Genomic DNA, 116,548 nt, shown 5'->3' with positions numbered 1-116,548 from the left:
GAGACAAATAGTTGATTTGTTCCCATTAACAGAGCAGTTGTCTCACTCCTATGTTAATTTCAGGTGTCAATATAAACTGATTAAAGGACTGAATAATTAAAGGTTTAACAAACTGTGTGTTTGAATAGAGACTGGGAGTGGCTGGGTCATTACACATATTGACTATTTCTCCATGTTAAGTATCCTCACACCTTCTTAAAAAGAACAGGAGTACTTGTGGCACCTTAGAGACTAACAAATTTATTAGAGGATAAGCTTTCGTGGGCTACAGCCCACTTCATCGGATGCATGCAGTGGAAAATACAACAGGACGATTTTATATACACAGAAAATGAAACAATGTGTGTTACTATACACACTGTAACGAGAGTGATCCGATGAAGTGAGCTGTAGCTCACGAAAGCTTATGCTCAAATAAATTGGTTAGTCTCTAAGGTGCCACAAGTACTCCTTTTCAGTTAAGGTGAGTTATTACCAGCAGGAGAGAAAAAAAAACCTTTTGTAGTGATAATCAAGATAGGCCTTTTCCAGCTGTTGACAAGAACGTGTGAGGTACAGTAGGGGGGAAAATAAACATGGGGAAATAGTTTTACTTTGTGTAATGACACATCCACTCCCAGTCTTTATTCAAGCCTAATTTAATGGTGTCCAGTTTGCAAATTAATTCCAATTCAGCAGTCTCTCGTTGGAGTCTGGTTTTGAAGTTTTTTTGTTGTAATATTGTGACTTTTAGGTCTGTAATCGAATGACCAGAGAGACTGAAGTGTTCTCCGACTCGTTTTTGAATGTTATAATTCTTGATATCTGATTTGTGTCCATTTATTCTTTTACATAGAGACTGTCCAGTTTGGCCAATGTACATGGCAGAGGGGCACCTTCTTGTCAACTGTCTAAATGGGCCATCTTGATTTTCACTACAAAAGTTTTTTTCTCCTGCTGAGAATAGCTCATCTTAATTAATTAGCCTCTTACAGTTTGTATGGCAACTTCCACCTTCTCTGTATGTATACATATATCTTACTATATGTTCCATTCTATGCATCCAATGAAGTGGGCTGTAGCCCACGAAAGCTTATGCTCTAATAAATTTGTTAGTCTCTAAGGTGTCTCAAGTACTCCTGTTCTTTTTTTGAAGTTTAAGTGGGATTCACAAAGGTACTCAGGTGCTTAACTCTCACTGATTTCAGTTTTCAGACAAAGGTGCAGCAATCCATAACACAGTGTAACTTTTCTATTGATTTTTAGAGCTCCTGGAATGTCTCTTGTAAATTTTCTAAGGTACTTCAATATGAAAGGATCTTCCAACTACTAGTTAAAATTTAAGGGGAAATTAGAAGACATTTGTCAAATGGAAACTAAAACAAGGATGATTTCTACTGCTCTGAAAAGTCGTGTAAGTACTCAATTATTGTACCAATCCTCTCCAATCTTCACATGCAAGATAATTACATTTTAGTCTTTTCACATAACCTATGCAACCTCTTAATTTCTATGCTCTCCATATAGATAGCAGGCTAACACCCAATACAAAAAGTGTGTGTTAATTAGCACATTATAAAATCAAAATACTATAAAATTAATTCCTAACGAATTTAGAAGCTCCCTTTAATTTTAACTAGTGTTTCAAGATAAGGGCTAGAATAGAATGATAAAACAGTTTAAGTGCAATCTTTAGCAAACTTGATCAATTTTCAGTAATAAATTAAAAGACCTTCACTATGACAATTTTAAATGGTTGTTCAGTAACCATCCTTCCAATAATCCTTATTGTAATCAGAATTGAACAACTGAGAACTTGACATAACATTTTGTGAATGGCCTTCTCTGGAGAAAGAACAGTACTACTTGTGGCACCTTAGAGACTAACAAATTTATTTGAGCATAAGCTTTCACAGGCTACAGCCCGCTTCATAGGATGCATAGAATGGAACATATAGTAAGAAGATATACACACACACACACACACTAAAAGGTGGAGTAAGAGGCTAATTAATTAAGATGAGCTATCATCAGCAGGAGGAAAAAAAACTTTTGTAGTGATAATCAAGATGGCCCATTTACAATTGTCTAAATGGACCATCTTGATTGTCACTACAAAAGTTTTTTTTTCCTCCTGCTGATAATAGCTCATCTTAATTAGCCTCTTACTCCACCTTTTAATGTTCTCTGTATGTATCTCTATCTCCTTACTATATGTTCCATTCTATGCATCCAATGAAGTGGACTGTAGCTCACGAAAGCTTATGCTCAAATAAATTTGTTAGTCTCTAAGGTGCCACAAGTACTCCTGTTCTTTTTGCGGATACAGACTAACACGACTGCTACTCTGATTCTCTGGAGACTATAGCTAAACAAGCCTACACCAAAATTAAAGCCTACACCATCAATATATAAAATGTTATGACAAACAGATCAAGCCAAATTTGATTATAGGAACCATTTATTAGAGATCTGCTAAAGTGAAGTCCCAATTACTAAACACTGGATTTTTTCCTATATCTTGGGATTTTAAGATACATTCACCTCTACTGTAAAGAATTAGAAGTTCAATAAAAATAAAATCATTAAATGCTTTTTGAAGTACAAAAAAAATCATAATTCTGCTCAACAAATGCTATCTCAGACCCCCAGCAGAATTTGATCCTATTTTTCCATGATCAATTTTATTCTTTAGGCACTAAATGTACATTTATATCCTAGTTAGATTCTTTTAAAAAAAGATCTAACTAGCAAATTTTTAGCATTTTATTTATTTCTCATGATACTTCCTGGGTAAGAGCAAATCTTTCTAATAGATCTAAGAATATAATTTTTAAGAGAGAAATGAGTTATAAATGGGGGTAAGTGGCTATGATGACCTTGAGTCAGAGGGAATTAGTTTACACTTACTATAGATTAAAAAACCTTAGAGACAGCTGAAGATTAAGCAGTGCAAGAAAATCATTAGTAGTATGTTAATAGCATACACCACAACTTTAAGGATTTTATGGTAATACAAGGTAATGGCAAGACCTACTTGGGTACAATGTTGTTTTGTGCTCTAGCCTTTAACAGACTAAAATTTAACTGACAACTACTAGCCAGGATGAAAGTTAATCTTTGCCACCGCAGCTCCTGCAACAGCTACATACTATTTATGTATTTAAATGTGAATCAGTCAACTTCTTTTTTAACAACACAATTTAGTCTCTCTCTCTGACTTTACCTTTCTCTCCTACTAGCTTCACAGATGCATAGAGTCCAAGATCCGAAGGGACTTTTGTGATCATGTAGTCTGATTCCCTGTTAGTTGCAGGCTATAGAATTTCCCCCGCAAAAATTCCTAGAGTATTTTTTTTTTAAACCCAATCTTGATTTAAAAATTGCCAGTGATGGAGAATCCATCACAACCCTTGGTAAATATTTTCTACTTTTACATTACCCTCACTGTCATTTCCAGTCAGAATTTATCTAGCTTCAACTTCCAGCCATTGGTGTTATATATAACTTTTTCTGTAGCCCGAAAAGTCCATCATCATGTAGATATTTACAGATTAATCAAGTCAATTTCCACACTATCCCACCCTCAATTAAAAAACAGAAACAAAAATTCGATACTCCATTTGCCTCTCTGAATTTATCCTCATCAGCATTTCCACCAACCTACTCATACACAGGGCTTCCAAAATTTACTAGACACCTATTTACCAAAAGACAACTAAAATGAAGAGTCCAATTTTCAAGTACAGTATCCAGGTGAAGAACCAAGCTCCCACTAGCTGGTCCCTGAATTCCCACCAGTGTAGTTCCTCAGTACTCTGCTCCTGGGCTCAATATTTTGTAGCCTCTGGGCAATAGGTGTCTGATAAACTTGAAACTCTGCCTTCCCCCAGCTGCAGGAAAGGAAAAAGGAACATTAGTGCATTTATCAGTCTTATAATTGCAGTATCACACATGTCATTGTCATCAGTTAACACTTGCTCCTGAATAAATCAGAATTACATTGGCAGCTCTTCTCTCTACAGCTGAACATAATCCAAACGTTTGTTTTATGAAAATTACAGCAGCCAGTATTGTATGATAAGCACTGATAACTATATTACAGCAATACATAACACAACTGATACATTCTAGATTGGGAATAGTTATCATCCTCTTGTTTGTGTTCATAGAATATCAGGGTTGGAAGGGACCTCAGGAGGTCATCTAGTCCAACCCCCTGCTCAAAGCAGGACCAATCCCCAGTTTTTGCCCCAGATCCCTAAATGGCCCCCTCAAGGATTGAACTCACAACCCTGGGTTTAGCAGGCCAATGCTCAAACCCTTGAGCTATCCCTCCCCCCTATCTGTGTTAGATATAAGCAGCTATCCATAATAGCTGCAACCTAGACATACTTCAAAATGCTAGTGCTTAAATATGCAACACAAGCGCCTTGCACTTTGCGCTTTATTAAGCATTGAATTCATTCTGCAAACAGAAACACCTTTTTTTCTTCAAGGAGCCTTTACTTACTCCACCAGGTCTGTTTTAAAGCCGAGTCACAGTTGTCAATACTCTGCAGGTCGTAGCAGCAGTTTCAAAGCTTCAAACGTTTTTGGTCAAATCTGTTGAAGCCGAACCAAGAGATAAAGCGCATTAACAGTCCGTTACCTGTTCAAAGGGCACTGCAGTGTGAAAACCTTCGGTGAGGTGAGTTACATTCGCTTCCCCAGTCACTTCATCCCATCGGGGCGTATTAGCTGCGAACTGCCCATCCCAGCCACAGCATCCTCCTGCCGCACCACAGCCGCCTGACGCTTGCGACTTCGGCCAAGGGCACCGGGGATGCCGGGTTTCCCACCGGCCCCGCAGAGCAGCGGGAGCTGGGGCTCATCTGCCTCCCCGCGCCATTAAGGAGGCAGAGCTGAGAGTCTCCCCGAGAAGGGCCGGCAGCCGAGCGGGGGTAGGCGGCTCACGCCACCGATCGCTCCGGTCCGGCCGCTGAGGAATCAGTGGCTGCTCTTGTTCGGAGGGTTTCGGGGGGAAGAGAACACCCCTCCCCGCCAAGGTCTCCCCTGCCCACAAACATGATAGCGGAAGTGACGTTACCAGCCCCAGTAGCCCTCGCAGCCTATCACTCATGGGAACGGAAACCATATAGCCAATCAGCAGCGCCCAAGGGCGGCACTTCCGGGGCTTCATGTTAGTCTGAGAAGGGGGGGTGAAAAAACCCTAAATGCAAAAACACGTGAGCGGAGGGAGATGGTTGAAAGTCCCCACCCGCGGCGGCCGCGGCAGCAGCAGCAGCGCCATGGAAGAGCGCGGCCCCGCCGCCCCCGGGAAGGAGCCATGGTGCAGCCCGCCCCACGCACGCGGTCGCGCACCACAGGCAGCCGCCAGAAGAGGACGCAGTCCAGCCGCCGCTTCCTACCGAGCAGGCAGCCGCTAGGGCGAGCTCGGCGGGCAGCCAGCACCGCCCCGCAGCCAGTAGGGAGCCGCACCGCTTCCCCAGCAGGCCCCAGGCCCCTCTGGCCGCCGGGAAGCCCCCATTCGCCCTAGGGCCGCCAGCCCCGGAAGCCTCTAGCCGGGCGCTGCCCCGCGAGCAATGGCGGCGCTGCAGCCCCATTACCTGCTGCAGGCTGACCCGGAGCGGCGCCCAGGACCCGGATAGAGTCGCTCGTCGCAGCTGCCCTGTGGCCGCTCGTCGCGATGCATCACGGGAAGGGGGGCAATATCGCGTCGCCCCGCTCATTGGAGAAGAAGCCGGCAGGCACCGCCCCCGTCACGTTGCCGGGGGAGGTAGAGCGAGCCGTCCCTCACCGGAGATTCTCCATTCTCATTGGACCGAAGACCGGGTGACACCGCCTTTGTCGAGGAGGCTGGTCTCCCATTGGAGGAGAGCCCCGCCGCACACTTGCTTACCACCTAACTGGAGGAGGGACGAGGGTGGCTCCAACCCCCGCGCCCGCCGCCGAAACTCGGAGGAGGAGCCGAGTTCTCGAATCCCGGCACGCGGCTTCAGCTTCTGTTCCCTCCCCGCTCCGGGAGCCAAAGGGGCCGGAGCTCAGACCTCCCTCGCGGGGGAGCGGGTGGGGCTCGCTCGCGCTCGCTCTCTCTTTCTCAGTCACACACAATGCTGGGAAGGGGGGATTTGCATTCCCCACCCTGCTGGAGGCAGAGCAAATCCAGTCTGGGGAGCTGCCCTTCTCCAGGAATGCTGGGACCATTTGTATAGTGGGGGTGCTGAGAGCCATGGGACCAAATAAACCCTATATATAATGGAAACTACGTCAAGCCCAGGGGTGCGGGAGCATGTCCCAAACCCCTAGGTCCCAGCCCTCTGTCCCAGTTTTCCCAAGACAGTCTGTGTGCCGTCTCTCATCATGTTGAGTTGCCCTGTTAAGAGCCGGGTAATTGGGAGCATGAGGCATGCTGTCTTTGGCCGAGAGCACCTTGCACTCACTTGGGGAAGCAGGACGTTAGCGTCACAGTTTTGAGACTAATAAAAAGGTATTTTCATTGTCTAGCATGAGTGTCGTGGGATCTACTGTTCTGTAAAATCTGTGGCCCTGAATTCCTCCACCTTTGTACGTTCAGAACATGTGTTCATAACCAGAACGGCAGGATCTGTCCTTTGGAGGAAAAAGGAACATTAGTCCATTTCATCAGTTTTATGATCAGCCTTGGTCCAACCTACAGAGCTGCCTCCCAATAATCCAAGCCTTTAATCCGAAAACCAGTTTGAGAAACAGGAATGATTGTATTTTAAATTGGCTTGTGCAAAGAGTAAGTTGTATGCTGATGTGCAGCCCTGCCATTAAAGTAGTTCAAAACAGGAAGAGGAGCTGCCATCACAGGTCTCACTGCTATGTGGTGATGCTGTGTTGCATCATTCTGTATGATGGCAAGAAGGGGAAAATGGGGTCAGAGAAAAAATATATTCTGAGAGAAGTTAGTGACTCCAGCAGCCTTGCAAACGTACATGTGCATGGGCACGTACACCCATGGAGTGTACAGCGCTAGGTAGGGCACACCCCTCATCCACCACAACTCTATTCTATATATGTAGGGCCCTGCCAAATTCACAGCCATGAAAAACACATCATGAACCATTAAATCTGGTCTTTTGTGTGCTTTTACGCTATACTATACATCAGTGGTCCCCAACCTTTCTGATGCAATAGCATATTCTTGTTCCCAGAAAAGTGTGGTGGGCACTGGACAACGTGCTGCCGAAATGCTGCAGAGAAGCAGCGTCATCACGAAGTGTCGCTGCCGAGAAGCGGCAACGCCAAGAAGGTTCTCGGCGGCATTTTGGCTGCTGGTTGTCCGGCGGCCGTGCATCTCGGCAGCGGGTTGTCCAGTGGAAGCGCTCCCTTGTCAGGAGGCGGGCGCACATAAATGCCCTGGTGGGCACCATGGCGCCCGCGGGCACCGCGTTGGGGACCCCTGCTATACATATTTCACAGGGAAACCAGTGTTTCTCAAATTAGGGGCCCTGACCTAAAAGTAAGTTGCAGGGGGGTCACAAGGTTATTTTAATTAAGATCGTGGTATTGCCACCCTTACTTCTGTGCTGTCTTCAGAGCTGGGCGGCCTGAGCACAGCAGCTGCTGGTCAAGGGCCCAACTCTGAAGGCAGCACCCTGTCATCAGCAGCACAGAAGTAAGGGTGGAAATACCATACCATGCCACCCTTACTTCTGCGTTGCTGCTGGCGGCAGCTCTGCCTTCATACTTTCCCTCTCAGAAGCACAGAGTCCAAGTGTAGCAAAAACTTTTAATTAAAGGAGGAAAGTAACTCAGCATTAATTTGGGAAAACACCACAACTAGGGTTCATAAACATAAACCATGAGCAACAAACCCACCCCGAAGTAAGTTGGGCAATGTCCATTTCCCCTCAGGTTCTTAAGTCCAGCAACCCAAAAGTCCCTTTAACGTTCCCGTCCCTTCTCTGTACCCCACCCACAGTTGCTGTCCTTGGCCAGTGCAGTCCCAGAGTTCAGAGGTTCATCTGCAAAGTTCACCTACCCCGTTCAGAGGAGGTGGTAAGGAGGCACCTTACACATAGGCAGTCGCTCATCACCCCAACAGCTGATTGTCACGCCTCTCAGCAGGGCTCTACTCTGGTCATCTTCGCTAGCCACTCACCAAGATGTCCCCACTTAACACAGCTCTCAGTGATTTCAGCTGTTAGTGGGAGAGCCTCACTGCTAGTGCACACTAGGCAATCTCTTGCAATAAACACACTGTCCCAAAGTAGGTCTAATCCTTAAACCTAGGTATCAGTGATTTCAGCTCCAAAGAGTACAATACTCTCAACTGAATCAAAATTAGCTCATTTATTATACCATGACAAATCAACTAACATCCATAACTCTTCCCGCTCATTAAGCTTTGGAATGTATGTTCCCTGTCTACCAAGTGCCATTCAGCTGAGGAAGAGTCCCTCCATCAGGGTATGCCAGGTACGGCTCTGCTGCCCTCGGTTCACACAACAAGGATAACAACGCTTTATTACTCCTGCCCCAATAACAAGCAGACTGGGGATCTAGCACCAGCCACAAGTGATCATTTGGGCAAGCAATCCCACCATGCTGAGCACCTAGGCAGGGTGGGTGTGTCCATGCAAACGAGATCAGCTCAAGTCTTTTTCCACAACTCACCACTAGATGTCAGGGGAGAGCTCATTCAGACTCTGCTTACATTTGTATAAGCATGAATTTTGCCAAAGTTTGGATTTTAGGACACAAACGCTCATATAATAAAATGACTTGGTGAGCATATTTTCCTTTCTCTGTCAAGGTTCATGTCTGACAGCCCTCATATTGGAATGTAGATAGTGATGACAGACAAGGGAGGAAGCTTAAAAAGAAGGGGCTGCTGTGCGGGAGGGGTTGTTTGTTTGTTTGTTTGTTTGTCATCCCAGCTTGGAGTTTCAAGGTAAAACTTTCAAAAGTGCCTACGTGGCTTCGACTCCTAAGTCCCACTGAAAGTCAATTACATTGAAAATGTTACTAATTGCCAAATAATTTCATGATATGTCATGGCTAATTTCTCAGTTGGAGCAGAAGCTCTGGATCTGGAACAGTTTGCCTCATTTCTTCATGTGACTGCAATATTCTGAATCACAAGCTTTTATGGTGTGTGAGTTGTATTAAACACAATTCACACACCTAACTATAAACTTCTGATATTTTGTTTCTCTCACTAATACAACCGGGCAGAATATTTTTCTCACAGATTTGCCCAGCTGTTTAGACCTGCATTAACCCCCTGAATTCCAGCATATGCCATGTCTTTTTTTGCATGTTTCTGGAATTGGAAGAGAATGAAGAATTATGTCCTGAGACCTGTGGAAAGTGGTATAACTCCCTCTGGTGAGATTAAGATGATAGTATCTTGATGAAAGATAGGATTTGATCTTCAATAGAAAAGGCTGGTAATTCAGATACTTTTCTCACTGACGTCATGGCTGTGAAGAGGGTAACTTTTAGTTTTGATAAATATAAAGTTATTAATTGAAATAGTTCAGATGTTGACTTTAACAGAGTTTGCAAAACTGTATTTAAGTTCCATGTTGAAAATCTGTGGCTGATGTGTGGATTCAGGAGAGTCATGCTTTGAGAAATTTGGAAACCCAGTGTTATGATGGCAAGGTATGATCTTGCTTTATGGGCTGTGAAAATATTGTACAATGCAGCTGCATGAACTAACCATGAACTAACTAACAAGGAACTCCTTGCCTGAGGAGGTTGTGAAGGCTAGGACTATAACAGGGTTTAAAAGAGAACTGGATAAATTCATGGAGGCTAAGTCCATTAATGGCTATTAGCCAGGATGGGTAAGGAATGATGTCCCTAGCCTCTGTTTGTCAGAGGGAGGAGATGGATGGCAGGCACTGATCATTACCTGTTAGGTTCACTCCCTCTGGGGCAGCTGGCATTGACCACTGTTGGTAGACAGGATACTGGGCTGGATGGACCTTTGGTCTGACCCAGTATGGCCATTCTTATGTTCTTAAGCTTTACTTTGCTCTTGGAAATTTAGGGTATTGTGAATTTTGGCAGCATTTGTTTGCACACTGTTCTCTCTACACACACACACACACACACTGCTGACTTGATCAGAGTAGCTTTTTCACTGACTAGATGCCCAAAAAGCTACAATTGAAGACTAAAGCTATATTGATTAAAAAACTGACCTTGTTTAGAGGAGAAATGAAGGCAGCTATACAAAATTAAAAAATAATAAATAGCAAATGGAAGAAATTGGAAGTTGATAGTAATGAATATAAATCAGAAGATAGGAATAGTAGAAAACTAATAAGGGAAGCAAAGGAACAGAAGGAGAAATTGATGTCTAGCAGTGTTAAGGACAACAAGAAGGTATTTTTAAAGTATATTTGGAACAAAATGAATCCTGACAACGGTGTTAGTCCATTACTATAGGGAAATGGTACATTTATCAATAATAATGCAGAAAAGACAGAAGCGTTCAATAAATATTTCTGTTCTGTATTTGGGAAAAAAAAGATGGATGTAATCTCATCATATGATGATGGTAACATGCTTTCCATTTCACTAGTATCTCAGGAGTAAGTTAAACAGCAGCTACTAAAGTTAGACATTTTTAAATCCCCAGATCCAGATAAACTTGCATCCAAGAGTTTAAAAGAGCTGGCTGAGGAGCTCACTGGACCATTAATGTTTATTTTAAATAAGTCTTCTGGAACTTCCCTGGTGGTCTAAGACTGGAAGAAAGCTACAGTTGTGATAATACTTTAAAAAGAGTAAAATAGGATGACCCAGGTAATTATAAGTCTGTCAGCCAGACATCAAGCCCAGGCAAGTTAATGGAGCAGCTGATATGGGACTTGATTAATAAAGAAGTAAAGAAGAGTAATATAATTAATGCCAATCAACATGAGTTTATGGAAATGAATGCATTCAAACTAGATTTTTTTATGAGATTACAAGTTTGGTTGATAAAGGTAATATTGTTGATGTAATATACTTGGACTTCTGCAAGGCATTTGACTTCATGCCACCTAACATTTTTATTGAAAAACTAGAGCGATATAAAATGCATACAGCATACATTAAAGGGATTAAAAGCTTGCTAACTGATAGGTCTCAAAATGTAATTGTTATGTGGAGAATCATCATCAAGCAGTGTGTTTCTAGTGGGGTCCTCCAGAGATTGTTCTTGGCCCTATGCAATTTAAAATTTTTATCAGTGACCTGGAAGAATGTAAAATCATCACTGTTCAAGTTTGCAAATGACATAAAAATTGGGGGAGTGGTAAATAAGGAAGACGAGAGGCCATTAATACAAAGCTATCTAGATTGCTTGGTAAACTAAGTGCAAACAAATAATATGTGTTTTAATACAGCTAAATGTATGCATCTAAGGATAAAAAATGTAGGCCATACTTACAGGATGGTGGACTCTATCCTCGTAAGCAGTGACTGTGAAAAGGATTTGGGGGTTAGGGTGGAAAATCAGCGGAACATGAGCCCCCAGTGCAACACTGTGGCTTAAAGGGCTCATATGATCCATGGATGCATAAGAAGGGGAATTTCAACTAGGAGCTGAGAAGTTATTTGACTTCTGTATTTGGCACTGGTGCAACCACTGCTGGAGTACTGTGTCCAGTTCTGCTATCCACATTTTAGGAAGGATGTTGAAAAATTGGGGATGGTTCAGAAAAGAATTATTAAAGGATTAGAAAGTATGCCTTATAGTGATAGACTCAAAGAGCTTAATCTATTTAGTTTAACACAGAGAAGGTTAAGGAATGACTTGATTACAGTCTATAAGTACTTACATGAGGAACAAATATTTAATAATGGGCCGTTTAATCTAACAGAGAAAGGTATAACACGATCCAATGGCTGGAAGTTGAAGCTAGACACATTCAGATTAGAAATAAGGTGTACATTTTTAACTGTGAGAGTAATTCAGCCTTGGAACAATTACCAAGGGCTGTGGTGGATTCTCCATCACTGACAATTTTTAAATCAAGAGGGGATGTTTTTCTAAAAGATCTGCTCTAGGAATTATTTTAGGGGAATTCTATGACCTGTATTATATAGGAAGTCAGTCTAGATTATCACATGGGTCCCTTCTGGCCTTGAAATCTATGACGTCCCATGTAGTCATCAGGAAGTTTTGGGAGTATGTTGAGAATAGAGCCTTGTGAAAGCAGATCTTCTCAGACTGGGAGCTTTTCTGGTTTTCTCACTCATAACTGTATCTGAAAACAAGGGTCTCTCTTGGACCAGTCATGAAGGTAAATGCTCTAATTATGTGTAATACATATTTTAAGCAGTGACATGGTGTCTATGTTCTGTGCCCCTCAATTTTCTGTAAGATCATTAGGCTCAACAAAGGCAGTCCCTGGGAAAACGTGTAGATGCAGCTGGAGTCTCATGAATCTTTGTAAGTGCTTTTCCAGCTTTTAGAACTTTAGGAAAGAAATCAATGATCAATTTTAGGGAGATCAACTTAATCAGACTTGTTCCTAGGAATATTGTAATATTCCATATTCTGTATGTTGCATCTCTTCTATTTAGCGAAGAAATCTCACTCTTTTTTGACTATATACTGATTGAAAGAGGAGTGGAATGCTTACATTCAGTTTAACTGGTAGAGGGCAAATGTTTCCCTTTCTTTCTGGTTTTAGAGTACTTTTCATCATTTGATCTTGTCCTTTGAGTTTTGTCTGGTCTTTATGACCTTTCTAACTCATTTAATACAATTTCCCTTGGAAACCATGGCTTGGGTCTCATTATCTAACCTTTCTGATTCATCTTCTTTTCAGAGGAGAATGAGTCAGGAAGCAGGGAGGTGGAAGAGCAGTGATAGTGTATCTTGGTTTGTCAGTTTTATCATTCTCTTTTATTAGGCTCTGTGCATGAGAGGAGAGAGGAGCTAGAACTGAGGTACCAGTAGGATTTTTTTGTGTCTGTCTCTTTGTTTGGGTACAAGTAGAGAAGCTGACAATATATTTGTCAGCCACAGAAAGGGAAAAGAGGGTCTGTGCCTGGGTTTTAATGAGCAAAGCAATAATTCACCTAGGAAATTATTTGTATGATAAGTGGGAGAGGGCAGAGGCCTGTGGGGTTGCTGTCTTCGCCATGCGGATGGGAGGCATTGCTCTGCATGCAGCTGGAAGGCCGCTCCCAGTTCTGCCTTTCACTGAGCTTCAGCCCCAATGTCAGTGGGAACGGTATCCCCAACTCCACTCCTATCCCCAGGCTCCCAGCCTGATGGATTGCCTTGGGCCAAGTACGATAATGCCAGAGGCAGTGACAGTGGGATCTGGCCCCAGCCGGGGTGAGTGAGTGTGTTGCTCCCTGCAGTGTTGATGGTGGGCACCAAACCTGAGCGGTGCTGCCACCCTGTGTGCCAGGTTGCAATGCCACCCATTTAAATTTGGCCCAGCCACCCCACCATCATTTTGGGTGCCCTCGCAAACAGGAGGCCTGGGGGAAACTGCCCCTGTCCCAGGCAGCTATATGTTCAGTATGAGAAACAATAAGAACGTAAGAATGGCCATACGGGGTCAGACCAATGGTCCATCTAGCTCAGTATTTTGTCCTCCAACAGTGATCAGTGCCAGATGCTTCAGCAGGAATGAACAGAACAGGACAGTTTGAGTGATCCATCCCCAGTCATCCAGTCCCAGGTTTTGGCAGTCAGAGGTTTAGCTACACCAGGAGCATGGGGTTCCATTTTGGCTAATAGCCAATACCAAGGGGAATCTTTTAAGGTTGCCCCTCCCCCCCCCCCCCCCCCGATGAAGGAAGCAGTTGAAAAATGATTAATCCATGAAGCTGAGTGTCTGTCAGGGCTGTCTTGGTGAGCAGTTTCAGGTGATTGTCCATCATCCCTTTGATATCGTTTTCACCAATCCCTGCTGCTTAGGGATGAGATAGCTTTCATTCTGGTGTCTGTCCTGCTGCCTGAGCGAGCCTTTTGGTTTAGCCTTAAATTAGAGATGCGTTCATGGTGTTTCTTAGGCTGACTTGACACCTCCCTGGGTGAGGCTGCCATCTTGGAAGTAGAACAAGTTAAGCTCTGATGCCTCTGTTGAGTGCCCAAAACCAAGCTAAAATTCAATCTCTCTCACACGGCAGGCAAAGCTGTGTCCCAAACAGACTGCCTGTTGCCAAGATACCTTTTGTCTTTACACTTGGTTGTAAATTGATACATTTTGCCCTGCATACAGAGGGAGTGGTTTTGCTGCAGTGCCAGAAACTTCGGTTTGGGTTGGATTAAGGCTCGGCTGTATGACTGACAGATCCTGCAGTTCTGCCTGTGGTCACAAGATGGAGTGTGAATACCCAGTAGAGAGACTTGCCAATAGTGGCGTTCAATGGTGAAATACAGTCTCTCAGAACCAGTATCCCCACTTCTTGAGCCAGGTGCCTTCCCCCTGGCCTACAATAACTCCTTACTGGCTTGGAAACAAGAACTGACTCACTGAAGAAAAATAGTTGTTACATTTTATATTATTTTGCATGAGTCACAGTGAGCAAGAGTTCAGTTAAAAGTGATGTATCTCCCTCGAGGGGTTCCTAACCAAATTTCTGACAGCTAATGTGTCACACAGTCCAATGCCATATATTGGATATTTCTGGAGGGCCCTGTGGGATGTTTAATGTGCCATGCTGATGTCAATGGAACAAAATGCTCCTAAGGAAAAAGGTCTCCTTCTGCTAGATGAATGATGGAGTGGACCTACGGTATTCCTCAAAAATGAAGAGTTCCATAGCTGAAGCGTTTCTTTCCAAAGCAGGAAATATTTATTCAGTGACTGTACTCTACTGAGGCTGTCACTTTGACTGATGGCCATGGCTTCATCACTGACAATTGCTCACTATGTCATAATTAGAAAGTTTCATTTCTATTGTCTTAGGGAACAGAACTGGTCTGCACTTCATTCAGTCATAAACTACCCTGCTACTGAAGTGTTTTTGTTTTTTCCTCAGAGAGTGAATAATTTTTTATCAATTTCTGGTTGGCTGAAGTTCTTGTTTGTTTGTTTTTAAATAAGGGACAGCTGTTCATCAATCCTGTTGGTCAGCCTGAATTTAATTTTGAGTTGAGAAGTTTACTGTATAGCACCAATATTTTTAAAATGGTATGGATGGAGGGACTAAGAAATTATAGTTTAAGTATAAAATATTAGGGAAGACTCCCTAGCATGGATTCTCAGCTTGGGAGTCACAATCCACAGGGAGGTTGCCAACAATTCTAAGGGTTTTTTTGACCACCCTCCCTTTCTTTATGGCGTGGGTGCCTAAAACTTTTTTCCTTTTCGTACATACGGAGGTATGGAAAAGGTCGACTATACTAAAATTGGGCTGGGTACTGAGAAAATCAGCGAATTCATAGGGATGATGAAGAAAACACAGAGTCTGATCCTCATCTGGTATAAATTGGCACACTGCCATTAACTGCTGTGGATCTACATCAATTTATACCATCTGAGGATCTGGCTGACGATCTACTTACACGGTAGTATTAAAGAGTATGCAAGATTAGAAATTATTATTAAATCATTATTAAAAATTGACCCAATAACCATTGTCAGGGAGCAGTAGTAAGTGGACACAGATAGTGCTCTCAGTATTCTGAAATTCTCATCACCTATTGAATACAATTTCCAATAGGAATAAAGAGTGCTCAGCACCTTAGCAGCTCACATGTAAGAAAAAAAGTGACTGATGAAAGGAGCACAGGAATGGGTGTTAGTCCTAATCTTGTTCACTCTATACAACAATGATCTGTAGGAGGAAGGTGTATAACTTGTCGGTGATACAAAACTCAGAGCTTTGGTCAAACTGCCAAAGAGGAGGAAGAATGGTATCTAGGAGACCTCGACAGGGTAGACATGGGAGGCAAAGCATCTCAAACTAATGAATATGGAGAAGATGTAAATTGGTGACTTGGGAAATGGCTCTGCTGTCATTGGTGACACTCAAGATAGTGATTGAGGAAAAAAGGTGGTAGTGTGTGTGAACTTGAAAGAATCTATGGCAGCCGTTAGGAAACCAAGAGCAATAACTTTGAGACAATTGTATGCAAAATAGGTCCATGTTCTTAAATCCCTCTCCTTAGAATTAATTCCACCCTTTTTTGGCACTCCCTCCCTTATGCCCATCCACTCATTTCACAAAGAGCTGTAAAAGGGTAACAACTTTTGGACCCAGATCTTTCAAGCTGCTCTACATAGGTGACACATGTAGGCCCATATGAAGATCCATGGGTTGCTTGTGGACACAGGGGTCTGACCATACAGAGCAGCATGCAGGATTGGAGCTTTGGGCATTACCAGTTCTGGGCCTGATTTGAAATGGCATGCTACAGGGGAAGCCTTTATATACTACTATCAATCCCCTGACTCCTCCAGTCCTCTGCCCACACCAAATAGTGTTGTTTGAGCTTATTCTTTACTTGTTACAATTCTGTACTGTCTTTCGTGAATATCAACTGGTATTCATGGGATGGCTCTCTACAACTCTTGAAACCTGTGGTAAAGATAATGAAGTCCCAAAGTGTGGGGAGGAGAGGGATTCTTACAAATTACTCATATGAAGTTCTGAGACTTGTAGCCATATTTCAAAAGCCTTCCTCTGTAGCATGGGGCACAGGTCACTTGCTGGAGGATTCTCTGCTCCTTGAAGTCTTTAAACCACAATTTGAGGACTTCAATAACTCAGACATAGGTGAGAGGTTTTTCGCAGGAGTGGGTGGGTGAGATTCTGTGGCCTGCGTTGTGCAGGAGGTCGGACTAGACGATCATAATGGTCCCTTCTGACCTTAGTATTTATGAATCTATAAGTGTCTGGGTATAAAATTCATGAGCCAATGGAAACCCAAGCTCATAAGCTCAATAATGTTTTGCTCACAGAAAACCCACATAGACAGCAAGCAGGCATTACCTTGTCTATCAGGAATGCATATATTCTGATTTATTAATTAATATAAGGAAAAAAGGGGGGAATAGACACTGTACTCAGCAAATAAAATGTAAAAGCACACATGTTCAGAATAATATACCTGTGGCTCTTGTGTGCTCCAGCAGTGGAAAAGGACGATCAGAGAGAAATACACACTGCGGACTGCCATATATACAGTAGGCTAGTCTCTTTCTTTCTTTCCTGAGACATACATTTTAAATAATGTTGACACTTCCTTCATGGACCACATTCATTTGCATTAATAGGTAAATTTATGAGCAATTCATTGTGCTTGGCCAAATATGGCGAGTCAGAATAAGTTTCCTAGGGCTCAAACATAAGCATTAAACTTCTGATTTTTTTCCAGAGGTGCTGAGCACCTGCAGTTCCCATTGTCTGCAGCTCCCATTGTTTGTGGTTGCTCAGCACTTACAAAAATGAGGCCACAGGGAGAAATGTTATACATACTACAGTTTGCTGCACAGAATCTGTTTCTTCTGCTTAATTTTTCTAAATTACTCTTCTTGTAACTTACTCCACCTTCTTTTAGGTTGCTTTCCTACCACTGCCTTCCAAACAATGTTATTCTGTGAAATAATAATGAAGCAATAAAGCACACAAGAGGGTATGTGTCAATTCAACCTGTTTACATTTACAACTATTTTATTTTTTGGTTTGTAGGAAACATAGGCAGCATATATGATTGGCAAATTCCAACAAGTAAACTGCAGGAGATTTTTTTTTTAATATTTTACATTTTTGACTCATCTTTCAAGAGTGAAGAATCAACGCTAGTACCTGGTGTACTGCTACAGTCAGGGCAGGATGCTTTTGTGAAAAGATCTTGCTCCTTGCTACCTGATTTCTCAAATAAGCCTAATACTCTTTTGCAGAAGGACTGATCAGGACTTTCACCTGAAAAAGCAAAAGCAGGGCATTCTGGCCTGCATGCTTCATACAGGTCACTAGTACTTGCAAACATTTCATCTGATGTAGTCGAGATATACTCCTTGATGTTGATTCCTCTGATCAATTCTTCAAAATATCGTCTCACTGAAATTTTATACTTTGATGGATCCTGGTACAATGACCTTCCTTCGATAAGTTTTTCCATCTTGCTCCTGAGTTTTTTATCCTCTTGAAGAAACTGTACTGAATTTGAATGTTGTTCCAAAAGAGTTTTCATTTGCTGATAAAGCTGCCTGGGGGCTTCAGTTTCACTCTCCAGTAGGTGCAGTTTTTCTAATTTTGTTGAATAGTCCTTGTGTAATTTTGTCTTCAGTTCTGCAATTCTGCACCTTATCCCTTTCAGTAAACTGATCCCAACTGTGTCAATCATTACCTTGGTGTCTGTAGTGCTGGATAGGAGTTCACTGATCAGCTTTTCTGTTTCCTGTTTAAAAAAAGTTTATGCAAGGTTTCTTAGTAATGTCCACAAATAGTATTCAAAATAGTTAAAAGTGTGAGAAGTTATTTTAACTTTCAAACATAATTTCGGATCTAGATATACATTTTAGGCCTTAAATTTTAAAGTGGTTTCAACTTTGCCTCCCATTTATGCTCAAAAGCAATTATAGTTGTAAATAATTGCAATTACATTTTATAGCACTTTGCTTTCAGAGTTTTGCTAAGGTCAGGCAGGCCCTTAGGCCTTTTCAAGGGCAAATAGTTTCGTGATTGTATTGTGTACAACTCACAGTCTTTAAGGCCACAAGGGACAATCATGATCACCTTCTCTAACCTCCTGCACATTGCAGGCCACAATACCTCACCCATCCACTCCTACAGTAGGCCCATAACCTGGCTGAATTACTGAAGTCTCAAATCTTGATTTAAAGACTGCAAGTTTCAGAGCATCTAGTTCAAACCCGCAAGTGATATTTGCCCCATGCTGCAGAGGAAGGCAAAAGAAAAAATCCCAGAGTCTCTGCCAATCAGACCTGGGGGAAAAATTCTTCCTGACCCTATATGGCAATCCATACACCCTGAACATGTGGGCAAGACCTGACAGTCAGACACCAGGGATAGAATTCTTTATAGTAATTCAGAAGCCTCCTCATCTAGAGTCCCACCTCTGGCCATCGGAGATATTTGCTAAAACCAATCACCAATGGTTCATATGCCATCGTAGGTGACCTCATAAACTGCCCCTGCCCCCAAACTTATCAAGCTCAGTCTTGAAACAAGCTAGGTTTTTTGCCCCTAGTACTCCTTTTGGAAGCGAGTTCCAGAACTTTACTCCTCTGAGGGTTAGAAATCTTGGTTGAATTTCAAGCCTAAACTTGTTGATACCCAGTTTATATCCATTTGTTCTTATGCCAGCATTGGCCATTAACTTAAATAACTCATCTTCATCCCTGGTGCTTATCTCTGTGATGTATTTATAGAGAGTAATCATATCATATCTCCCCTCAGCCTTCAGTTTATTAGGCTAAACAAGTCAAGCTCCATATATTTCCTCTCTTAAGGCAGGTTCTCCATTCCTCTGATCATCCTAGTAGCCCTTCTCTGCACATATTACAGTTTGAATCCATCTTTCTTAAACATGGGAGACCAGAATTGCACACAGTATTCCAAATGAGGGCTCACCAGTGCCTTGTATAATGGTAATAATGCTTCCCTAGCTCTACTGGAAATATCTTGCCTAATGCATCCTAGGATTGCACAAGACTTTTTCACTGCTGCAGTGCACTGGTGGCTCATAGTCATCCTGTGATCAATCGATACACCCAGGTTTCTTTTCCTCTATCACTTCCAATTGGTAAGTTCCCAGCTTCTAGCAAAAACTCTTGTTGTTAGTCCTTAAGTGGATGACCGTGCACTTTGTACTATTTAATTTCATCCCATTTCTATTACTCCAGCTTTCAAGGTCATCCAAATCTTCTTGTGTGACTCTCTATATCCCAGCCAAGTGGAGGTCAGGCATCCACAGAAGATTGAGAACCTGGGAAGGAATAGGGTTAGCAAGCTCACATGACCCCAAATAGCAAGGGACAAAGTAAAGTCACCAGGGAAGCCTCCCATACCATTAACTCTTGCAAAATTGTCATCAAACTTTGCCAAGCCACATACAATCTACATGCCTACCCTTCTGATGTTGACAATGAAAAATCTAAAGATATTTTAGGCACTCTTTCAGAGGGTCAGTTGGCCCTTCAAGAAGGTTGGGGATCAGCTGCACCGGTGTCAGATTTAGTGTCAGATGAGTGAAGTCACATGACAAATGGTCAGGTGACTGAGGGCAGTCTTTCTAGGAAAATAAGAGCAGCCTGCAGTTGTAAGAGGGAGCCAACTGTGAGGGACTCCAGGGAAAATAGCCTTTGGAGTTTGTGATTTATAAAAGACCAGGAGGGCTCGAGAGTATAGGAAGTGGCCCTGGGAAGAAGCCAGGTGGGTTGAGGCTACTTGGGGGCAGACAGACTAATTGTTTAGAGCTCCCAGGGCCAGGAACCCAAAAGCTTGCCTCCAGTCAAGCAAGCAAGTATAAATATAAAAGGCTGGATTGCTGTCAGTTGAATGTAGTGTTACCTTTTTTAAGCCAAAGGAAGGGCTGGCCAGGCAAACAAGAGTTCCAGACTACTGGATCCTGGAGCCAGTGATTATATGCATCCTGCAAATAACTAGGCTCAGAAAACGAAAGCACACTCTACTGCGTGCACCAGCGAGGACTATATATTCTCTTGGACCTGCAAATAAATCCTTTGCTTCAAGGTGTAACAAGATTGCCACAGGTATCAGGTAGGATTCCCATTCCCTCCCTCACCCCCCCCCCCCCCCAATGTACAGCATTATACATTTGCCTTACGGCTTTTTTGCCTTTCTCTGAAACATCAGACACTGGTCATTGCTGAAGTCAGGATATTGGGCTCAATACTAGTGGTGTACAAACTGCAGGGTTAACGATGGGCCGCACAAACTGAACCCTGCAGGGTCCATTCAGAGAATTTCCAACCCTTCCCTCAGAGTGTGCCCTCCCAACTCTCCAGAGCCACTCACTCCTTCCAGACCTGGGATCTATCCAACCTTGGATGATTTTGGGTGGGGGCCTGGCTCCAATTTGCTCCTCCAAGCTCCAAGGGCCTTCAGGTGTACTGGGTGGCCTCTCCCAAACCTGCCGCACCAGGTAAAGACCATGGCCTCTGCTACCCCACTGAGGTTATTCTGGAGGACAGGGTTGCATGTACCTGCTTTGCAAATAGCATCAGCCAAGGTGTGTGACTGTTCATGACTCTGAGTTCTATGATAATACTTAAAACTTCATCATCAAAGTGTTTGTTAGGCATTGATTAATTAATCTTCCTCACACTCCTGTGAGGTAAGCTTTATTAACTCCATTTTTCCTATGGGGGAACTAAAGGCAAAGCAGTTATGTGATTTGGCAACATCACAAAAGGAGTCAAGAGTCAGGAATACAACTTAGTCTCACTCTCACACCACTAAACCACATCATTTTATATAACTTAATCCTTTCCTAAGGGCTATCTGCCTACACTTGTATCAAACATCAGGTCATGTCATTCTGTTAATAAAACCGAAAGAAAGTGAGTCACTTTTACTATACCTTCCTAGATTGTACTGTGTCTTCAGATTTCTGAAGCAACAAGTCTATATCTTTAATAAAAGTAACTTTTCTTGCTGTGTAAGCTTCAGACATTTTTGCAACACTGTGATGCTCATGGTTTCCAAAGAGCTTGCAGATTGCACAAATTGGTTCATCATCAGTCAGACACATCTGAGAAAAGAACACAGTCATTTTCTAGTACAGCCATGTATGCTTACACGTTGTTAGCTACGTAGCACACTGACCCAGAACATTAGGCTCGGTCTGCTAAGTAAACACTGGTGCAACTGTCGAAAACAAATGTTCAGAATGAAGTTGAGATGGTTGTCTTCAAAAGGGAGAAATTCATGCTACAGCAACCTTCAGTTCCATTGGCATTCTCCTGTGGAACCTTATTAATCCAAACTCCTCCAAGCGACACACATTAGATTTTCTACCCCAAAAGAAATACTCTCTCCCTACTTCTTAAAAAGTTCTTAAGAACAGATCCTGTAAGGAGGTTAATTGTTACTCAAGCTATGTTGCACTTTACGTTCAACAGGCATTTTGCAAGTACTACATACATCACAGTAGTGCCCACCCATAATTAGGGATTGTAGTAAGTGTTGCACAAGCACATATGAAATCACAATCACTGCCCTCAAGACCTTATTGTCTTAGAAGACAAGTAATGTATAAAGTTTGGAGGGGGGAGACACAGATTTTATACACTTTAGATTTATAATTGTCAGGAAACAAAATTACGGAAGGAGGTGAAGTTGAATTGTTCTCATTGGTCCATCAAGTCTTTATTAATTGGTTGATTTCTTATACGCATCATGGCAAAAATAGGTCTTTCGGTTGGAAGAGAACAGTGATTTACAGATTTGTTCACGAAGGGTATTCTGTGCCTGGAGGAAGGCACAGAATTGTCTGTGTGAGAAGCGGCTGAACGGGTGGATATGAGTGGCTTCACTGGTGCAGTGACTTGGTAAGGGATAAAAGCAGACAAGCAGGGAGAGGCAAATTTATAAAGGGCTTGGAATGTGGGGATAAGAAACTTGAACTAGATGCTGTGAAACAGGAAGCCAGTGGAAAGTTTCAAAGTGGTGGTGTGGCTCTCAAATTAAATGGGCAATGTACATCTTCTGAAGAGTTTTTTTCCTTGTTTTTTGGGTTCATTCAGTTACTAATTCTCAAACTACAGTAATTTTTAGTGGGTCTCCCAGTTGTTGGAGTGAGTGAGGTTTTAGTGTCTCTTGAACTAAATAATTTAGTACTGTTTTGAAGCCCTTTTCTCTAATGTTGTTGCAGGAGTGACAGTTGTTGCTTGTTGTTGGGCCATTGAGAAGGTGTGAGAGGTCTAGTGGCCTGACCACAGGAATGAGAGCTAGGAAATCCTGAGATATTGACTTCAGTGCGACTACTCATGTGCTTCTAGCTAGGCACATGTTTATGTAACATTCTGAGTTGTGGCCTCTGTGGGTAGCCCCACAGAAATCAGTATGACTGCTTGTGGAATAAAGCACTACTCAATGTGACTACAGGTAGCAAAACTCTGGCCCTAATTAGTGAATCACTTAATCTTTGTGCAGTGCTTTGAAAATGTAAAGCACTAATTAATAATGACCTCTTTTATATAATTATGTTTTGTTTTTGCAGGGTGAATCTCATTTCATGAATTTCATTAGGAGGCTGGTAGTTCTTCTAACTGCAAACCACCAACTAGACTCCTCATCTAGATGGAAGTTATCCATTTGGGAAAGAAACAATTTAAATGGTAGGATTTGCCCTTTACTTGTGTTTTTATAGTCTAAAATTCAAATGATGTGGTTTATTCACAACTGAACAAGGTATAAAGGACTAGCTTGTTTAGAATATGACCATTCTGCTACAAGATCCAACCAACAGAATTCATTTTGATTAAGTGAATATTGAACATTTACAGGACAGATTTGGTGCGCAAATAACTAAATAAAGGAAAAATAAGAAATATGTAAATGTATACCAAATTCATATTTTCCCCATGTTCTTCACATATTTGGGACAGCTGGTTTTGCTCCTGGGCACGAATGTTTTCAAGTTCATCCTTAAATTTTTCCAATATACTTTCAACCAGAATATTTCTCGGTAATCCAATTATTCCTCTGCCCCTCAAATATATGACCTAAAAGTGAGGAAAAACTGTTACATACTATTTGAGAGATGCAGGAGACACTTTGCTTCTTTGATAGTTTCATAGCTGTGTAATGTAGAAACAGTGCATCAGCATTCTTCATTTGTGATTTATATTAATTTGATCTTGTACTGAAATACAGTACTGCAGCTAAATGATCTAGACAGCAATTTCCTCCTAATGTATACCTTATAAATCTAAGGCTCATGAACATCAGTGGTCCAAATTCTGCCTTTGAATAAGTGTGTGCAAAACCCACATTTGGAACCAAAAGGAACTGAATGTGCGCTCCCACATACAGAATTAGCCCCTTGTACTTAAGCAGAGACCCTTGCATGGCTTCTGTTAATAGTTAAACAAAAACCCCTCATTCAGAGCTAAATCCTGAAGGCTTGACTGAGGTTCCAGTCCAGGAGCTCTTACTATTTAAATCAGTGGGATCATTCATATGAATAAGAGCTGCAGGACAGACTCCTCCACTCTTACTTGGGCAAAACATCATTGAAGTCAATGGGAGTTTTGCTCCAGTAAGAACTATGTAAAAACCTAGGACCAGATTTTGTCACCATTTTTCACACAGAGTAGCACCACTTGAGAAGTAAAGTGTTGCTCCACGTGAATAATGGTAGCAGATTCTGACTCTAAAAGAGGGGCTTCAATTAACTTGCTAAAGTCTATAAAACCACAGGAGTATTATGCTAGCTACAGTCTAAATTAATGCAACAGAAGGAATTAATTTACATGTGATATAAGCACAAGTCCTGTAGATTTTGAAAAAACAAAGTCAAGGAAACATGCAGTTTAATTAAAATCCATGGAAATGTTTAGTTTATGACTGACATTTTATAGCAAGTGTTCCAGCCTATCCTTGTTCCATATCTTTCCTTTTAAAACATGTTTGCCAACAATTTAAGTAACATTTTCTGAAAGACTTTAAGAATTGTCCTGCCAGGTTCTTGTGATTGGATCAGGATAGAACATTACATGCTTGGACCTATAGTCTCCATGGGCTTCACCATTTTTAATAGATGTCAGGGAAGTCACAACCATCTGCTCCATCTTATTAAATTAAATTAGGTATGGCCTAGGCCTTCTTGCAAGTTAGCAATGTGCCCCTTCAGTTGGGAACAGTTTGGGCAGACCCTTGTCTTGCAAATAAAGAGAAGAGCTCTGACTACAGAGAAGATTAAACGAGCGTCTCTACTTACTTTCCTGCACATAGGGCAGCAGAACTGTCCATTGACGTGACTGCAGTTCTGGCGGATGAGGATCTTTTCCAGGCATTGCTTGCAGAAGTTGTGAGCACAAGTTAGGACCAGCACTGGTGGAGTGAACAGCTCCAAGCACACTGGGCAGGAAAGCGCCTCTCCCAAAGCCTCCATGGTACTGCTGCACCTCATGAGTAAAGCCTTCTAAGAGACCAGGTGCAGCTACCCCTTTCTTCCAGTAGCTGGTCGCCATCCAGGTTCTAGAACAACTCGGAAAACTCTGTGACAGCAGCTCCATAGCGACAAGCACCAACAATCTGTGCAACCTTTGAAGGATCATGCTCCTCCAGGTTTCTGGAACAGATAAGGGGGCAGACAACCAGTCCCAGATGTCTCCTTTGGGACAGTGATGTTTAGCCGAGACTCTCAGATTTTTGATTACCCCAAGCACACATATTGTCACGAAAGCACCCCTCATGTTCTCATTTCTCTTGGAATGCTCGAGTCGGTCTTGATTTAAGTCTATAGGTGGTGAAACAGGGTAGGGGTGGACAGCACACAATACTCCAAATTTAACAGATTTGCATCCAGATGCTTCTAGTAAAACAAGATCCTTTTGATTTTTAATTCAGGTTTCTCTCCCCTTTCCTTTCTTTGATCCATCTCTGTTAAATTTTCCTTTAGCTCACATTAGAAGCTGCTTGGTCAGTCTCTTTCTTTTCACCTAGCTTCCTTTGTAATTGTGAACTTATTTAAAATGGATTTTTTTAGAAAATTGAGTAACTTATAATACTGAAAGCTAGCAACCTCTTTTTAAGGAACATGCAGATTACAATAGTCTCTGTTTTGTGGTCATATACTGGCAGATCTTGGACTTTAATTGAAGCCTTTATGGGCATAATCGTGTAGGATATAAACTGGTCCTTGGGAAGTTTAGACTTGAAATTAGACGAAGGTTTCTAACCATCAGAGGAGTGAAGTTTTGGAATAGCCTTCCAAGGGAAGCAGTGGGGGCAAAAGACCTCTCTGGCTTTAAGATTAAACTCGATTAGTTTATGGAGGAGATGGTATGATGGGATAACTTGATTTTGGTAATTAATTGATCTTTAAATATTCATGGTAAATAGGCCCAATGGCCTGTGATGGGATGTTAGATGGGGTGGGATCTGAGTTACTACAGAAAATTCTTTTCTGGGTATCTGGCTGGTGAATCTTGCCCATATGCTCAGGGTTTAGCTGATCGCCATATTTGGGATCAGGAAGGAATTTTCCTCCAGGGCAGATTGGAAGAGGCCCTGGAGGTTTTTCACCTTCCTCTGTAGCATGGGGCACGGGTCACTTGCTGGAGGATTCTCTGCTCCTTGAAGTCTTTAAACCACTATTTGAGGACTTCAATAGCTCAGACATAGGCGAGAGGTTTTTCGCAGGAGTGGGTGGGTGAGATTCTGTGGCCTGCGTTGTGTAGGAGGTCGGACTAGATAATCATAATGGTCCCTTCTGACCTTAGTATCTATGAATCAAAAACTCTTGCTACAGAAATCTTTCATATACAGTACCGTAGTTAGGAAATTAGAGTGAGGTGAAAAATGACCAAAGGAAATTAAGGTAGTTGTACCATCCTCTTATTACAGTTTTATGTATCTGTGTATGTGCTGAGACCGCATGCATGCAGCACTTTTGTTTCTAAACATAAAGTCAGTTAACCTGCCATAATATAAAATGTCTTAATATCTTATCAATGTTTTCTAGAAAATAGAACAGGGGTGTGAAAGTCAGGACTTGGGTTCAATTCCCAACTGGAACTGACTTCCTGTAGGTCCCTGAGTAAATCACTTTCAATCACTCCACCACAGTTAAATTGGGAATAATAGTAGTTCCTACTTCAGAAAGGTGTAGTGTGGCTTGTTTAATGTTTGGCACTCTGAGATCCCTGGATGAAGGGATCAGAAAGAGTTAACTACAAGTGTTGATTTAATGTCTGACGTTTAGCGCTTTTCACAGTTTTTGCTATATCAAAGACTTCAGATGTCTATATAGTATATAGTTGGATAAGAAAGCTGTATAGGGCCAGATTTTTAATGGCATATAGGTTCCTAAAGATGCAGATAGGCAGCTAGGCACTTCTGAAAATCCCACTAGGTGCCTAACTGCCTCTTTAGGTACCTAAACGCTAAAAATCTGACCTATAATGCCTTTCTTCAGAGGGTGTCAAAGTGCTTCACCTACAAAGAACAGAGTATGTGGCTTAAAATATTATCCCCAGTCTATCACTGAGGCAGGGATTTTAAGTAACTTATACACATTGTAATCAATCAGTGGCAGAACCACAAAAAGAAGCATCCGATGAAGTGAGCTGTAGCTCACGAAAGCTTATGCTCAAATAAATTGGTTAGTCTCTAAGGTGCCACAAGTCCTCCTTTTCTTTTTGCAAATACAGACTAACACCGCTGCTACTCTGAAAAAAGAACCTAATTCTCCTGACTCTCAATCTCCTCCTGTAACTGTCTCCTTAGTAGTACATATTATTCCTTACATGATAAGCTACCTCCATGGCTGAAAGCAGACAGACACAACAGAAACCAGGAGTCAGTATGGTCTGAGAAGCAGAACTGAGAATCCTCAGTTTAAAAAAGGCTTCTGCCACTTGAGCTAAAGGAGAATTCCCTTCAGCTCTCTCTAATGTTTGGGCTTTTATTCTCTTTCTGAGCTAGTCCCTAGAGAGGGCAAAATAATCACAAACACTCGGGCAGACCAGGCCAGGCAGGGATGTACACATACATAACAGCCAGTGCATTGCCCCTTATGGAAGTGATCATGGCAAATGTGCACATCTTTTATTATGACATTTCCTAGACCAAGCCCAGCTGGTGGGACACTGAGCTCAAGTCAGTGCTCAAACTGGCCTCAGAGAAAGCTGCCTGGTGCTACGCTGTATTGCAGGTATTCTGGAAATTCCTGCTTTCTTGGTCTTGAGATTTGGCTTTCAGGCCTTAGGGAGAAGTGCATTTTCTCTTGTAGCCAACAACATAGAATTGTGTAAGTTCAATATGAATTGACATAAGGGGATCTCAGTCTAGTTGTTAATGTGTGTTTCAAGTGTTTTTTCCCTGCCTATCTGAAACAAGATTATTCCCATGGGAAATAAGAGGAATAAATAGAAGGTGGCAGGTTAGGAAATTGAGAATGTCCACTGGGATGTTAAGTCCGATTGTAATATAGTTGGAATTTTCCAGGTCACTTATTCCCAAACTTTATTAAATACAAAATCCCCTGTCTTGAATTAAAGCCCTTCTCTTTGGATTTAAGGCATGGCCCATGTGATGCGGCTGTGATGCAGCTGGGATCCCAGGGGGAATTCTGGCTAACTCAGGTTTTGGAGGTTAAATTAGGGACACAGGACTCCTGGGTTCCATTCTCACTTCAACTATTAATTTGCTGTGGTTCTTGGGCAAGCCTCTTATATTAACCGTGCCTCAGTTTATTCACCTTTAAAACACAGGTAATGTTAACCTACCTGACCTGGGTTTGGATGACTGAATTATTGTTTGGCACCTTGAGATACTTGGACACAAGTTGTTATGTCATGGCTTGATACAAATCCTACTGCAGTCTATGGAGAGACCCTATGGCAGGGGTGGACAAACTACGGCCCGCGGGCCCATCTGGCCCACTAACCGTTTTAATCCGGTCCTTGAGCTCCCGCTGGGGAGCGGGCTCTGGGGCTTGCCCTGCTCTGGTGTTCCAACCAGGAAGCAGGATCTGGAGCTGCTCCGTGCGGCTCCTGGAAACAACGGCATGTCCCCATCTCTGGCTCCTACGCATAGGGGCAGCCAGGGGCCTCTGCTCCACACTCTGCCTGCGTCCCAAGCACCAACCCCGCAGCTCCGATTGGCTGGGAACTGCAGCCAATTGGAGCTGCAGGGGCGGCACCTGCGGACAGGGCAGCACGCAGTAGAGCCGCCTGGCCACGCCTCTGTGTAGGAGCTGGAGAGGGAACATGCTTCCTGGAGCTGCTTCAGGTAAGCGCCACCCACTGCCTGATCCCTTGAACCACTCCCCATGCCCCAACCCCCTGCCCCAGCCCTAATCCCCCTCCCACCCGCCGAACACCTCGATCCCAGCCCAGAACACCCTCCCGCACCCTGAACTCCTCATTTCTGGCCCCACTGCAGAGCTCAAACCCCCAGCCAGAGCCCTCACCCCCTCCCCGCACCCCAATCCCAATTTTGTGAGTATTCATGGCCCACCATACAATTTCTATACCCAGATGTGGCCCTCAGGCCACAAAGTTTGCCCACCCCTGCCCTGTGGACTATGTTGGACTTTCAATGAGACAGATAACAAATGCAAACCATGTTACTCATCTAAATAAGTGAGGCAGTCAATGTTTGATAGTTAACAGGATATATATGAATATTAATTCTCACTGACCCTGAGTTTATCCAGCTTTAAAATGGAGATAATACCTACTCCGGGTGGTGTGTTTTGTGGCTTACTTATTGTTTTGCACATATTGATCTTTGGAAGCCAGGTGCTATCTTAGTGCAGACACTAATACTATTATAAATAAATATGATGCTTTAAATTAAAAGTTCAATATGTATAAGGATATTTATCAATATTTTTAAAATGTATCAACATATTGATATTTATATTGGGCTTCGATAGACCTTGTGGGCTACTCTCTAGAGAGGGTAATATGGTCACAAACACTTGAGCAAGAGAGGCAGAAATGTGCACATAATTAACAGTCAGTGCATTGCACTTTTATGGAGCTATTACTTGTTTGTCATGGCATTTATACCCCCCTCATTATGACATCGCCTGACCCAAGCACAGCAATCTATGCATTGAACTCAAGTCAGTACTCAGCTTGACATTGGGAAGAGCTGGTTGATGCTGTCCTGTATGGCAGCTATTCTGGAAATTCCTACTATACTGGATTCAAGATCTGGCATTCAAGCCTTGGCTAGAAGTGAGTGATTCTTTTCTCGCTTTTCCAGTGTAATAGAACTAGGGTTCTATTATTTTTGAATTGAGTTGTGGGACGACATGGGTTTCACCCCAGTTCTTTGTGGATACAAGCCTTGTTTTGGACTTGTCCTAAAAGAATTACCACATTGCCACCTTACTTTACTGGGTGCTTCTACTGGGAATTCCCTTAATTATAACTATTATATGAGATAGGGAAGCAGTTTTACTGCCATAGCCAGCTGCAGAGATCACAGCATTATCTGATAAATTCCCCTCCTTTGTCATTAATGAGCTCGTGACCAACCAGGAAAATAGTCTTCTATTTCAATGTCAATTATAATCCTCTGTCTAGCTAGTGATAGTAGGTATTTATATAGAACCAATCACCACAGTATCTATATATCTTGCTTCTTCAAAGGATGGTGATAATGAGACAAGATGATGGTCATGATGAGAAACCTAAACTTTCAGCACTGGGCTCCTGGATGGTTAGGATTTAATGGGATTTAGTAGCTCATCCACTCCAACCCCTTGCATCATTTAGGATTCTTCACTGTATTAATCCCACTATAAATCTGTCTACCCTAGTGCTTCTTTAGGCAGTTTACTTCCATTGTTAGATCATCTCTCTTTAACTGCATAGAAGATAGCCCGAATGTGAATGTCTCTGTTTTTGTCCATTTAAGATATGAGGATCATGGGCTATATGGAATAAATGGCGGCTTGTTGTTAAGAAAAGAGTTTTGCACTGCAGACGTTGTACTGTGTATGCGATGTTGGGGGAGAACGGTGAGTTTTCGGGACACCACAATTAACCTAAAGAACCTCAGTTGGTCACGTAGGCCACTTAAAACTTTCAGAAAGAGCCCTGTAAGCAGTTCTGGTTAAATTGATAGTATATCATATCTCCTCCTTAACCCCTTGACTGTTTTGTAATTGAATGCCTAGGCTCCTCTAAGAAATCCCTGCTTTGTCAACTATTTTTTCTAGGTGCCTCAGAGACTCATTATGACCCTTTTTTATATGGAGTTTGCAGCTAACTGCTAGAGTCATCACATGCCCCCGCATTGCTTTACTGATTGGTACAATATTATTTTCAGGCCCTCTCAGACCTCTTGTCTGTGATTTTACACAGTGATACGGAATAATAAACATACTGCATGTTTCCAGCATACACGGATGCACTCTGACTCCTTTCAGCGTCCCACTCTGGGCAGACTGGCTTTCAGGTTTCTGTTAATAAGATGCAGTGTTTACACGAAGAGGGAAGAGGGAAGGAGGGTTAATGCTGTTGTTTCTGATAGGTGGAGTTAATGGGGAAGGCGGTGTTCGTACATGTAACAGCAAAGGGAAATTGTGCAGCTGCAACTAAAATTTTGTTTCCATTTCACTTAGGATGGAGACTCCATGTAGGGCTAGTCCATGTATCTGCAGCAAATTTGCTGCTTCTTTTTGGCAAAAGTTGGGAATCCCAGTTTAAAGCTGCTAATTAGTGAAAATCAGCTAGTGACTAAGTACTGGAAAATACTGCAGTTGAAGTCAAACTTCTGTGGAGTTCTAGGTTCATTAGGGCACAGGATTGAAAAAGAGAGGGATTAATCCCGTGCTTTATCCTGCATATGGACACTCTGCAGGTGCTGTATTTCACTGGTAAAGTAGTGCAGGCTGGGAGCAAAGAACACCTCTAATATGATAACAATGTATTCATTAAGACATTTCACTGTCCACTATAAGGAAGAGGGGACCTGACAGCTCCTCTAAAGATCCAGTAATCATTTGTAAGGGGAATATTGCCTAAAATTCTTTGCCTACGTGTAAGGGAACACCCCATCTCTGATCAGATGCAATTTATTTTCTCCTCTAATAGTGACCAAGATCAACAACAACAACAGATGGAATAAAGCACCTGGTGGGGCGGTTGAAGGCGAAGTAGGAACTGGGCAGCCTTGGGGCTCATTCATGTTCCTCTCTCGCAGCCAATTATATGAAAATGTATGAATATGCATTTCACTTATCAAAATTAATTATTTATATGGGGCCCAGATTAAGACTTTCCAGACACTTGCTCACCCCTGTTGTGACCGAGGCTCATCTTGCTTGTGTGAACACTGAGGCGTAGGTGTGTGTGCGCATATGTATGTATGAACGTATATATACAGACATGGAATAGGTTACCACTTTGCTGAACATGTAAACGCAGATTGCACATGGTGTAAGGAGGCACCAAATTGTGTCTCACCAACAGGCACTGTCAATTACGCATCATTCTCATTGAATAGGGGTTCTTTCCTAATTAGTATTATTTATATGGTACCAACATTGCACTAGACATTTAGCGGACAAGTATATGGTCAAATACATTTGCCCCAGACAGCTTACACAATCTACGTACCCAAAGTACAGAATGATGGGGTGCTCCCTCTCTCCTGTCCACAGTTTTTGGGGGGGGGTTGGAGGGGTGGGGGGCTTTCCTGCCTCTGCTGCTGCACTCTGGCCAAAGATACTTCAACATTTCTCCTTCAAAATGGTATCACTGGATTATAATAAAAGTTGGAGGGAAAGTGCAAGGATTCCTACAGATCCAATATCTATGGGGTTTGGGTTGGTAGTGATGATCTTGATAGAAAAGAAGAATTTTCAGCAGCCGCAATATGTCAATTCCACTTCTCTTCTTTTACGACAAGGACTGTGTCAATGGACAGTTTATTGTTCACAGATTATTGGTTATGCACCAGACCAATGTCATAATCCATCAGGGGACTTTCTTGAATCAGAGTGGGGTGACTTTTGCAGGGTGAGAATGGGGATCACATCGGTTATTGCCTCTGTGTAGATAAAGGGTATGTGTAGGGGAGAGGAGCTGTGTGTGTCAGCATGGACCCGGGCTGCCATGTTCATGGGAATGCAAGATGATTCCAAGACTTCAGGCATTACGAAAGGCACCAAGTTCTGCCTCAGCCAAAATTGTCTGGCCACCACACCACCCCAGCCATGACTTCTCATCACGTCACCCTCCTCTAATGTGACTAGTCTGTCCCTACCCATATCTTTTGAGATTTTTATCACATTCTCCTTTTCCCCTGACATGTGCAGGACTGCCTCGCTTCCCTGCTTTTTCATGTATGGGCTCCAATACCGAGTTGGCTCTTATTTTAGATGGAGATTACTGCCAGAGTCTGTTGCCATCTATGTGCAGTATTTGTTAGATGTCAATCTCCATGCTTTCTGAACATTGTGGAAATTACATAAAGGTTATTTGAAAAGGCCTGGAAATTGATTCTGTTCTTCCCATTCTGGGACTGGCTATTTACGTAAATCTCTCCCTGCCTTTCTCCTACTCAACATACTTTTCTTGTTTCTTTTGCTCCCTCCTGGACCAAGAAGCTTTGCATTTGCTCCTTTAAAACAATGTGGAAGTTTGCAGGAAGGAAGGCAGATTAATACAGGTTTAGCTGGTGGATGCAATATTAGGGTCATACAAATAGAGATTATAATATTTTCCATTTCTCTTCTTTTCGGATGAGGACAATCGACTTTACCATTTCTGTCCTAGGATCTGCCACTTTCAGGATTCAGGCCCACAACATTGGCAGAAATAGCTTCTGTCCTCTATCTTCAAATGGTAGGTAAAGGCGCCTCCCCACTTCTGGCATGTGGAAATTTAAGAGGCAGGGTTTTGGGGGCATACACAGAAGGATTCTGCCTCCAAGTAGAGTTTGTTTCCTTTGTTATAAGAAAAGAGGTTAGGAGTCAATTTACAGGAGTGGATGGGTGAGGTTCTGTGGCCTACAATGTGCAGGAGGTCAGACTAGATGATCATGATGGTCCCTTCTGACCTTAAAGTCTATGAGTTTAAGACCTTAAAGACAGAAGTTTAAGTCTCTACCACAAAATTCAGGGATTCTCAATCTTTGTCCTTGTGAGTCGTCCCCTCCTCCCCCATTCCCCCTCAACATGCAATAACAACTCCACGGCCCACTCGTGCCACAACGGTCTTTCAGTAGATTAAAAGCCAGGGCAGGCATTGGGGGGTAGCAAGCACAGCAGTTGCCCAGGGCCCCGGTGAGTCTAATGCAGGCCCAACAAAGCAAAGTTGCTCAGGCTTCAGTTTCATCCTGGGGAGGAGGGACTCTGACTTCAGCCTCAAGGAGCAGGGCTCAGGATTTGGCTTTCTGCCCTGGGCCCCAGTGAGTCTAATGCAGGCCCTACTCTCTGGTTTATTTTTGGCAGAGCCCTGAAACCTACTTGTAGCCTCCCCAGGGGGCCTGTAGCCAGACAGCCAGCCCCCCCCTCAGACCAGCATTGCTGGAAACACACGGGAGCCAAAACAACAGGGCACTCAACATAAATTTCAGCACAGCCTTTGAAGCTGTGAGAAGCACAGGTGTGCTGTGACAATGTGCCTCTGGGAACATATACAACGATTAGGCTCACAGCAGGCAGAGGCCCTGTGACAGACATGGCTCTTAGCCCTTACTAAAACAGCATGATGCACACACACCAACATCCTAGGTGGGAAAATATTTACCCTGATAAAAGAAGTGTCCAGTAGTCGAAACTTATTGTTTCTCCCTTGCAAGTGTGAACTACTCTTGCGAGAGCTGGCGTCACCCCGACAGACCAGCCCCAATTTAGCATAGAAAGGAGAAAGAGAATAAAGGAGTACAGAGGTATAAGTAGGGGACCTACAGCACCATGATTTTTGAGTGCTTTTCACTATCTATCTGCTGGTCAGATAAGTGACAGCCTCCCAAGGCTTCTGCAGCTAAGAGGGTCCCTAAGCCTTGTCCCTTTATTCGTCTTTCCGCGGAATTGAGTGACCGATCCTGGCTTGGCACCGCTGGAATCAAGAGATGCAAGGAGGGTAAGAAGCACCCACACCTGATCTCCTATCTTTAGTGTACACATATTTTGAAATAGAGCTCTATACTTTGTTTTCTTTCTTTGGGATTGTGGCTTCAGTTTTGTAACTTGTTTGTGTGTGTAACATCTCTACATTTAAATAAGTAGGCACTAGCAATTTTGTAACCACATGATTAGAATCTAGTTTAATAAATTTTGGTAACCATTGTGCATAAGCCTGACTTGTTTCTCTGGTTTACTGTAAAGCAGCCAACACAATTAAAGAACCTCAGCCGTTTTGGCTATAAAGCCTGGCCATTAGGTGAGAGTACTAAGAGCCTAGCGTTGAGTTGTGCCGCCTCCACGGGGCAAACTCTTGGGGCACCTCTCAGTCAATCCTGACTGCCCGCTGCGAAGGAGCTCTGAGCTCTAGCAGTTAAAGTCACGGGTGTGGAGAGGCTCTTAGTGCTGCCATTGGGGCACCTGTCAGTCAGTGTTGACTGCCCGCTGCGAAGGAGCTCTGAGCTCTAGCAGTTAAAGTCACGGGTGGTTAGGACCTTGGGGCATCCGTCAGCCTAGCCCGGGCTGCCCGCCGCGAAGGGACAGTGCGTCCTAGCGGTTAAAGTCACGGATGGTATAAAACGGGCATAGCTGGCACCTCACCAAACATCCCTGGCCATCGGCTAACAGGGCCCCAGTCCCCTGCTTGAGAACCACTGACTTAATTCATGCAGTTTTCAATGGGTAAAGCCCAGTCCAAGAATTATTATTTGTATTCAGTTTTGTTGTTTGGAGAGTCCAGCTCATGGGATTCCTCCATCTAATCTGTTGCGTTTCAGCAGGAGGGTGTTGGGGACATTCCTTCCAGTTTCAAAAGACAGAACATTGATGGTACAGCTTAATGGAATAAAACAGCTATCTCCTGATTGCATTACAGGACAGGTTCATGTGTTCATCAGATTATCCTTGAGCCTGGGGATAACATGCAGGCCAGTGCCCATCACATCAGTAAGAAAACAGGCTGGTGACTGAAGAAGATTCAGGTGTTTAAATACAATAGGCAGCAGTAGCTCTATATAGATTCTTCTTTGTATTATTTTCTCAAATAACTTAAAAATGAGTGAGATGCTGATAGCGCAGGGACTATATGGCAACTATATCTATTCCTCCTGCTGGAGAAGTCCTGCCTGGGCCTAGGGGGGAAAGACCACTGCTGGGTGGTCTGTGCTTTCAAAGGCTTCCTTTGGGTCACCGGGGTATGTATGCTGAGGGACTTAATGGTGTTACAGTCTAGAGTTTGTCTGCTCAGCGAACAGGCTCTGGCCATCGAATGAGAGGTCCTGAATTGTTTGCTGAACTTCTGGGGGGAGACCTGAAGATTGGAGCCAGGCATTGCGTCTCATTGCGATACCCAGTGCCAGGGTACACGCTGCAGAGTCCGCGGCATCCAAAGAACCCTGGAGGGAAGTCCGAGCTACAATTCTGCCCTCCTCAGCGATGGCCCCCAGTTCTGACCTGGACTCGGACGGGAGGAGCTCTTTAAACTTTTGAACCGCAGACCATGAGTTATAACTGTACCGGCTCAGGATTGCGAGCTGGTTAGCGATCCGGAGAGAAAGGCCCCCCGATGAATAAACCTTTCTCCCAAACAAATCAAGGCGTTTAGCATCTCTTGATTTGGGTGTGGGCCCCTGCTGACCCTGCCTCTCTTTATCGTTCACTGCATCCACAACAAGGGAACACGGAGGGGGGGTGAGTGAAAAGATATCCGTACCCGTTAGTAGGGACAAAGTACTTCCGTTCGGCCCCTTTGGCCATAGGGGGAATGGAGGCAGGCACTTGCCAAATAGTTTTGGCATTAGACAGGATAGTCTTTAGCATGGGTAAGGCCACCCTTGAGGGACCCTCTGGTGCCAGGATGTCCACCACAGGGTCCTTGTCCTCTACCACCTCCTCCACCTGGAGGTTCATGTTTAGGGCCACCCTTTGAAGGAGCTCCTGCAGAGCCCTGTAGTTCATGGGTGGTGGACTGGATGTGGAGGTACCCGCCACCACCTCATCAGGGGAGGACAAGGAAGACGCCACCGCCACATGGCAGCCTCCGGATCCTCCGGGATTGGATCCTCCCAAGCCCCGGGTGTAGCCTCCACGAGGGGTGGGGTTGGATCCGGGTTTTGTGAGGGATCCTGAGGTGGGTGGCTGATGGCTGCCTCGGGGAGGTGAGACCCCGAACGGGATGGTGGGGGAGCTTCGGGGGGGGAGGGAGGGCACCTTGGGCCTGATGGTACGTCCAAGGGATCCAGAATTGCCACTGATGTTGCCAATGGGGCACTGAAGCATCCTGTCTAAGACTTCCTGGCCCAGACCTAGGCACTTCCAATGCCCCTGTTGCTCTGCCTGACCTGAAGGAAGCTGACCTTCACGGGACAGCCAAGGGGTGGTGGCATGGGACTGCCCCACAGAGGCCTCCTCCTCCTCGAACGGACGGGATGAGTGCTGTGGGGAATAATGAGGGCCAGACAGCGACCGGTGGTGTCACTGTGGGGAATGGCGGCGAGATGCAGAGCGGTGCCGGGAGGTCGATCAGCGCCGCAAGGTGGAGCTCCGCCTTGGTGGAGAGCGGTGCTGCCATGTAGAGCGGTACTGCAATCGAGGACCTTGCCAAAGCGGGGACCATTGTCCGGAATGGGATCTGGAATGTTGCCGCAAACGGGAGTGCTGCTGTGCCGGGGAGTGGTGCCGCGTTGGAGAGCAGTGCCTAGATGGGGTGCGGTGCTGCGACGCAGAGCGGTACTGCTGCGTACAGCAGTGCTGGTCTGTCGAGCGATGATTGGGAAGTACAGCCCAAGGTCGATGCGAGCGGTGCCGCCAGGTCACAGATTGGGATCTGGACCTCGAGCGGGACCAGGACCTATCAGCCGATGACCACCTCGAGCGGGAACGGCTCTGAGGGTCGGGGCTGAGAGACCAGTGCTGCGGTTCGGACCGGTGCCACGAGTCAGACCGACGCGGGGGCATATGTACGGTGACAGGACTCAGAGTGGCGTCCAGACCCCAAGTGACACGGAGATCCTGGTCGGGGGGCAGATGGCCCGAACATAGCCAGTTTGCCTCTTGAAGTTGCCAGGCCTTGGGGTAGTGGAGGCCTTGAGACTGGAGACTTGGGTGCCATCATTTCAATAAGCCCTGTGGCGGCCTCAAAAGTGTCTGGTGTGGAGGGTAGCATGACCTCTTCCACCTGCAGCTGCGGGGAGCCCAGGAGTGTGGCCTTCCTGGGAAGACGGGGGCCCGTGGAGGTTAAGCCCAACCAGAGGATCTGTCAGCTGTAGGCCCATACTCCTCAGCATGCCCTGCCGAGGCTGTGGTTTCCGTAACAGGCCATTGTGGAGGCTTGTCCTTGGCCTACTTCTTGCGGGCAACCAGCAAATTGAAGCGGTGCCGAAGGGAACGCTTCTGGGCCCTGGGAGACCACCAACCCCTGGGAGGGTGTGCGCAGTCCGTTTTCGGTGCCGTGGACAGCACCACTGGAGGAGCACTCCACACCGAGGCGCTCGGGGCCGGGTCCTGCTGCGGATGGAGGAAAGACTCCATGAGGAATTGTTTTAGACGAATGTCCCTCTCCTTTCTAGTGTGAGGCTTGAAGGCCTTGCAGATCTTGCATTTATCTGCCTGATGGGCTTCTCCCAGACACCAGAGACAGGAGTCATGGGGATCGCCCGTGGGCATAGGCTTGGCACAGGAGCTACAGGGTTTGAAGCCCTGGGACGGCATGCCCTGGAGCCCCACAGGGCACTCCTTGAAGGGGAAAAAACCCCAATCACTAAAGACTACAATTAACAGCTAGAAGAGAATGATTAACTAACAATGGGTAACTATATACAAAGATAAGCAGAAGAGCTAGGGATTAGTGGAGCACTTGTGAGCAAGAGACCACTGTTCCAACAACCATCACTGGTGGTAAGAAGGAACTGAAGGGGGGTTGGACCAGCAGGGTCATATATAGAGCGCCATACTGGCGCCACTCCAGGGACTCCACAGCCAGCCCAACGGGTAGCTGCTCGGGAAAAGCTTCCGACAGCCATGCACGCGGCGTGTGCACACACCTCACTGGAATTGATATGAGCAAGCACTTGAAGAAGAACAATGTTTCATCTTCAAAGTGCTTCAGAAACATCAGCTAACTAAATCTCACAACATACCTCAAAATCATACATGAGACCTAAGCAAAATCATTCTTCCCCCTGCCCACAAGGCACATAGACATATACGTAGCATTTTGACAGGTCCAGGGTGCGAACAAGCAGGCTTCATATCTGAGGCATAGTGCAGGCTCAGCTCTGCTTTCACATGCTATTTTGTAGGTAGGGGGGTGGACAGCCAGAAAAAGACTAGTGTAAAAATTCAACAATATTCCCTAGAGCAGCACTCTGTTCACGAGAGACACGTGGAGCTGAATAAAGGAAGTAGCAAGGGAAATGTGTTGTCCAAATGAGGATCGCTTTTGCTGCCTTCTTCACAAGTAAAGGCTCATCACTTGTGCTCCTGAATGATCCATTTTGTACTTTTTCTCAAGTGCAGGGGTGTTAACTCAGGTGTCTTAGCCAAGTTCCAATGTAGGTTTTTACAAGCTGCCTTCCTAAAGGAAATCAGCTCCAACAGCACCATTCCCCCATACTGAAAATCCATATATAAAATAAATTGGGAAACTGAAATCTAAATATTTTTCTGCCTCTTTCTCCTCCGCATCCTAAATTGCCATAGTATGTGATAGTTATTAAGAATCAGTGGTTCTACACCAAACAAGAAAAGCATCTCGCAGGAGGGCAACAGTAACTGTTTTTCTCCCCTTCTCCAACCAGGAGTATAACCATCAATACAGGCCTCAAACACACACAAAGTTTAAAGATGGATTGTCTGCTTTATGGCCATGACATCTGCATGTGTCAGTTCTAGCTTTCTCAGGCATGTCAACTCCTGTACAGAATCCCAGCTGTCTTGTCAGAGACTACTTGGTTTGGCTGGATCTCTCTAATCCTCATTCACACCAAGCACACACATGTTGGCTAGAGAACACTATCACATTCCCATATCCCTCCCTAAGTGCTGCGGGGCATGAAGAACTTCCCAGCAGGCACACTGAGATGGAGGGAAAAGCGTGTGTTAAGTATCTCCCAGCACACTAGCATGAGAAAAGGGAGACTGTGAAAAGTCTCCTGGAAGCTCCCCCACCAGACACCCAAACCAATTCAACCTCCCTCCCCAATGACCAAAATCACCTCAGCTCTCCCACACGGTTGCACCCCAGTGACCAAAATCACCTCAGCTCTGCCCCCCGCCCCGCCCACAATCTTCCCCTCAACCAAAATCATCTCAGCTCCTCCCACAGTGCACCTCAGTGACCAAATCATGTCAGTGCATCCCAGGAACCAAAACCAATTCAACCGCTCTCCCCTCTGCACCACTTGCGACCAAGAGCAATTCAGCGCCCCCGCATGCACCTCAGTGACTAAATCAATTCATCATCTCTTGTCAATGCATCCCAGCAACCCAAACCCATTCACCTCCCGCCACACCCCTTGCCCCCAATACACACCAGCACTCAAAAATCCAATCAGCTCCCAGGAACCCTGGTGACTGAAAGCAATTCTACTTCTTCCTCCCACAATGCACCCCAGACACCATAAACCAGTCAACACTCCCCTCCCGCCCTCCAGCTCATTCCAGGCAACCAAAACAAATTCAACTGCACCATGAATGCCAGACACTCCCAGAGACCCAAATCTCATACACACCGCCCCCCGATGCTCTGCACCTCAGTGCCCAAAGCCAACAGATGAGTACAAAAGCTCCCAGCAACCAAAACCGATGCACTTTGGTCTCCCTTGTACCTATTTGTAGTCTTGTATTCATGGCTACATACTGGTTGCTTGATACTTTGGGCCCCTCCTCTTCAACCCCTCACCAGGGATGAGGGAGCCATTAGGGGCTTGCACACACACACACCCCTGGCAGCCAGGAAAGGGGAGGGAGATGCCCAGCTCAACCACCTCTCAGGGTCTTCAAATTTCCCCACCCTCAACCCAGGACTCAAGGGAGGGTGGGTGGTCCTTCACCACCAGGCTTCCCAGGTTGCTGGGAAGATCCACGCTGGGTAGGGCTTAGGCAACTTCCCTCACTGGCTCCGGCCCTGCCGTGCATTCTGGGGCACTCTGAGCTGTGGGCACTTCAAAGCGAAGCAGGGTAGCATGTGCCTGCTTTCCTGCACGTGTCCCCTGGGGAGTGAGACCCCAAAGGGGCCCACACTGCTATAGGGTTTAAAGAGCCAGCATCTATCTCCTTTATCACACAGGCAAAAACTAAAAAGATGTCATTGGCTGGCTGGGGCCAGGAGATTTCCTAGTAGCTAGTTTTAAAATCACAACTTTGCAAGCCCTAACCCTCTCCCACACAGCAGTCACTTCCACTGCATTATGGAGTGTTGCAGCCAGCTAGGGTCTGATCACACCTCATATTTCAAGTTACCTTGTAAATAAGCACCCCCACTCCTCCAAACACACACACATGCTTTTGTAAGCCTTGTGGCCTGATGTTGGAATAAGCTAGTCTCTGCACCATCTGCTAGTGAACAGAAGGAAGGATAGCAACAAAGCAAGACCTTCATTTGCATATGGTTTCTACCCAGAATTCCTTTAGTAACATTTTGAGAATGACCATCACTGCAAACAAAGTCAGAATTGTTAGGGTAATGGAACTGAGTTCAGAGGGGAAATAGGAGAAATCTTTTTAAAAAGAATTATTATTGTTGTTATTATTTAAGTTGGGGGAACAAAGAGCTTAGCCATGTGCAAGTCTTCTGTTCAGAGGTCCTATGTGCTCCTGCTTTTTCTTTCTAAAGAATTCTGGTTTTGGAGAGGGATTTTTCAGGTAAGACATGCTATAGACTGAGGATTTCACTACAAGAGCTGTTACAGAAAGCTTTGCAACTAGAGATAACGCAAAGGTGGCTCCTTGACCAAGTACAAGTTAGAGAAGGCTTTTTGAACTCCAGTGAGGTCCCTTCAACCCACCACTAACTAAAACTGAAATCAGTCTATGTGGGTTAGGTGGGGGAACCTCAGAACCAGGCAGCACTTCCCAAGAGACTGGAGACAAGTCCGTTCAGATGCACCTCAAGACTCTGCAACTATGATATCCACTGACACCAAACCATGAGTGGCATTTAACAGTTGGGGTAAAGGTTAGTTGGTCATCTTTGCTCACCCAGTGTGAGTGTCCAATAGGCAGAGTTAATGGACTATTGCCACAGTTACCATTGGGAAGTGCTTGATTTGTCATTTAGTTACATGTAGTGTTGCTGTGTTTTCCCAAGTTGATGCTGTGTCCCCTTTCCCACTAATAACATTTTCCTTGCTTCATCTTAGACTCAGTGCTTCTAAATTGGGAAGTACTATCTGTGAAGAGCACAGAGGGAAGGCAGTTAGTGATTCTAAAAATTGTGGGTAAGGACTCAAGATGGTGGTGTTTGTTCATTTTACGAAGGACTCCTAGCTATTTGAACCTGGCCCTCATTGCTGCCTCATTGCTAGTAGAAGGGTTATACTTCCTATGTTTTCACTGTTGTCTTATTGGCAACTATGATCAGTTCTGAAAATTAAGGACCTAAAAATTAGCTCATTTTAATATATTTTGCTAATTATCTCATGTTTGTTTCCATCCATCTGACCAACAAAATCTCCTATCACCACAAAGCTTCACCTCAAGGTAGGTACTGAAATTGGGTTCTGCAAAATGGGTTGTAAAATGGTCAATAAATCAACCTTTTAGAAAATGCTGCATGATTCTGCTGCCTCCTTGAAGCCAACAGGGAAAGGGATAGGAATGAGGATGGCCCAGTACTAGAACAGGAGATGCAGCGCAGGCCTTGAGCTGCTCCCTGGGCTAATTAGCTGACAACCCCTGCAGCTCAGCTCCAGAAGCCTCTTAGAAGCTCTGTTCTAGGGCTGGCTGGCTGCCTAGCTCAGAAGCAGAGCTTTGGTTAGTGAACTAGCTGTGCTCCTATTAACTCATGACCCCTTGCTCTCCTCAAATCCCACCACTGTCCCAAGCCTTTCCCCCCCACATTCTGCTACTTCATAATCTCCAATGCACCACCAGATAACCTCAACTCTTCTACAGCCTACACCCCCCCACCTCAATCTCTGCCACTATACATCTGCAGATGCCCTTTTCCCCATTATTCCTACTGTATCACGTTCCCATCCCTACATTCTGCCTGCCTCCCTTCTCCCCAACAGCAGAGTCCACATAAAATTCAGGGCAAGTACACATTTTCTTACAGGTAAACATTTAGAAATGTAACCTGCTTGTCTTTGCTCAGCCTGAGATTTGCATGGGCTTGTGCTGGTGCACAATATGCCCTCTCTCTCTCCAGAACTATGCTCCTCTCAATCCAAATGCTCACCTACCAGAGCCCTGCTCGCTGCGGATCCTACCCTGACACAGTGTCACTCTTACTGTGCTCATGGTATGGGGCCCTAATGCTCCCTCATCAGCTACCCCGTGATGCCACATTGCTAACGCACCTTTCCCTTCTTCCCCTGTGCCAACTGACTGAGCCCTACTTCCCAACACCTGTCCTCCCTCTTGTTCCACCAGATTTCTGCTTCTGTATGATTCCCTCTCCCCCATGTCCCCAAATAGAGCCCTACTACCCCCCAAATTTGTCCTCTCTTCCATTTCTGCCATGGGCTTTCAGCCAATAACCATACTTACACTTCCTCCACCCAGTGCTCCCACAATTCACTCCTGGGGCCTTCGGTAGGGGGCACAGTGGTAATTAGCCACATTCCTCCAACCATCCTCTGGGTGTGGCCAGCAAGCCTGCATCCACCGTACAACCAATCACAGTGCAGACATCTGGTTCCTCAAACATGTGCCTAACCTTAAGATCAATCTCAGAAAGATTAATATAGCTAATGAATGTAAAAACAACAAGGAGTCCGGTGGTATCTTAAAGGTGCCACCGCACTCCTCGTTATTTTTGTGGATACAGACTAACACAGCTACCCCTCTGATACTAATGAACGTAAGTTTAATACCAATGAACATAAGTTTAATAGACTTATTTAAACTTAAAATGAATAGACATTTAAGTTTAAATAACTAATATGTTACTACGACCTAAACCATTGTTTGGAATGAAGGCTAGGCATGTGATACTGAGGAATTGGATCTGTACTTTATAAGTTTTTGAATTCTGGAAGTTGAAAAGAATTTCTTGTGGAACTGTGAAACCTGTGAATGCACTTGGGTATTATATATGGATGATAAAGGCATGTGAATTGAGGTTAATCTGGATGTTAAGTATTGCCTTGACTGGTGATTTTCTAGAGTTTTAGTTTACAAAGTTTTCGGGTGCGATTCATATACAGTATTTTACTTCCACGTCATGTATACATTTTAAGATCATTCTGTAAAGGCAGGAACTGATTTGCTTGGCTCTGAATTTGGTTTATGGAGTTATGCAGTTAGCATTTATAAATTATTAACATAGCAAACAGTCCTATTTTTAACTGAATATATGCAGTCACTGATGGTGTTGTACAGCTCAATATTTTAGAACAGGAAAGAGTTTTTTTAAGGTTATCTTACTTTATGAGCTGTAACCCTGAAAATTGGGGAACCAACCTGAATCCTAATCCATAAACAGAAATTGTTCTTTGAGTATACACAGATGTCTTTAATTAAATAAATAGAAAATGACATCTAATTCAAAGATACAAAAAAGCAACACAGTACTTTAGCATCTGCAACACACTTTTTACATTTAAGGTTTTCATTGGTTTAATTTTTATAGGTTACTCATGTAAGTTATGACTCAGTGTGAGTAAAAAATGAGGCCTTTGGATAAGATTTCAAATTTAAATAACTTTTCAAATGAGGTAAACATCTGTAGGTTTCTTTAGCCAGTTGGAAAAGATTACTCTGTCCTTTCAAGCATGTTAACATACAATCAACTTTCCTTTAAAAATAAAATTTCAGAAACCTTTTCTATTAAAATACCTAAAAATATATAAAAGTTGGTAAATAAGCAACATACACTGAAAAGTTAAATGCTTGTTAGTATTTTCTTTTTTTTTAGACACATAAGAAAGCAACATTAAGACATGTGGTGATTTACTATAGCCTATGTATAAAAGATTTTTTTTTCTACAAGTTTGTTTACTACTACAATTAATCTTATTTTAAGATTTCCAAAGAATCCAATAAATACATCAGAATGTTGTCAGTATTTATTCACTGTAAAGTAAAATGAAATATCATTAATGTAAACATTAATACATAAATATTAATACATTAAATCATTGTATAACATGGCACTGACATTGTGGCAATTGTTTAACATAAAAAAATATAGCTTATTGATGAGACTTCTAAATCAATAAATATAGTTTTAAAACAGAGTTCACAATATAAAAGCATATTGCTTCAAACCAAATGCTACAGTACAATCACACGGTAGCAGCTCATTAAAATATCAACTTTTACATCTGTAAATGGAATAAGGCTCACTACAGCTCCCTTTTTAAAAAAAAAAAAAAAAAAGTTCTTTAACTAAAACTAAAATTTGGTCAATACATGCCAATTAGCACAAAATACTGTAGCTGGTAAATGAAAGTTAATTTGACAGGATCACTGAAGTCCCCAGCAGAACTGTGTAAACATCAAGAGGGGTTATCTGTTTCTTTTTTGGCCTCCTTTCTTTTTGCTTCCAGTGTTTGTTTAAATACTTTTCTCAGAGTATTGTAAACCTGTGGTCCATTTTCAGAATCCACACTCGTCTGGGAAAAGGGAGAAATTAATTTGAATGTTTTACAGTACAGTACGACATGGCACAATACAGACAGAAAATACTAAATAATACATATTTTAAAATTCCAAGTACCAGATGCATTTTCATATACTTATTTTAAGCCAGGAAATAGGTATTTTTCATAAATCACTACAGGTCTGAACAACTACAGCAGAGTTCTATCTACTGACAGGTTAAAACAAAATAGCAATTAGAAATAAGAGTTAGGAGGAGAGAGGTCATGCTCATGTCTACAGTCTGAATGGCTACTAGCTGAAGAGTGGCTGTGCGTTAGATATGATCCTTCTTTTCAAATTATTTCAGATACTTTATCAGAGGAAGGATGCTGAGTTCACCCTCACGAGAACCCACCATATGACTAAATTTAACCCTTCCAAACCTTTACGTCTGCTTTTATAATCACTTGTTTATATGTATATATCCCATGCTCCCCACCACCTGTGTATGTGGATGGAGACCATGCATTCATGGAACACAGGAGGGGACTTCACTTCTGCTACATGTTCCCCTTTGTGTCCCTACCCAACAGAAGTCTAGTTCCATGGACATGGAAGATTGGGAGAAACTGTTAGGCTCTGGATTCTTTCACTCCACCCAAACCTGCAAGAGAACATTGCACAAACAAATACAATTTGAGGTTCTGTTAATTGTCACTACTTTCTCCTTCATGAGAGGGGAATTCAGAAGGCAGTTGCAGCCCATGGAGTGCTTGAGAGCATGGGTTATGAAACCACACTATCCAGGGACTAGTTGAAAATGGTGAATCTGGGAGGCAGATTGGAGACAAGATAAATCCACGTGCACAGTACTTGTATGATCTACAGGTAATGGTGTGGAAGCCTTAGTTCCTGGCCAGGGGGAGAAAACAGTAATAGTTATAGATTTCATATGTAGCACGTTTCCTCTGCCCTCCATGATAACTTGCATAGGAAGGATGGGCCCTACAAAAAATAACCAGTATTTGACAATGGAGCTACATCAAGTTACCCCAGCTGAGGATCTGACCCAGTAAATGCAGAGTTCTCTGCACACTACTAGCTTTACTGTTCATGGTGTGTGGGCATAACAAATGTACATTGTTACTCCTTTTCTAATCTTATTTCACCTAAACCATATTTTGATCTGACCAGAACAGGTTTCTGTTCTATACATTATACACACTGAGGCTCTGTGTTTCTATAGTTAGTGCAAATGAGCTGGGGCTATAGTTTCTATAGTTAGTGCAAATGACCTTCATTTGTAAAACTACAATATTACCAAATATTCCTTCAGAGATAATTAGATAATTTGCAGGCATGGCCCTATCTGATGACAGGAACAACATAGACAACTCTTCCATAATCACTAGGTCATGGGCCGGATAAAAGCATCTTAGTTAGTTTAGATAAAGTTGAGGACAATGTTAATCCGAATTACTGAGGAGGGAAGACTTATCTCAGGGGGGAGGGGAGAATCCAAACCAAACCAAACAGTGATGCCAGCCTAATGAGTGAAGTTTAACTTCCCCTAAGGGAGGCTGAAATATGCCCAAGGAAAAAGTATGAGCAGAAAATGAATATTCTGCCTGGTTTTTGCTTGAGACCTGCCAAAACACGAGAGGTGACTTACATTACAGTAAATGAAATTTACAATGCTTTTGTCTGTACAGATCCCAATGTAGGTTTGCATGCCCCATGCATGCAAGTCAAGAATCTTTTAGCCAGCATTTCAGAGTAACAGCCGTGTTAGTCTGTATTCGCAAAAAGAAAAGGAGTACTTGTGGCACCTTAGAGACTAACACATTTATTTGAGCATAAGCTTTTGTGAGCTACAGCTCACTTCATCGGATGCCAGCAGTTTCACTTGTGCCCCTCTGAGAGTATAAAGAGCAAAGCAGTCCCAACCACCACTCAGTTCCTTCACTAATATAGACTATCCAGTAAAGAACTCTGTATCTGGGGGAAAGTGGGTGGGTTGTGGGATCCATGGGGGGGATAAGCACTTTAAACTCCAGTTACTGTCAGTTAAGTAACCTCTTTCTTCAAGCATTTGTCCACATAGTTCCCGCTGTAGATGATTGGCTAACAGCTACCTTTCAAGGAGGTGAGTGATAGGAGTCCTAATTAAAATAACTGTAGCATAGCCTTGCCAAATTGAGTATCTGATCTAGAGGCTACCACAATGAAGTATTGATTGGTAAATGTATGAAAAGAACTCTAAGTAGCTACCCTACAAATCTCAGAAATAGGGATTCCCCCTGAAACAAGTTACAGCTCTAATAAAGTATGCCCTAACTCTAGGAGGAAGGGGTAGTTTATTCAATGCATAGGATATCTTCATATAGTCTGAAACCCACTTCAAGAGCCTCAGAGGAAACAGCATGACCTTTAGATTTGCTACCAAAAGCCATAAAAAGTCAATGAGATAGGGATACATGTGAATGCCTTGCCTCCTCTGCACAGCTGCTCCAACTGAAAGGCATTTGGCAAACATACTCAGAGCTGTTGAGAGACTGAAAGGGAGGACTCTGAACTGGCAATAATGTCCACTGACCATGAAATGAAGAAGCTTCCTGAGAGCTGGATGGATTGCCACATGGATGTAAGCATCTTGCAAGTCAGGAGTTGCAAACCAGTTCATGGGATCTAGAAAAAGGAATTACTGAAGAAAAAGGTGGTCATCTGAGATCTGAAGCTCTAGATGAGTTTGTTGGGTCCTCTGAGATCTAATATAAAATACCACGCTCCTTTCTTTGTTGTAATGAGGAAGTAGTGGGAATAGAAGCCCTTGCCACACAACCCTAAAGGCATCATCTCAATCACACCCTGAAGAGTATCTCCTCCTGCACCAGACCATTTTGTTAAGTGTCCCTGAAATGAGACATGGAAGAGGGTGCAGAGCTGGCATAGATTGGGGCTGAATTGAATAATCTTGCTCTATAACTTCTAAGACCCATTGGGTGGTAGTAATTGCAGCCCATGCATCTGCAAACAAGGCAATTGCCAAAGAGCGGGGAGAAAGGGCATAGATCCTCAAAAACTAGCCCACAACTCTTGACCCTGGCATCAAATCTGCAGCCTTTGGTCCTATGATCAATCAATGCACATTAACAGTAGATGGATAGCTCATCTCTTCTTAAAAGAGTTTTTTTTCCTTGTACAATTCAGAAGTTCTTTGTCAGTATGAATATGAAGATGGAAGACTCTGTTTTGAGAAGGTCAGAGGTTTTGTTTGCTTTTTCCTCTGGTATGCAATACAGAGGCCAAAAGACCAAAAGGTTGCTCTCAAGTTCTTCAGTGCATGAAGCACCTAATCAGTCTTCAAGATGAAAAGATCGTGGCCCTCAAAAGGAAGGTCCTCAATCACCCAATTCTCTGAGTGTCCCTAAACTTCCAACTCCCAGAAGCTGGGATTGAATGACATGGGACCAATCACTCAAAACTGCCCTGTTGTATTCCTTCCCTCTGAAGCATCTGGTACTGAGCCAGATGGACCATTGGTCTGACCCAGTATGGCTGTTCTTATGTTCTTATGGTGCGAACCTCTTTTGGAATTCCTTACTATTGCAGCCAGGATGTTCTGAATATAGTTATTGCAGTAGCCATTGTCCTAGCTGCAGTGTCAGAAGCATCCAAAGACACCTGTAATGCAGTTTTTGTCAGCTGCCATCCTTCCAAAGCTACTGCTTTCAGTTTGTCCCTGATGTCCTGAAGAAGTTTTTCATTCAACTGTGAGAGCTTATGCTCTCCTTAACCCTAGATGTAGATTTAGGAGGACCAGGCTGCTTGGAGTTTTCATGAGCACTACTACTACTAAAGACCCAGGGATCAAGAAATATTCAAACCCCTGGGGGAACTGATATTTGAGATCTGCTCTTTTAGATATGGCTGAAATAGATGCAGGAGCCTGCCACATATCTTTAACTGACTCAAGGACAGCCTCATCATTTTCCCATACCAACCAACCCTGGGAAACCAGACGCACAGTGCTGGATAACTTGTGAGACCTTTCCTGGACAACTTAGAGGAATATCTAAGATCTCTGATATCCTTTAAGAAGGTTGTGAAAGACCTTGAAATTGAGTGTGGAAAGACAGATTGTGTTACAGCTTCATCTGATGAGGAAGATGAATAGCCAAAGGAATCGGTTGATACCCATGTTCCTCCATAAGATCTTACTCCTCAGTATGAGGTTTTTGTTCAAATTGCTAGACAAGCTCCTGGTTACATGGTTAGGCTATCTTAGATGGTTCCTCAGGAGATGGTGATCTAATTCTAGACCTAGATCTGGATGAACAAAAAGCAGGAAAATGGTGATGCTTCCACCCTGACTACTATGGCCAAGACTGCATCCCATATAAGAAAAGCATACGATGCCACAATATGGGATGAAATACCAGAATTATGGGATCTATAATGAGAAGGATTCCTTCTTGAGTCTCATTCAGGAGCCAGCATAGGAAAAAGAGAAAAGAATCTAGAAGAAGGGCTTCTACTGTCATGATACAAAGACGCAGAAAAGTAGAACTCCTCCAAGAGTGGTATGGATCTCTGAGTAGTTTTAACATGCTGCAGAGATCCAGATCCCAATCTCTGAGAAACAGATATTGGTACCACAGATGATGGTCACAGGGAGGTTTTCATAATCAGTACCTTTGGTTCCAGTAGCAGAAGGGATGTAGATTCTGTAGACACTCGAGAAATATCCAAGTGAGGAGACTGTGGTTCTGCAGCGATCACTATGGTTGGAGAATTTGTGAAAGCCGCCAGCATTAAGAGAGGAATTGGTACCAATGTGGGCAGAACCAATCTAAACAGTATCAGTATGGAAGTCTCAATATATGGGACCTTCTTATTAATATGAAATACTAAAAAATCTGTGGCATATGGTAACAATGACGCTGATACTAAGAAAGAGGTATTGGTTGCCAGAGACAGACAACATGGTACTGAAGCAGCAGAGTAATATTCCGCAGCCCTTGAAGACTCGTGGCACCAATTAGTTTTGGAAGGAGGCAGTTTGAAGACATCAGTGTGATGAATCTTAGGTCTCCTCTTGGCCAATACCGAGGAGTTGAATACCATCTGAAGATCTCTGCTCTTTCCTACCTTGGGCAACAGCAGTTGCTGAATGACACAGAAAGAACTGAAGATATGGCTCAGCATGTTTCTGAGAAGCATGAGATCTCTTAGAGCCAGAAGTCCTGTTAGGTCCCAAAATAGTGTTTCTGATAATAGAAATACTAAAAACTGGTTTTAAAGCAGCAGCTTGCTTTCAAGAAGAGCCTTCAGAGTCCAAAAAGCTTTTCATTGATTTGACTTTTGCATCAAACATTTTTAAACAAACATGACATAAGCTCTCTGCATGTGCTCAGAAAAGGATTTGCAAATTGACCATTTGTCTGTAATATGTGACTCTCCTAAACAAAAAAGATATTTAGCATGTCTCTCGTTCACAGATATAGCTGCCTCAAAAGCAGGGCAGATCTTAAAGCCCGGAGATAGTCTTAGCCATGTAAACCTCCACCTTGGTACTGGAGGAGACTCAAACAAAAGAAGGCTAATTATCCTCACAGTTAAAAGTGTGTGTTTTATTTCTAGTTTGAAATAGTCTAACTTCAACTTCTACCCAGTGGAAGCGGCCTAGCAAGACATAAAAATGAAGCCAGAGAATAGTTCGAAGGCACTATTTTTACTCCATACAATACTCAACACCCACAGTTGACCTTTGTGGAGTATTTTTCTGTGCTTTGGTGAGGATTGCTATGACAAAAATTTAGTACTTTGAAGCAGAGAAGTGTCAGTATAATAACTATTAATGAATTACTAAAATTTTTGGCTAAGACTATTATTTCATCTACAACACAATCACAATTTCATGGGCGAGTTGCTACTTGCCTTAGTGAAAGCTTTAATGGCCCGGGTAAGTAAGGCTTCCTCCACATCAGCTGGTATCGTCTGCAGATTCACTACACAATGGAAAATACAAAGAATAGTCTGATATTGTTCCTAGTGGGTAAAAGAAATATAAAGTTATTAAAAAGGAAACATTTTCAAGGAAAACATTTAAATAATTGTTAAAAGTACTCCAAGAACTGTAGCCCACATTACCCCCTCTTGCAATAAAATCCAGGGGGATAAATTCCCCAAGGATTCTCCTGCAGAGTTCTTACATAATTGTTCAATCATAATGGGAAGAGAGGTTCTGTTGTGTTAATTTTGATGAAAAATATGGGCCAAAGGTGTCAACGTACCCTGAAACAGTACAATATTAAACAGTTTCAAGCAAGGTTTGGTATACAGAGACCTAAACCTGCTTAGTACCATGGCAAATACACCATTAAAGATACAAAAAGGAAAAACTGTTACAGCATTTGAAATGTAAAGTATTAAGGCTTTCATTTTAATGACCTCTCTTGTTCCCTTTAACTGTAGATAATCTTTAGAAAGAAAAACCCATTTTAAAGTCTTTAAGATGATGATAAAAATGGTAACTGTCCTTTTGGAGAAAACTGAAGAAGTCAGTTGAGAGGGGCTAGGACTGTTGTTATTGCTGTTAAAGTCTGATCTCATTTTCTAAAAAACAAAACAAGAAAAACACACACAAGAGGGAAGAGAGAAGAACAGCAAAGATAGAAAATGCAGCTTCTGTCTCTGGTGTCAACTTTTGCTTGTAATCTCACTGCTGGAAAAAATGGCTTTTCCAGCCCTCTGAGACCTGGTAAACTTGTACTAGCATTGGGATGTTCAGGAAATTGCTTTTAGCTGCCTCTTTCTGGCCAGAGGCTTACAGGAGTGTTGTGAAATATAGTCTTGACAAGCTAACCCAGCTCTTATTAAACAGAAAGAAAAAGGAGAGAGATGAAATAAGGAGGGGAAGGAAAAGGACACACAATGGGAGTGAGGGAGGTTGACAGTCTCACATCCCAGGTAACATTCGGGGTTTAGCCAAAGTTAGTGGAGGTGGCAACGTCATCTGTCTCCCTTTCTCTGGGCCAGTATGATCAGAATATCTCTCAGGATTAGGATGAAGGAGGCACAATGGTGTCACACTGGATCCTGGAGTTTCAGGAGATGGTGGGAATGGCAGCCATCATCATGATGAAACTCACTCTTCCCTTTCCTTTCTCTTTCAGTCATCCAACATTTGTGTCCATCCCAACTTTCCCTCAAAATTTTTTAAGGACTCCAAAAGGGAGTGATGAGTAGAATAATCCATCCTCCTATTTTTTTGTCCACCAAATTAGGCCTAATTTCCAGCAATTTTGGTTCACTGATATCTGGTTCCATACCTCTCTTGTTTATGAGATATGATCTTAACACAATTCTGAGTTGTTTCGGTAGGCCCTTTTGTTTGGACTAATTCAGTCTGTCTCCCTTTTGTACCTTTTCCCCGTCAATATTTATTGTTATAGGTTATTGTGACATTTTATGAACTTTCACTCACTTCTTGCAACTGAGCTCACAATTGGGGTAAAACTTGCAGGCGCAACTATTACAACAATTCTCCTGCAGAATGTGGGTAGCCTCATGACACAAACCCCATGGATCTTCTGAAACTTCTAGGAGGTCAGGGCTATCCATGCACGGGCTTCCCCCCCACCCCCGCAGTAGATCCAACAGTACTATGGACTCTCCTGCTCATGGCTGTCCAGTTAGACTCCACTCCCTGACTGGGGGAAGCCCTATTGTGAAAGGGCACAAAAAAATTATATACAGCTCCAGATTGTATTATCTTTTCCTAGGAAAGACTATAGGGCCCAGGGAAGTATATACTCCTAAGCCTTTCTCCTCAATTAACATCCCACTCCCACCCCTGGCCTGCCCAGCTCCCTTTCCACTGTGGATCACAACCCCACAGAAAGGTCTCTGACGGCTACCAAAAAGAGTGTCTGGGTGGATGTGGGAAATAGTGTTCTGAAAGCAGCTTATCTCCTCTTCCACATTAGGCTCACCACCAAATCTTGGGGGAGACAATCTCCACTTGGGCAGGCAGCTTTTAAAGGCAAACATACATTACAACAACAAATGTAGGAAGATAAACAACAAATGGGCAAGATAAAATAATTAATTTTGATGATTAGTTTACCTTCAAGTGTCAAGCAGTTACTTTATCTTTTATTCAGCCAAAATAATAAAACCCTGATGAACTGAGTTCAGGAAAAAGCATGACATTTCAAAACCCTGAACTGAGAGAAGCTGAATGTCATGGAAGTGGACTGCAGAGAAGGCAATCGCTACCTGCTGCTCAAGGAAATGTGGAACTGTGAGCAAAGGGAGGTATTAGAATGTGCCCTACTTTCTACACAAATAATCCAGAAACAAAAAGAACATCCAAAGAACTGGAAAATTTGTCATGTGACTGAGAATTCTAGAACACAAAAACTCTCTTTATAAGGAAATGTTCTGAAAAGACAGAATAGCTAAAAAGATTTATTTATCCCTTTATAGAAAACATAATGCAAATGTTTCAGAGCAGAATGACTTATTCCCCAACATGATCTGAGAATATGGAAGTCCAGAGCTTTGATTTAGGTAATGGAACTTGGCCAGGCTACTGAAGAATTTACTACTTGGATTTGTCAGTTCCTCATACCCTCTGCACCAACCCTCTCAGTGCTACAGGATTAGATGTTTGCAGAGTACTTTGAAGATGCACAGGACTATAATGTGGTCAATATTAACCACTGTTGCCAGATTTGGTGTTAGGGAAAGCTAAAGGGAAAGTGTTTCTTGCCTTTTGTCTCTTTGAATTTCAAGGTCCAGCAGGCTGTGGTACCTCCAGCCAGCGCACATGGAAATCAAGTTTCTATTGACTAGAGTTCTAAGATTTTATCTATCTTGGATTTTTCTAAAGGACCCATCACCAGAGCATCTAAGCATTGATTAAAACTTACTGTGAACTATCAAGATACATTTTCATTTGATTTTTAAGGAGCCTGAAATTTGTTTCATTGCAATTTACCTTTAAAAATGTAAATTTCCTTGTTTAAGGGCCACTGATGCAAAGCTTGAGTTAATAAACTGTACTTTTCAGTAAAATAATGAATTGACATATACAGTGTTTACCTTTTCTAGTAAGTTAAGAGTTTCTGGTAATTCTGTGCATTTTTTTGACAACATGTCAATATCCTCTTTGGTTATAACAGGTTCTTTTAGTTGCTCTATCCAGGACCACATCAAGCTGCAAAGGACAAAAGGATCTCTCTCGGCACAAATTCTATCCCAAGCTCCATCTCGAGAATTCAGCTCTTTCTAACAAAAATAAAAATGCACCATCTGTTTACTTCTGCTCAGATTGTCTTTGCTTTTAGCAGCACTTGTTAGACTTATGCACAAAGGAGACATTTATCAGCCCCATGAATATATTTCCTCCTGTAATGGGGTTCCCACTCTTTGCTAGTGTACCTTCTCCTGTCTAGAACTAGGAGATCTACTTTCCCAGCATTGGGTCACCCCTTCTGTTCGCTCTGCAATAGTCTTTATTCTGGTAAGTTGGCCCTCCAGCGAGGTCACCATTTAGTCCACCCCTTTCCAGAGTTAAAAAGTCCAACAGGACCACTTCTTAGGATGGTGTCCAACCCCAGCTTGGGGCTCAAGAGCCACTATACCAGCAGCTGGCAGGGTCCGTGCATTACACCAGATTCCAGCCCAGAGAAACCCTAAAACCAGCAATCTAGGTCTAATCAGTCCCTGACCCAGTTGCTGTCTCCCTCTTACCCAGCCTTTTGCCTTCCCTTGCCTGTTTCTGGTTTTACCACGGGAGCCAACTCTGCTCCTGGTGCTACTCCACCCCCTTCTAGCCTCTTGCTAGACTTCTTATGCCAGGGCAGAATCGCAGGGCTTACACTCCTCCTTGTCCCTGACAACTTCCCTCATCCTAGGGAGTGACTGCAGCTCCCTTCTGCTATCCCTCCTGGGTTTACAAAGTGCTATCCCAGCCCTTCCCCAGCTTGGCTTCACTCAGTTAATCCTCGTCCTCCCTCTTGCAGGTGATGCTGGGTAACCCAACTGGCCTCTCAGACCCTTATTAACCCTATCAGGGCTGTCATGGGGTGCACACCCCATCACATCTCCCTTTTACAAAACTGTCAACATTAATCGGCTGCAATGCAAGTGGCTTTTTAGACCAGAAGGGCAACATGAATTGTACAGTCCAGTGCCCTCCAATTATATGTGGAATACATGAAACAGCTTTTGATTCCTATTTCAAGTCAAACGTGTTCAGGAGGATATGGTTTTAACGATTTTAAGCAGTTAAATTTCTACTAAATTATCTTATTCATTTACACACAAAATCCTGTGACTAGCTGTGAGAAAGCTCTGATAGACAACTTGCAGACCTGTCTCTAATCTAAAATCTTGAGGCACTTTTATGTTACCAACAATGTCATGACTATAGCTATCAACTGATTTTAAACTGACTGAATAAACACAAACAGAAAAAAATTGTCTACCTTTCTGTTAGATGCTAACAGTAAAGTGAAATTTTGCTTAGGTTTTTGTTTTTGTTTTTTTTAATTGTTTTGTCAAACCTCAGGCCTCTGATTATATAATATTTCCGTTGCAACAGGACCTTTTTATTTAGGTGACTGGCAATTTCAATATCAGAGCATGTCTAATATGTATAATTTATAATGGGTGCCAGAGACTTCTCTCACAAGCTAGCACTAGGATTTTTGCTGCTGTTTATACTTTAAATATACATGTAATACATACACAATATTGAATAATGTTTTAGAAAAAGTAATACCTGCCACATTTCTACCTTCTGTTTCACTTCCTCCTCTTCCATAAATTCATTAAGATTTGCAAGAGCTTTAGCTGCCAAAATTCTTCGTGCGTCCAGACTTAATTCTGATTGCAAAACAATGTACGGAACTGCTTCCAATAGATCTTTACTATCTTGACTTTCATATCCAATAGATGATTCTTCTTCTAAAGCAGAATTATCAGAGTCCTCCGATGCACAAATTCTTCTGCCATACACATTAGTCTCTCGCTCCTTTCTGTGGCCAATTTCCTTTGCAAAACTACGTTTTGGTGTTCTTGCTTCCCTGTCATTGTGTACACGTTCAAAACCTGAGGAAAATGTTTTACTACGCTGCACTTCTTTTGGAGATTTTCTTGTATAGAAACTGTTTTGTCCATTTAAACTGAATTTACCTTGACTCCAGAAAATAAATGTACTACGAACTAAGGCCTCTTTGTTTAAATCCAGCTGAGGAGTCTGAATGCCTGCAGAGAGAAAATGTTCCCTAGTGTTCTGCTGCTTAAGTTTGTCAAAGAGTGGTACTTGTGCAGGCACTGTCCATGGAGTTTCTCCTTGTTCCAAGAGAAATGCAGTTCTCCTTAAATCTGAGTCACTATAGCTTAGACGTCTTTTTGAATGAGTCAAAGGCTGAAGGCATTCAACATTCCGCCTCTTCCAAAGAGGATCATATTTGTGTTCATGGGAGAAAACAGAATCCTGGGTCTCAAAAGTGACATTTTCCACTACTGAGTGGGCGAATGGCTCTGATGAGTCACTGTTCTGTCTTGTTAACTCTTTATCTAGCTGTGTAGAGTCCAACTGAGAAACAGCCTCTTCAATTTCAGAAGAGAGATCTGGCATATCTAACAATTCCTCCTCTATCACTTGCCTGTTTTCAGCCAAGTCCAATAGCAGCTTGCAAACTAGATGAATAAGTTTTGGCACATACTTGAGATGTCTACTCTCATAACCGTGGAGCAGATGCCTCTGACGGATCAGATACTGGGACAGAGTAACCGCATGTGCTTTCGGCTCGCAGCAAGCAAACACATTTCTTAGAGGGATCAAAAATTGAGTGAATTCTCTTACACACACTAACTGTCCTCTGGTTTGAATAGAATTAGGCCTTTTTGCCCTAACAAAAAGAATTGCTTGATCTGCAGTCATTCTTGTTGCAAAAACTAAGTAACAAGCTATTAAAACACCTAGAAAATTTAAAGACAAATGGTTAACATGTTAATAAATACATTATAAAATAAAAATTAACACACACACATAAGGATGTAATTTTATGTCCAATTCATAGTGTGCTATTGTGTAACTAAGTGTACATGCAATTTTTGCATGATAATAGAAACATTGGAGTGCAACAACAACTAGATAAGCACTTGTCTCAATAAGACAGATGAACTGCTTTAGTACTAAGTTACTGGTAATATCCCAGATGGCCAACACTGACCATTCTTGTGCCATCTCCTTTTCCTTTTGCTGCTTTTTCCTCCCTGAATCTCAACCATTTTCCAGTCTCTTATGTTTCCCCTGTTGCTGCTGGCTGCCCAAGTTGATCCTGTACCTCTGTCATAACCATACAACTAAGGGCAGCCTAGAATTCCTTCTTACCTGTAAGGGGTTAAGAAGCTCAAATAACCTGGTTGGCACCTGACCAAAAGGACCAATGGGGAAAGAAGATACTTTCAAATCTTCGGGGGGGAAGGCTTTTTTGTGTGTGTTCTCTTGGGAAGCAGAGAAGCATCAGGTCAGAAAACTCCTTCTCCTATAAACCATCCTAAAAGTCTCTCATATTACAAAAATTGTGAGTAAAAGAGAGGCAAGGTGTGTTAGATTATCTTTTGTTCTGCTTGTGAATTTTTCCTTTGCTGGAGGGAGGTTTATCCTGCTTTTTGTAACTTTGAAACTAAGCCTAGAGGACGTTCTGCTGTGTTTTTGAATCTTTTGTTACCCTGTAAAGTTATTTTCCATCCTGGTTTTACAGAAGTGATTTTTACCTTTTTTTTTAAATAAAATCCTTCTTTTAAGAACCTGACTGATTTCTCTATTGCCCTAAGACCCAGGGGCTTGGGTCTGAGATCACTTTGTAACCAATTGGTTAGGATATTATTCTCAAGCCTCTCCAGGAAAGGGGGTGTAAGGGCTTGGAGAGATATTTTGGGGAAATAGGAACTCCAAGTGGTCCTTTCCTTGATTCTTTGTTAAATCACTTGGTGGTGGCAGCGTACCCTCCAAGGGCAAAGAATTTGTGCCTTGGAGAAGTTTTAACCTAAGCTGGTAGAAATAAGCTTAGGGGGGTCTTTCATGCAGGTCCCCACATCTGTACCCTAGAGTTCAGAGTGGGGAGGGAACCCTGACAACCTGGTAGGTACAGTAGGAAATAATTAAACTTGAATTCCACTGTTAGTTTATCCACTAGTAAAAGGATGCTGATGTAAATTGTTTGGGAACTCAGTACATAAGACTGCCTGTCTTTCCATGTGATATCATGGACACAGAGATAAGAAAAGGCATGTTACATGGTCTAATTGCAAAGGGGCTAGAGGCATTTTCAGCGAAGGCTTCTCTGGAACTCACTTCCACTCTTGGCCCACCAGAACCAGAATGTTAGCCTTCAAATCATACTCTAAAACTAGTCTTCTGTTCCAAGCTTTTGTGGGACAGAAGGATCAGTAGCTAGCACTAGGTGGTAGGAGGGAGCCACTAATGTGTGGATTTGGGATGATGTCATGTTTCTGGCCTTTTATGTTCTATTTTATAAGTTACTTCAATTTTATACATCCACCCAAAAGTATGTGTGGAAATCTTCCCAAATGAATTAAGAAATCAACATAAGCAATAGCCTTGACAGAGTATGTGCTTGTCAGATAACATGGGGCCTCATTCACCTCCCAATGAAGTAAAGAGTCCCATTGATTTCAAGAGTAGTCCTTATAGGGGAGGTTCTATATGCATAAATCAGGGGTATACCTTGTACTTAAGCATACCTGAGAAAAGCCCTTTTTCTCTAATAGCTGCACACTGGTGCTAATTAATTACATCTAAAATATATTCAAAATGTAGAAGCATCATTATTACAAAAGGAGATTGGTGAGCCATAGCACCTGGCTTTTTGCTCTCCCTGTTCCCTGAGAGTCTCCTGCAACTTCAGGTGGATTTTTTTTCTTTCTAAGCCCACCTATTTTATTATTTCTTGCATATACAGCTGTTTGTATCTCAGATCTCCAAAATAAGATCTTTTCTTCCGGCTGCAAAGATTTGAGGCCTGCAGCTGTTTCACTGATCTCCTTCCTAGCCATTTTCCTATTACTTTGATATAGGTCAGCCATTGCGGTCATTCTGTGGATGTAAGAGGATTTGAAATTGAAGTGGCTACTCAGTGGAAGACAGAGGGAATCTAAGGTTTAGGGCTTTTTACCCCCCTTTAAATAAGAAATTAAATCTCCCCTTAGCTTGTATTAACTTTGTTAAATGCCATCTATGAGTGGTTAAAGGTCTTTTCCCAGCCTCCCTCCACATTTTAAAAAATGCCAGTTTCTCTCTCAACTGTGTTTGCAGCACAGTTGCATCATTTTCGAACTCCTCACACCCACAGGGAGCAATGGTGGCAGTTGCAGAGATGGGGCCAGGCAAAGAGACATATTTGGGAAGGGGTCAGAAGTTAAGTGCAACCTTTAACTTCCTCACACCCAAAAGACAAAAGCTTCAAAGACCAAAGGTCTGAGTTGGGACGGTAACCACAGATAACTGTCGTCAAGACCAGAAAAGCACAAGGTGAATTATTTTCTTAATTGGAGACTATGTGGAGTAGCAGCTGCCTAGGTGAGGAGGCTGTACAGTTTCAATACTGCTGGGAGATTGTTACATGGATTCAAAGTTTCTCTAACCCTTTGGTTCACAGCTCATATCTGTTAACTTTGTCCCCTTGCTGCCTGTGACAGAAGACTCTTATTTTTTTACAAATAAATGTTGTTTGCAAGTTTAATCACTTTACAGGTATACCTCCTCTGGGAGTGATAAATATACAATTTAAACAAACCTACAATGATTTATATCTGCCATTATTTTGTACCTACAGAAAATAAGTTCACATTAATTTTTGAAGTTGCACACATACCTGTTCGGCCAAGTCCTGCATGACAATGAACAGCTACCCTCCCTTCCTGCAAGGCAAAAGCCATCACTTTTACCATATCCAGTATCGTCGTGAGAGATGCCACGCCATAATCCTTCCATCCAAAATTATAAAAATAAACTAAAAAGAGAGAGAATTGTTTTCTTTAGTATACAATGTTAAATCTTTTGTTCTGTATGCAGAAGAGAAATGAGTAGCCATAAACGAAAATGCTGAAAGAATAAAAGTAAGAGGACTAACTATACATATTTGTTTGAAACAGATTATTTTCACATTTCAGAGAGAGCTTGCTGTGAGAATTTCATGGACGTGCTGAGGTAGTTAAGATGTTTCAGACTAAAGCTCAGCTGGAATGGAAAAGTTATAACAAAGCTGAGTGATTCATACTAAAATTACTGAGCTATATATAGGAAAAGCGTAACATTCTGTTTGGGCATAAAAGCACATCTTAATTCAATGGCTCTTAACTTTCGGAAGCAGATACACTCAGTGCAGTATGAAAAAATAAAGATACTGCTGATACAAACCTCTTCAAATCAAAGAAAGAAACAGACATTTTGAAAAGTGCAACATTACCCGCAAACATGTCTGAAGCCCAGTTAATATGCTCTACATTATTTTGCTCAGTTCCCATTTATCTTTTTACCAGGCATAGTCTTCTATCTACTCTAGCTGCTCACTCTACTGAAATTTAAAACACCAACCACATACCTCACCCAACAGTAGCATGAGAGAGGGATCAATGTATTCTTGAAGGTTGGACATTGCTAAATTTGCTTTTTTATATTTTGTGTATAGTATTCCTTATATAACTGCTCTTAATCCAAAAGCTGTGTGTCACAAAATCTGCATTACTGTACTCAATAATTAATGAGGAAAAGCAGCAGGAGTGAACTTACTTTCATCCTCCATGAAAGCTTCAGGAAGGTAGGTAAAGCCACTTTCTTGTTCCAGTGGATTCCCACAGCTAGCATGCTCCCCAGGACGCTGAAGGTTAATTATTGTTTTTATGTCACACCTTAAGCAAGGAACAGAATAGTCACATTATACACAGCCATAATTTCATTAACCCTTATTTTCTAAAACATACGTTTCTCCTAAGTGCAAAATGGAGGCTTACCTGCATATTGCTAAAATGAAAGGACCTTTACCAACAATCCAAATCTAAGTAGGAGGGAAAAAATGGATCAGGGATTATATCAGTAAGATCTAGAGCAATTCATTACCAATAAAATTCATTACCTTTGAAACTGTTCAATAATGTTATACTTCTCAATAATTTCTGTTGAGGGTCGAGCCATGGCCACTATGTTATCTGTTATCCTGAGAAAATAAATTAATAATTTGGATGGATATTTCATTGTGAGTATTTCATGGGTAATCTATGAAAATATATACCTTTTTTTTTTCATGTTCAGGGAGCTATCTATAATTAGCAATGTGCATTTATACCTTTTTTCTAAATTCTTTCATCAGATAACATGCTTTATACATCCTACTGAAACAATTATCGGGTAAGTTATATAATAAAATACCATTATTAGAGGTGCTCAGATACCGTGGTGATGAGCATGATACAAAAACTTAGGTAGATAATGGCTACCCAGATCACAATTTCTGTATTCCTATTCAGAGACATTTTACATGTTTCTTCTTAACTCATTTTTACAAAATGTCAATATTAATTTAAAAATACATTCCAGTGACCATATAGGATGGAAAAAATGCTTTCATTGGCTCAATACCTAATATTATTTTATCTTCAATAACATGTTTTCACTCATTTTAATCTAAACCAATGAACATATTTTAATTTAGCTGTATTTAAATTTCAAGGAAAAACTTCTGTAGTTTAGAACGTTCATGTAATCTGTAAACAGGCATTTATTATTTTGGATCTGAACCAAAGCCCACTGAAGACAATGCGTGTCTTTCATTGACTTCAATGGGCTTTGTATGAAGGCCTTTATGGCTTACTGCTAAGTATTAATTTTTAACTGACCTTTTATTCCAGTACATACTGTACTTAACTTGGCAGTCTATATTTGGTAGAAAAATGCAATATAAATCTATTACCCTAATTCTCTAACGTAGCTAATACAATTAAGCTTAGTGAAATTGAGTGCTGCATATTACCAGGAAGAGTAAAGTCCTTTAATGGCTTGCTCTTGGTCACTCCATCGAGCTGGGTTTTCATACTTGCAAGCACGTCCACCACATGCCATCGAACATTGCATATGTCCAGGAATGACATGGCGAAGGCGTTCCCCTACCTTAGTATATTTTGCAGTTGGACGCCTTGAATTTCCTACAACACATGGAAAAACAGAATAAATAAGGTTAGCAAACTATCATCACTACCCTAAAATATAATATAGCAAAGTTTTAAATGATTCAATTACAAAAATATAGTATATTAAAGATTTTTCAAGAGATTTAAGCAGCAAGGACTCTCAATAAAAATACCATTATTTGCTTATATTAGCGCTGTTATTCATGACATCAACTTGGTTTCCTTCTTCATGAAATTATAGGTATGTGATATCCTCCATTATGAAGGAAATGTCACGGTAACCTTTTATCTAGAAATGTACAGCATGCCTGCACAAATACATATTAAGCTATCTTTTGCTTTAATTATTTTCTGAAACCAAGGTGTTAAACTGAAATGCTCTACAAGTTAAAAATAAAGTACAAATTAAGCCCTGAGTAAGATATCAGTAAATACAATTATATATAATAAAACAATAACCACTATCAAATGATTTTGAAATATTTCATATGTATTTATGTACATCTAAACATCTGAACAAGATTATACATCTTTAGTACACGTTATATAATACATTGCTATAAAACCCAAGTATGATTTTTGGCAATAATCTAAAAATACTTCACTTTTTTTCTCGGGAAAAGTTGCATTCAGCTCTGCAGGGCTTACAGATGATATGGCCACCATAACGCGGTGTGTGGATGATGAGAGGACCTCTACAACTGAGCTCCGGCGCCTTTGGAGTATGCGGAGAAGGGGATCAGAGGAAGAATGCCTCCGACCCTGAAAAAAGTTGCTAAAAATATTCACAGCTGAGCGCCTCCTGGGTGAACCCTCCATGATCGATCACCCCCTTGCAACACTTTACAAATGCCGTAGAAAACAAACTGGATCTGAAATCCAACTTGCTCAATGCTGAAGTTACACAGAGATGTGTATCTTTCTGTATGATCTAACAGCTATTCAGGATAGGCTGAGCGGTCTCCATAGTAACAAACAATGAACCCACTGATGCCAGCTACCCTTGTGGCAGCTACATTCTATATGAATTGATTCTGCTTGGGACAAACTGTTCCACTGCTGATGAGAATAGTTGCATTTCAAGTAGATAACTCTGCAACTGGACTGGGACTATTTTCCATGAACAAAATGAGTATTTTAGTAAATTATAATTATTGTACATTCAAAACATACTACACAGTATATTATATACTGAAATACAATCAAAATGTAGTTTGGGGCACTGCTTTCCTATAAATCTGTAAGTAAATACACTGTACTCCCCCACTAATTAGTTTGAAGTCCATTACTACCTTTTCCCCTCCACTTAGCTGCTCCAGAATGCATGGTTAGTTCTGTAATGATTGGGATTAGTGTAAAAAGAAAAGGAGTACTTGTGGCACCTTAAAGACTAACAAATTTATTTGAGCATAAGCTTTCGTGAGCTACAGCTCACGTCATCGGACTATGTATATAAATCTCCACACTGTATTTTCCACTGAATGCATCCGATGACGTGAGCTGTAGCTCACGAAAGCTTATGCTCAAATAAATTTGTTAGTCTCTAAGGTGCCACAAGTACTCCTTTTCTTTTTGCGAATACACACTAACATGGCTGCTACTCTGAAACCTGGGATTAGTGTGTTGCTATTGAAATTGTTAGGTACATGATGAATTGCAGACTGCTCACTCGTGGACCATTCATATCCACTAACAAAACACAATTTGTTATTGAAAACAAAAGGTTTATTTTTTCAGAGCAGAGCTTTTTATTAACCAAAGCTCTTGGTTCTACTGGGTTGAGGTAAAACAGACTATTGGGAGAAGTAGCCATATAATTTGATTGCTCTAAGTTTCAAGAGGTAGGTATCAGGCTATGAGCTGCCTCCCTCTTTGCTTCCATGCTAAAGAGGGAGATTGAGCTGGCCAGAAAGATTACAGCACTCTCAAAATCACAGGGCCAAACCATCACTTGCATGGGGTAAGGACTGTAAAAACCATTAAAAATAATAGTCATCTTGTCAGTTCTCTGTTAGAGTGCAATTTATAGATCTTGACGAGCAGGGTAGAGAAAAGAAAAGATAGAAGAAAAATCAGTATAACCTGACCCAATAAGCATGTTACGCCTGTTGCCCTCTCTTAAGGCCATGTTCTACCCTCAATCTGGGCATGCGATTTCCATCTGATGTCATTGGGACTTGTGTACGTATACCACGGGAAATCGATACTTCTTGAAGTGGAACTAGCATGACAAAACCGGTTAAGTTAAAAGTGGCTTTTTCCAGTTTAAAAACCTCAGGCAATGATCTCTTTCTTCTAGGTGCAGACAGGAAGGACGTTACTAGATTTTGAACAGACGTGCCACTTGGCTAGTAAGGGCACACGGAGAGGTTTGGTGCTGCTCCCAGCCCTACCACTTGCCAGTGACGGCAGGAGGGAAGAAAAGGAACATCTAAAATCTCCATTGGGTGCTGCTGTTGTCCAACAGCTTTTGCTACCCTGTTCCAACCCTAATGTTGATGTCAGGAGGGAGAGGAAGTATTAAAGCCTGCTTCATGGCTGTTGCCCATGAGTGTCTGCTACCAAGCCATGCTCTCCTCAACCAATCACATGCTAATTGAGGATTATAAAATAGCACTTCCCTCACCCCACTGGGCTGCTGCTACCTACGAACCCTTTTTTTAAACCTGACATGTCACTATTAGTTTCAAAAAGAAAAACTTGCACTTTGAATTAAGTGGATTTCTAGACCTGAAGGGCTGCTAAGGCAAGTTTTTGGGGTGTCTGTTATGGGGTGATTATAGGCTTTTTTTAGTTTAACTTCTGACTCTGTTGCCAAGGCTTTACAATTGTCTTGATGTTTGGAATTTTAGGAGTTATTTTTGTTTGGATAATTCTTGGGTGCTGAGGTTTAAGTATCATTTGTGATTAAGGTTTTGTTTTTTTTGGGGTTTTTTTGAGAGATGGTTCAAATGCTGGCTACAGCCAGTGAATATATATCGAACTTTTGCTCATTAGTTATTTTGCCTCCTTAGATGTAATTCCGTATGGATCTTCATAAGTCAGTAACATTTTTCTTCTAGATATGTCAAATTTAAGGAAGTTATAGTGGAGCCAGCCGTTGGTGAGACTGAGGGAGGCAAAATGCTGAATGCCATTATTCTCTCATTGACTTCAGTGCCATTTGAAGGTAGTCAGCCGAAGTGGTGAATCATAATTATTGCCTGTAAAAATTGTTATTTTTTTATTATTTGTTTTCTGTGGCACCCCACAATGTCTAAGCACTTCCCAAACACAAAAGATGGCACAGTTCTTGTCCATAAGAATTTATAACCTAACAGAAACAGAAAGCTAAAGGCAAGGGAAACATGTCAAGGTGGTTACTAGTCATAGCGATGTTTGAGTAACACAATGAATTATTTGTACTGCATATACACACACATTATCCCCACAACCTAGCTATAACAGATGTATATGGCTTTTATTTTTTAGAGATGATTCCTCTTCAAAACTCATCTAAACTTTCTTTTAAAGGGCATATTAAAGAAAATGATTACCTGAACTCATAGTTGCAAGATATGCACTGCTCTTTACCAATGAACAATAAGGCAATTCATTTTGCAGCAAGACCCCTGCAGCCATGGCAGTACCTGTTGAAACAGAAACATGTTTATTGTACATATATCAGGAGAGACTTAAAAAAATCACTGGAGGGTAGCTACGCTTTATAAAGATATAGCTGAGCAAGTTACATGCAGTATAGAGTAAGACAGAAGCCTTGGGCAGTTAGATATTGGCTATAGTACTCACTGTTACACAGTGGATTTAAACTGCAGGAAGTGACACACTGTCCCAGAAAATTCAAGCTCATACATCCTGCAGTTTTAGTTTTGAGTTCTGCTGAATATGGACTTCAGGGCTGGATCCTTTATACGAATATGAGTCATTCAACAAAGGTCCTAGAATATTCAATGCACTGCCATCTTGATTTCAAACTCTCTAGAGTAAACACGGGATTGTAGAACAGAAATTTTGCAAGAATGCTTTTTTTTCCAGGAGAAGCTAATGAAATCATTGTGGCAGCACTGTTTCTGGACTGGAAACTTCATATTTACAATTTTAGATTACTTTGTATTTTTTCAAGAGACACCCATGAATGTGTGCAGTTATCTACAATAGCATGTGTAATCACCATAATGAAGCATACAAATCAGGTGATGGGCCTCAAAATCTCAGGTTATTTTTGACATGTTGGCAATTATGGAAACCATATTTTGTGGGACACTGCTCCACTTAGAAGTCTGGTATCTGAGATCTTGCCAACGTGGAGCAGGGCCTTTTGGTATAACCTAAACTGTGAATTTAAACCGATACAGTTATATGGGTATAAACTCCCATAGGAACACTCTTATCTCAGTTTCGGAGTATCTTTTTCCCATTTAGCTTATGTGTCCTAGGAAGTGGTTTAAACAAATAAAAAAGCACTTTTAATCAAGAATAAGAGCATCCACAGAGGAGGTTATATCAGTAAAACAGGTAAAACTTTCCCATGCAGACAAGGCTGAGTACCAAATTCTGCAACAATATTTTTAGGATTCAACAGCACTAAGCAACCTGCCTCAAGGTACAGGAAATTTACTAAGAGGGTGTTATGGGGGTGAGGTGCTGCAGCAGTCCAAGGCTGTGTGTTTGTAAGGCGTTAATTGCTTGATTTTCCTTGCCCACTGTTTAATTTATGCATATTTTTGTATGTTTTTTAAAAATTCAAATGACTTTTAAAACATCCTCACTGCGCATTTATCAGTTCAAATGTAGCACTGTCTGATTTCATGATGAAGTAAATCAGAAGTATCCCCAATGAAGATAATAGGCCCGGTTCTCATTTACACTAAAGCCATTTTACACTGCTCGGGCATTGTTAAGGGTCTTTAGAGTGGGCATAAGTTACATTTACACCCATTTTAAGGTCCCTTTAATGACAGAGCAGTGTAAAATGGCTTTAGTGCAAATGCAACCCCTGCAATCTCAAGGTGGCTGTGCTTTGTCTGGACGTATGGGAAAAAATGGGTAGTAGATCCTTTAAGGGGGGAATGGGGAGGATTGGCAATTACCCACGAAAATATATTGGTTACGTCTGTTATTCAGTGACAATGGGGTAGACCTATCCAGATGAGGAGAGGATGTATTTCTGGCCAACATGAGAGAGGAAATTACCATTCATCTGGGAACCAGGTTGGCGGGGGGGAGGCAGTCACGCTAATTGCTGGTGCCTGTGTAAGCAGGAGTCCAGTGCAGGTAGTCATTCCATAGCGGGTCTGGTTCCCTGATAAACCAAAACTGGAAGTGGACCTAATGGGGAAGCATCCCGTAAGAAAGCTAGGGAACACAGATGGGGCTCCTAATGTCTACTCCAGCAAGGAGACAACCTCTTTCCCCTGCCCCTTAACTCTCGTACAAGGGGAGGGCAGTGGGATGCCAGCAACAACCAGCTGTGGAGGGCTGATGGCAGCCCTCTACCAGGTGGAAGTGATTAAGGAAGGAAGTATTGCATGGATTACCGCCAGTTACTTCCCAGATGAGTTAATACAGTCGCAGCCTACTTAAGCCACATCTTCTCTTTTTTTCTGTGTGTCCAGGACAATGAGAATCAGGCACAGTATAACTCCATGTAAGTGAAAGCACCTTAACAAAGAAAGAGCCTTTAGAATCTTCAAGGATGCCAAGAAGTGCATTGCATTATAAGGAAGAAAAAAGTTAGGATTACCTGTATCTGAAATGTTTTCAATGCTGACACTTGACTTTGTTATTTTAGCAGCAAATTCCTTCATTACATGGGTAGCTGACAGCAGCACCTATATTTAGGTAGCCCATCACTTTCCATTTTAAGAGATGCTTGTGCCCTTTTTTCAGACGCTCTAACATTTTCACTGTTTGCAATGGGTCTCTGGAATTCAGCAAGGGGAAAGCCCGCAGGCTAAAGAAATGCCTTTTATTTGTCTCATGAAATTCCATTCAGGTTCAGTTGAGTTATAAACTATTTTAAAAAAAATCACCCTCTCCCTTCTCACTTGCATTCCTCAGGAAAATTCTGGCAGTCTGCCAAAATCATAATTGAACACACAAACATTCTAAAGATTTAGGTTTATGCTATCCATCGTTTAAAGCAACAGCATCGCCACCACCACATGCTGCACTCGGAATGCCTGGGAGCTGCCAGAGCAGCTGTAGTGGCAGGACGGAGGGAAGGGGGAGACAGCCGAGTCAAGCCAGGCTGGGCTCCACTGATCCAGCACAGGGCCAAGACATCCCATTCCCCATCCCGAGGGCATGATTTGGGGGCAAGAGTTCCCCAACCTCCCCATAGGGGAAGAGGGACAGCCAGATTGGACTCCCCATGTTATCCCCTCTGGCCATCCCATTCTCCACGCTGGAGGTACCGCTGTGGTGGGAGGAAGGAATGATTGCTGGGCTGGGTCAGACTCTCCTGCATCACCCCTGGACCCAGCATATGGAGCCAGCCGACCACCTCCCCCCTCCTGCTGCTGCCACCTACTACAATCTGTCCTGTAACTCAAGTGGCCAAAGTCTGCACTGCAATGCTGATGGGCAGGGTTCACATCAGATGATGGTGCATGATGGTTGAGTTGTACATAATATAATTTTTTTTTACCTTTTTCCTCTAACAAAAACAATACCATAGGAAATTACATCCAAAAAACTGTTAAAAGAACATAATTTAGGTTGCTAAGTCAAGCACTTGAAAATTAGGAAACACCAGACTTATGGCTGCTCATATAGTCTTAACTATGCCCCTTCTGAGTATGCATTGTCCGGCTATGCCAGAAGAAAGACAGGAGGCAATGGACATGGTTTAATTAGGCTGTAACTTTATTCACTTAAAATATCCGGAGGATCCAACAAGAAGTTGTACGCTGCAGCTGGTCATCATTTCCTTAATAATTTCCACCTAATTTTGAGGGCTGCTGTCAGCCCTGTCCCTTCCCAACCTGATTCCAGGCATCCCATTGCTGGGCCCCCACTGCCCTCCCCTCACATGAGGGTTAAGGGGGCTAGAAAAGGAGGGGAGTTGGCTCTTCATTGGACCAGATGTAGGAACCCCAAACCCTCTTCCTCAGCTCCCTTAAGGGCTGCATTCCTCTAAATCCCCTTCCAATCCATTTGATCCGATAACCATGGCCTTTCCATAACGAGCACCTGCACTGGATATTTGCCCCAAATTTTACATAGCAAGTTGTGATATTGTAACCTAAACCCATGCCCCACCCTACCGGGTCCCAAACCTGCTGTAGGAAGGTGGAAAAAAACACCCTATCTTGGTCAATCTGGCAGCGAGGGAAAAATTCCTTCCCCGCCCCCAAGGAAAAGGGCAACTAGCATAATGGCCACAATGGATCAAGAAGAAACCCGGTCCTTTTTCAGATTCCATGGGTGGCAGGATGGATGCTGCCAGACCAATCAAGGTGAAAGAAGGCTTCTCCAGACTGTCCAGGGTATAAATACCCACCCTACTCTTCCAGTCAGCTGAAAGGGTAGTTACTCTACACACCTGGTCCAGCCACTTCCTGCTCCATCAGATAAACTTTCCCTTTTCCTCCTTCTCTGGTACCAGTTGCAGAGGGAGCCCAAAAAGGCTTCCACTCCTGCCAGCCAGACAAGGACCCACTGCATACAGCTATAGTGAGCCCATTATGATCCAGTTTTAACGATTTGATCACATATTTTTTCCACAGGACCTTTGCCTTACTCAGTGCACAGAACGGAAAAACAAGGGGTTAGAATTAAGGCTGCAAGGGCAACCATAAATCTGGCATTTCTACCTTTCAGGTGCTTGACTTCACAACCTACAACATTCTCTTTTAACATAGTGTTTTGATACTTAATTGCCAGGGACAAAATAAATGTGTGTGTCAAATGCTAATGACAATCTGATCACTTTATTCTTGTACCTTTACTAAATACATTAAATTTATTTTTTTTAATATTATTTCTGTTAGGATTGGATTCATTTAACACTTACTAGGTCTTAGTTCTTCAACACATTTTGATTCATTAGAACTCTTGTTCATAGTCCATAATGGGAATATCTAGCTGTGATGCAGGCACTGAAACTGCTCATCACAATAGGAGATCTTACTATTAGAGCTATTTAACCACAAGCTAGAAGGCTACTTAACTACTCAAGCTACTGATTCTCGCAATTATTTCTGCTGCAGCTGTTTGAACAATACATTTAACAATTAAAATAATTCTCTTGAGATGCTGGATAAACAGCACAAATTTGCATACAAAATAGTTTCTAAACTCGCCCATACACAAAAGGACAACAGAAAACAAACAGTGTATTTTCCAGATGCATGCCACAGGGACACTGTCAAGTTAATCGTACTTGTGAAAGTTTTCTGTCTGAAAATTTGTACTTGCTTTTGTTACAATTAACATATGAGAGTACAGTAACTGAATGAGGTTAAAGGAAAATATGTATTTTTTTTGTTTGAGGGGAGTGCATATAACAGTACTTTGTGCATTCACATTTTCCATACATTCAATTTTGTGTGGATCATTTATACAATACGGTAAAATAAATTAATAAAAAACAAAGATGTGGTGGTAAAACCGCAAAAATTGGCAGAAGTACTCAGGAGGTGTGTTTTCCAAAACTATTTCATATTTTTTTAAGAATTAACTTCAGTTAAGTTTTATGGGATCTCTTTTACTTTTAGAAAAGATCAGTATTGCAAAAAATTGTGTAGCTACAGAACTGCAGAAGGCTAATGAGCTCTTTCTAAATAATACAGCAATGAGAGTTGGTTGATTTGCCCAGGAAATTTTTTTGCCTAGGAATTGGGCATCCCTGAAATTCTTTTCCAGAACCCAGACCAATCCTACTGCTTTTTCCCATATGAGCAGTGCCATGGACTTCAATATTTTCTTTGCTTTAGGAGTGCTGTAGTATTTCATTTCAAACGTGAGTATGCTGAATTTACTACATGACAGCTATTCTGAATTCAGCAATGTGAGCAATATTCAGTCTCTGCATTTATTTTTTAAAACAAGTTAAGTGGGATTGTGATTTACTTTAAATACGAAAATAGCTCTTTTTGGAACAAGGGCAAAATGTGGCTCACAGTGAGGAAATGTGTTGTGATTTGGAACAGGAAGTACTATTTAACATTACAGTATTGTAAGTATATACAGTAAAGTGATTCAAGTTATGGATTTTGTTTTGCATTGCTACACAAACAAGGTCAGTGCTAAAGTAAAACTAGTGCTTGAGTAACAACTGCTCACTTGGTTCTTATATATGGCACTGGAGTAGAAAGAGAATAAGGGATTTGTGATTCTCTGTTTAGCTGCTGCAGTTTTCTTTAAGCAGCTAGGATCAAAGTTGAAGGTGTTTTCTGGGAAGAGATTAGCACTTTCTGTTTCTTTCATTTAAAATATAGTTTTATTCCTTAAAGGCCTTATTCACCAGTTTGTTCATTATATTTTACACTCAAACCTGGCACATGCTAGAGAAAAACAAATAAACAGCCAGTATGTTATTTTAGGCCATGTTCCTAATTCTCTTGAAGAGCTAATAAAGTCAGGTCTTGAGGCAATCATGCTATGACAGTAATCAGATTATCTACATTATCCATGTGACATACACCTCTATTGCCATGACAGCAAAGCAGGAGGTCTTTAATCTCAGATTTATGGTTTTATATCTCTCTTTCTCTCTCTCTCTCTCTATATATATACACACACACACACGGAACAGCATCTTAGGTGATCTACCATCTGTTTATATTTAACCACATATCAACCACAAAAAGAAAAGGAGTACTTGTGGCACCTTAGAGACTAACCAATTTATTTGAGCATAAGCTTTCGTGAGCTACAGCTCACTTCATCGGATGCATACTGTGGAAAGTATAGAAGATCTTTTTATACACACAAAGCATGAAAAAATGGGTGTTTACCACTACAAAAGGTTTTCTCTCCCCCCACCCCACTCTCCTGCTGGTAATAGCTTATCTAAAGTGATCACTCTCCTTACAATGTGTATGATAATCAAGTTGGGCCATTTCCAGCACAAATCCAGGTTTTCTGCCCCCCTTCCACTCCCCCCCACACACACAAACCCACTGTCCTGTTGGTAATAGCTTACCTAAAGTGATCACTCTCCTTACAATGTGTATGATAATCAAGGTGGGCCATTTCCAGCACAAATCCAGGGTTTAACAAGAACGTCTGGGGGGGGGGGGGGGGTAGGAAAAAACAAGGGGAAATAGGTTACCTTGCATAATGACTTAGCCACTCCCAGTCTCTATTCAAGCCTAAGTTAATTGTATCCAATTTGCAAATGAATTCCAATTCAACAGTCTCTCGCTGGAGTCTGGTTTTGAAGTTTTTTTGTTGTAATATCGCAACTTTCATGTCTGTAATCGCGTGACCAGAGAGACTGATTCTCCGACTGGTTTATGAATGTTATAATTCTTGACATCTGATTTGTGTCCATTTATTCTTTTACGTAGAGACTGTCCAGTTTGACCAATGTACATGGCAGAGGGGCATTGCTGGCACATGATGGCATATATCACATTGGTGGATGTGCAGGTGAACGAGCCTCTGATAGTGTGGCTGATGGTATTAGGCCCTGTGATGGTTTCCCCTGAATAGATATGTGGGCACAGTTGGCAACGGGCTTTGTTGCAAGGATAGGTTCCTGGGTTAGTGGTTCTGTTGTGTGGTATGTGGTTGCTGGTGAGTATTTGCTTCAGGCTGGGGGACTGTCTGTAGGCAAGGACTGGCCTGTCTCCCAAGATTTGTGAGAGTGTTGGGTCATCCTTCAGGATAGGTTGTAGATCCTTAATAATGCGTTGGAGGGGTTTTAGTTGGGGGCTGAAGGTGATGGCTAGTGGTGTTCTGTTATTTTCTTTGTTAGGCCTGTCCTGTAGTAGGTGACTTCTGGGAACTCTTCTGGCTCTATCAATCTGTTTCTTCACTTCCGCAGGTGGGTATTGTAGTTGTAAGAATGCTTGATAGAGATCTTGTCGGTGTTTGTCTCTGTCTGAGGGGTGGAGCAAATGCGGTTGTATCGCAGAGCTTGGCTGTAGACAATGGATCGTGTGGTGTGGTCAGGGTGAAAGCTGGAGGCATGTAGGTAGGAATAGCGGTCAGTAGGTTTCCGGTATAGGGTGGTGTTTATGTGACCATCGTTTATTAGCACTGTAGTGTCCAGGAAGTGGATCTCTTGTGTGGACTGGACCAGGCTGAGGTTGATGGTGGGATGGAAATTGTTGAAATCATGGTGGAATTCCTCAAGGGCTTCTTTTCCATGGGTCCAGATGATGAAGATGTCATCAATATAGCACAAGTAGAGTAGGGGCGTTAGGGGACGAGAGCTGAGGAAGCGTTGTTCTAAGTCAGCCATAAAAATGTTGGCATACTGTGGGGCCATGCGGGCACCTGAAAGTTGCGATATTACAACAAAAAAACTTCAAAACCAGACTCCAGCGAGAGACTGTTGAATTGGAATTCATTTGCAAATTGGATATAATTAACTTAAGCTTGAATAGAGACTGGGAGTGGCTAAGTCATTATGCAAGGTAACCTATTTCCCCTTGTTTTTTCCTACCCCACCCCCCCAGACGTTCTTGTTTAAACCCTGGATTTGTGCTGGAAATGGCCCACCTTGATTATCATACACATTGTAAGGAGAGTGATCACTTTAGATAAGCTATTACCAGCAGGAGAGTGGGGTGGGGAGAGAGAAAACCTTTTGTAGTGGTAAATACCCATTTTTTCATGTTTTGTGTGTATAAAAAGATCTTCTATACTTTCCACAGTATGCAGCCAATGAAGTGAGCTGTAGCTCACGAAAGCTTATGCTCAAATAAACTGGTTAGTCTCTAAGGTGCCACAAGTACTCCTTTTCTTTTTGCGAATACAGACTAACACGGCTGTTACTCTGAAACATATCAACCACAGAATACAGTGCCATTAAGTCTGCATAAATAACGTAGTGAATGGAACTATAGTACAGTAATAGCATACACCTATTGACTAACTGAACGAAACAGCAATATAGTATTGCCCAAGGATGCAAATGGCTCCTGAATTGTGGTATACTGTCTGATACCAAAGACTGAGAGAAATATTGCACCAAAGACAATTATTTTATTGCTCGTACCATGTTGCCAGTCAGCATAGATTTTGAAGATATTTTCTCACCTTCCTGAAGAAAACGGATCCCCAAATAAAAAGGAAACGCAAGTTTTTGCTGGCTGCCCACTGGTCACTATGTTGATCTACACCAGGGGTCGGCAACCTTTCAGAAGTGGTGTGCCGAGTCTTTATTTATTCACTCTAATTTAAGGTTTCGCATGCAGTAATACATTTTAATGTTTTTTAGAAGGTCTCTCTCTGTAAGTCTATAAACTATTGTTGCAGGTAAAGTAAACATGATCTTTAAAATGTTTAAGAAGCTTCATTTAAAATTAAATTAAAATGCAGATCTTATCAGTTTAGAGCAGTGGTTCTTTACCTGGGGTGCAAGATGTCCTTTCTGGGCGTGCGAGACATACGAGATTTTTTGAGAAGGTAAATCATTGAAAACACAAATTAAGCACAGGCACATAAGTACAACTACTTTGTTTCATCAAACCTATGCATTTATTAACATTATACATTTTTAACGATTACTGTAAAATACAAAGTTTTTAAGTTTTCAAGTTTTTAAGTTAATTGTAGTGTATTTTTTGATAAGGGGACAGGTGGAGCGTATTAAATTGTTCCCCATAGGAACGTGCTACTTACGGTGTACTACTTACAGCTGCCAGTCCTGATGCTCTGAGCGGCATGGTAAGGGGACGGGGAACAGGGGTGGTTGGATAGGCGTGGGAGTCCCGGGGGGCCTGTCAGGGGTCGGGGGTATGGACAGGTTCGGGTCAGTCAAGGGACAGGGAGCAGGGGGGTTGGATGGGGGGGTTGGGTCCCGGGGAGTGGTTGGTCAGGAGACAAGGAGCGGGGGGGTTGGATGGAGGGTTCTGAGGGGGGCAGTCAGGGAACAGGGGGTCCCGGGAGGGGGTGGTAAGGGGACAAGGAATGGGGGAGGGTTTGGATGGGTCAGGTGTTATGAGGGGGCCAGTAAGGGGGTGGGAAGTGGGCTGGCTGCTTGGGAGGCACAGCCTTCCCTACCCAGGTATAGTGCATTAAACTTCTCCCCTTAGGAATGTGCTACTTACGGGGTACTACTTACGGCTGCCAATCCTGGTGCTCCGCATGTAGCACATTCCTGCGGGGAGAAATTTAATCCACTGCACCGGCAGACAGAACCCCGGACCGGCAGCGGGTTCCGTCTGAGGTTCCATCCACTGGCTGCTGCCAGCCGGGGTCCCGGCCGCTGGCCCCGCTCAGCCCGCTGCCGGCCTGGGGTTCCGCTCACCCAGGCCGGCAGCGGGCTGAGTGGGGGCGGCAGCCAGGACCCCGGCTGGCAGCAGCATGCCAGTAAAAATCGGTTCGCGTGCCGCAGGTTGCCAATCCCTGATCTACACTTTTGTTGACTGAACTGAACCAAAACCCCTTTATGCTCTATAGGGCTAGACCAAAGGTGAAGTGGAAAAGTACTCCTTGAGAAATTGGCGGTATGTCTGCACTGCATCAAGGAATGAACTTCCCAGCCCAGGTCCAGACCAGACTTGTATTTGCGGGGCTCACACTAGCATACTAAAAATAGCTGCGTAGACATTGCAACTCAAGCTGGAGCCTGGGCTCTCATGCCCGCCCACCCACCCACACAAGCTTGGGCGCCCAAGCTGTATCATCTACCCAGCTATTTTTAGTGCACTAGCATGAGCTCCCACAAACACAAGTCTGTGGATCCAGACTGGGAGGCTTGCTCCTATATGCAGTGTAGACGTATCCTATAGAGCTGAGACTGCAGGTGGTACTTTCACTACATAAGGAATAGAATTTTACTTTAGACTGTGAAATCAACTCTCACAAACAAATGTATTAATTAAAATATGTAAACTGCTTTATTTCAGCAACTGCAAGGGTAACTGGATAAGGTGTGTAATGCAATTAAACTAAGTAGCTAATACTAAACAAGTAAAATGTATCATTATTGGAATGGTTTGTGTTTATACAAAGTTGTAGAACTATGAACTGTACTCATTAAGCTTCCTGTGGAAAACTACTAGTAGTTAAACTGTTAAAATCTCTGTTCTTTGTACATGTAGAATCTGTCAGAAAAGAAAATATACGCTCTGAGGCTCGCAAAATATACACCATCTGCCAGGTATGGATGATTATCTGTACACGGTTTGGTTGGTATAGATGTCTCTATGTCTTGCAAAACATGGATGGGGCTAAATAAAAGAAGATGTGTAAGGTCTGGTAATAGAGTGAAATTTGTGGAATCTTTTATTTTTTATAAACAAGGGTATGTGTTTATATGTATAAAGTAGAATTGCGTTCAGACTTTGAAACAGACACAGACTGGAGATGAAAGCTGTGATTGTACAAAGCTGTTCCCCAGACTGGGTAATGTATATTCCTTTCTGTATTGTGCTGATTTATCTTTGATTAATAAACTGACAGAGCATGGGTTATATGATTTTTGGCAATATGTATTTGATAACAGATGAGTAGCAGTCATCTGGAATTGAACTAGAATGGTCAAGAGTGAAATAACCATCGAGTTCATTTAAATTTACATTGAGCATTTTGCAGGGCTAATTCCACCACTTACTAATGTCTTATTGAACCAGTTCTCAAATATCTGCCCTGATGACGTTCAGCCACCTTCTTGGCAAGTCTGTTTCACTGCCCAGTTTCTCTTGCTGATAAGACTTTTCTTACTACTTTGCCAAAATGAATAATTTTTTAGCTTCATGTCACTGCAGAGACTAACTCCCTCTTTTCATTTATACCGTTACTCTGAAATTATTTATTCAATGTGTTTATGCCTACAGAGTCTTTTTTAAAAACTACAAAATATAGCTCTTTATTCTCCAGTTATTTTTGTTATAGAATTGGATTATTAACAAATTAATTGTTGAAGAAACTAAAAACTTGAGCAGAACTTCAAGTATTCTTTTAGACACTATTTTTTGTAAGCAGCATTTTTTTTTCATTTTATAGCACCACAGCTTTCATTAGGCGTTGAGAAAGCATCTCTTGAAGCTTCTCAATGCTATTTCTCAGTAACAGCCACAAAATGTTGCATGTTCCAAATATATGAATCTAAATACTCTAATGCATGGATCCATTTAGGATAATGATCCAGTGAGACGCTGCCTGTCACTCTCCCACTCCATACTCTTCAATACATCCAAGTTACTGAAGTTAGCAACAGCAAAACCATGTAGCACGAAAAGTCTGGCTTACACTTCATAGGACAAATCCTGTCTAGTACTCCACTAGTGCAGAGAGACCATTCTCTTGCAGAGGAAGTGGTGTGATTACTTTGTGCCATCGGGGCGGGGGGGGGGGAGGGAGAGGGGAAGAGTAGGGGGAACCAAGATTGAGAGAGACTGTACAGGGGCATAGGGGCCGACTTCCCCTCTGCCCGGTGGGTGCTCGACCCCCACCCCGCCCCGCCCGACCTTTTCCCACCCTAGCCCCCTCTTTGCACCCCCTTCCCCCAGGTCCCCGCCCCTGCCCTGCCTCTTCTCCACCTCCTCCCCGAGCACACCATGTCCCTGCTCCTCCTCCTCCCTCTCCCTCCCAGAAAGTCCTAAGCGCCACCAAACATCTGTTGGGCAGGGGAAGCACTGGGAGGGGGAGGAGCAGGGATGTGGCGTGCTCGGGAAGGGGGAAGAAGGCGGCAAGGGGGGGGAGCTTGGCTGCCAGTGGGTGCAGAACACCCGCTAATTTTCCCCACAGAGTTGTCACCTATGCACAGGGGGGCAAGAGGACTCCCTACTTACAACTATCAGTCTGCAGCAGGAACAGTGCATGTGACTAAGGAAAGAGGTTGGTGGTTCCACCCCTATGTCTGTTGTGGGGAAAGAAGGACCATACAGGCAATGGAAGCTACTCCTCTAAGTCCCATGACTGGCTTTGCTGTCACTCTGCCTTCAGTGGAAGAAGATTCCTTCCCCTCTCATCTCTGCTACCTGGGAAGTCTCCCTGGCACTCGGATGTTGTTCAAACTGGGTGTTGTGCAGAGTATTTGCCCGAGAACGAGGGAGAGAAAAACGGATGAGTTTTAACATTCTGGCTGCTAGAAAAGAATTGCACTGAGTAAAAGAAATGAGAGAATAAGATGTCTAAAGAGTATCCCCCAAGTAATTACCAGTAATACGGCTATTTAACATAAAAATACAAGTAATTATTGCCTTTTCTTACAGAACCTATTTCCAAAACTTGCAGACAAGTTTTTGTTTTCTAGAATAGAAGGGTTCCAGTTCTGCCACCTCAGCTACCGCCATGAATAGTAACCCAATGGTAAGGTTCATTAGCATATTTTTGTTGAACTAAATTAATACATAAAGGCCTCTGCCCTGCAAACTCTTATGCCTGTGAGTAACTTTGTACATGTGAGTAAATCCATGGATTTCAGTGAGACAACTCACGTACTTACAATATCAGGGCCATAGTTAGTAGCCAATTTTAAAATCTCTGTTTCAGAAACTCAGTATTTTCAACCTTAATATAAAAAGGACATAATGAACTTGAAGTCTAATCAACTTAATGAGTAAACAGTAGCATCAGACACTACACATCTCCCACAGTCCCTTTGCTGGTTTTTGTGGATATGTTCATATCTCCCTGCTTTTGTTTTTTTAAGGTGGTTGTTTTCTCCCCTGTTGTCTTTCACACATAAACAATAGGCAAAAACCATCTAAGGGCCAGATTTAAAAAGTACTTAGGTGCCTAAAGATGTAGATAGGTGCCTAGTCCCTTTTGAAAATACCATTAGGCATCTTTCTAAGTCTTTAGGCACTAAATACTTTCAAAAATCTGGCCCGTTCCTGCCAACACATATCTTACATGAGTAATTGCTCTGGTCCTACTGAAGTCAATGGGACTACTCCCCTGAATAGTTAGTCATGTGGATAAGTCTTTTCAGGATCAGGTCCTTACCTGCCAAAACACAGGAAGGAATGAAAGTAACAACACAAAGTTCCGTAAACTGCACAAAGTTTTCTTCTCAAATCTCTAAATGTTGTTTTCTCTAATCTCTTTCAGTTATAGCAGCGGTTCCCAACCAGGGGTCTGAGGCCCAAGCAGGTTTCAGAGGGTCCGCCAAGAAGGGCCAACATTAGACTCACTGGGGCCCAAGGCAGAAAGCTGAAGCCCCTGCCACCCGGGGCTGAAGCAGAAGCCTGAGCAGCTTAGCTTCGCGGGGCCCGCTGTGGCGTAGGTCTCCGGGCAATTGCTCTGCTTGCTATTCCTAATGCTGGTCCTGCCTTTTATATGCAGAAAAACAGCTGTTGCGGCACAGGTGGGCCATGGAGTTTTTATAGCATGTTGAGGGGGCCTCAGAAAGAAAAAGGTTGAGAAAGCCTGAGTTATAGTAACCTTAGATGATACTTTTTACCAGTGTAGGTTAAAGAAAGTCAGAGTAACGTGATCATAAAAAAAAAAAATCCCTTTAGCCTATTTCTCCAACATATGAGAAACAATTAAACTTGTCAAAATTCAGTTTTTTAAATCAGGTACTTTAAGATATGCAATCAAGAGTTTTTGACATTAAAACATTTTAAAATATGCTAACAAGTAGCCAATTAGAAGACATTTCAGCTAGAAGTACAGGTCACTAAAAAAAAAAGCAAATTTCATAATAGAATTGCTAACTCAACTGTAACATCATTGTCAGAAATAATACAAATTTGTAAAGATGCTCAGAGAAGTAATGTTTTTATTTCCACGTTGCATTATTACTAGTGATGACAATTTAAAAAGGGAAAATATTATTCCCCAAGGAGTTTTTAATCTAGGTTAGCAACAAGACACAAGAGGTGGATGAAAAACAGATGGGGAGACAGGGAGAGAAATGGAGGTCAAGGTAACAATAACACACATATGTTTTCATATAGACTAGCCATATGACATTTACACAGTGGGGTGATCCTACACCTGTGGCAAAACATCCAGTGATTTACATGGGAACAGGATTAGGATCAGTATGTTATGTCTGTACCTGCCTCCGTGCACTTTTTTTTTTTTTTTTAAAGGAAAAACAATATTCACCATCTGTTTCAGTAAGAACTGAATGTGACTTAATCATTAAGCAGAGTGTTTACACAGGACTGTGGTTGTTTATGGTATATTATAGACATACAAAAGGAACAAAAGCATACAATTAGGCTTGGAAGGTTTAGATTTTTATGGGTAAATGTTGGTAAACACTAATTTCACTGCACAAACATAGACAAAAAATATTTCCATTGATGACAACTGAAATTTCCAAATAGGCAAAGTAAAAACCAATACTGTTTGAGAACTTAGAGTTAAAATCCAGTGATTTAGTCTTTTGAATTAGGCTTATTACAAATGGGCAAGTAAATGAATAGTAAAAACAGATATAATTTGTTAATTTAATTACAGGATATTTACTTCATATATTTTGACATGTGATATTGACCATGTGTCTCCATTAACTTTTTGAATCTCAGGGTCTGTCATTAAATAATATATATATATAATGATATATATATATATATAATATATACATATAATAATATATAAATAATATATATATATATATATAATGCTTAAAAATAAATATCAATAATATCCAACAAAATTATATAAAATAAAAATCAAATTCTGCCAAGCCTACATACAATTCAGCAGAACACTGTGTAGGTGTCGCAGCCCTGGGTATTAATTGAAGGTGGGCATAAATTAAATAGCAAGAAATTTCGTGCTAAACTGATGGACAGGTCTAACAATTGATTTAATTAGTATTCTTTAATTCACTATCAGAGTTATTCAGTAAATGCTAGCACGATAGTTTACAGACCTTATTTTAAACTATCTTGAACATGCTGGCAGCCAATAATTACTATTGGGAATTATAAAGGAACAGGGTAAAAGTGAATACATTAACTGTTCTACAAACAAAACTGGTGACTCAGATATTATTAATCTTGCATCTCATGTTTAGTAAGACTCTCTTTTTCTGATTTGCATGGTGAACTACATACAGAAGAGTGAATTGGATTGTCATTATAGTTTGGAATGCTATACACAACTGAATTTTAATATAACTATGCTCACAAGTGCACATGCTTTAAAACGGGAGTTTAGCAATGTCAAATTAATACAAATATCTGTCCTTTGCAAATTTCAACTTCAGAACTGGAGAGAGATAGCTTCTCATTTTAAATTAGTTTTAACAGGCAACTTCAATAGTTTCAGTTTAATGCCTTACCTGTTACCCAGAAAAAAGATTGGGTGACTGCTGATCCCTTCATTGCTGCAGATTTGACCAAGCACAAGTTGCGTGTTGTATGAAAATACCAGTTTATAGAAATGAATCCTAAATGTTGTTGCAGTTTTTACTATGGTTAATTGGATTTGTAAGGGTAATCTGGGAGGAGCCAATAACAATCAATTTTTTTTTCCCCTAAGACTACATGTGCAATACCTAAGGGACTATGCAGATAATCATCCCATAAACTGCTTTCTGTGTCTGGTTTAGATTTTAAAGGGATTGAGGCAAACGGGCTACATTAAACCTGATATTTTAACAACAGAATCCTTTCCCTCTTCCTTCACTCCCATTACTGTCCAACAAAACCAGTTTGTCATTTCTGGTAGGTATTTATAAGATTTGCTTCTTAACCATTGAAGCAATGGCAATGTAGAGATAATTTTGGATGAAGTTACATTAAACAAGGACTCACTAATAAATCAATTTTGAAACAATGAATCACAATGAATAATGTCATACTCAAATCTCTGGTATCTCATCTGTTCTTTTAATATTTTCTTTCTTATTTTAACATAGGAGCCTGGCATATAACTAATGTAGTTATAGCTAGTGTAAGTTAACAGGATCAAATATTATATGTCTACAACAACATGAAAAAACAAGTGCTTCTGAAGACAGCATACTTAATCAAAGAAGGAAGAGCCTAACTATATGGATTTCTTTGGGTGAGTGAATCAGTAAACAACTAGCGAATATACAGTATGGGAAATATTTTGCTCTATTTTACAAAGTTCATTTCAACCACTGAACATTAGTTGACAATACAAAAGGTTTCCACTGATTCTTGCAGCACTTATTAAAAAGCTGGCAATGTTAGTAACAGTTATTGAAAGTTCGCCATAACATGACACCCCTTTCTACCCCCCTTCCCTTTACTTAAAAACACAGTAGCCTATATTCACACAAGCTTCTTGGAGATAGGGAGATCTGCTTTATTTACGCAAGCAAATTGACCTGGATACAACTGTTCTAAGGGTTAAGCCCAATTAAGCTTGGAAAATATTGTGTCAGCTAAGGACCTGTCTTAATTTGGCCACGGAAGACACTGAGTTGGTAACTGAGCTAAATTGTTAGGTCTGTTTTTAGAAACATTCTTCTGATCAGATTTAACTGTTTGATGGCTAATATCCGTGGAATTAGTAAAATTCAGAGATGAAAAAATTCAGCTGCTCCAATATGCAAAGGAAAGCGATAGGGCCAAACTTTAAAAACTGCCATTTAAAATTGCAGATGCTATGGACAATATTTTTGCAAACACAAAAACTGATTGTACACAAACTGAATTTGCAATCAAGTTGTGTTTTTTCATGGCTAATTACAATACCCAGTTTGTACAAATCCAAGCACAATTGTGCAAAAAGCCCAGCCATGGAAATAAAAATTTGGTCATGGAAAGTTGCATCCACAATTTAGAGGCCCTATTGAGGTCCCTTAAAAAATATGGCCTATTGTTATTCTCAAGTTTGCTTTTTCTTCTTTAGATTTTCCAGTTAAATATTATTTTCTTAGAAAATGGCATGGTAAAAATATTATTGTTTACAAAAATGATGATTGGTTTGATAGTATAGTCCTTGGAGAAAGTGAAGTAAGGGAAAGGTTACATGACCATTAAAACCACCCTCTGTGAAAAATAAGTTTGGTGCACTCCATTATATTATTAGACCAAACAACTTTGACTCACAAATGTTTCATTTGTTAATTACAGAGGGAGAAAAGAAATCAATTAAATCCACTGTTTCCGCCCCTCAGGCATTTTGTGTCTCATGAAGAAACTACAGTATAAGCTTGTATGTCCAGTCAATTTTTTTATTTTAGAAATATCAATGGCAAATATTCACTGTCCAAGTAAGCAACAGATATTTACCAGGGTGGGAAAAAGTTATTTTAATTGTATTTTTTTAAACCTCTTTGCTATGTCATTGCAATTCCTTTCCCTTTTGTAGCTGAAAAATATTAAATGAAATGATCCATAACTCAAAAATAAATAGGCATGCATCCGATGAAGTGAGCTGTAGCTCACAAAAGCTTATGCTCAAATAAATGTGTTAGTCTCTAAGGTGCCACAAGTACTCCTTTTCTTTTTGCGGATACAGACTAACACGGCTGCTACTCTGAAACCTAAAAATAAATGTAAATGTTTTTAACCGTATGGCAAATTGTTGCTATCACTTTGGATATTGTACCTAAAATTTCTGCAGACAAAAGAAGACTGAAGTATATTAATAGTCTATGAGGGATGCCCTAATAATTGCCCTAGTCATACTTGTAATTTATTTATAACAGACAGATTCTGGAGGACATATAATTTCATTCTGTTCCATGTAATTAATATGCATATTAAAATACATTTTAGGACTGAAGGTGCTGTATACAGTAGTGACAAATCAGATCGCAGAATAAATTGTTGAGAGGCAAAATCGTAAGGCCTTTAACTAAGGAAGTTACTGGTGCTCATTTTCATGTTTTCTACATTCTATAATACAGTTAAAGAGTAAACCCTAATTCCATTAAAAAACTATTTGAAGAGGCTCATTATTTCGAACTTTGTCAGAAACTTGGTAAGTTAACTGAGATACCATTTATATAAATAACAAAAATAGTATTAAGTATTTGAGTTGCAAAATTTGAGTTGCAAAATTCTAGCTACAAAACAGTTTAATTTCTAAAAATTAAAAGTTGTAGATAGTTAATATATAAGAACCAAATTCTTTTGTTGTTTAGAAACCTGACCAGATCAGATATTCACACTTCAAAAATAATCGCTTAAGAAAGTATTAATAACATGTCCCCTTGCTATTTTAGTATGTCACTTTAGGATTCATTTTCTAGAAATACTGAGCACCTCCAGTTTCCATTGACTTCAGGTGGAACTGTGGGAGACAGTTGAAAAATCAGTCTCTATAGGTCCTATCCTGCAAACACTTAACCATGTAAGAAACTTCATTTACTTGAGCGGTCCCTTTGAAGTCAGTGAAGCTATTTAGGTCAGTAAAATTATTCATGTACTTAAGTGTTTGCAAGACGGGGCTCCTAACTGTAACTAACAAGACTGTCACTACTTTATGGATCCAAATTTGCCAAGTGCTGAGCACCCTCAGTCACCCCTTTGACTTCACTGGGAATTGAAGGTGCTCGGCAGGATCAGGCTTGAAAACACTAAAAATTGAAGACCCATTCACAAGTAAAATTTTCTAGAGTAACACTACCTGCCACTTCTTATTTTAACTACATATGGTTCACCATTGTTATAGAAGTGGCTCCACACATCACCATTTGAGAACTGCTAGTATAGTATATATGTCACATACTTCAAATCTCAGCATCCAGAACCTTGGTAAATAAATGATGTATCTTTATGGAGTGGTGGGTTTTTTTGTTTTTGTTTTTTTGGGGGGGAGGCGGGGGGGAAGAACGATGGAAGTTAAGCTGTTTTTTTTAGTTGAATACAGACGAAACAGAATAAGTAGTCAGATTTTTTTTAACATTGAATTTAAGGCAAAGAAAGGTAATTTCTAAATATTTAGATGAGCTTCTTAGTGAGAACGGATGCATTTTGGAAACTTTGAAATTTTAATATTTGAATGACAGCTAGTGAGCATTTCAATAATTACTTTTCCTAATGATAACATAACTTAGTACTGGCTACCTGTTCATTTCCAGGTACAATTCAAGACTTGGTGGTCTGGAGCCCAGTTGAGAGCTTGCCTTTTTGCTCTATCCACTTGCAGAAGTTATGACTTGCTGATTGCTCTAGCACTTCCTAGATTTGTATTCTTCAGTACTAAAGGTAGCTCATTCTCAGTTGAAGAACTGAGTGCCCTAGTAACCTGCCAGAATTTAGCTTGCTCCCTGGTTCAATGGCAGGCCTGTTTGTTCAAAACAATTATTACTTCATTTCTATTTTCATTAGGGCTAGGAGGTTTTGAGCCAGCTGAGGAGTTATTTTTTGGTTTAACCATATTGTTTGCTGTTTTCAAAGAATTAAGGCATAGCAACAGGTGGGATATAAGGCAAATGAATTCATACTCTTGAAGCCTTTAGAACTCAGCAGTTACTATTTAAACAAAAACAAACAAACAAAAAAGAATCCTAAGCACTTTGGAAAATTCTACCAAACTATCCCAACCACGCAGCCACATGAACAGGCTTTTTAGGTAAGTAGAACAGGACCTGGTCACTCGATGTTTGGCAACTAGTGTGACTAGAACTGTCTACGCTGTCTTAGGGCTGCATTACAGAAGGCTTAACATTCACCTGTCCATGACCCCAGACAACTAATTTATCTGCTTAGACCAATGGAAAACTGCAAGTTTAAAAATTCTGACTACAGTTAACACCACAGTTAACGCTCTTCCATAATGCAGTTAAACAGGCAGAATCAAAGCTTCAAACTGCCCTGAAAATGAAAATATATACTAAGGCAAGGAGAACTGAACAAATGTGAATGTCTGATGTATTTTTTAAATGTCCTGTTGTCTCCATTATATCTTCAGCATGTATAAGATATGTATCCCCACAGTTTTTAGGTGTCACTCTGATCTAATAATATAACTAATTGAAAATAAATCTATTTATGGTGCCATACTGTGGTACTTACAGGATCTTCCAAGTTATCTTGCGTTAAAACATAAAATATGACACACCGCACTGGAATTACACTGCATTTAATATTATGTTCTCACATTGCACCTTTATTTAAGAATGTCAAAATGCTTTATAAGAGGGGGAAAGTCAAACAGAGAGGATAAAGGGACACTGGGAACTTAAAAATCATGCATTATAAACACAAACGTTATCTATTACTATCAACATTAAAGATCCAATCTACTTATTACTTTAGATTTGAGATTTTCAAAGCTGCTATTAATTTTAATGGGACTTGTGTGTCTAAATCTCCGAGTCAGCTTTCGAAATTTAATCCATGCTTTTCATTTATGTTTTGCTTCTCTCTGTTTGGACAATGAAAAGCAATGAAGCCAGTTTTGCTTTCAGGTTCCTAATGTTGAGATGTTTAGACTCAAGTACTACAGGGTGGTGTTTGTTTATAAACAAGTGTTTTTATTATAACTTCAAACACTGCAGAAACATTTTTATTTGTTTTAGGATTTATAAAAGCTTGTTTACAACTTTTAATTGTGGATCCAGTTTATGTTGGCACAGCAAGTCGGGGCAGAGTCAGGATTTAGGAAAGAGAACCCAGCTTGGACTCTCAGTCCTGTACTCTAACAAACACACACACACACACACCCCCACAATAAAATGCAGTTGTGAGCTAAAAACATGCTTTAGGTGCCTAGTGTGGCCCAAGACCAAAGGCCATGCCAACCACAACATCTGAAATGTATTATTCCACTCAGAAATTGCATGTATTCTTAGTGGTAAAGGATAAATGTATAATATGAAACAGTACAAATACAGTTTCAAGTTTTCTATCAAGTGCAATCTTTTTTTAAAGATTCTCCCTGTCCCTCTACAGACAGTCCTATCTTCCCATATTCCCTCCTCTGGGTTTCTCCTTTCCTTCACTATTAATTAAAGCAGTCACCAAAGAGGAAGTTGTAAATATAATGGGATGGTGTAGCACAATAGCGAGAGGATTTAAATTCGAAGGATATTTCTAAACATGGAGAGTTGTACTGAGTGACTACATAATGAGTATACAATGATTTTAAACTTGTGATTGGTAAGGGTGACTAAACTATGCTCTAATAAATTTGTTAGTCTCTAAGGTGCCACAAGTACTCCTGTTCTTTTTGCAGATACAGACTAACACGGCTGCTACTCTGAAACCTAAACTACTCTTGCAAGAGGAAAACATTCTAGGAAATCTGTTCTTAGCTATGAGGACTAAACCACAAGGAAAGTCGCAACTAAAACCTCACCATTTAATCAAAAATTCAGCCTATGGAATAACAGCTAGGTTACTAGGTCCTTGGGTGGGGACGAGAGAAAGAGATACCTCCCTCCTCCAGCTGCTCCCACTGCAGTTCAACACTCTTCCCTCAACCCTGCACCACAGTCATCTTGCCCTAGAACTGAGTACAGGGCAAGATGACCCCCATTTTGCGTATGACTACACTATGCTTTTTTCAGCAGAGTATAGTATACATATCTGAGTAGCCCCTCTAGCACAGGTATAAACAGCTGTGTTGAACTTGAAGCACAGCTTAGGTGAGTAAAGACACTCCTAAAGGGTGTGGGTATATACACGAGCATATGCCTTACACAGCTCTTTACTCTCCCAAGCTGTGCCTCCCTGTCTATACTGCTATTTTATCACTGAAGTGTCCGACTGCTGGAGCCTTTCCCCACTGGACTGAAAGACTCCAGCAGCAGGGAAAGGGTGTGGCAGTCGGGAAGCAGGCTCTGAAAGGCTCAGCCTTTCCCCTCTGCATCCCCCTGCCAGAGTCTTTCACATACATGTAGCTACACAATGCAGCGTGGATGCAGCTTGCTTTTTACTGCAACATGTAGCTACAAGTACACTACACACTGTTGCTAATGATGTGTAGTGTAGACATAGCCTCTGAAAGCCAGGAACTTCCAAGTTCTAATCCTTGCACTGACATTAACTGACGTCATGGACCTGGGCAAATCAGTTGACCTCTCTGCCTCAATTTCTCCCATCCATAAAAGGGGATAATACCATTTAAGAATACTTTAAGATTAATTGCAGCACTGACTTCCTAGGTCTCTGTTTGACAACTTGAAATTTCTAAAACATTTAGCATTTCACTGTCCCTCACTTAGATCACAATTCTGCCATCTGACACTTACGTAATCAACTCAGAGAGCCAGTAGAAATTTGAGTACAATAGTTACTGTCTTAACAGCAGCAACAACAGACATTCATTGCGATAGTACAAATATAATCGTTCAAGTATTCTTGAAATAAAATTCAGAGATTTTTCCAATAAAAAGTTCCAAAATTTTCATTTGATGTTGTTTAGAAGAGATATGTTTTATATGTGGTTCAAGATATATTATGAAAAAATGGAAGAAATCAAACTCAATGAAAATGTCTCAACTGTGAAAAATGCATTGCTTTTATTCTATTTTCAATTATACTTATTTCAACACTGTAATAAATGGGCTCTAATCTTCTAAAACAATCCATAATCTTGTCCTGAATGTCAAAGTTCTCAGACTCATAGCAAGTTAACTTATTAAGCAGAAAAGCTGGTCAGCCTGCAAAAGCCTTTTATTTTTATTTTTCCAATAATAAGCCTGAGTTGTGTGTGCTGCCTCTCAGTATCTTTGTATCTGATATACGTGAGGCTAGTCCCTGGAATATACTTTCAGCCTGAGGTATCTCAACAGCATAGTGGTGGATGAGGACTGTGACTAGGGACTCAAGTTAATAACAAATTATTATGAAATGAAGAATTCTCAAGTTTATGGATAGCCAAAAAAGGATTCATGATAGGCAAAAGATTAGGAAACCCTACACTACAGAGCCTCAACTGGACTGAAAGTACCATCACAAAAACATGGGTTGGAGATTTGCTGATGAGTGACGTCTGGAAGGTGGTGGGACTCAAACATCTGTAAGTAATGGAGAACTGAAAGGGTTTCTTTTTTCTGTGTCTAGAATTTTAGTTTTAAGATTGTATCTGCTAAACCGTTTTGGATATATCCCTACAGACCTAAATTAAAGCTGTCTTATTGAGCTGCCCTATTAGCCAAAGCACTTTGCGCTGTGGGCTCTGACACACTGCTCTTGACCCCATCTCACCCTCATGCCGTGACTTGCAAGAGAAGCCTCAGAAGACAGCTGTAAGGTCCACAATGTAAGCTGCAAGCTCCACAATGCCTGCACCAAGGGAATCCTCCCCCCATCCTCCATCCAGATACAAGGCTTTTAGGGCCCCGTTTTGTCACTCCGGCCTTTTGTACCTGGCCAGAAAGAGTTTAATGATCTGATCCTTTGTTTGAATGTATAAGAATGATACTTGCAAGGTATTAAGAGGACACACTGTGATTTGGTCTCTCTTCAACACATACTTCACTAATGAAGCACACGAGAAATATTAGAGGAATTTCTGTCCTTGAAGAGGGTGGTGGGTTTTTTTTCCTTAAGACGGAGTACTGGAAGAGATATAAAAACCAGGAAAGAAAATCTTCCAAACGTTCATTAGTATACTCAGAGATATTAAACAATTAAAAAGATACAAATGCAGTGCAGCTTATCTTCAACTTTTAATTGATGTGCTTCTTCCTTAGATCATGCATTATCTAATTTGCTTTTTCTTAGTGAGTCACAATTCCTTGTATAGGAGTTCCTATCGTCTGCAGTTTCACCTACTATGAAAGCAAACCTAAACATAATATATAAATAAATAAATATACACACACTTTACATTGTATAAGTGCAAGGACTGTCTTCCTCTGTTTGGAAAGTGACTAGTACATGGTGGGTGTATGGACCCACAGACTTATATAAATTTATACAATAGGGGACAAACCTTTTCTGTGGTACACATTGCATACTTCTATCTGTTCTTTTTCAGATCTCCTATATGGAATGAGGGCAGAATATACAATAGAGATCTATAATTTGGCTCCACAATCAGGATTTTTGTCGATGACAAAGTAATTGATCTCAAACACAGAGTGGTGGTTGGCCATACTTCTAGAAGCGAGGGACTTGAAATCACTAAATTTTTGGTAAATTAAGAGATAAACAGCTTGATATCTTTGTAATTCTGTGGCCACTCTAAACAAAGAAACATCATTACTTTTACTGAATGGAGAACCCATATATTGTGATATAAATCAAGAAAGCTCCAAAGTGTATGTTTCGGTTTACATTCTCATTCAGTTTGCAATAGCACTTCACTTTTATGACCTGGTTATGGCATGAGATGTTTTAAGATATATCTCTGGAGTCCTGTCCACCAAAGTTAATTTGCACAGGGTTTAGTTGCCCAATTAACTTTCTGTTGATTTTATATGTTAATTGTCTAGTAGAATTCCCTTCCTTCCATTTTTAAAAAATATATAAATGTGTATCATATGTTGCCTCCCATGTATACTTGGTCTCAATCCAGCTTGAGAAGTGACATACTGGGAACACAATTTATTTTACGAGTTTAAACTCTCATGAGTTTACAAATCTCAATTTTATTAGCAAATCTATTCTGCAATTGCATGAATTTTAATATTCTGATTTACAAAGTGCCATAAACGTCACGATTTTTTCCAATGTTACGTGGATGGCTTAAAGAAGTATGATTACAGTCCTAGGCAGTTAAATCAACTGAGCACTCCGCACTTCTCATCCCACTTTCTGGACCTACTTACCGATGTCTATCACCAACTGAGTCATCACTCTCTTAGTTAGCCATTCAGCTTACTATATATAGCTTAGAGGACAAACAAGCTTGTGAACCAATAAACTTGATGGATTAGCATCCAGTTTTTAGCTGGATATCAAAGTAAACAAGTTCAACTACATTTTCTTGCCTCATGGTATTACTATAGCTTAAAATGTGTTATACAGAAATATTTTTAGATCTATAAAGAATCAAACTGCTGATTTTAGAATTTTGTGCGAATATTCAAAACTTGAAAATTTAGTCACTATCAAAAAAGTTAAATAGTTTCATGGAATTACACATGCCCTAAATTCCTTTGCCAATTTTTGTGGTTTTACAATTACAGTTTCCAATCTTTACAGTACTTCTCACTTCTTTTTCTGTAGGAAAAAAAATGCAGAAAATTGACCAGAAGCATAATTGTGCAGTTGAATGAACACACTTGAAAAAAATCTCTCATCTTTTAGTTGCAATAGCATGAGGTGTTACTTGTAACAATTGTTGGTAAAACATTTTCAGACAGGAGTGACATTTGAATTGAAAGCGTCTTTTTAAAAGAAAATCATTTTGCTTTTTCCACTGTTCATGGAATTACACTAATCTTCAGCAATGTTCCCCATCCGTAAAACCCCAGAATATATTCCCATCTGAAAAATGATCCTGCACACTATTCACGACATGCAAAAGTCTTTAATTTCTACATATCATCCCACTAAACTTCACCTTCCCAACATCCAAAGAATGTATTCTACTGTCAAACTTTACAGCTTCCCGTCATGATCAATCCTTCATTATTTGTAGGCTTCACCATATTTTGTGACTATATAAAGTCACCAATACAGTATAATAAACGAGTTTCACAATTGTTAGACATTGCACTAAAACAGATGGAAGAAATATTATCCAAGGGGCGTTATGCTGCCAACCAAGAAATCCAATTATAGGAAAGGATCAACTAGTTAATTACTGTATATCTTAAATTGACAATGCCTGACCCTGAAGTATCAAGTACTATCTCTCTCGTTTACTTTTCCTATGCTGTCTAACTCATGGAGCCTCCATATATGTTTTACAGAAACTCTTGATGCAAAAACTAGATGGAGGAAAATTGCTTCAAAATAAAGAGCAACTGCAGACACTTGGCTTACTTCACACGTATTACTTTGGGATTAATTACTCCACAGACTTGGTGCCCAATTTCACTGACTGAGGTGCAGGCCTCCTGAAAACAGATGGTTCCTTCTAAGAAATAAGACTCAAGGGAGCTGTTCAAAAGAAAAACAATTAACTCTACATCATAAACATGCAAGCTAATCACTCAGTTATTTATTTGTTCATCCAATAAACAAAGCGTTAAGATCAGCCTATTGGCAAAAACAGAAACAGAGTCTAACAACTAGGTATAAAAAATTACTATCACGACTGAGGTAAAATGAAAAGAAAAACGTGTTGGCATATTCTTCACCTCAAATTCAACTGAGGAAGGGACTAAAGGTTGTTTCTCTAAAAGAGCTGGGTAAAATAATTATTGGTTAACTCTAGGAACTAACTGCCAAGAGAAGGAATGAAAATGTTAGAGTATGAAGAGGATAGCCTGTTTCAATTTAAAGTACAGATAATAGACTGAAAAGTAATCATATAAAAGAGGTGCCTTCTTATCCAAGGGATCTGCTCAGTGTGTGTCTAATTCACTACAGCATTGTGTGTGCTAACTTCAATGACAAACAAAGGTTTGTGTTCCTGTTAAACCCCACAGAGGCAGCCAGTACCTTATGGGACTTGGGAGAATAAGCTAGATCCTACTACGATTCTTCCTTCATCAACAAAGTTGTCAGCCACCTTCAGAAAGTTCACCTGAAAAATGGTTATTCCTGGTAATGAGTTGCCAGCCACAAAGTACTGTTTGTTTTTAGATGCCCAGGTGGAACTAACAGTGCCAGAAGACAAGAATAGAAATTGAGTACGTTTGCTCTTGATGTCACTGAGATAAGCGTGGAGCTGCACAATGCCACATCTAACGTCACTTTCCTGGGCGTAACTGCCACTGTTCTGTCTAAGCTGTGCGCATGCACACAGATCCTAAACCCTGCACACACAGCAAAACACCGCACGCACAAAAATTTGCACAGAAGTACAATTTGCACAGAAGACATTTTTTGCACACATGGCCTGTCAAAAATTAGCGGGAACATTGGTAACTGCTCTTTAATGCTTTTTGTTGCTGCTGAATACCTTTCACCAACCAAAATGTTCTTGAACCCATCTCCTTACCTCAACTATGAAGAGCAAAGCCCAGCAGCTTCCCTAGGAAGTGGAATATCAAGCACATTCTTCTTGCTGATCTCTGCCTTCCTGGGCACAAAACAATAACAAAACGTCTAATTACACTTATACACACACTGAACACACACAGGCACACATTTAGGATGTTTAAAACTAGACTGTTCAAAGCAGTCAGAGTTTAATTAGATAGATGAAAACAATCTGTTAGGGCCTGTCACTTCTGTGAATCCCTAAATCTAGAACTGGAAAAAATATCTATTATATTGCCTTCTAATACCAGACTTTCCCCAGCTCCGCTCAATAAAGCAACTGGTCCATGACTGGCTAATTGATCAGACTCAATCTGCGTGAGTGTGTCTGCATGAGTGTGCACACAAGTCCATGTGCTCATACACGGTGCCTAAGCAGGCAAGTATGTCTGTGCGTGCACCTGGGCGCTTGTTCGATGCCGGCCCCCACACACTCCGTCACGGCAGGCCGGGTGGGGGACCGGGTGGATCCTTCCCACGCCTGTCTGAAGAGCGATACCCTCCCCCCAGGAGGAGGGGACGTCCAGGGAATGATCTGACAAGTGACAGGTCGGGTTGGGGTAAGGACCCCGCCTGCCAGGCTGGGCTCCTAGCGCCAGGGGAAGGGAGATGGCTTGGCCCGGGCTTTTTATCACCAAACCCTTTGGATGCCCGTGCCCACCCACGGCACCCCTGTGTTCACGCCTCCCGGCCCACACGGGCTGGGGCTTCCCTGGGCGTAAGGGCCCCCTGCCCCCGCGCAGCCTGGGGCAGAGGGTGGGTGGCTCTGCCGGCTGAGCGCTGCCCGGGGGGCGGGGAGCCGCCGCAAGATGCTGCCCCGGGACCAGGGCAGCTGGACCCACAGGCCGGGCGCGGGCGGGGCCAGGAGGCTCAGCTGGGGGAGGGGCTGGCGCTCGGCCTGGGATGAGGGGAGCCGCGGGGGGCGGGTTTAGAGAGGGGAGGGGCTGGGGCGATGGCGGCCGGCGGGAGGGGGCGGCGAGGCCGACAGACCCACCTTCCTGCCGCTCCCGCTGCTCCGCTCCGAGGCGGGCCCGGGGCGCCCGGCTTGGGGCTGGGAGCGGGCGCGGCCCCGCCTTCGGGTCGTAGCGGGGTGGGGCGCTAGCCGGCCGGAGGCGAGGAATGCGCATGCGCAGACCAGGGACGCCTGCGTATCGGATTAGTGGGGTGCCGCAGGTGCCGGGGGAAGCGGGGGTGGAGGATGGGGGGCAGGCGGGACTGGGAGGTAGGGGGAAGCGGGGGTGGAGGATGGGGGCAGGCGGGACTGGGAGGTAGGGGGAAGCGGGGGTGGAGGATGGGGGACAGGCGGGACTGGGAGGTAGGGGGAAGCGGGGGTGGAGGATGGGGGGCAGGCGGGACTGGGAGGTAGGGGGAAGCGGGGGTGGAGGATGGGGGGCAGGCGGGACTGGGGGGAAGGGGGAAGCGGGGGTGGAGGATGGGGGGCAGGCGGGACTGGGGGGAAGCGGGGGTGGAGGATGGGGGGCAGGCGGGACTGGGAGGTAGGGGGAAGCGGGGGTGGAGGATGGGGGCAGGCGGGACTGGGGGGAAGGGGGAAGCGGGGGTGGAGGATGGGGGGCAGGCGGGACTGGGAGGTAGGGGGAAGCGGGGGTGGAGGATGGGGGGCAGGCGGGACTGGGAGGTAGGGGGAAGCGGGGGTGGAGGATGGGGGGCAGGCGGGACTGGGGGGAAGGGGGAAGCGGGGGTGGAGGATGGGGGGCAGGCGGGACTGGGGGGAAGCGGGGGTGGAGGATGGGGGGCAGGCGGGACTGGGAGGTAGGGGGGAAGCGGGGGTGGAGGATGGGGGGCAGGCGGGACTGGGAGGTAGGGGGGAAGCGGGGGTGGAGGATGGGGGGCAGGCGGGACTGGGAGGTAGGCGGGAAGCGGTGGTGGAGGATGGGGGGCAGGCGGGAGTCGGGGGAAGCGGGGGTGGAGGATGGGGGGCAGGCGGGAGTCGGGGGAAGCGGGGGTGGAGGATGGGGGGCAGGCGGGAGTCGGGGGAAGGGGGGAAGCGGGGGTGGAGGATGGGGGGCAGGCGGGAGTCGGGGGAAGCGGGGGTGGAGGATGGGGGGCAGGCGGGAGTCGGGGGAAGCGGGGGTGGAGGATGGGGGGCAGGCGGGAGTCGGGGGAAGGGGGGGAAGCGGGGGTGGAGGATGGGGGGCAGGCGGGAGTCGGGGGAAGGGGGGAAGCGGGGGTGGAGGATGGGGGGCAGGCGGGAGTCGGGGGAAGGGGGGAAGCGGGGGTGGAGGATGGGGGGCAGGCGGGAGTCGGGGGAAGGGGGGGAAGCGGGGGTGGAGGATGGGGGGCAGGCGGGAGTCGGGGGAAGGGGGGGAAGCGGGGGTGGAGGATGGGGGGCAGGCGGGAGTCGGGGGAAGGGGGGGAAGCGGGGGTGGAGGATGGGGGGCAGGCGGGACTCGGGGGAAGGGGGGAAGCGGGGGTGGAGGATGGGGGGCAGGCGGGACTCGGGGGAAGGGGGGAAGCGGGGGTGGAGGATGGGGCAGGACGTGGGGGAAATAGTGATGGGAAACGAGTGGGACCTGGCAGTGGAGGTGGCTGGATGGCACCATGGGTTTTTCTACATCCAGAGGCAAGAGAACCAGAGTTTTCCCTGCCACACTGTATCACTTGCTCTTCTGAACTTCCCATTTAATCGAAAAGGAACATTATTAACATAAAGGTTACTCCTAAATCCTGCACTTTATTGCTGGGGCCAGTTTGCAAAAGATTTATGTTTGCAGTCCACTCACTTTTTCCCACACTGTCTATTACAAAAGAAGATGTGGTAGCCAGAATTTTCTGATGTATTCACATACCGTCCACAAACATGCCATCTTTGCATAAAACATTGCCCCAAAGACAGGTGGTTCTAATAATTACTCTGAAAATGCATTGACTTACCTAACAGTTTCTTTCTTTTGCTTTAACTAATTTTTGCCCTATAGCCTTTATACTTTCAATCACAATTATTTTGAAAGTGGTTATAATCATATCTAGCTCTCATAGAGTACTTTTTATGAGTAGATCTCAAAAGTGTTTCATAATCTTTAAAAGATTTATCCTTACAACACCCCTGTGAGGTAGGGAAGTAATATTGTCCCCATTTTAACAGATGGACAACTGGGGTACAGAGAGGCTAAGTGACTTGCTCAAGGTCATACAGGAAGTCTGTGGTGAAGTAGGGAATTGAACTTTGCTAGTGCCTTAACCATAGACTATCCTTCTTCTCTTATACATGTTATTTGTCACAGCATGAAGAATCTCAATTAATTATAGAGATAAAAATACAATCAAATGATTAACTTCATCTCTATGGAGCTATTTCAGTCTGTAGCATCTTGAGCCAGTAGCCAGTCACATTTGAGTCTTGCAGTCATTTATTTCATGAGAATTTTCTGATTGGCTCCAGTAAGGGCAGGATAAGGATCTGAGGGCCTCAGGTGCATTATTAAATATTCACAAGCAAGCACAACTTGATGGCTGAACCATACAGACTGAGAAAGTCCCTGTGAGTTTTTCTCAATTGACTAATATGATTGATGCAGGTTTTCAAGTTGGACACGAGTGGGAGAGTGTGTTTTTTAGTGGCGGCCCTTGAGGTTTTGCACAAGAGAGTTATGGTAGCTGGGGAAGAGAGCAAAGGGTGTTCTTCTCAGCCAAGCTGTTCCCTGACCCTTACCTTGCCTACCATCTTGTGTTCATGGAACGATTGGTTTGAGGATTTATTCAGAGTGGGAGCTTCCTGGGAGTTCTTGCGGTGCAGAAGAGAGCAGTGTAGCAATATATCGACTGGGGATGAAGGGGTGATCCCAGGTACGTATAGGTCGACACTGGCTAGTGCAGTGGTGGGCAACCTGCGGCCCATCAGGGTAAGCTGACTGCCATCTGTGAGACATTTTGCGGACGCTGACCATTCCACGGGCACGATGCCCTGCAGCTCCTAGTGGCCGCAGTTCACTGTTCCTGCCAATGGGAGCTGCAGGAAGTGGCGGGCTGCAGGGATGTGCTGGCTGATTGCAGGCTTACAAAATTGTGACAAAACTTTGTGACACCAGGACAAGGCCTGAAAACAGGGACACTTTAGATTTATTTCCAGGGTTGCATGGTTACCCTATTAATGCTTTCTGTCAACCAGGAGAAACGTATAAGGGAAAACAAAGAGCCTCATGAATTCTGTTGTGTCTCACAATCATATCAATATAGATTTTTTTCTACATTAATTTATCTCCCATCTGGAGAGGACTTATCTAGTATCCAAACTACAACTAATACTCCTGGGGAAATTCTACGCTACTGCGTGTGTGCAAAATTATTGAGCTGTGCATATTTTTAATTTTGTGGGCAAAAAAAAGCTTCTGTTGAAATGTTGTTGCAATTCTGCCTTTTGCCCACCAGAGGGCGCTGTGGTGCAAGAGCAGCAGCAGCTCCCAGCAGACAATAACTTCTGCCGTTCTGCCTTTTGCCCAGCAGAGGGCGCTGTGACGATAGCACACAACAGCTCCCAGCCAGCTAGGGAACAGAGAGAGGACCTGCAGAGGGGCTCATAAGGGCTAATGGGGGAAGGACAGACTGGGGAAGGGGCTGAATGGGAGTGGAGGCACAGGGCCCAGGGGGGAAGGAGGTGCAGGGCCAAATAGTGATGGGGGGGTGCACAGCTGCATAGGGACTGGAGTGGCTGGGTGGGGGCACAGAGACACATGGGGACAGAGGGAGCGGGGACACGGACACATAGGGACAAGGGTGTGGCTGGGTGCGGGCACAGAGACACATGGGGAGGGGTACAGGGCCATATGGGGGAGGGGGCATGGGTGTCTGAGTAGGGGTGGAGGGACACATGGACAGGGGGTGCAAGGACATATGGGGGTGCAGGAACATATGGGGACAGGGGCAGATGTGCTTGACAATGGGAGAGGCCGGGTGTCAGAAAACGAACATTTTCTAGAGGCTTTCTCTGATTCAGAAAGTGTTTTGTAATAGGATATTGTCACAGGATCACGTCTCACGTTCTGAAAATAAACATCCGGATTTTGCCTCTAAGGCAAGAGATCATTATTCTATGCCAATCTTCTAGTCAACTGATAGTATCTCTTCGTCATAAAATGGGCAAGCTAGAAAGAGAAATCTGCATGGCTGACATAGACGGTCAGAACTGCTCCCAGGTCTCCTTCAGCTTTACATGTTCGTGAGGATAAAGTAACAGGAAAGAATCTCTACAATTTCTGCCTTCCTCTCACCCTCAGCCTGCTATTTAAATTATTGTAATTTATTTTTTAAATCACTACTATCCTTGGAATCTTGAAACATCTAGTATCTGCTTGAACTGCCCCCTCTTAGCTTTCCATTGAGCTCTTGTATCTACTCTCTGATGACTTGCAAATTGGTGTGGACTGGCCCGAAGGTGCACTTGGCCTAAACGTCGGTATTTAAAACAAGTGACAGCAAAAATATTCTCTATATTCGCAAAAAGAAAAGGAGTACTTGTGGCACCTTAGAGACTAACCAATTTATTTGAGCGTAAGCTTTCGTGAGCTACAGCTCACTTCATCGGATGCATAAAGATGACCCTTTATGCATCCGATGAAGTGAGCTGTAGCTCACGAAAGCTTACGCTCAAATAAATTGGTTAGTCTCTAAGGTGCCACAAGTACTCCTTTTCTTTTTGCGAATACAGACTAACACGGCTGCTACTCTGGAACCATTCTCTATATTGTATTCACAAGTAATCTTAAATCAAAAGTCCCCTGATAAATGAAACTGCAGTGGGTTCCAGATCCTTATTGGGAGGGGCAGTTTTGACTTGTTTATGGAGCAACAGATGGGATGTTGAGAACATAAGGTTCTTTCTTTTATGATAGTTGGAAATGATGTTGTATCATGAGTATGGCTGTCGATTAATAGCAGTTAACTCACATGATTAACTCAAAAAAATTCATCGTGATTAAAAAAATTCATCGTGATTCATCGCAGTTTTAATCGTGCTGTTAAACAATAGAATACCAATTTAAATTTATTAAATATTTTGGATGATTTTCTACATTTTCATATATATTGTATTCTGTGTTGTAATTGAAATCAGTATATATTATTTTTATTACAAATATTTGGACTAAAAATGATAAACAAAAGAAATAGTATTTTTCAATTCACCTCATACAAGTATTATAGTGTAATCTCTTTATCATGAAAGTGCAATTTACAAATGTAGAAATTTTTTTGTTACATAACTGAACTCAAAAACAAAACATTGTAAAACTTCAGAGCTTACAAGTCCACTCAGTCCTACTTCTTGTTCAACCAATTGCTAAGACAAACAAGTGTGTTTACATTTCTGTAAATGATGCCTCCCTCTTCTTATTTACAATGTCACCAGAAAGTGAGAACAGGCATTTGCATGGCACTTTTGTAGCTGGCAGTGCAAGGTATTTACGTGCCAGATATGCTAAACATTCGTATGTCTCTTCATGCTTTGGTCACCATTCCAGAGGACATGCTTCCATGCTGATGACGCTCGTTAATAAAATTTGTAAAAGAACTCCTTAGGGGAGAATTGTATGTCTCCTGCTCTGTGGTTTTACCTGCACTCTGCCATAGATATTTAATGTTATAGCAGTCTTGGATGATGACCCAGCACATGTTGTTCATTTTAAGAACACTTTCACTGCAGATTTCACAAAAAGCAAAGAAGGTAGCAATGTGAGATTTCTAAAGATAGCTACAGCACTCAACCCAAAGGTTTAAGAATCTGAAGTGCCTTCCAAAATCTGACAGGGACGAGGTGTGGAGCATGCTTTCAGAAGTCTTAGAAGAGCAACACTCCGATGCGGAAACTACAGAATCCAAACCACCAAAAAAGAAAATCAACCTTCTGCTGGTGGCATCTGACTCAGATCATGAAAATGAACATGCGTCAGTCTGCACTGCTTTGGATTGTTATACAGCATAACCTGTCATCAGCGTGGACGCATGTCCCCTGGAATGGTGATTGAAGCATGAAGGGACATAGGAATCTTTAGCACATCTGGCACGTAAATATCTTGTGACATCGGCTACAACAGTGCCATGTGAATGCCTGTTCTCACTTTCAGGTGACATAAACAAGAAGTGGGCAGCATTATCTCCTGCAAATGTAAACAAATTTGTTTGTCTGAACAATTATCTGAACAAGAAGTAGGACTGAGTGGACTTGCAGGCTCTAAACTTTTACATTGTTTTATTTTTGAATGCAGTTTTTTTTGTACATAATTCTATATTTGTAAGTTCAAATTTCATGATAAAGAGATTGAACTAAAGTACTTGTATTCGGTGAATTGAAAAATACCATTTCTTTTGTTTTTTTACAGTGCAAATACTTGTAATCAAAAATATAAAGTGAGCACTCTATACATTGTATTCTGTGTTGTAATTGAAATTAATATATTTGAAAATGTAGAAAACATCAAAAAAAATTTAAATAAATGGTATTCTATTATTTTTTAACAGTGCAATTAATCGCGATTAATTTTTTTAAGCTCTTGACAGCCCTAATCATGAGGTAGGTTTAACCCTGCTAACCTCAAGATCTATCTAGGGTTGAAATTAGTTTATGTTCTCTGTTCAGTTCCCAGGGGACATGTGCAAAAATAATGAAAAGCACCCTTGCAGTTAGCACTAATTGACCTTAAAAAGGCCAAGGACTACATGGGAGATGATGATCGCATTCCAGAAGAGAGCCTTCCAAATCAGGACTTCCCCGTTGGCAGAGACAAGTGAAGTTGCTTGACAAATGGGGTGAAGAGGTGTTCTACATAGAAGGAGAGGAGAAAATATTTGTGGAGATGCCTCTGAGTAGAGCTGAGAACAGAGTCCTGAGGGACTGTAACAGAAGGAGGAATGGCACAGAAGAAGAGCCACCAGAAGAAATGCTGACAGAATCTTAGAAATGTGAGAGGAGAACAGGAGAAAAAGGGGTCACAGAAGGCAAGGGAAGACAGGATATCAAGGAGAAGAGAATCATCCATAATATCAAAGTCAGAAAAAACTCAAGGAGGATGAGACTGGAGTGTTGGCCTTGAAATATAGGCAGGAAAAAGTCATCTGATATTTTGGTGAGAGCAGTTTCATTGGAATATAGAGGGTAGAAGCAGAAGGGATCCAGGAGTGAGTTTGAGTTCAGAATAGGTGAAATTCTGAGAGATAGAATGACAGATCCTTTAATATTGTGGGGCCAAACTCAAACCTGATATTGGTGGATGCAACTCCATTGAAATTGCACCAGCTTACATCAAGTCTGAATTTGGCCCTTAGTGATTTGGATTTTGACATATACTTGATTGGAAATAGTCTTAGATCAACATATGCCATCTTGTGGTAAATGAATATGATGCACATTTTCTTTCAAATATATTTTTAAAACACTGTTATTCTAGATGATGTAAATTGTATTCCAGGTCTTGCTGGGGGACGCAGAATGGGCACATAGGTCCCTTCTATAGCTCCTGCATTGTTTGGAGCCCCAACTGTTCAAATTTCTCGGTGAGCTCTGGCGCCTTGATCACACATTCTTGCAATACCCAATGCATTGCCCTGCAAACCTCCATCACATACACAAGGGTCGCATTTGGTCCAAAGTGCCTTGTGTAGGATATTCTGGAAGCCAAAAATTTCTGCAGAACAGATTTTTTGTTTTGAGATTTGGGTGCACTAGCAATCTAATAAAGTGTTCTGTTGCGGTTTTAACAAAGAACAGCCCAATGTTCATCGGAGAATGGCTCTGACATTTTGACCCAAGATTTTTTTTAAAATGTTGGGGGCATTTTGGAATATGACTTGGATTCCACTCTCAGATCTGCAGTTGGCATCGGAGTGTGGCTAAAACCACCTTTTTAAAAAAAATCTGCTTCTAAGGATATCAGTGTGGGTTTTTTGATACACAGCAGTGCATGCTGCTGCTGTTAGATTGCAATCTATTTATAAATTATTTATAATTGCGGTGTAGTGGTTAGGGCACCATGCTGGGCCTTGAGATTTCGGTTTGAGTCCTGGCCCTCTGGCACATACTTGCTGTGTGACCTCAGGCAAGTCACTTAAATTCTCTGTGCCTGATTCTTGTTTACATCGAGGCTCCTTAACACCACTCTGGCATGTAATGGGGCCTTAAATTAGAATAAGGTCCTCTGCCACAGTTTTCCCACCTACAAAGTAATACCTATCTCTCTTTGTAAATGTCTTTGAGATCTTCAGAAGAAAGGCACTATAGACGTGCAAAGTAAGAAACTGACTCACTGAACCATATGGATTTATGAGTTTTTGGTTTTACCTTTTTCAGATTGAAGAGAATGGAAGTTTTTGACAATCTAAAATATTTAGAAAATGGTGAAACATGATACAACTGATGTAATACATGATTGAAAACCCTGCATATCACTTCCATGATGTTGCCTATAACTAAACACTACAGTAGAAAGCATGAAGGATTGTTCAGTCACCAAATGTTTCCCGCTGCCTCCCACCCCAAGCACTGGGTTTGTAGTTCTTTATTCTATGCTCTTTTTCTTAAATTCTGTTTCTCACTGGGGATAGCTGTATCTGTGTTCTTTCCCTGAGTGAATACAGTTCTTGCAGAGATGTTCTTGCTTCTCACTAGAGGTCTTCCATTTACACTGTTTACCCAGACCCATCACACATTCTACAATACGTGTCCTGTTTGTAACAAACCTCAGCATTACAGGAAGGGAATAAAAGAAGGAGGATAGTGGGCAGATGTAGCAAAACTGTGCCAAGAGCAAGACAAAAATAACTGGGAGAGGCTGCTATTAAGATGATAAATATATTCAATAGAATGCCCTATGGCAATTATTAGAGTCTAGAGGCCAGATCCTAAGCTGATTTTGTTTGTATTTAGATCAATTCAGTCAATGGTGTTACTGTTTATACAAGCTGAGTTTCTAGCCCTAGAACACTTCCCTCAAGCCAGGTTCCCATCTTACCTTTTATCTCCCTCCAAAGGAGACAAATGGCACCTACTGTATGCTATTAAATGATTTAGCATGATAAGAGAGAGGGTTATCACGCTTTCTCTCCTATTGACTTTTTTCGGCCAAACTTACTGCTTTAAGTTATTGATTTGATTTATTTTCAGTTCTGTGTATGGAATTTCCCTCCTACACACATTTTATGTTGCATGTTGTAGAGTTATCGGCCATTTTTCATTTCAGGACCCCCAAAACAGTGATTTGGCCTTTACAATCAAACAATAATAAGCATGACACAATGTTTGCTCCTGATCAGGTGAAGAGTTGTTCAAAACCAGATGGTCATCACAGAAATATGGATGTTCCTTGTGCTCTAACTTAAAGAAAAACACTTCTAGGAGCATATTTCATGAAGGGACCAAAAGCACATTTAAAACTTTAATTATGTCTCAGATAGGTAGGTACGTAGGTAGGTATCATCCCTGTTTTACAGATGGAGAAATGAAGGGGCAGAGGCCCAGATTTTCAAAAGCAATTAGAGATTTGGGGTGCCTTTGTTTTTTGAGTGTCTGCATCTTAAAGGGGCCCGATTTTCAGAAAGCTCAGAGCATCAAAATCACCTTTGAAAATCATGGCCAGAGAATTCAAGTGTCAGACAGCAAGTCAGCGGAAGAGCAGAGAATTGAACACGTTGGTCTTGAGAACTTGGCTCAGAGCCTCACTGGCACTTAAGCACCTGACTCCCATTGATTTCAATGGAAGTCAGGAGCCTAAATACCTTTAAGGATCTGGGCCTTTGTCTGCTGTTTTTCCACAATACACATTCTTCACTTGGAAACGCATATTACTCTAAAGTGATACTACCCAACTTTGTACACCCTAAATGTGATCTACTACAATTGTTTCAAATATCTGTTTGAAAAGCCCATACTGTATGTAAATGAGTTTAACTGTTTAAAACAAATGCTTCAGTGCTTTTTTTTTTTTTTTTTTGAAAGAAAGAAAGAAAGAAAAGCCTGCAGCACAAGTGCTTGAGAACAGCCCTACAGTAGCAAGCACCATGGAGGAAAACAAATTTTCATGATATTTCAGTTTTTAGCTTCCAATGAGTAATCTAAACCACAGCCTCTAGCCAGTTTACCCTAAACCCTGGCCAGAAAAAAATATATCCCAATGTGAGAAAATACTGTAGTTCATTCCCCTGCCCATGTAATCCTTAGCCTTCCTTGAGATTGCTAATAAGAATGTAATTAGAGCCAATTCCCAGGATGATTTTTGTGATGTGCAAATTCGTTCACAGAGAACTGGATTGACACCAACAACTCAATTCACAAAGACATGCCTTCAAATGGTGATGATTTTCAATCACTATAGACCGATGCTGGGTTTATATCTCTGGCCTAGAGGTAGGAGGGACTATATCCCCATGACAGTTTGGGAAATTTGTCTGTGTGAAACTTATGAATTCTGGTTGACGTTATGAAATTGCTGTTTCATTGAAGGTCTCAATGTATCAGCCATTTGCTATTGGGGCTGATGTCACCTCCCAGATTAGGAGCAATGGAGAGTCAGTCATCTAATTGGGAGCACTTTAGAACAATGCTGCACCCTAGGGGAAAATCAATTCTATTTGGCTGTCTGCAGGATGGGGGGTTGGAACAGTGGAAAAATCCACAGTAGAAAAGAAGGATTGAAAAAAACAAGGTGTTGGAACTGGCTTTTAAAAAACTCCACAGACTCTGGGTGTTTTCAGGGAATTCAAAGGGACATGCTCTCTGAGCAAGGGGAACCTTTTGGCTGTCAGACCTGAACAAGCTAGAGGGAGCTTGCTGCAGGAATCAGAAGCGCCTCCATGACCAGGAAGACAAGATTGAGTTGGGAGAAGGGACCTGGAACTCCTGAAGGCACCAACCAAAACCCAAAGGAGGCTCCAGAGGGTGAGGTCTCTAGGGAAAGGAAGTGTGTTTTCTATTTTGCCTAGATCTAGCTCCTGTGCTTTGTCTGAGAGTAAGGAGCAATTGGTTTAGAAATTCCTCTGCAAAGTTGGTGTCTTATGTGCTTCAGCTGTCACATGTGTCTCATTAGTTAAATTATAAAACAGAGTACACAGGAGGTGGTGCTCTGGGGAGGCTGTACGCGAGTAACTGGAGTGTCTTGGGGTTGGAGGGGTGTGGGGAGAAAGGATCAGCAGCACTGGTCCTGGCGACCAGGACCACTGAGTCTCTAGAAGTAATACTACAGTCTGCACTCAGGAAATATGCGTGGAAGACTATGACTGTTGCCTGCCCAAATGCAGCATTGCTTAGAAGCACACAAATTCAGTGCTTGGGTCCAAACACAGCTGCCTGGTGAGCATCCATAAGCGGGAGCTCAGCCAGGACTATGGCAATCCCATTACAAGCCCTTTGGCTCAACCTGTCTCACTAGAAGAGAACTAAGTGTTTCTTGAAGAAAGCAGTGGGGCATGTTCTCCATCTCTCCTGAGCTATGTTCAGTGCAGGAACAGGGGAAGGGTCAAAGGTAGCATTAAGCCACCTTTTTGCCTGCAGTATTCTTAGCCCTGCCCAGGGCCTACTGAACAACCAATGTACGTTAGTGCGTCCCCAGATTTTCTCTAAGCCCTGGTCTACACTGCGGCATTAGGCCGAATTTAGCTGCATTAGGTCGATTTAAAAAATGACTGTGTCCACACAACCAACCCCATTCCGTCAACCTAAAGGGCCCTTAAAATTGACTTCTGTACTCCTCCCCGATGGAGGGGAATAGTGCTAAAATCAACCTTGCTGGGTCGAATTTGGGGTAGTGCAGACGCAAACTGATGGTATTGGCCTCTGGGAGCTATCCCAGAGTGCTCCATTAGACCGCTCTGGACAGCACTTTGAATGCCGATGCACTAGCCAGGTACACAGGAAAAGCCCCGGGAACTTTTGAATTTCATTTCCTGTTTGGTCAGCGTGGTGAACTCAGCAACACAGGTGACCATGCAGTGCCCCCAGAATCGTAGAACGTTTCTACGCTCCCTCTACCATCTCCGTCCCTGAGGTTATTGCAGATTAGAAGGCGAAAAAAACCACACTGTCAATGACATGTTTTCCAAGCTCATGCAGTCCTCCCGCACTGATTGCCTCCATGCATTAAGCTGTGCCCTTTCAGTGACAGAGGCCAGGAAAGAATTGAGTGAGCACGAAGAGTGGTGGCAGGATGCTGAGGCTAATGGGGGATCAAACAGACATGATGAAGCATCTGCTGGAGATGCAGGAAAGCCAACAAGAGCACAGACCCCCGCTGCATCCACTGTATAACCGCCTACCCTCCTCCCCATGTTCCATAGCCTCCTCACTCAGACACCCCACTCCAGAGGATGGCCCAAGCAACAGAAGGCTGTCATTCAAACAGTTTGATTTTTAGTGTGGCTACAATAAGCAATGTAGCCTTGTCCTTCCCCACCCCGCCCGGGCTACCTTGTCTGTTATCTTTTTTTTTTTTAAATTAATAAAGAAAGAATGCATGGTTTCAAAACAATAGTTACTTTATTTCAAAGGGGGGGGCGGGTGGTTGGCTTACAGGGAATTAAAATCAACAAAGGGGGTGGGTTTGCATCAAGGAGAAACAGACAACTGCCACACTGTAGCCTGGCCAGTCATGAAACTGGTTTTCAAAGCCTTTCTGATGCGCAGCACGTCTTGCTGTGCTCTTCTAATCGCCCTGGTGTCTGGCTGCTCAAAATCGGATGCCAGGTCATTTGCCTCAACCTCCCACCCCACCATAAACGTCTCCCCCCTTACTCTCACAGATACTGTGGAGCACACAGCAAGCAGCAATAACAATGGGAATGTTGGTTTTGCTGAGGTCTGACCAACAGCGCCAGCGAGCTTTTAAACATCCAAAGGCACATTCTACCACCATTCTGAACTTGCTCAGCCTATAGTTGAACTGCTCCTTACTATTGTCCAGGCTTCATGAACCATGGGAGCAAGGGGTAGGTGCGACCGTGTGGTGCTGCCAGCTGGGAGAGCAATCTGAGGCAGAAGCCTCCAGCTCGCAGAAGAGCAGAGTTGCAGCAGAAGCTGAGGAGCCATACACCATGGATGAGGACGGCTAGCAGTCCTACTGGACCGTCTGCTGCGAAGGCACCCAGGAGCTGCTGCTGTGTAGCAATGCCAGCTGCTTCTGTGTCAAATGCTTGGAGGTCCTGATAGGGCAAGGCACCTCAGCCAAGGCAAAAAAGCAAGAGCCCTGGAGCTGTTACATGTGTCAACCACAGAAGTGCTATGGGGTGTTACAGCGCCAACCAGACTGGAATATCTGGCTGCAAGACTTCTTCACCAGCGACAAAGGACAGGAATATGATACACCTAAAATCTAAAAAGGCCCAAACATTTCCCAGAGTCGCTACCCTTGATAACAGAACGTCAATGATTGCATTGGCTACTTGGATCACAGCAGCCCCCACAGTAGACTTGCCCACAACCGCAGCGGTGACGGTGAGCTGAGCGGGCTCCATGCTTGCCGTGGTATGGCATCTGCATGGGTAACCCAGGAAAAAAAAAAAAAAAAAAAAGACACAAAATGATTGTCTGCCATTGCTTTCACGGAGGGAGGGGCGACTGACGACATGTACCCAAAACCACCCACAACAATGTTTTTGCCCTATCAGGCACTGGGAGCTTAACCCAGAATTCCAATGGGCGGCAGAGACTGCGGGAACTGTGGGATAGCTACCCACAGTGCACCGCTCCGTGAGTCGATGCTAGCCACGGTAGTGAGGATGCACTCCATCGACTTAATGCGCTTAGTGGGGACATACATAATTGACTGTATAAAATCAAATTCTAAAAATTTACTTTTATAAAATTGACCTAATTTCGTAGTGTAGACATACCCTAACTTAAGCTCAGCTGCAATAGCTCCATAGGGATTGTTCCACAGCAGAAAGTAGACAGAGTACGCTGTATCTTCGCCCTCCCCCAGAATATCCCCAGCATTACCCTAATGGAGAGCATCACAGAAAGCCCCTTTAAATCAGTGATGTTTCCCTCAGGTCATTTTTTTAGGCCTAACAGTGTCTTTGTGCTGCTGGAACAGTGTTGAAGGGCTACAATCAAACACAGACCTGGGCCAGGCTTTGCAAAGTGGCCTTGTAATAGAATTTGAAAGGATGCAGGCGATACAGAAAAGTACATTCAAAATATACTTTGGTCATTAGAAAAAGAGCAACTGAACTTCAGTGCCTTTATCAGAGCTCAGCAAATATTGAGAAAGTGCGATATTTATGTTTTAAAATGAGTTTGCCTTGCCTGTTCTCTTGCCTCTTTCACATCTCCTTTCCATGAACGTTTGTGCCAGTATAAACAAATTTTGAAGCTGCATGTGTATGTATTTGCAGGAGTTTAATTTTAAATTCACAAGCATATGTATTCATGCTGGAAGAGCTCAAGCACTCATCCAGTCAGGGTGTAGAACCAAGACTGTGTGACTTAGCCATACAATTACAACTAACCAACATTTACAGACTTCTTATGAATCCACAGAGTTTTGACAAAAACTGAATGCTTTTGAACAACAAATAAAGGTAAGGAAATCACAAATTGCTCACAAATGTTCTTCAAGCAGCAAGAGAAACTTTTTTTTTTTAAAGTCTGATAAATTTGTTGCAGATCATTTTACTCAGCACTAGTATTTATTAATAATTGTTGATTTGTTTGCCAGATTGTGATCAAAAACATTTGGCAGGAAAGATCTCCTCAGGAAAGCGAGCCAGTGGAGTTAAGCTGTCATCAAAGTACATACTGAAAAACTGTTCGCTTAGCTTAGAAAACAGAACATTTGCAGAAATAATAAACATGCCCTCTAAAATTATGTTCCTTTTCCCTAAAATCCCTGCAGGTCACAAGACTTTGACCCTGCAGCAGGAGCATAGCACTTCATGAGACTTCTGTCAAAAGCACATAATACAAAATAAATATACTCTAATAAAAAAGTGTCAGTCTGATTGCTCAAATGTGCCTTCCTTACACTTTCTGGCTCCCTCTTGAAGATCTGGTACACATGCTGCCATGAAAAGGAGACCCATATGGAGAAGCTATCAAACCAATCCATCTTCCTGAAGTTTCAGTTGTTGTAATTAACTTTTGTTTCATCTCACAAGGAAACACTGTAAACAATAAAGTATGTTATCATTTGACATGTTCTAATTGAAAAAGTGTAACTTACTAAAGTCATTGTTTCTGTGGGACTCATCTGAATATACCTCTGTTAAATGGGATCTAAAATGTTTTCTTAAAAGAAAATTGTAAAAATGTGTTTTAAGTTTATACAGCACCTAGCACAATGGGGTCCTGGTCCATGACTGGGGCTTCTAGGCAGTACTGAAATATAAATCATAGGTTCTCAAATCACTATGATATAGGCAAAGCCTTGAAATTTAAAGCAATTATTTTGAAAATTAAACAGAAAGGTATTTTACATGCCAAGCCCTGGATTTCTCTTACAGAAGTCGATAGCATCACAAGTGACTGATGCAGAGCAAGGGGCTGTCTTCCTTACAGTTCTCTTCATGGATTTATTTATTGATTTATTTTAATCATCTGCTCTTGCAGGAGAAAGATAGAACTCTGAACTCAGGTCACTGCAGTTAAGTAAAGAGGAAAAACCATGTCAAATATTTAGGTTCAGATTGTTCCTTGTGGCCTCAACCAAATCAACTCTGAGATAAGAGACATGATTAATTAGTGGGTGAAATTCAACCCTATGCAGAGGGCCAGTACAAGCCCTATGTGCCACCAAACTCTGAGGTCCTCCATTTTGAGGACCTCCAATGGAAGGCTCTGCAGAAGTGCCAGTAGTGTTGTTTTAAAAAGTATTTGTGATTGTTTTTTGTTAACTTTCCCCATGTGCAACATCTTGTAAAGTCCAAATCCTTTTCCTTGCACATCGCCTGAATATCTGGCTGTGCACTAGCTGGCATCATCTTGTGGTGCAGGCAGGAGCACAGAAAAGCATGTGTAGCTGCAATAGAGGTAAATGCTTCTTTATTAATAACCTGGAAGTGACAGATATAGTAAGACCTGCAATATTAACTCTTTAAGTCCCTTCCAGCATTTAGCTTCATGTGATGGAATGGAATCGAATCCTCCTCAGCCCAGACTGTGGACCTGTTTTAGGGTCACTATGCATCCATAAGGCCCTAAAGCTGCAATAGCTACCAGGACAACAAAGTGTCTCCTCTGTGGAGGGTGACTGGAATTGTGTAGATCCACTAGCTCCCTATCCCACCTGCATGACAGAGCTGAATTCTGTGCTACTGAGGGTGTGTGCACCCCACCCCTAATCTTCCCTTCCCCTTGACCAGCACAGCTGAGCTGGTTCCACAGCTAGGGGTCTCACCACACCAGGGAGGAGGAGGTGGGACTTGACCATTAGGGCTGTCCTGTGTACCTTTTACTCCCATAGGTGTGTATGGGGTCTCAATTTGAGAGATCTTGAAGAGGCTTGATTTTCAGAGAGTGCTGAGCACCTGCCCTCTGAAAATTAGGTCCTATTAAGGTGTCTCGAGTTACTTCTCCAAAGTCAGTTGAACTACTTGGAAGAATAACTACTCACCAGTACAGGTAAGGGGCTCACAATCTGGCCTACAGTGATTTAAGATCTTAAAATTGAGATTTTATTTATTTATTTGCAAATCATTTTAGTTCCCCTTTACATAAAACACATGTATACGGTGTGTTACTATGCATGTTTTCAGTCTGTTACAAAGCAGCTAGAAATTCTCTAGCTTGAATTCAAATGGTAGGATCACTAGCCAGTCAAGGACTTTCTGGCTGAAGTGGAATGGAAATGTAAAGCCCACCATTGAGATGGTGTATAGCATAGTCTGCGAGCAAGTGCTGTATCATTATTATTAATTCATTATAGCACCTAGCAGCCCTAGTCATGGACCAGGACCCCATCGTGCCAGGCACTGAATGAACTTGGAACAAAAAGACCTCAATCCTTTATCTATCCACAGCAGAACAGTCACCTATGGATGGATCATGCAGGCTGTATTCTTGAACTGCAGTGGCAGTAACCTAAGGTAGTTCAGGTTGAAGATTGCCCTCACCCTCTGAAGGAGTTTAGCGATGTGAATACTCACCGGTGTGGCACCTCCTGCTGGTCATCTTGGGAATTAGCTCTTTCCAGCCCAGAGCACCCTCTGCAGGCCAGTGTCTCACCTGCCCCTGGCCCCCCATGTCCCTCCCAGACCCTGGTGCCCCTTACCCTGGCGGTCTGCCCCACCAGTACCCCCTCACTCTGGGTCTCCCCTCCCTGGGGAACCCCCAGCCCTCTAAACCCACCTTGCCTCAGAGGCTACTGCCAGTCATCACGTAACCCCCACTCACTGGGGCAGACTGTAGCATAATGGCCACTCATCATTGGCAAGGGGTTAGGACCTTCTGCCTTTGCCTATCCTCGGGCTGCCCTTCTGCAGCGCCAGTCTCTTTTGGTGTTCAACAAGGCCTGCAGCCTGGGGGTTTACCAGGCTGGAGCTCCCCAGCTCCCTTTGCCCTTCCCCAGCACTGCTCCACCTGAGGTACCTTGCTCCCAGGCAGCTAGCCCTTCCCACTCCAGGACTAGAGTGAGACTTCTCCAGCTCCTGGCCCACAGCCCTTATAAGGGCCAGCTGTGGCTGCTTCCCCCAATCAGCCTTGCTGTTCCCAGCTACAGCCCTCTCCAGGGCTGCTTTCACTATTGGCTCCCCAGGGAAGCCTTCTCCCGGGGCTGTTTTAACCCCTTTAGGGCCGGAGTGGGGTGACCACCCCGCTACAAGGAGTAACAGCAATAACCCAGCGGCAGGCTATGTTCTGTGTGTACACATAAAGAAACAAAGACGAGACAGTGCTGCATGCAGGCTTTTTTCCTTCCTGCATATACACTGTTCTCTCATCAAGCACTGCTTGAACGGCATAGTCTCTACATTCCTAATGTTCTATAGTGCCCCCTATTGGAACGCTATTTATTGCAACAAGCTGTGAACTCTTACTGTCTTCGTTTCCATGTATGCTATTTGCCACCTGTGTAAGCTAAAGCTGCCCTTGGTAGTTTTAACTCATGCTGTCACTACGAATGGCCTTCTCATACATAGTTGGGAGGAGCATATAACAGTGGTTCTGCTTCTGGCTATGACCTTTTTTCTTGTGGCCATGGCAGCTTTACCAAACCTGGGGTCAGTGCTACACAACCAGGAGTGATCTCTGGAACAGATCTGGAGTGCTGGGCAAATGGTACTTTTGATCAGGGTTGCAAGCTTGAAGACATAATTAATCAGTTAGAACCTTTGTAAAAAATCACACCCACTCTAATAAATGCACTGATTCCAACAGGCGTTTGTAGAACTTAAATTCATTAAGAAGTTTGAACTGTGAGATTTCCTAGGGCAGGTATATCATAAAATATAGACAAATTCTTCGCCTTATTCTTATTTCACTCTAGTTTTATACAATCCAGAGAGAGAGAGAAAACTTCAGTTGTGAAGATAAGGTTGTGTTCAGTCATAACTCCCCCCCAACACACACCAAACACAGGAAATAACATGTTTAACAATTCATGATTTATATAACATGGATCACATACTGTTATACTTGCACTACATCATATCAATTAAAACATTAGTACTAATTACTGAATAAAATACAAAGTCCCAACATGCAGTCTTTACCTCAAATTAGGCTTCTGTACACAGTTCCTGTACTTCTATAACTGCTATCGGATGTGATTTTTTTAATTGATATAGTTATGTGGGTACAATCCCTAATGTGGAGGCAGTTATACTAGGATAAATGTGCTTATAAGCTTCATTCCCCTTCCCAAAGAGGAACAAAGTATATTGGTAAAAGCACATTTATATTGTTATAACTGTGTTCCATGGTAGTGGGAGGATTGTACTACTCTATGTTAGTATAATTAAAGTGCTATAACTTTTGTGTGTCGATAAGGCCATCATCCCTATTAATTTTTAATGTAATTTGCTTTCTCATTTTAAATGTATTAATAAAGGGGTTTTTATAGGACTGGAGCGATGCTTATGGTATGAATTGAGGTGTTTTTATATCTTGTAATTTCTGAGGCCTTAGAAGGGATTTCCGCAAGCCACAAACTGAATGATGGGCTTGGTATTTACAAAAATGTCAACTTTGAAGCCCCTTCCCTAAATTGACAGAGAACTGTTATCATTTAATCTCCGGTGCCCAATCATTGAAGAACTAGCTCCTCCAGAGACAATAGGTTAATGCTGAGTGGCTGCTGTTGAGTTACTGCTCTGAGTAGTCAGTCGAACATCAACATCAAAACCATGTGGGAAGAAGACTGGAGGCTTTTAGTTTGTAGTCTGCTGTTCAGACAGTCTCAAGAAGCTGGCACTCCAGCAGAGAAGTTTGTTTCCATAGGAATTAGAGCTCAATTGACTCATATACAAATATTCATTTAGTTGTTTGGCTGTTTTGTTTTTTAATTGCAGAAACCTAGCACGATTTGGAAGGAAAAACCATTCAGAGTGCCGTATACTTGGCGTCATAGAGTTGTCTATTGTGGAGTTGAACGTTAAGGAGCTAATTTCACTGTTGCAGATTAGCTGTGGCTCTACTGTTTCTCACCATTGAAGGTATGTTGTTACATGTTTGCTGTATGACGTATGAGAAGCCATTAAAGGGACTCCGGATTTCGATACACCTTTAGGATTCAGTTGGAATGATGCCCTGATTCTGTGTTAGGAGATGATGGTTGTCACAAGGTGGGATGGCCCCTTTAAAGATGTGGGGTGTAGCCCCATTTGTGACTAACTAACTGCCTCCCAAGTCATCAGATAAATGGTGAACAAGCAGCAGAGTTGGGGTAGGGGTGGCAGGGAGGGATCAGTGGTGGCAGGAGACCTTGGGTCAGGGGAAGGGAGCTTGCCGTGTCACTTAGGCGACGCATCTAGCTGGAGATATCTGCTGTGTAGTCAACAGCAGAAACCCTCTGAGGCAGAGGCCTCAGGAGGGGGCCTGGTTTACTGTTTGGACTGATATACTGTGTTGTGTTTGTACTATTAAATGAATCTCTTGGAAGAGGGAATGAAATATTGACACTGGTGTGAGCTCCATTGATGCATCAGCGGGTGCGATGATATGAATGTTTACATGAGTGGGGGAACTGAGGCTGGGTTTGGGGAAACCCTGTTACAAAACTTCCTGTTTTCTCTTTCACTACTACAACAACAGTGACGTAAAAGACAGGATTTTCATAGATTTTAAGGCCCGAAAGGGACCTTTGTGATCATCTAATCTGCCCTCTTCCATAGAACTTCCCAAAAATAATTCCTAGAGCATATCGCTTAGAAAAGTATCCAATCTTTATTTAAAAATTGCCAGTGATGGAGAATCCAGCATCACGCTTGGTAAATCTGTTATGCCTTATCTCCAGTCTGAATTTGTCTAGCTTCCACTTCCAGTCACTGGATCATGTTATACCTTTCTCTGCTAAACTGAAGAGCCTCTTATTAAATGTTTGTTCCCCATATAGGTAGTTGCACACTGTTATCAAGACACCCATGAACTTTAATTTTGCACAGATCTGGCCTGGTTCTTCTCTCACACTGGTGTAAATCAGAAATAACTGCATTGAAGTCAAGGAAGTTACACAGGTGTAAAACTGCTGTGAGAGGAGAATCAGGCACATAGTATGCAATTTCCAAAGTGATAGCTATAGTCCCAAAAGTGTTAATGTTTTCATCTTTAGCTGTGCAATTTATTTCCAGTATCACCTCTATGTACAAAACTTTCCTCTGAAACAGTGTATTTTCCTGAGCCTTATCACTTCTCAAACCCCTACAATAGCACACTTCTGTACTGCTGTTCTAAACTGGCATTCACAGAAATTAATCGAACAGACTTTCCACTGGAACATATTTCACTGGAGCTGCATATGGGATGTCCCAGGTGTAAACATTATTATCTGTGACACAGCAAATTCAAATAAAATCAAATCCAGGAGAAATCCTGGTCACCTTACCCCATTGAGAAGTTCAATAGGCTCCATTGGGATGACTTGCATCAGTAGGGTCAGCAAGAGTTGGACAGAAATGTGTCTTCGGATCTTGACTACAGATGTGTTTTGTCGTTGCTTTAATTGGTGCTCAGCCATGTGACGCACTGCACGATTGGCACTGGAAAGAGTAGGCAGATAGTAAAGGGAGTGACTGCACTGGCTTCTGTTCAGTGCACTGTCAGTGTTCCTAAAACTGATCTCCCAGCTATTATATATTATATATCATATAAATAGCCACCCTGCTATTCCAGTCCAGCACTCGCAATTTATTACAGAGGCCCCAGCAACACTCTTCACAGACTCTTCTGCCCATCCAAAGTCCCACTGAAATCAGTAGGCCCAGATCCACAAAGGGACTTAGGCATTGTAGAGCCGAACTTTTACATGCGTTGCCACCCAGTGGAATCCACAAATGCTGGGTTAGGTGGCCAGGCTCCTTATAGGAGGCATTGGGTGAGACAGGGATCCAGAAAAGCCAGCCTGCTAGGCCTGAAGCTGCCTCAACTAGCCAGTAGCAGGCGCTGAGGAGCGGGGTGTGTCCTAAGCTTGTCCCTACTCAGGGAGTTAGGTGTGTACAGGGCTAGGCAACAACTGAATGGGAGTTTTGAGGATCTCTGTGTTGGACTTAGGTGCTTACGTCTTGCCGTAGGCATCTAAATCCTTCTGTGGATCCAGGCCCTGGCCTTTCTGCAGGCTTTGGGGTCTGTGCTAACAACTCCCAGTTCAGCAATATGCTGACCATCTGACAAAGGAAAAAGCTGCCAGCA

The 116,548-nt window shown here is 42.4% G+C and overlaps 2 protein-coding genes and 2 long non-coding RNA genes across 8 annotated transcripts; 2 read left to right on the top strand and 2 right to left on the bottom strand.

Moving 5' to 3' along the window:
• Positions 1-17,044: 17,044 nt before the first annotated feature.
• Positions 17,045-20,393, bottom strand: LOC102930108. 2 transcript variants are annotated; one of them, XM_043550451.1, is made up of 2 exons: positions 20,020-20,393; positions 17,045-18,325 (listed from the first exon to the last, which is right to left on the bottom strand). In XM_043550451.1, the coding sequence occupies exon 2, from the start codon at positions 18,269-18,271 to the stop codon at positions 17,684-17,686; it is 588 nt and encodes a 195-aa protein (XP_043406386.1). In that variant the 5' UTR covers positions 18,272-18,325; positions 20,020-20,393; the 3' UTR covers positions 17,045-17,683. The 2 variants fall into 2 exon arrangements, with proteins under 2 accessions (XP_043406386.1, XP_043406385.1); XM_043550450.1 differs by having other exon boundaries at positions 19,959-20,029.
• On the top strand, positions 20,196-33,357 carry LOC122466483. Its single transcript, XR_006292014.1, has 4 exons — positions 20,196-20,670; positions 23,135-23,252; positions 30,517-30,619; positions 31,698-33,357. It is a non-coding gene; the product is annotated as an uncharacterized LOC122466483 (long non-coding RNA).
• Positions 33,358-45,268: 11,911 nt separating this feature from the next.
• PTPDC1 (protein tyrosine phosphatase domain containing 1) lies at positions 45,269-94,900 on the bottom strand. 4 transcript variants are annotated; one of them, XM_037905029.2, is made up of 11 exons: positions 94,772-94,900; positions 93,737-93,817; positions 66,250-66,342; positions 62,557-62,728; positions 61,663-61,743; positions 61,320-61,438; positions 60,403-60,540; positions 56,277-57,481; positions 54,593-54,778; positions 51,422-51,532; positions 45,269-45,513 (listed from the first exon to the last, which is right to left on the bottom strand). In XM_037905029.2, exons 3-11 carry the CDS (start codon positions 66,332-66,334, stop codon positions 45,397-45,399), a joined length of 2,214 nt encoding a protein of 737 aa, XP_037760957.1. In that variant the 5' UTR covers positions 66,335-66,342; positions 93,737-93,817; positions 94,772-94,900; the 3' UTR covers positions 45,269-45,396. The 4 variants fall into 4 exon arrangements, 3 of the variants coding, with proteins under 3 accessions (XP_037760957.1, XP_007056950.2, XP_043407534.1); XM_007056888.4 differs by lacking the exons at positions 66,250-66,342; positions 93,737-93,817; positions 94,772-94,900 and adding an exon at positions 63,319-64,044; XM_043551599.1 differs by lacking the exons at positions 66,250-66,342; positions 93,737-93,817; positions 94,772-94,900 and adding an exon at positions 63,314-63,440.
• Positions 94,901-97,297: 2,397 nt separating this feature from the next.
• LOC122466595 lies at positions 97,298-105,707 on the top strand. The gene is made up of 3 exons (XR_006292232.1): positions 97,298-97,581; positions 101,366-101,852; positions 105,019-105,707. It is a non-coding gene; the product is annotated as an uncharacterized LOC122466595 (long non-coding RNA).
• The last annotated feature ends 10,841 nt before the right edge of the window (positions 105,708-116,548 follow it).

Source organism: Chelonia mydas, chromosome 7 (genome assembly GCF_015237465.2).
Source record: "Chelonia mydas isolate rCheMyd1 chromosome 7, rCheMyd1.pri.v2, whole genome shotgun sequence".
Lineage (NCBI taxonomy): Eukaryota > Metazoa > Chordata > Testudines > Cheloniidae > Chelonia > Chelonia mydas.
This window is presented reverse-complemented; position numbering and strand designations above follow the sequence as displayed.

What these genes read in the sequence shown, in the direction of transcription:
- LOC102930108 (XM_043550450.1), bottom strand. Translation starts at nt 19,982, where the DNA reads ATGACAATTTTGCAAGAGTTAATG. An exon ending in CAATTTTGCAAGAGTTAATG is followed by an intron (nt 18,326 to 19,958) that starts GTATGGGAGGCT and finishes TTTTTTAAACAG; the next exon opens with GAAACAGAAAAGCTGATCAG.
- PTPDC1 (XM_007056888.4), bottom strand. Translation starts at nt 63,532, where the DNA reads ATGGAGGGTTCACCCAGGAGGCGCTCAGCTGTGAATATTTTTAGCAAC. An exon ending in TGCAGGACTTGGCCGAACAG is followed by an intron (nt 57,482 to 60,402) that starts GTATGTGTGCAA and finishes TAAATTTTCTAG; the next exon opens with GTGTTTTAATAGCTTGTTAC. An exon ending in AGAAGGTAGAAATGTGGCAG is followed by an intron (nt 54,779 to 56,276) that starts GTATTACTTTTT and finishes TATTTTTGTTAG; the next exon opens with AAAGAGCTGAATTCTCGAGA.